This window comes from Micropterus dolomieu, linkage group LG17 (assembly GCF_021292245.1).
Source record: "Micropterus dolomieu isolate WLL.071019.BEF.003 ecotype Adirondacks linkage group LG17, ASM2129224v1, whole genome shotgun sequence".
In the NCBI taxonomy this organism is placed as follows: Eukaryota; Metazoa; Chordata; class Actinopteri; order Centrarchiformes; family Centrarchidae; genus Micropterus; species Micropterus dolomieu.
The window spans coordinates 30,369,249-30,513,427 of record NC_060166.1 but is presented as its reverse complement, the minus strand read 5'-3'; the positions used below and the strand labels follow the sequence as shown (position 1 = coordinate 30,513,427).

The 144,179-nt window shown below is 38.8% G+C and overlaps 6 protein-coding genes across 14 annotated transcripts; 5 read left to right on the top strand and 1 right to left on the bottom strand.

Moving 5' to 3' along the window:
- The first annotated feature begins 5,575 nt into the window (after nt 1–5,575).
- LOC123986579 (arfaptin-2-like) lies at nt 5,576–12,715 on the top strand. Of its 7 annotated transcripts, none has more exons than XM_046074912.1 (10): nt 5,576–5,631; nt 5,978–6,086; nt 6,821–6,929; nt 7,396–7,458; nt 8,027–8,113; nt 8,254–8,357; nt 9,685–9,906; nt 9,977–10,134; nt 10,247–10,421; nt 11,233–12,715. In XM_046074912.1, the coding sequence occupies exons 1-10, from the start codon at nt 5,591–5,593 to the stop codon at nt 11,386–11,388; spliced, it is 1,224 nt and encodes a 407-aa protein (XP_045930868.1). In that variant the 5' UTR covers nt 5,576–5,590; the 3' UTR covers nt 11,389–12,715. The 7 variants fall into 7 exon arrangements, with proteins under 7 accessions (XP_045930868.1, XP_045930873.1, XP_045930874.1 ...); XM_046074916.1 differs by having other exon boundaries at nt 5,594–5,631; nt 5,958–6,086; XM_046074913.1 differs by lacking the exon at nt 5,576–5,631 and adding an exon at nt 5,638–5,781.
- A 2,402-nt stretch (nt 12,716–15,117) lies between these two features.
- On the top strand, nt 15,118–21,921 carry fhdc4 (FH2 domain containing 4). 2 transcript variants are annotated; one of them, XM_046074744.1, is made up of 12 exons: nt 15,118–15,501; nt 15,935–16,466; nt 17,384–17,445; nt 18,001–18,103; nt 18,227–18,312; nt 18,394–18,494; nt 18,601–18,671; nt 18,762–18,869; nt 18,962–19,032; nt 19,127–19,244; nt 19,326–19,490; nt 19,566–21,921. In XM_046074744.1, exons 2-12 carry the CDS (start codon nt 16,098–16,100, stop codon nt 20,808–20,810), a joined length of 2,499 nt encoding a protein of 832 aa, XP_045930700.1. In that variant the 5' UTR covers nt 15,118–15,501; nt 15,935–16,097; the 3' UTR covers nt 20,811–21,921. The 2 variants fall into 2 exon arrangements, with proteins under 2 accessions (XP_045930700.1, XP_045930701.1); XM_046074745.1 differs by lacking the exons at nt 15,118–15,501; nt 15,935–16,466 and adding an exon at nt 16,512–16,922.
- Nucleotides 21,922–23,824: 1,903 nt separating this feature from the next.
- Nucleotides 23,825–40,992, top strand: LOC123986225 (tripartite motif-containing protein 3-like). Of its 2 annotated transcripts, none has more exons than XM_046074366.1 (13): nt 23,825–23,943; nt 31,979–32,151; nt 32,762–33,002; nt 33,176–33,327; nt 33,462–33,642; nt 33,764–34,493; nt 34,788–34,891; nt 34,986–35,153; nt 35,240–35,408; nt 37,698–37,757; nt 37,997–38,067; nt 38,597–38,737; nt 38,836–40,992. In XM_046074366.1, the coding sequence occupies exons 2-13, from the start codon at nt 32,006–32,008 to the stop codon at nt 38,986–38,988; spliced, it is 2,316 nt and encodes a 771-aa protein (XP_045930322.1). In that variant the 5' UTR covers nt 23,825–23,943; nt 31,979–32,005; the 3' UTR covers nt 38,989–40,992. The 2 variants fall into 2 exon arrangements, with proteins under 2 accessions (XP_045930322.1, XP_045930320.1); XM_046074364.1 differs by lacking the exon at nt 23,825–23,943 and adding an exon at nt 30,842–30,940.
- Nucleotides 40,993–41,462: 470 nt separating this feature from the next.
- frem2b (FRAS1 related extracellular matrix 2b) lies at nt 41,463–92,596 on the bottom strand. Its single transcript, XM_046074667.1, has 24 exons — nt 87,459–92,596; nt 86,215–86,304; nt 69,311–69,457; nt 65,566–65,796; nt 63,194–63,319; nt 62,397–62,648; nt 54,395–54,544; nt 53,315–53,524; nt 52,988–53,185; nt 52,709–52,873; nt 52,287–52,469; nt 52,064–52,194; nt 51,773–51,928; nt 51,229–51,532; nt 50,893–51,024; nt 50,331–50,662; nt 47,865–48,057; nt 47,633–47,737; nt 47,031–47,158; nt 46,821–46,955; nt 45,527–45,653; nt 44,800–44,987; nt 44,562–44,708; nt 41,463–43,818 (listed from the first exon to the last, which is right to left on the bottom strand). The coding sequence occupies exons 1-24, from the start codon at nt 92,506–92,508 to the stop codon at nt 43,318–43,320; spliced, it is 9,381 nt and encodes a 3,126-aa protein (XP_045930623.1). The 5' UTR covers nt 92,509–92,596; the 3' UTR covers nt 41,463–43,317.
- A 17,227-nt stretch (nt 92,597–109,823) lies between these two features.
- On the top strand, nt 109,824–122,419 carry LOC123985357 (short transient receptor potential channel 4-like). Its single transcript, XM_046072836.1, has 10 exons — nt 109,824–110,204; nt 111,495–112,013; nt 119,406–119,742; nt 119,925–120,064; nt 120,359–120,672; nt 120,774–120,969; nt 121,072–121,266; nt 121,518–121,559; nt 121,655–121,744; nt 121,850–122,419. Exons 1-10 carry the CDS (start codon nt 109,827–109,829, stop codon nt 122,417–122,419), a joined length of 2,781 nt encoding a protein of 926 aa, XP_045928792.1. The 5' UTR covers nt 109,824–109,826.
- Nucleotides 122,420–127,049: 4,630 nt separating this feature from the next.
- postnb (periostin, osteoblast specific factor b) lies at nt 127,050–142,832 on the top strand. The gene is made up of 21 exons (XM_046074852.1): nt 127,050–127,181; nt 127,698–127,796; nt 131,104–131,168; nt 131,376–131,533; nt 131,608–131,772; nt 131,874–132,020; nt 132,541–132,682; nt 133,611–133,823; nt 133,942–134,076; nt 134,784–134,932; nt 135,089–135,225; nt 135,409–135,539; nt 135,654–135,784; nt 136,015–136,117; nt 136,231–136,298; nt 136,628–136,673; nt 136,869–136,898; nt 137,229–137,420; nt 137,509–137,556; nt 140,396–140,455; nt 141,458–142,832. Exons 1-21 carry the CDS (start codon nt 127,063–127,065, stop codon nt 141,484–141,486), a joined length of 2,367 nt encoding a protein of 788 aa, XP_045930808.1. The 5' UTR covers nt 127,050–127,062; the 3' UTR covers nt 141,487–142,832.
- The last annotated feature ends 1,347 nt before the right edge of the window (nt 142,833–144,179 follow it).

The window sequence follows — 144,179 nt, the reverse complement described above, 5'->3', positions numbered from 1 at the left end:
TTAAACATCACGTTCCTCCGACGCAGGCGGACACAGGCGTGAGTCCTGCAGCTGGTCTGCAGCTCTTGTCGGCTGGAAATGTTGTAATAACTTTCCAAACTGTTGCAATTTTATTTTTGTGTTGCTTTCTTATCGCGTGTCTCTTCATTATACTCCCACACAAAAAAAGCTGCTTTTAATGGTCACACAAAGCCTATAGTTTTTCATTATATTCCAGTCAAATCTGATGTTCATTTATAAATTTTGCTCATGGTTAGTGGTTACAAATAATGATGCCTGTGCATCGTCGTTTAGGCCTCCAGCCTACTTCAGCTGGTTAATTTGCCTAATCTTTGCAATTCTTTAGACCACAGTGGAAACGCACACAACAGTGGGCTGAAAGAACCTTTTAGTTCCTTGAAAATAGATCTGGGGACTTAAAAGTCCCCAATACCTTTGGTCGAAAAGCGGCTTAAGTGATGTGAAGCACAGCTATTGAGCATTTCCATCGACTTACTTTTTGTGACTTTGAATTGTAACATTGGCCTTATTTCTAAATTGGACGTAATACAAACCTTTTAAACTACATTTCTATTATTGTTACAACTTACTATAAATGATCTTTAATTGCCTTTTCCACACCATGCCTCCAATTGCATTTCCCAGTTGTCTGAAGAGGAGGAATTTTAAGCTACACAAATTATCTTGACATTGGCGTGGACTGCATTTATATGGCGCTTTAGTACCTTAGAGGACCAAACACATTACAAGTTTGCCTACACACATTCACAACAATGGACTGAACTTCGGGTTCAGGTCTTGCTAAGGATATTGGACTACACGCTCTATACCTCCTGAGCTACAACAACCCATGGGACATGCTGGCGAAGGATAAGCTGCTCCACAAAGCAAAGTCATCAGTAATTAAATTTCCATGCCTAGCCCACATGCTGACAGGCTTTAGAAAATGACCCAAATATGTTGTTGATTGGAGAAAAAAAACATTATTGGGATACTCCATTGGTGCATTGGTCATGTTTTACTTTTGTTGCTCAAAATGTTCATAGAAGTTGTGTTAATAAAAAGTAATTCAAGATTCAGATATTGTATTTTTCCAAGAAACACCATATTCAAATCATGGTAATAAGATCTGCCAAAATAAAAGGTTATCCTAACTACCCTTTCAAAAAAATATGTGGTTGCATGTCCACAAATCACTCTGCTTTCTACAGATTTCCAACTATTTATTTTTCCTTTTTTCGCAGTAGTTTAATGACTTTAAAACACCCACACTTTCCTTGTATTGCCATAGAGTTTTTTCCTCAGCAGTCACTGCTGTCCAGCTGCTGTAAGCTGCATGATTACTCGACCACACTGTATGCAGCAACCTGAACGAATCTGAACTGAAGAGGAAGAATATGGTAAACCCCAAGTCCTCTGGCAATCTCTTGAATGTTTGGTATGTCTCAGGAAATCAGCACAGACAATTTACATATTGGCTGAGATAAGTTCTGTCAAAAGGTGCTCCATGGCTCAAAATCAAGAGTTCATTCACAGTTTGATTTCAGGAAAGTCTTTACAACTTGTCATCATTGTCAACAGCTTCTTTAAAAGGTTGTTGTAGAGTTATATTTATAGCACACTAGTATACAAAGTTATATTTAACATAGAGTTCAAATCTCTTCATATAGCAGTCCTAATTCATGGTTTGAGAAAATGCAGAAACTAAAATGAATGAGATTGCAAAATTGGAGACCTGCAAAACAAAAATTGCATGACAAAATAAGTAAACAGTATAAAGGAACTAAACAACTGCCTTTTCGTGCATATCCTGACCGCAGCCTCTGTGTGCCAACCAAAGGTAGTGTTCAAAAAAACAAAATTAACTGCTTTAACACTTCAGTGAAAATGCCAACAAGCCCTTGTGGGATTTACGATTCTTAAATTGCCCCCTCAGTTTATTTGTGGCCTCTGACTAGTTGTCCCTCTGATTATGCAGGTGAATTTAATTGGAAACATCAGAGAAATTGCAAAGCCTATGTTTTATGGGGGCCATTGCTGTCACGCCATATACGCAAGGTCATTGTGCTCACTGCCAGAGGTGTATAGAAGAGAAAATATGCCTTAAATGACTTATACTTTTACAATGTTTTATATCTCACACTTACTAAATAATACCCTAGAGTTTCTTTTTCTTTTTCTTTTCATGTGTCAAGATATTACTTTCCTCAGTTGTTTGGGACTTAGTCTAAATAATAGAGATACTCTTGACAGCTCTGTGCTTTCAAAATAAAGAAGATAACAAAAAAAAAAGAGTCTTTATGTCAGTGATTCATTTGAAAACACAACACTGTCAATCAAAGTAATGTTTCTTGTTATTAGAAATGCAATGTATCACAAACCATGCATAATTTCACACAGATCCATGCCTATACTTAGAGCAATGCTGTATAAGTACTATAAACAGAAATATCCATAAATATGTACATAAATATGAATTGTTCTTATTTGTTTGTTGTCTTCTCAGACATTGTACAATTGTCATTCACATCATCCAAGGATCCATTATGATGATGAATTGCTGTTTCTCTGAGAGAGCATTGATTGAACCACCGACCGGGAAAAGTTTCACAGACTGTTTGAATTGACACATTAAAGATACTATAAAATGGCTTCCATATGCTCTATAATGTAAAAATTGAGCACTGTTTGTAATTCCCATGGATGCAGACAGTACTGCTTTGCCATGGTTTTCTGGATTACTCTGTCTCACTCCAGTACTCTTGTTTGCTGCTGCAGAGCACAGGGGACTGTGTGAGGATGAATTTCCCACCCAACATCTGGAAGCGTGCTTAATGATCATTAAAAACAAGATGAACTATTCTCTAAAATGACAGGGGGGAGGGGTACACTGTGGTTTAGGTCTCACGCTCCTCTCACATGCATACCCTGGCATTGTGACATGCAGTATAGTCTCAGAGGAGACCCCGCCTGAAACCTTTAAAATTTTATTTGGTCTTGTTCTAAATTTATAGGCAACACACAATTTACGTTCTCCTGTGTGAGAATTTGGTGTCTTAAAATGTCTATCCAAGGGTGAGAGTAGAGAGAGTTTGACAACTGGTATAAACCCCTCCCACCGCTGCCCTTGTTAAAACATTAAACTGTTGACTGTTATGAAGCTACATCTGTGATGTTTATCGCATTAATGTGCTAAAACATGAGAGAATTTGTGATTAAACTCTACTTTAATAAGCCTTAAGTATCTAATTGCAGTTTGCAAAATTGTACAATGCTATTAACTAACTGCTGCACACAATTTTCTTTACCTCTACTCCAAAAAACAAAACAACTAGTATTAAAATGAAAGCCTCAGCAACAGCAGGCTGTTTTTGTGCCATGAATAATGTGGAGGTCAAAGGTACCGGAGCTAAAGGATGTTGAGTCAGACACTCTCTTCAAATGGTGAGTCAAAACATACCCTTTCAATTATTCACTCACCAAAGTGGAACTAAAGTAGCACTGAAATATTTTGAGATGATGGTAACAGCAACAGCCTCATTACCTTTACATTTCTGTGACCTCAGTTCCTGTCCTTTGTAAAAAATACTTTAATAGGCTATAGCCATTGATTGACAAGACCTATATGTATTATGACACAAAACACATCACTGTATTGGGTGTGTCTGTTGACTGTATCAGCCGTAGCCTTGTTTATTTACTCCACAAGTGAATGGTCATATACTTATATAATCACCTTTTATGCCAGGTCACAAGGGATTTACCAAGTGGACTGGTGTTCTCAACAAAAGCTTAAGACATACTTGAGAGTGGTAAATATAGGCATTGTTACGTTAATGTATTCAGAATAAAACAGATCGCCAAAATAGATGAATTCCACAATATACACAAATGTACAATTTGTACAACAACAGGTTATGTGTGTAAACTTTGACAACGTACTTGTCACATGACATTAATGTTACATGTTGAGGCCCATTAAGGCTAAAGGTCCGGTCACATTACACTACCATCCTATGAATATTCGCACAGTCTCCCAGTTTGGCAATATATTATTCTAGTATTTACCCTGTTAAGTTCATCATCATGCTTACAGACTGCAAACTGCAGCGTCACTTTCAGATACTTTTCAAGGATTTCAAAAGCTCTGGTAAATATTTATTGATTACCTGCATACATTACATCCTTTAAAATGGCTGCATGCAGGGCAGTTACCTTGAATGGAAGGCTAATGTGACTATATCTTAAGGCCAGAGTTTGTTTGAAAGTGTCGCCCAACAACTACAAAAGGCATAGGTGACAGTCAGATATTTCTTCCGAATGGCATATGAAAGGTATTCATTGTGTTGCACTTGTTTGCACATATAGAAAGGAATGGAAGTAGAGCTTAAGTGAGAAATTACCTCCTCACACCTGGCCAATTACTGTGTGAAATGGGTCGGATTATCAGCTTTGAAAAGTTTTGGACGCCAGAACCCAGTTCCAAAGATATGTATACTAGATTTCTCTTATGAATTGGATGACTGAAAATGATTACTGACATGTAAACATATACTTTATATGGTTCAGCGGAGACCTTGTCCATAGTAATGTTAAAAATTTCCATGAATTTTGGCAGGAGGATCAAAAGCAGAACACATATCATGACAGTCAAATAGCCTTTGACATGTTGATTTTTTTTGATTAATTGGAAAACATGAAAAGCCCAGCCATCATTTGTCATTTTGTTGCCTTTGATCTTGTGGAGGCAGCAGTCATATTCAGTCATGTGCAGAAATGTGTAGTGTGAGGTGGATGATGAAGAAGAAGCAAGAATGAGAAAACATTTTCTCAACATGAGATTTTAGATGTTTGGAAAATATGCCGCTTGCAGGAAATCAGCACAACAAGGAAAATTAACTGTTTTACTGTAGGAATACATTGTGGGTGGGTATGAGGGGTTGGTTCTCTGTTCAGAGCTGGAGTAATTACAGAAAAACTTCTACATTTGGAGACCATGTGCACTTCCCTTGCATCCGTGATTGAAATAAATGAGGCAAATAATTGGAAGTGTGGTTAGTTTACTAGGGTGAGGTCTATCTGGAGGCATTTTACATTTCAAAATAAACGACTGTATTTATACAGTTTGATTTCAAGAGATATTGCAATCAATGTAACGGGCAGGCGTCAACAACCTTTCTTCTAATGATTAATACTCAGATCATTTGAGGGACCAGCGTATGTGTGACACGTCAGGTTTTACTTTTTACTAGACAGTGAACTGTTAGTGACATCTTCAGGAGAAAGACAGTACTACAATTTAAGGATAAAACTACGTCAGCACTGCACGACGTGGAAGATGGGACAGGGGAGGGGGCTTGACGATGATGCTACGTTAAAGGCATTATCCTTCAAAATAAGAGCATGTATTCACAGCATACGCTTCCAACCTCTTATTTGTTAAACAACACAAACTAAACAGCATAGATCATACGTTTTACTCGAGGTGATTTGCGTTTAATGCCCATCCACGTGACTTAAAATAAAATAAAAAGCTCACAAACTTTTATTTCGAAATTATACTTCAAACCTAAAGCTGTTAGCTGGCTGGATGCAGGGATTTTCTGAATTACATGGAAGCAGGCAGATAATGTGAGCGTTGCAAGAAAAGGCATCATGGATGTAGCATTGAATGATAATTAAAGACAACGGTGCTTTCCCGTTGAAATTATTTTAAGTCTGCAGTGCAAACAACGGTTTGTTTCTCATTCGGACGACTGGACTTTGTAGGTTGCTACAGTGGTGAGGAAGCTAGCTGTCAAGCAGTAGCCCTCTAGCCAGCCACATCAGCACCGCTGCTATAAGCCTGCCACGTTAACGTCAGTGTGCAAGCTGTTGTTTTGTGTTGATGTGGATTAGAAGGCTGTGTGATTATCATTTTGTAAAACTAAAAACATGATATTATCTTTATGTTTCAGTGTTTGGTGCTGTCTTGCAGAGATTTCGCTATGGCAGACAGTATCATGAGCAAGGCTGCTACCATGGAAATCCCTATTAACAGCAATGGAGACACAGGGACTCTACCAGAGGATGACAGTCTGGAGCAGGTAAGTTGGTCACATTTCTCACACTTCACTGACAATGTCTGTCTGCTAAATCTGTCTTGGCATTTAGCGCTCAGTTGGTGGCAGTTCTCTATCCTTTTTCTACTAACAGTACAGTCTAGGACTGAGGATGGTTAGGCCAACTGTTACCTAACCATGCACAGGCCTGCAGCTATGCACAGTAGTTACATGCCACTATCACCATCAATGCCTGCAATTGGGAATGATGTGTTGAGAGCATGGAGAGGGAGTAATTCCGACATTATTTAGGATATGATGCTTTAGTCATATGATCTTTTGCATGACAAGCAGTGAATAAAATGCATAACTATAGTGCATTTTATGTCTCATTCTTGTACAGCCTGACAGGGTTTAGGAAGCTGCAGTATCAGTGGTCCTACATAGATAATTTGTCTATCTCTGTGAAGAAGGTAATACTGAGGGCCACCATGCTGATTAATAAAACAGCACATAAGCAATTTGTTGGTGCAGTCTCCATGTGCGGGTTGACTTGGAACAGTTTTGGATGATAGACACTTTAAGTTGATAATGTTAAAAATTACAAATTAAAGTTACAACTTTCTGGGCCTCAAATATTTTTATCTTTTCATAACATTATCAAAGGTGGCTCGTATTAGAAAAAAATGCACTGTACTGTCCCTGTACTGTAGATTATGAAAAATATAATAATATTTCTTGCCTTCTATTCTACCAATATTTTGTTGTAAATCCATCAGGATTTGCAGCAGGTAATGGTGTCTGGACCCAACCTGAATGAAACCAGCATTGTCTCAGGAGGTTATGGAGGACCTGCAGGGGGCATCATTCCTACCAGCTCAATTAAAGGTATTAGTAAAAAAAAAAAAAAAACTGACTGCCTTCTTTCACAGGTTTTGCATTCTTTGTTTGTTCTTCACAGTACAGACACAGTTAGCTCTACAAAGGTATCGTGGATTTAAGCATTAACTAAGTGTTGCTAAGTTATGCTAATAACTCTATATCATTGTAATAGTGTTGCCGGTGAATACAAATGACCCTGCAGTTACTTTGCCAGGTGCATTTCTGGCTCCACACAGCTCACTGTTCATTCTACTTTCGAATGCTCCCCACCCCACACCACCACACTTTCTGTCTGCCATGAGCTGTGCCAGAGATTGCTCATTGTTGTTGCAATCCTCACTGAAAGAGGTTGATCTAAATTCCCCTTTAAGAACCATACAGAGAGCTTTTCCTCCTTGTATTTTGATGTGTCACTAGAGAACTGCTGACCTCTATGCTCCTGGTTCATATTACAAACATCCATATCCCATAGGGCCTGCAATACACTTCAACCCTGAGTATCTGGACAGAAGACGAGTCCCTGCACCAGGACCAGGTGGCTGTGTATTCTGACGACCCTTTTTGGTTTTCTAAGTTAACCTTTCATATGTTGGTCTGTTTTTGGCCCCTTCATAAGCTGTTTTGGTGTTGCTTGACCAAGGGATTGGTGTGCAACCTTGTTTGTATCTCTTCAACTCACAGCTTCAGCAACAAGAAACGTTTTGGCAGCTTTCAAATTAGGGATGAACTAACCTGATATTATAAGGTTGTCACTTGGAATGCTGTATTGTTGTCTAATAAGAATGTCCTCTTTTATGCTGTGAAATGCACTGCGGATGACATGTTGTGTCATTGCTTGGTACTTACTTTCATCCCATGAAGTCCTTTTCCCATCTTTTTTATAAATCCTTTTATTTTGCATGAAAAACCTGCATGGTGGATTATTTCAAAACCCCTTTTAATTCCAATTTATTAGAAATCCTCCTCCTAGAGCCTAACATTTTCTTTCAGTCTACATATTCTGCTGTTTAGCCGCATATCTCACTGCCAAGCTTTTTTGACATATATTTCACTTCATGCCTTCTTCTCATCATCACACTTTATCATTACCATGCTCATTTCAGACATTCGCATGAAATCCAGGGGTGTTAATTTGCCTAACAGTCAATCTGCAGCCAGTCGACTTGCCCAACACACAGACCAGCATCCAGGTATCACCAGGCTCATCACCATGTCCCCACTGTCCTCACTCATTGTCATTACCCATGCAATTTTTTTTTAAACATCTGCCTTGTAAACTTTGATAAAATAACATGCAGTAATATGTACATTGTTCTTTTTTGTGTGTTAGGGTCGTCGAACCATAACACTAGTAATTCAGCTGAAGAAGTTTCTCGCGGTGTGGCAGTGGAGAAATTAGACAGTGTAAAGAAATGGGGCATAAACACATACAAGGTATTGTGTGTTAGATACTTTTGTTTCCAAAAGCTGATAAAATTGATATGTTAGTTCTATTTATCCCTCAACATGTTGGGGTGTCTGTTGGTACCAAGTTTATCCATATTGTTCCCATATCAAATTTTAAAGTATATTACCTGTATTATCCTATATTATTACTATAACATACCACATGATTAAGTTAACTGAAATGGGGATTGAGTAGTTTCTCTTCTATCAAAATCAGCTGTGACCATTTACACGTGTGTTTCAGTCAAAGTGACTACATGTTTTTGTACCATCTTAATAAAGGGGACTAGTTATGCATATGTTCATATTAAATGTGGCCAAAGTTTCATGTCCTATTATGGTCATCTGCTCATGATCTGCTCCAGCAGGCCTTGCTCACGTAGTACAGGGCAGCCCATACACACGTTCAGTCTGTCTAAGTTATTCAACTGCTCTGCTCAGGACTCCTCTTCAGGTTTTTTGAGATGTTCTATATGTCAATACAGAAAGTTATTTTTTAGTTGGGAAGTAAAGTTGGTTAGTTTCTTGATTGACAGATGGCTTTACTTGTGACGTGACTGCTAACCTCTGCTAACTGTAGCTGCCGTTAGGAAGCTCGGAGCCCGGGTCTGATAACCTCTCCCTCCTGGCGGTCCAAAGCTCCTGTGCTAGTGGTGTAAACACCAACACACTCTCTGAGATCCCAGTCCAGGCAGAGCCACACCCCCAGAAACACTCCAGAAACATGTTCTTCCGGCTTTCAGAGATCTTCTGCATTGCATGGCCCCATGCTGGTCCATAAAGCAAGCGTACCAGATACTTCCGTTAGCTAACTAACGGCTAACTACTATTAGCCCTCCACTAACTTAATGGGGATAAAAGGATTTAATCGTGAACAATCAAAAAAATTTTGTCGACTGTTTTACAGTGACTTCTTTCACAATGTAAGTCAAGGGGGAAAGGTTTTGCAAAGTGTGCATCAAGTGATGGACCCAGACGTTGTAATTCTACTGTTCGGTCACTATGTGAAATTGGCCCAGAACACTTCCTGGGGGCTTCACTGCCCCTCGGTAGGTTTCCACAAGTTAGCCAATCAGAAGAAATTGGATTTTTTGGGATAGTGGCCTTAAAGACATTACTTGTTTCAGACAGAGGATGAACTGAGAGGCTGCATAAAAAGCCAATATAAGATAAATAACGATTTTTTTTGAATTGTGAATTATGCAAAGCTACTCTAGTGGAGTCCCAGAATACATAGAGCATAAAATGAGCATAATGGGTCCCCTTTAACTTCATTTGATTTTCTTATGCTGGGTTTAATGTAATCTCTGTGCAGTGTACGAAGCAGATGTTCTCAGAGAGGTTTGGACGAGGTTCACGAACAGTAGATCTGGAACTGGAGGCTCAGATTGACGTGTTAAGAGACACCAAGAACAAGTATGAAAACATCCTAAGACTGGCAACTGCACTCACCAGCCATTTTCAAAGCATGGTGCAGACACAACAGGCTCTAGGAGACACCTTCACCGACCTCAGCCAGAAGTCCCCAGAGTTGCAGGTACAGTATTGCCAAAGCTCTCTGTGACATGTAATGGAAATTAAGCTAACTGGTATGTGTTTCTCTGCAGGACGAGTTTGGGTATAATGCAGAAACACAGAAGCTGTTGTGTAAGAATGGCGAGGCTTTGCTCAGTGCCATCAACTTCTTCGTATCCAGTGTCAACACCCTGGTCAACAAAACAATGGAGGATACCCTGATGACCATTAAGCATTATGAAAATGCAAGGTAACTAATCCTGACATCCTCTTTAAGAGTTGAGGAATATAATCTGAATTCATCTAGGGTGATCCCCTGGAAAATGGGAGCCTATGACAGCCTTAACTGTTTTTGCATGCAGACTTGAGTTTGATGCCTATCGTTCTGATCTGGAAGAGCTGAGTTTGGGCCCTAGGGATGCAGCTACTATGGTCCGCATTGAGATGGCTCAGCATGATTACCAGATTCACAGAGACAAATATGAAAGGCTACGTAGTGATGTAACCATCAAGCTCAAATTCCTGGAGGAAAACAAGGTTTGTCATTTGAACAATTGTTTTTTTTTCTTTGAAATGTCCGCATATTTAAAGAGTAACTTGACACCTCTTGAAACCTTGTGCTCCAGTGGTTAAACTTCTCGAGTAAAGTGTACTGTAGGACCCCATGACATCACTATTGGGTGTGGTTACAGGTGCAACAGTGCACACTTTTGACCACATTCAACCACAGGTATCACTGATGCTGGGTGTGGTCAGAGGTGAATCAGGCTTCAATCTGTGAATGAGCAAGGGCAGTAAATGCTTTTTTAGCCTGGTGTTAGGCTACTCCCTAAAAAACACCCACTGAAAATTGCTTTTGGATAGCTTTATGAATGCACATTCTTCTTTGTTATTATGCATCTATTGCACCAGACTATGTCAAACTAAAGGAAGCAAGGACATCTTCATGCATAGACGCAAGCATATTCATCCTGCAGATAATCACAGTTAAAGAGAATGCCTCCATTTTGTTAAATTAAACACAGACCTGTGATCCCCACTGTTAAAAACATAATTCCATTTTATTTTGGCAGTTTGGCCAAATTAATGAAAACTAAGGACGATAAAAATCAACATTAGTCACAGTATGTAAGATTTTTCATGCCTAAAATATCTTAAAAGGCCGGCTTGACACTTGGGAATGCATTGTATTGGAATGTAATGTGCAACTCGCTTGTAGGTTGATTTCCCAGAAACTAATCTGAGCAGCTAGTATATGTAATCTTAATAGATATTAACAGGCTGTGCTTTCCTGTAAACACTTGCAGATGTGTTTGTAATGGCAGAATTATCCAATTCTTTTTTCTAGGTGAAGGTGATGCACAAGCAGCTGCTTCTCTTCCACAATGCTATCTCAGCTTACTTTGCTGGCAACCAGCAGCAGTTGGAACAAACTCTAATACAGTTCAATGTAAAGTTAAAGCCCCCAGGATCAGACAAGCCATCCTGGCTGGAGGAGCAGTAAAGAGCGCTCAGAGTTCAGCTCTTTGAGATGTACAGTGACCCGCTGGTCAGTGAAGAACTTGACATTGTGGTTAGATGGACAAGCATTAAATGCATAAGGGAGTATATCGTAGGATCAGTAGCTGCCAGTGATAAAGAAAAACACGAGATATCTCTTTTTTGTAATGTTTTTTTTGACATCACTTATTACATAGATGGAACAACAATTTCAGTTGTATTAAGAATTGTTTTCTTAAGTCACAAATGACATTTTGTTACTTTCTTATTCTTTAGGTAGCACAATCATTTACATCATATGACTTCTTATTTATGTACAGTATAGTTTACTATTGTGGAAATACCCATAGGCAGTTTTGCACATGAATTATTTTAGTTGTTTATTAAGTTATCAAAAGCATTATCTTTAATATTTCAGAGTATATGACATGGGAGGAATTCCACAAATCAGATTAGTAAATTAGTGGGATAAAAATCACAATTTATGAAATATCCTCTGAAATAGTATTTTTTTGTTTTTTTAGTATGCATGAACCATATTCAAAAACATCAGGATATAGCATAATAAGTTTTCCCACTATGTTTCTAATATCACTTAATGGAATACTTGCCTGAATGGTCAGTTTATGGTTTACATGCATAGAAAAAAAAAATATATATATATATATATAATGAATATAGTGATTTTTCTCAAACCTAATATACAATCTATAATTAGTTTGATCTCCAAAATTTTGAGTACCTTCAGATATGCCCTTATGAATCCCGCAGAGTATCTATCTTGTTTATTCCACAGTTTACACATGGAAAAAAGCAGATGACTTGAAAAAATCAAAATGCAACACATAGCCAGTGGTTGATTGACTCTGTTTCAATAGAAGGCACCAGAGTGCAGCTGAAAAATACAGTGTTTGAGACTCATTCTTGAAGTTTCAAATTTTAAAACACAAACAGTGAATGGGAATACTGGATACATGTGATACCACATGCACTCTAGGTTACAATACAAGTCTCAGTGTCTCTTCAAGGACAGAATGTATGAGTACATTACTTTGTACTTATTTTGTGTTATTTATTTACCAATCTGTTTGTAACATACCATTGTATGTTATGTACATTTATTATCTTTCTAGTTCAGTCAGATGGTTGTCTTTGTCTTGTTCTGCATTTCCAATAAAATCTGCTGGATGTTTTGTTTCACTTTAGTGTGCAGTTGACACAGATCTGTTTGCTATATGAAGTTCTCACAGATTATGTACAGAAAACTCAGAATATATGTAGTATGTATGCCACCAATGTGTACATGATAATACAATCTAATATATCTCTAACATGTTTTCCATGACTTATTATCTTATTTCATAATTATCTAATGATACTTTCATTACTTGAAAGTCAAGTTGAGGTTACTGTGGGTCAATGCACATTGAAACACCTTTTCTTGTTTTTGCTGCTTTTTGAAAACTTCTTTCTTGCATGTCATCATTTGTCTTCTTGGTAATAGAAGTCATCCGCAAAGTTCATCCACTAAAAATACCCAGTGAAAGTATGTTAGAAACTCAATCTTGAGATACGACTACGTAAAGCTTGTACCACTTAACTAACTTAACAGATTTTATTTCATTCCTTCAGTGTTAACAAGCTTCTGAATGACTTCTGAAGTCAAAAAACAACTTGCATAGTATCAGAAAACAACACAAACTTAGTTTTAGAGGTTGCCCATACAGTTAGACCTTGTATTAAATTTGTGTTTCTGTCAATTTGTCAACCGTAGACATGCCATGGGTTGGGTTGCAAATATGCATCACATCCTGTGGCCTACTGTATGCATTTACTATATTTAAATGTGTTTATCTTGTTTCCCTCACTGATTTAGTTTCAGGCATTGTATGTAAATGCTCCGTACTTGTATAGTGCCTTTCTAGTCTTTTCAACCACTCAAAGCTGCATTCACCATTCATATCACTGAGCCTAAGTGCTCAAACAGAAACTAACATTCACACACATTCATGCACTGGCGGAACAGCCACCAGAGGCAATTCGGGGTTCAGTATCTTGCCCAAGGACACTTCAACATGCAGCCTGGGGGAGCCGGGATACCCGCTCTATCTCCTGAGCCACAGCCGCCCCTTGTACATACTGTACGATATGTATGATGATTAATTATGTACATGACAATACAGTGAATGGGAATGACAAAATGTAAACAGGAATACTGGATACATGTGAAACCACATATTTTCTGGGTTATAATACAAGTTTCAGTATCTCTTCATGGACTGTATGTTGACAGTACATGTTTGTTTTGTTTTGTTTTTTGTTAAAATGTGGGTCTACTGATATTGACCTAGCCTAAGTGGATGAGGGATGATGAATTTGGCAATACTAGTTTGTCCTGATGTTATTTTCACAGGGCAACTAACAGTAGCTTAAACAAGCTGGATGTGTTCTTTTGTGTAGGTGTGTGCAGCTGGTAAAACCTAACAACATTAAAATCACAAACATGTTCTTATCATAATTCCCTTTTCCATCTTCCCTCCCAATTAACCTAATTCCATCTAAGTAGGGTTATGAATGGTCTCCGATCAAAAGCAGAATTTATTCAGTAAGCACATCCCTAATCTCCTCCCTTGTTAAGCTGTACCTTATTACTAGTGTCTGAATTTTAAATATATCTGAAAATGACACACAGACTGTGGGCACACATTTGATCTGACTATCTTAAGTTGTGAATTTAGTCCTTACTATACTCCCTCTGAATAAATGTAGTATGCAACCAAAAATGTTAACATTCCCAGAGACTTCCCAGTTCAAATAAATTTTACTTTCAAGGCTTATTTGCAGGGAAAATGCAAGTGAGCGTGCAAGTGATTACATTCCTGGTTAAGAAAAAATTGCAGGCCTAATTACATTTAAATAGTGGTTCCTATGTGAGACGTTTGAGTCTATAAATTCTGTCGAGTTTTTAAAAGGAGTGAAAAATAGCTAGTTCTTATCTATTGATACAATTTGTAAGAAGTTCTTAAAGACAGGGAATCTTAACATACCTATGTAAGGTTTAAAATAGCCGCCCTTTGGACATAGCTGATTTTACAAAATATCTGGCTTCCACATTTCTTCGAGATATTTTTATAGAAAAATAAGATGTACACAGGTACACAGGGAAATAAGCTTTTGAGAATCTGTACAATTGGACAAGTCCTCCTTTTGAGAGCATTAAGTGTAGTTGAAACCTATTCTTGAGTTTCCCTTGAGCCAAAGGATTTGCATGCTCATTTAGGGTATTGCACCTATCTTTCTAAGGGCTATAGTTTTGGGGACAGAGTTGAAATGCTTGCAGCTAAGCCAATCTGACCACCAGCAACCAGTCATACTCGATGGCATTGTGTGAGCTGGTTAAATGTTTAACTAAGTATGTAGTTTGTTGTACTTTTTACTCATTTGATTGATTTATTTTTGCTGACAAAACCAAAAAACAAGGCCATACCAGCTCAAACATTATTAAAAGTAGCTTGGGCTAATGGTAAAAATCTTGTCTATCACAAACTCTTTTACATTAATTAATTTAGCTGACGCTTTTACCCAAAGCCACTTACAATTGCGTCAGAGGTCGCACGTCTCTGGAGCAACTAGGGTCTAAGGGAATTACTCATTGGTGGATGTGTGAAATTGGGGAATTGAACCCGGGTGTCTCACACCAAAGACATGTGTCTTATCCACTGCGCCAGCACCAACCCAATTGATTGCTCCACCCCAAAAGAAATCAATTTTCTTTCCTATCAAGCTGGATAAGTCTATTCCAGTGGACTGCTCACATACGTTCGTGATAGCTGGACACAAAACACAGCGCGACCACAACCTCCAGCCAACAAGCCGAAATAGTTCAGTAAATCCCAGAGGTCCTCCTTCTGGGAATGTGTGGGCTGCCATGGACGTAAAAAATGACTTCCCTGGGCGTGTCGTTTACACGCAGGTAGTTTCGACACTCTTTTCTTGCGCTTTCCAGGTTGTTGTTGCTCTTTACTTCTGATGGTGACGTTTCAACAAAACGACGGAGGGATAAGATAGAGAACAAGGAAATATGGGTAATGGGGCAGCAGCGGAATCAAAAGCAATGGTAAGTTGTCTTTTTACGTCGTGGCGTGTACCTGTTAGTAATGCTAGTAACGAACATTGTACAGATTAAGGTGGATATAGCTAACGTTAGCTGGATGCAGAAGAAAACACCAGGTCTTTACAAACTACAATTTTGCCTTTATGACTAAAATATGTATTTGTCATATAATGTTTTTTGCCAAATAAGCTTCTTGTGTAACTAACTCAGTTAACTGGACTGAATGTAACGTGCTCAATAGATAATTCTTCATAGTATAAAGACCCTTGTGATATTGTGATAAATTTGGAGTAACTTCTGAATAATGATTCTAAAGTTTAAGCCTTTACAGCACAAAAGCTTTAATTTTAGGTAGGCTACAGGAGAAAGTGAATGTAGTCACAGTGTACATGGTGGTTTTTGTAACTCTGTCCCCACCCTGTTCTCTTTCTTTCAGTCTGAATGCATCATCCTAACTGACAACATTTTCCTCCAGCACAACAGTTGCAGCAAAGTCCTATAAAAACAGTAATTCAAATTTTATTGGTTTTCATCCTGCCTGTATGTGTGATGGAGAACATGACATTCTCCGAAACCTTCTGAAAGCTCCTTGACAAAAGATGCAACCAGGAGGTCCTCTCATTCCACCACCTCCACCTCCACCTCCACCTCCACCACTACCACCTCCTCCTCCTCCACCTCTACCTCCAGCCCCTGGCCTCCCTCCGCCCCTACATGGCGGGGGCCTCATTGCCAAGGGGGCTACCCGGAACTCCAGGATGCGCAATTTCAACTGGGAAACTCTTCCCAAACACAGTGTGATAGGAAAGCACAACATTTGGACAGCAGATAAGACTGATGGGGAATATGAGCTGGACACTGATCACATGGAGGAGCTGTTCAGCCATAAGCAGGTCCAGCAACAACTCAAGTCCCTGAACCGCCATAGTTTGAGGGGCCTGCCAACTGCTGCCTCAGGAGCGGAAATAGTGAGTACAACACTGGATTCATGTGTCACACCTTGCTTAGTCATAGTAACACTTTAACCCCATGTAGCAATAGAAATGTAAGGCATTTTTTTGTGTAATGTTGAAATATAGAGAAGTACTTTGACCTGGATTGATCATGTTTTTCTAGATGTGCATTCAAGATAAATAGTAAACATTCTTACAATGTTTCCCTCTGCTAAAACCTAAGACCATGTCATGTGTTTACAAGGATCTGCTATGTCGAGTTCATTCCACATATGCTATAAATCCCAATCCATGTGGTTTTTATGGAATGGGACTATAGTGATACTTAAAATAATTGCATTTCCAGGATAGTAATAAGAAATATGATGTATTGCCTCTATTTGAAACATTGTATTTTGATTTAGAACCACTCAATACAAGGGTGGAGTCTATTCTTGGAGACTATTCTTCATATCTGTTTGCTAAAGGAAGGTATGGTTGTGTCCTCATTCAGCACCATTCTGTATAGCAGCCTACTTATGGCCTGTATTCATTTACTGTATATAATAAACTGCATTTATTATCATTAATATAAAGGCAGGTCTTAAATCAAAACAACCAGAAACTGAAAATTAATAGAATATTTATAATGTTCATAACCTTGATTAGTTGTTGTTTGTTGAACATAAATTACTTAGAATTTTTTACTAAACTTTTACTTTGACCTATGTCCCATTTCCAAGAGACACACTGATAAAATGTGTCAGTGATGCAAAAAGATATCTTTGCCCTGATTGTTCAATACAGTCAACTCAAAGGATTCTTAACCTTTGGAATCAGCTGTCTGTTTGGAAAGCTGAGGTGTCAGTGGTACAAAAGCCAATAGTGAAACTATCATAGTTGATTACATGATTATTAATTATATCCAGCATTGTGTCTGTTTCCACTCCCAGGTTTCCATCCTAAACTCCAAGAGGAGCATGAACATTGGAATTTTCCTAAAGCAATTCAAGCGGTGAGTCAGTTGTAGTACTCTTAAGGTGTGATTGTTTTTGACAAGACAGGATGAGGCAAGCAGTCATGCTCACAAAACGTTGAAAGCCAACATGTCCTGGCAGGTCTGCTCTGCACTGTTCTACAGCTCCAACAGGTTACTACTGTGTGGTAACCCTCATTCAAATTACTGTAAAGGTATTGCAAATGTATTGCTTAAAGGTATTTGGCGTATGCAATAGATTTAACAGAAAATTAAAAAAAATATTATATACTGTAACTGTTAATGGCAGCCTCAAACATTTGCATTTCAAACTGACAAAAATGTTTCTTGTCAAACAATATGCCATTATTGTACAGTGTTTTTCTGAGGTCTGACATCAGAAGTGGTGCTATTTCGTAAAGCTGTTTGAGTAGGTAGAGTCTTGGTGGTGTCAGATTCTCAACTTTTCCAAGGATACAAAAGTGTGGTATTAACATAGACACGCACTGCTCATTGGAAGTCCCAACCCTAAACAAAAACATAAAGATAATTGGTGACTATTAACCCTGTCTGTCTCTCCACCTCAATCCACAGGCCTGTAAAAGACATGATTGAAGAAATTAAATCAGGAAGTAGTCTATGTTTTGCTTCTGGAAAACTGAGGGAGCTGTGCAAGCTGCTGCCAGATGAAGGGGAGGTATGTGTGACAGCTGCTTTTATTTTTTTTAAGCGTTTACAGTCTTGTTTGTCATTTTACCTCAGAAAACACAATCTGATTTTAAGATTTGTGGGCTTTTTTTGACTCTGTTAATGAATACAGGCAAAGCAGTTGTTCAGTTTTAAGGGCGACCACTCCACTCTCCCTGAAGCAGATCTGTTTATGCTAATGTTGGTGAAGATTCCAAGGTGAGCTACCTGAATATAGTGTCTTTCAAATGTTAAATATCAATGGTACTTTACTAATGATGGAAACCTTGTGTCTGTTAGTTATGAAGAGCGTCTCAGAGGCTTGGTGCTCAAAGAGGAATTTTTTCCCCACGTGGATGAAATGAAAGAATCCATTGGCACTTTGACAGCTGCTGGAAGAGGTATTATATGTTTTCCTGGATTTTAAATAGATAAATCTAGTAAAAGATTTAAAATTGTGTTGTAAACCCATTTAGACTTCATAATTCATGATGTGTCTTCTTTTAGAGCTGTTGGAGTCTGATCATCTCCATTCTGTCATACGACTGGTACTGAAGACTGGAAATTACATGAATGCTGTGAGTGTATACTATGTGATAGTGGAGTCTGGGATGACTTTCCTATTGGTTTGTGCATCTCTGAGTCTCGTTTTATTTATTTGATCACAGGGTGGCTATGCAGGAAGTGCAGTTGGCTTCCGCATGTCTTCTCTGTTGAAGTTAGTGGACACCAAAGCAAACAAACCTGGAATGAATCTTATGCATTATGTCGTGATGGCAAGTAGCTTTTCTTACTTTGATTTGATTGTAGTGTGCAATCCATTTTCTTTAAATGTGATTTTTATTCAAACATATAATATTCACCACAGCAAGCTCAGAAGGCAGACATGGCCCTGCTTGAATTTCCAGAACAACTCAAACACATTGAAGCTGCAGCAAGGTAAACAATCTCATTTTAAAGGCACACTGCATATTTTAAGCCTCTTTCTATTTGCTGTATAATCTAAATTTATTGTTTTTTTTTGTTCTTTTAGAATAAATAAAGGTGAAATTGAAGCAGAGTTTGAAAGACAGGTAAAGAAAGTACAAAATGGCAACGCGGACACCTTAAAGCAGGAAGACCTAAAGGCACAGATGGAGGATTTTTTAAAGGTGAGGAAGCCTTTTTGGGGAATTCGGTTTAGTTTGTGTGAATATTACATGTACTAATGTTTTGATTTGGTCTCCATTTAGGAGGCTGAGATTTGCTTGGCAGAAATAAATACTGATCTTCAGGAATTGCAGTCAGTGAGTGACTCTGTAGCAGAGTACTTCTGTGAAGACCCAACCAAGTTCAAACTGGAGGAATGTTGCTCCATTTTCAACTCCTTTTGTGAGAAATTTATGCGGGCCATGCAGGTAAGCCAGTGTACTGGCATGTTTTCCTTAGCTGAGAAAAAAAACAACATCCATTAACTGTGTGATTTTCTGCAGGAAAACAAGGCTCGAGAGGTGGCAGAAGTGCAACGGAGACACAAAGACAGACTGCAGAGTGTTGCCAAGCGCAGGTCCACAGCTACCTGCTCCAGTAGAGACAAGGAAATGGATGGAATTGCATTAGAGTCTGTACTACAGAACCTTCTCACCAGTCGTGTCTCTCGGAGGAGACTTGCAAGGCCCTCATCCTCACATGGAAGCCCCACAAGTGGCAGCCCCAACAGTGGGAGCCTATCAGAAATTACCTCTCAGGCAAACCTCCCCACTGGAAATCAGAAGGGTGGAGGGTCTTTTAGAATTAAGGAGATCGGCAGAAAAGAGTGGAATTCAGCAGCTGAACTCACAGAGAACTCTTCACAAAAGAAAGCACAGACTAATAATGAGGACAACAAGACAAAAGGTGGCATTCTTCATGCAGAAGAAATAAAATCTTCCAGAAAAGAGAACTCTGGAGGTTTTATGCGCCCAGCCAACAGGACTGCCAACATTTCCTCTTCAGGCAGAACTTTCTCAGCCATCACTGATGACGATGAGGAAGATCTACAGGACAATAATGAGGATGAGGCCCAAAAGTTGCGTGAAGCATCTAAAAAAGTTTTTCGCTTTCAGAACAGCCGTGGGAGTGTCTCATTTGGTGACAATTCTCTGGAAAATCAGAAATCGGCTGGTCCAAGTACCATCTTGCCTCGTCAACGCACCTTCGACGAGGACAGAGAAAGGTATGCTGGAGACCCAACCAATGAGAATTTTGTTAGATTTTTGCTAAATCCTCAGTCCCCCTCAAAACTTAATCTTGGCCGGCGCAATACACTACCTACTAAAGTCCCTAAAACTGAGGAAGAGGAAGATAATCTGTGGGCTCAGCCCCCAGTCAGAACTCCTAATTCTGCGGCAAGAGACAAAGGGACACTGCCAGAGGGTGCTGGATACAATCCTTCAAAACAAGTGTTCGACTTTACTGATGTATCTCACAACTTTAAAAAATCTGGTGCTCAAGACCAGAATACCCCTTCAACAGAAAAGAAAAGCAAGCCAAATGTTTCTGTTACCCATGTTCCAGATGAAGGGCCTGGGGAGCAAAACCAAGAGGGCAAATCAATGGAGCTCACAGGCAACCAGAGGAATAGTGAAAAAAGTACATGGATTAAGACCGAAACCTCTGGACTATTTTTTAGCTTTTTAAAACGGCTTGGAGATATGAGCAAGACGCAGAGCAGCAAGGAAACTGTCCATAAAGAATGATATACAATTTAAAGTCAGGGAAGCACATGTAACTTTAGTGTTACTTGTAATTTACTCATGATGATGATATAGTGTTATTTTTAATAATACTTTTGTAAATTGATAATGAGGTTGTAAAGAGATGGAGAGAAGGTTCTAGGAAAGTGGTTGAAGAATGTTTTTGAAGGCCACTTTGTATGTTGTACCAGTAGATGGCAGAATACAACAAATGGGAAACTGTTGTTCAGAAAATAGGGCGGTTGTTAATTCCCAGGCAATCTGTACATTGTCTACTAAACAATGAATGGTGGGCACACAATCCTTGCATAATATTATTCCATTGACAGTATGGTATTATCCTTAGTTGGATAAATGGTTTAATACTTGCATAATGCGTTCTGATTGTTACATTGTCTGGACTGAAATGCACAACCTTGCAGAATGAAATGAGAAAGTAAATGAATGAATGTTGAGTGTGTGCATAGGACAGCAAAGTGAAATCAAACTTTATGTAAATTCTCGTTTTGAATGTTATTTTTGATATTTTGATAAATTACTACTTGTACTGTATACAGTATGAATTGAATTCATTTTTGTGTTTTACATGATGGATATCTTTGTTTTCCTCCTCTGTTGTCACATAATCACATCAAAAATGCAGAAGGCTGTGGACACTTTCAGGATGGTACTCAATTCAGCCATTGTGTTGGGCTTAAATGGGTCAGTGTTACAAAGGCTGCCTGTATCTGAGCAGAGCTGAACCATGGACTGTCAGTGGCAAAGTCAAGGGTGCCCATCTCAAATTAACTTGATAAGAGATTACTGTGGTTGAAGGGCCAAGACCTGGTGGCTTATTATGATGAAAAGAATAAGCTTCACTGGAATTACCCCTGTACTTGCTTGTGGCCAGGGAACAACTCCAATGTCTCAAAATGGAAGTTCAACTATTGGCATTTCTTAGCAGTTAATACCAGAGTTACAATAAGTAGCCTTTAAGGAGTATGTCCAGCTGTCTGACTGAAGTGCAACAATGAGGTAATGAAAATGACTCTTAAGCTTCACATTTAAACACCAACTGGAGTGATCAAAATGTTTTTTATATTTCTTTGTAATAAAATATTTATAAGAGTGAGATGGATAGCCACCAAAATAATTTATTGTCACTAAATAGTGCATTCCCAAATTGTAACTGTATCTATAATCAGTGAGAGTGGTAAATAAATATGTGAATACTGTGTATTTAGTATAGTAGTAGTATATAAATCTGTATGTATGTAAGAGAATCACATCAAGTGTCTGGGTAACTCTACTCTTCAGCTAAGAGTATTTACATCTTACATTTATATTCACAAATAGAAAATCAAACACATATTGACAGAGCTCTACAATGTCTGTAATGTGGGATGACTCCCAGGTCCTCCCAAGTCCTACAATTATAAAACAGTTGTTGAGGAGTCGCTCAGGGTCACCTAATGCTTATGTATTCTACCCGTGGTGAGCTAGTGCTGATATACAATATAGTAATTCTGAACAGCACACTAAAAATGCAGTGCTTTTTCCTACTCACATTTGAAATGACTCACAACACCTTACACTTCAGTTTAATATAAAGTGGACAGATTTGGTCTTATGTGTATTCTGACATCACCCATTAAATCACACAAATGTGAAAGTGAATTGTCAAAAGGCTATAAAAAATAACATAAAACTATAAAGAAAAATTCATGTCATGAATGGCTTTAACATTATTACATCAGCTATAAAATTCACTTCATTAGGTGTGGGTCCTGTTTTAAATTGCCAATGCAATAATGTAGGGTGGTAATATTGGATTATTTTTATTGCTACATAATTTGTTCAAAGCAGGATACACCTGCTGTAACACATGCTGTCTGTAATTAGATTTATTATATTATTTAGTATCCACTGTATTACCAGGTAACTGCAGGACCTGGCAGGTAACTACAGACAGCCAAAACAAACAAATTTGATATATTGTAATGATGTTATATTTGATATAATGTACGAATGTGTGATGAAATAATTAGAAATTTGGATTCATCCATCGTCAATATGTTATGTAACACATGTTATTAGCTATATCATTCTTGGCAGTGAGTGTTACCTACAGCATTGTGTGACCTGCTTGCTGCTGCTGCTGCCATACTGCAGCAGCCATCTTCACTAAACTACGACGGAAGCAGTCTCCATGGCAACTCCATGTTGCAGAATAAATCCCAGAGATGACTCTCACCCCAAGCCCCACCCCCAACAAACTATCCACCATCTGCACCACCAAAGCAGCCTGACATTACAATACAGTGCCATCTTTTTTTTTCTTTCATCCCTTTCTCTTCATCCTCCCTCTCATTAATCTTTACCCAGAGCATATATTGACCAATTCCCCATTCTGACACACAAACCTTCTGTGTGAAAGATGTTCCATCCACTGAGCTTAATCTTGAGAAAATTGCTTTGTTCCTCAAATACCCCTTTCTTGTACATCTAAGTGGAAGTCAAATTTTCTCCTTTTAGATTTTCTCCTTTCTACACACATGCAAGAAAAATTCAAGAAACTGGGGCCTCATGTGGCAAGATCCAAGAGAATTTAACATTATATGTGCTGTGGAACTGTTGAACCACTGAACTACACTTGGTTTCAGGAATATTGCCTGATTGTTTTATTTATTGTTGTATATAAAAGCATATTTATTTTGTTTTTATACTCCAATAATTCCTTGCACCCTAATAATCTAAGTCTTAAAGATGATAAACTGCATCCTTTGTCCTTTTAAGGGAACTGGGCAGTATCTAAGGAAGCCAAACCCCTTTGCACCAGACAGACTGAATCCCTCAGTCAGTTCCTGAGATTTCAACAATTTTGCATATTCCCTGCCCCCTCCATATGCTATTGGGTTCTTCAACTCCTCCCATCAGCCATCTGACCAATGCTGCATGTAAACCACTCCCCTAATCTCCTCCTTTCCCTTCCCCTCCTCCTTACTGTCCCCTTCTTCTCCCAGACAGACCTTGCCCTTTCCTTTCTGTCGCCCGGTCTGTGGATTTTGTTGTAGAGGATTGGGACACTGACAATGGGAAGCTTTCTCTACGGCCTGCGATGCTGACACTCCACTCCCTCCTGCTGGGAATTCATGTGAGTACAATCTGGCTATTCACTTCTTTTTATGGTGTCGTATTTCTGTTTTCTCATTTTGGAGTCCTAAATAATACAATGACTGGCATGAGATCAGATGAATAATTGATACTCAATCCCATCCAGCATCTGTGCATTGGTAATATACACACAGGGCGTGTACTTATTAACCGTGATGTCCTCTCTGTTGTGATATAATAATTTTTTTCATTGATCAATCATGAAAAACACAAGATGAAAACATTTTATTCCAGCTTCATTTAAGAGCAACAGTTGCACTAAAAGACTCTACTACTCTGAATCTTTATTGCTTCCTCAACCAGCCCACACACTTCTCCATTTTAGCTCCTAGGCGGCCCTGGCTGCCTGGCTGTAGCAGGTGGGCATCTCTGCTGCAGTCTGAGGGCTGGGCTCTGTAATCAAGCATACATGCTCTTTTGTTTGGAGGATTAGTGAGCTTTCTATGGTTTTCTGATCTGAATTTGTATGGTATATATTGCTTGGATGTGAGCCACATGTGAATCAGCGTGTTGTTTGCTTATGTCATTCTGTGAGTCCTGTTGCATTGTACTGCAGCAACAGCAATAGCCAATGCATCATTTTCATACCTCTGGCCTAGACTTGGAGCAGATGGTTCAGTGGTTCCTTATTGATTGGTCTTTTGTTCCGGAAGATGGCTCATCTTTGTGTAAAACTATCTCAAAAGTCACATGTTTGATGAGTGCAGCTGAAATGTTTGGCTGGTTTTGCTCTGCTGGCTGCTTGCGTTGGGTCACAGGGAGGTTGCAGATGGTCCTGGATGCTATGCCTAAGGGCAGATGCTTCGCCAGGCTTTCATATCTGTCTCAGGGCCTCAGGGTTTCATTCAGTTTGTTTATATGGGCTTTGTGGCTAGTGTTTTTTAGGTCGACAGGGCATGCAGCATGTGAAAGAGAACAGTGTTACAAAGAAGGATGTGATGTTGACCATACCAGTACATTCTGAATCTTAGTAAATCTTTAACTAATCTTTAACCATGTGTAGCCTGCCAGGAACAATTTAGAAGTCACTAGCTACAACCTTAGAATACAGACATGTGGCGGTAATGAAGATGTAGCTAGATCCTAATTATTATCCCTAAAGGGTCTTCTCTTAAAGCTAGGGTAGTAAAAAGTATCAAGAGATAGCTGGATTTTGAGAGTATCCAATTGATTGATGTGGGGATGTAAAGAGAATTTCAACAAATACAACAAGAATGCTTTTGAAATATATTGTCTACCCTAGGTTGATCAAAGACAATTATTAGACTATGTAATTTCCTTTAAGATGGATTTTCCTGAACCACTTGTTTAGGCTTGGCCATTTTCAAGTCAGCACTTTCACTGGTTGATTGTCTGTTAGTTTACTGGTGGATTTTCATTCAGTTCTTTTCAAGAGGCCTCATGACTATAACAAAACCCCACAAAGTTGTGTCAGATATGATGTAATGTGCAGACAGTCTGTAATGAATATTAGATGAGACTATGAGCAATATTTATCAATCCAAGGTGAACATCAATAATTTCAGGAATAAAAGCTTCTTTATCATTGCACAAAGATGTACAGGGTTGATGGTTAATTTTATCTTTAAAACTTCAGCAATTGAACAATAGAAAACCTGGTATATGTGGCTGTTGGAGGACTTTAATAAGCACTGCCAGTCATTTTATTCCAGCCTGTCTACATACCTACCTGCCTATCTGAGTGCTGGCTTTGGTGTGAGAGCTAATGGGAGGGGGTGGGATTTTTTATGGTTGGCTTTCAATATAAAATATATATCTATCAATAAAACCCAGATGATGCACTGCTTTCAGGAAAGACAAAATACAGTACATTTCATCAAACTAAACATTTGTGTTGTGCAACTAATTGTCATTCCAAAATCACATCCATTTCATCATACATTCTGAACATTCACTTGTCATGTTTTAAAGTCATTTTCATTTCATTTACTAGTTACAACATCACAAATTCTTCAAAGGGCATACTGACTATTGGTAATCAAATCGTAAAGCAAAACATTGGAAATGTATTTGCACAGGACAACATGTACAAGACATCATGTGATCATCTGAGTCACCGAATGAGATGCCACAATTACTCTGTTGCTCTTACTGCAGGTGGATAAGGGTCGCATGCAGAGGCCTGTGTTTGTGCACTGATCGACCTCTAATAAAAATCTGCAGTGCATGTTGTACCTGCAGACACACTGCCTGCATACTGCATTGTCTTCTGCCAGCCTTTGTAATAGTGGGATGACAGGGAGGGACACAGATGTCAGTGTTGATAAAAAATTCTGCTGACTACTATACTTGACATGATTTGGTCACTCTGTCCCGTTTTCTCTCATCAGAGCTTTTTCATTGTCAAATCTTTTTAATCTAATGTCCGCAGACAAAGGCAGATGAAAGACTGCTACACTGTAAAGTCTTTTGAAGTGCAGTAACTGATTGCACTTTAGAATTACAGTCAATTTCTATCGATTTCTAAAGCTTCTACTGTACAGACTTTGCCAACAAATTTTGGTCAGTCAGTGTTAGTCAGTCAGTGTTATGCAAATGTATTCCTCTGCACTCAGACTTAGAAAGTAAGGCAGGCATAAACTATACATAAAAACATTGATCCAGTTATGGAGAAGATGAGCTCCATGAAAACAATATAACATGAATGAAACAGCTGTGGTTCAAATAGTTGTGCCTAATGTTAGTCTGTTGTTGTCAAAAGCCTTATACATTATGTCAACACACTGTTTTTCGTCCACTCCTATGATCGGTCTAACAGAGACTGATGCATTGAGACAGATTCCTTCATCTGATGCAGTGAAGTGTAAAGGGAGCTTGATAGTTTGAGGAGCAGAGGTTTCTGTGTTGTGTGAATAATGATTAATGAGTCATCATAGAGCCAAACACCCTCATTGGCCCCACAACAGCCCCTTAAAACTATTTCCTTAAAATTAAAACAAGGAAATGTACTTACAGAAGTTAGATTTTTTGGGGTGTCTTATTCTCAGGTTTACATCAGCCTTGTTGTTATGAACAGCAAAAGGGCTCTTTGGATTGTTATTGCTTGTATAAATGGGACTATGCAGTCAGTCATGCTTGACCGGTGTCTGAATTAGATTCCATCAGATATTGCTGCAAATTGACATAATGATCACAAGTTTCCCATTTGTGTATCGATTATGGGGAACCAAAAGAAAAGCAGGACCCAGAATGCTTTTAAAAAGATTATGTGAACAGTTACATGTGAAACAGAGAAGATATTTACAGCAATGCAGATTATATGTGACATTCACAGTAATGGGGACAGAAGTTCAAATGTTCTGTTATGATTTTTTTTTTTTGTCTTCTCTCACTCTTCCTCTCTCAGTCAAACACAGAAGTTTCTTCATTACAGTCTAGGCTAGTTCTGCTTAGATCAAGTGTACGCAAGAACAATTACTGCATGATGACACATGCGCAGGGACACAACAGATGTGGATGGAAACATAAACAGATACAATCTATATTTAAACTCAATCTTGACAGAACATCTTCGAAGGCCAACACTTCCTACTTCAGGTCACTGAGACTTTCACCCATGTTTACTGTTCCAGCACACAGCAGACTGCTTAGTCTGAAGTCTCCTAGTCTAAGGTCCTTTCTGTTTTGATGTGAAGTGACACATACAGCAGATATCAGTGGGGAGTAACAGATTTACAAAGGCCTTATTCCAAATAACGGTGCACAGGTAGAAGAAATAGTAAAAAGGTGATACTGAAACAGACTTAAAATGCAGAATGCAGTTGGAGGGAAAAGTGCTTGCCTCTAACTCAAACAGGGGAAGAGGAAGGGAAGGGGAAAATACTTTTTATGGCCCTTGAAGCGCAAACATCCTGGAATCCTGAATAGTCACAGCTGGGGAATGATATTAACAATGTACAAATTGCAGCCTGCTTAAAGGGCCAGTTTCCCACTTATCACTTAATATATCAACTTAACAATAAGTGGAATTATATCACAATGATATGACACAGTTATTAACTCAGAGCATCAGTTTCATTATTTTACATGTGATTTTGCATGCAGTTGCTCTATCATGATATAGAGATATACAATAAAAATCCTAATTAATCTTACAATAATAATTTCAATGATCATACCCAGCCCTACCATGAGTCAAATAGACCCATTTTGTTTTCATCACCCAATCCTTTTCACTGAGACTTCTATCACCTCTCCAATATAAAGAGGTGAATGAAACAGAAACGTTTCTTTCTAGAGTCATGTCCCAGTTTGTCAGGGTAATTCACAGATATTATTGTAAACAGTTTTCATAAGGAACAAATTTTTTTAACAAAAAAACAAAAACAAAACAAATTATGATTTTACTTTAATGAGCGACCATACTTTCATTTCATATTAAATTCTTTTCTGGAAGCAAACTGTTTTATAACTAACTGAAATTAAGTCAAATTTGTGAATTAGCCTGAGTAGCCTAAGTTACCCAAGAAGTCATATTTTGTAGGGCTTTTCTACAGAATCTTGTGTAATAGGTCTCATAAATAATTTAAAACCTGTGGGTGAGAGAAGTAGATCATCTATTCAGTCTGATTTTTTGGTGATTCCAAGTGGAGCATTTTCTCATCCATAAAAGATAACATCACTCATTCCATCCATTAGTCACAAGGCAAAAAATGTCTTTCTTTTATTCATTTCACTTTACAAAGCAGTGAAATGCACTGGACTACCAGAAATGAGTAATTTCTTTTTGTATTATAGAGGGAAGAAAAGCCTTAGAGTGATAATTTGCAAAAAACATGGCAGCTATCTAGCCGAAATACAGAACTCACAACTACAAAAACAAGTAGCACTTTATAGGAGAGGTGAAGAGCGGGGCATGGCTACCTGCCCTCATGCAACAGACGATATCCAAGCAGATTAAGCTGAGACCTATGTTTTCTCTGTGAGTTCATGTTGCTGAAATCCAGTTAAAACATTCATATTACACATCGCCGTCTTCAGGTGAATGGTGTTTAGCACGCAAACAACTCACCTCAAATTTGGAATACCTCCTAATTGTCTGGTCTATGGACAAGCAATGACTGTCACTGCTTCACTGGTGGTAAAAGCATTTCAGTAGTGTGTCATGCCAAGTTTATGTCCATTTAGTCCATATTTGTGAGGCGTTTACTTTAATTCAGATTTGAGTTGACTGAGCGTGATGGTTTCATCAGGGTCTGGGAGACACAGTAATCCAGATGGCAGACAGGGCCTAACCCTGCAGGAGGACATTAAGCCACTTAACTGTAATGCAGAGTGAGTAGCAGGAGATGCTTTGCTGTCAAACAGCTGAATTCAACGTTCACATTCAGTGGATTTTCTGCTGGGTCATGTTCCAGTGTGACAGATACAGTACAGAAAAGATGTAGTTGCATACAGACTGGGATAAATGACCTCATCTATGTGCTGATCATGCAGTTCCTATGACGGAGCCTTGATAAGGATCTAGTCACATGATGCCTCAAACACTGCACTGCAGATTTAGGTTAGTCTGTACTGTCACTAGTACTGTAATAATGATATTTCTAAGAGAGCTATTATTAATACCTCAGCTCGTGGATTTTCTTTTTTTTCTTTTTTTTCTTTTTTTAGCTTTTTTCAATCTTAGTGAAGATTTTACTATACATATATCTTGGAATAACTAAACCCTTTGGGGTTGTGAGACAAATGCTTATAAAGGTGTATATTTTACGCATCTGCAATGATTAAATTAACATTTTTTTGTCTTTTCTGTTATTTTTCAATGCATTTTTTGCACATATTATCCAGCTTTTGTCTAAACACATGCACAACTACCCAGAGCAGCTGTTAGGGAGAGACTGTTTTTATAGAAAGATCCTCTTTCTGTGGTGAGACGAGTGGGAGGAACTGAGCTGAAGAGGACTGCTGAGAGAACGGGAAGGCGGGGAGGAAGGGAAGGGATGGTGGTGGGGGGGGGACTGTTGCAACCCTAAATGCAGTGAGAAGGGAGGAGCCTGAGGGCTTTGGCTCCTCATGCTTCCTCCTGATGTCACTGTTCAGCTGCTACAATTCAGAGTCCATGTGAAGGGATGACTGCCCTGGGAGGGGAGGGCTTTTGAGTGGAGACAAGGGGAGGGGGAAGCTACGAGATTCGGGTTATGTGGACAGTGAAAGGGCTCGGAAGAGCTCCTGAGTCAGTAGGCCTTGTAATCACTTGGCAGGGCGCAACAATGGGGCCTGCGTGTCTGAGAAAATCTCCATCTGTAAGAAGTCTGTGGCTGAGATGAGGCCGGCTGATGCTATGAGTGCATTTATGTGGGTGAGAGAGAGAAGGGAAAAAGGAGAGGACAATAGAATGAAGGAATAGAGATGAATAGAGGGGAAGAAATGTGGGGTGGTGGGCTGTGAGCAGAGCAGGAATGCTATTGTTAGAGCTTGCTGCTCTGTGTTTCAGAGAGGGACAGCAGCCTCTGAGGCCTGCTTGCTCGTGTGAGACAGGCAAACCCAGTTCACCGTGAATTTTCCCACCTATCTCGACAGACAGACAGACAGACAGACAGACAGACAGACAGACAGACAGACAGACAGACAGACAGACAGACAGACAGACAGACAATCAGACAGACAGACAGACAGGTGCTGCCAGAACTCAGCCATCTGGGAGTCAATGGAAGGAACTAGTAGGAATTCTGGGAGTGGCATTTTAAAGGTTCCTTTTTCCTCTCCTTACTCTTAAAGAAAGGTGCCTAGCTATATTTTTCAAGGGACTGTCGAGAGCTGAAAGGCAGAGTAGGAAGCTCTTGGTGCTAGGTCTGACAATTAGCCTCATCCTAGGTTAGACTGAGAGAGAGCAGTTGTGTAGATAGCAACCTCTAAGGAGAAATTATAAACCCTTCTGTTGGAACAGTGGATGTAAGATGAGTCAGGGCTGAAGAATTGTACAGTCATGGGGCTGTGAAGAGCATGACAGGGTAATGGTGAGTTGACATTGCTTCCTAAAGAAAGGTTTGTGTGTGTTTTCTTACGATTAATTATAATTAGACCATCTTGTAGTTATGAAACTAATAGTGAGTCTTTCTCAGTTGAGTGGATGTGTTTTGATATAAAGGGGACACTGGTCTTTTAGATTTACTGTGTCCTTATTGCATATTCAATTACAGTAAATATTGTGTTGTTAGCATATTTATGTCCTTATCCATATGATCAAATTTTGTTTTGCTTGAATCCTTTCTCAGGTACATATGCGGTAAACTATATAATCAGTAAATGTACAGATGTACTGATAATGTACTACATTCTGATTCACAAGAGTGAGTGGGTTTGAGAGAAAGACATTGCTTTCAGGCCTACTTTGATTGTAGCACAACGCCATGCATATCATGTATTTGTGGTCGATCTTAAGCTAGAAATCTGGATTTAACGTTTACCATTTCATATAGATATCTCCTAGTTTGTTCATGTAATCCTCTATGTGCTTGTGTATAATTTGACAGATGTACATGTCACTGACATACTGAGATAATCTGTGTGTGACCTAGTGACAATTTCATCTAAAAGCAACTGTCATCTGAACAAAGAGACAAGAGAGTTTGCATGGTAAAATGTTTCCAGGAATTGCACAAGATAGGTCTAAACATTTTTTGTTAACAGTATATTTATACACATATAAATTTCACTTGTATATCACTGTATACACAAACATCCTTGACTGAATATTTGTCACTACTGGGAGTTCTGCCCAGCAGGGTTTATCACATGTATTCATTTCTCTTCCACAGCATTAGCTTGATAAGGAGTTTCACTTACAAAGGCAAACAACCTCTGGCTATGCATGTGGTTAAAAAGAACAGGGAGAGCAAAAAATGCCAGCAGATACAGGACTTGGATGAGGTTTTTTTATGTTAACAGCATTATGACTCATTTCTTCCTTTGCTCATGCTGAGGATAAGCGGATACGCCCTCCTCACTCTCTTTGAATGTTTCCTCAAGGCTTGACCTTTCTCCTGTTTCTTCAGGTTAAGTGGTCTCTGTGCCCCCTTTGAATGTCCATCACTATGGCTAAGCGTGAGACCGGCAGCACCAGCCCTGTGGTCAGGCAGATAGACAAGCAATTCCTGGTCTGCAGCATTTGTTTGGACCATTATCACAACCCCAAGGTCCTGCCGTGCCTGCACACATTCTGTGAGAAGTAAGCTCTGAATCAATCAATCAAACAAACATTATTTGCACAACACCTTTCATACAGTGCAGTTCAAAGTGCTTTTCAGGTGACTGACAAACTAATAAGATTAATATGACAGTAGAAAGATGAACAAGAGAGCAATACAAGATGACCATGAATCTAATAATTAATAAATAATTTTTAAGGAAAATTAAAAGTTAAATGAGACAGCTTTTAACCATTTAAAGGCCATCCAAAGACATTTCAAAATGTTGTAATGGACCCACCACCCACACCATCTATTCTGTCATCATTGTGGTTTTTTCATGATGTAAGACACTAACCACTCTAAATTTGTCCACAAGAAAACACACAGCATTCTTAATGGCACAGCATTGCTGACAGCAAGAAAGGATTTCCACAACTCTGTTTCTTCCAAATGGGACAGATAGTACTTTTATTGAAATAATTTGGCACTCTCTGTTGTGCCCAGTAAAACTCTAAGGACCTTAACATGTCTATTGAGCATGCCTAAAAGAAAGGTTTTGCATTTTTACACCACATTGACCCTGGAATAGGCACTAAATTGCAGCTTCAGCCCTCTAATGCAGTTCTTTTTCATCTTGTCTCTGCGTAGATGTCTACAGAACTACATACCTCCCCAGTCTTTGACGCTGTCCTGCCCAGTATGCAGACAGACCTCTATCTTGCCAGAGAAGGGAGTGGCAGCCCTGCAGAACAACTTCTTCATCACAAACCTAATGGAGGTGTTACAGCGAGACCCAGAGTGCAGCCGACCTGAGGCCTGTAATGTTCTTGAGTCAGCCAGTGCAGCTACAGCCTGTCAGCCCCTCTCTTGCCCCAACCATGAGGGCAAGGTAAGCTACAACAAAATGACTGAGGGTGTTATACAGTAGGACAGATCTATCAGAGATCAACTTCATGACAACATTGTGTACTATTAGAAGAAATATTACATATTTCATTCTGTTATGTGTACCTATGGAAATATGATATTAAGTTGGCTCCCGCTCCATTGCACCATCTACAGGTGATGGAGTTTTACTGCGAGTCATGCGAAACGGCCATGTGTCTCGAGTGCACAGAAGGAGAACACAGGGAACATGTGACAGTTCCTCTGAGGGACGTGCTGGAACAGCATAAGTCAGCACTCAAAAATCAGCTGGACGCTGTGAGGAACAGGTATGATTTTCAGTGCTTTAATCCATAATGAATTATATTATTGGATTTGGAAGATGTTGGAAGTACTGGAAATGTAAAGTATACTAATTTATTAGTTTTATTCCCTGTTCATCTTATTTGCTTTCTTCTGGCAGACTGCCCCAGCTGACGGCTGCCATTGACCTTGTGAGTGAAATCTCCAAGCAACTTACGGAGCGAAAAAATGAGGCAGTGACTGAAATCAGTAACACTTTTGATGAGCTAGAAAAGGCCTTGCACCAACGCAAGACTGCCCTCATTACTGAGGTGGAAAATATCTGCAGCACCAAACAGAAGGTCAGAGGCCTGTCTGATTTTCTTTCTTTTAATAGTATTAGAATGAAAAACTGCTGTAATGTTCCACTTGTTAGTACAAACACCACTAACTGTCTGCCTTGGTCTCTCTGGACATACTTAGGTGCTTCAAGCGCAGCTGACTTCTTTGCTACAGGGCAAAGAGAACATTCAAAGCAGCTGCAACTTCACAGAGCAGGCCCTGAGCCATGGCAGTGCCACTGAGGTCCTGTTGGTCCAGAAACAGATGGGTGAGCGGGTCAGTGCCCTGGCGAGACACAGCTTTCCTGAGCATCCCCATGAAAATGGACATCTGGAATGCCAGGTAGAGACGGATGGACTGAGGCGCTCCATCCAGAACCTGGGAGTCCTGATCACAACAGGGGCTGTAGGCCATACTAGTGTTGCCACTGGTGAAGGCCTGCGACATGCACTGGTCGGCCAGCACAATACTGTCACAGTCACTACAAAAGACAAGGATGGAGAACTAGTGAAGACTGGTAATGCTGCTCTGAGGGCAGAGATTGTCTCTGCAGATAGAGTGTGCACTGAAGCTGAGGTGGTGGACAACAAGAACGGCACCTATGAGGTTGGATATACAATCCGCTCAGAGGGAGAATTCACCTTTTCTTTGCTGCTATATGAACAGCCTGTGAGGGGGAGTCCATTCCGCTTGCGTGCTGTCAAGCCGTCAGATGTCCTGCAGTCACCAGACGATGTGAAGAGAAGAGTGAAGTCCCCGAGTGGAGGAGGAGGTCATGTTCGACAGAAGGCTGTGCGCAGGCCCTCCAGCATGTACAGCACCACCAAGAAAAAGGAAAACCCAATAGAGGATGAGCTGATCTACAGAGTGGGTGGGTGAATAACTGGCTAGTTCTGCTGTTAATCATTGTAACTGCTGACTGAGCTGCATGATGTCTTTCTCTAGAGCACAGGCACTCATCATATTAGATTATTTGAGTCTCTGATTATTAGATTATTCAGTTATTAGAGTATTCAGTTATAGACCTCTTTTGTGGCATTAAATTTTTTCCTGTTTCCTCTGTTCAAACTGTCAAGTAAAAGTTAAATTCCAAGCAAATTACAGCAGAACTCGTAGATATATATGCATAATGCTGAAGCAGCTTGATGTCTTGTTGATGGGACAGGAACAAGAGGGCGAGATAAAGGAGAATTCACTAACCTACAAGGCATCTCAACTTCCAGTAATGGACGGATTGTGGTGGCAGACAGCAACAACCAGTGTATACAGGTAAGTGTATATCATTTTCTTGAGCTGCAATAAAAATGTAATTAATTATTCCATTGTTTAGGTTTTTCAGTAATTGTAGTTTTGCTTTTTGTAGGTATTCTCAAATGATGGCCAGTTTAAGATGAGGTTTGGGGTCAGAGGTCGTTCACCAGGGCAGCTGCAACGCCCCACAGGGGTCACAGTTGACATGAATGGCGACATTATTGTTGCTGACTATGACAACAGATGGATTAGCATCTTCTCCTCAGATGGCAAGTTCAAGGTGAATGGTCTCAGCCAGGGAAAAAAAACTTTTGTCATTGCATAGATTCATATTGTTTCACTGAATTGTCCATCTGGCTGTCACAGAACAAAATTGGTGCTGGAAGATTGATGGGACCCAAAGGTGTGGCTGTGGATAAGAATGGACATATCATCACAGTTGATAATAAGGCTTGCTGTGTTTTCATCTTCCAATCAAATGGGAAGCTGGTGACAAAGTTTGGAGCCAGAGGAACATCAGATAGACACTTTGCAGGTAATACTTACAGTACACGTACCTATGATCATGTAAATAATAATGTCTCTTATATTAAGACAAGATGCACACCGAATAATGCTTCATGTCTCAGGGCATGTGGTTGGGCCAGATTTACAGATTTTTTTTGGATATATTTAGTGATCAGCATGTTTTCTGTACACCCTTTATTTTTGAGTCCAACTAATGTAAGCATGTATAGCTGCTTGTTTAATTAGACATCAATACACAGTTCACTAGCAAGGACCACACAATCAACAGGTATGATTAAGTGATTTATTGATGATCGAAACAGAAAGATGTATAAGGCTTGCAGTTGCTGAATAGACATTCGAGGCGTTGTGGGGAAGCTACGATAGGGAAATCCGCCGTAGCACCCGGGCACGACGGACCCCCTTATAACCCTATGGAGAGGAAGAAGGCGATCAGGAGGCAGGACAGAGAAAGTGGTGGGGGGGAGGGATGCAGGATTCAATAGCGAAGAAGATGAGTCAGGACGTGTGGGTATTTATGGAAATGCTGCGATGATGTAGTTGATGTGTGGTCCTGCTCCTGAAACTCTGCTAATTAGCACCACATAATGATTCTTTATTGTTTGCACCGCATTGATAAACTTTAAAACTGTACAGTCATGGTCAAAAGTTGTGCGAATGACACAAATATTAATTTTTACAGTCAGTTTTTATGATGGCAATTTGCATATACTCCAGAATGTTATGTCGAGTGATCAGATGAATTGCAATTAATTGCAAAGTCCCTCCTTTCAATAAAAATGAACTTAATCTCAAAAAACATTTCCACTGCATTTCAGCCCTGCCACTAAAGGACCAACTGACATCATGTCAGTGATTCTCCCGTTAGCACAGGTGAGAAGGTTGACGAGGACTAGGCTTGAGATCACTCTGTCATGCCGATTGAGTTAGAATAACAGACTGGAAGCTTTAAAAGGAGGGCGGTGCGTGAAATCATTGTTCTTCCTCTGTTAACCATGGTGACCTGCAAGAAACACATGCTGTCATCATTGCTTTGCACAAAAAGGGCTTCACAGGCAAAGATAGTGCTGCTAGTAAGATTGCCTACCTAAATTAACCATTTATCAGATCATCAAGAACTTCAAGGAGAGAGGTTCAATTGTTCTGAAGAAGGCTTCAGGGCTTCCAAGAAAGTCCAGCAAGTGCCAGGACCGTCTCCTAAAGTTGATTCAGCTGCGAGGTCGGGGCACCACCAGTGCAGAGCTTGTTCAGGAATGGTGAGAGTGCGTCTGCTCGCACAGTGAGGTGAAGAATTTTAGGAGGTTTTCCTGGTGTCATGACGGACAGCAAAGAAGCAACTTCTCTCCTGGAAAAACATCAGGGACAGGCTATTATTCTACAAAAGGTACAGGGATTGTACTGTTGAGGACTTTGGTAAAGTAATTTTCTCAGATGAATCCACTTTCCGATTGTGTGGAGTATCCGGAAAAAAGGCTTGTTCAAGACAAGGTGAGCGCTACCATCAGTCCTGTGTCATGCCAACAGTAAAGCATCCTGAGACCATTCATGTGGTTGTTTCTCAGACAAGGGAGTGGGCTCACTCACAATTTTGCCTAAGAACACAGCTATGAATAAAGAATGGTACCAAAACATCCTCCGAGAGCAACTTCTCCCAACCATCCAAAAACATTTTGGTGACGAACAATGCTTTTTCTAGCATGATGGAGCACCTTGCCATAAGGCAAAAGTGACAACTAAGTGGCTCAACAAAATATCAGAATTTTGGGTCCATGGCAAGGAAACTCCCCAGACCTTAATCCCGTTGAGAACTTGTGGTCAATCCTCAAGAACAAAAACACAAATTCTGACAAACTCCAAGAATTGAATATGCAAGAAGGAACTGCCATGTAATTGTCAATAAAAGCCTTTGACACTTCTGAAATGCTTGTAATTATACTTCAGTATACCATAGTAACATCTGACAAAAATATCTACAAACATAAAAGCAGCAAATCTTGTGAAAACCAATTCTTGTGTCATTCTCAAAACTTTTGACCACGACTGTAAACATGCACCTGATCATCTAAGTACAAGACAGAACAGGTGAAAAAAATCACACTTATCCATGCAATATATGATGTCTTTGCCTCTCACTTAAGTTTTGCAAGAACAAACATGACTGTTAATAGGATGTGCTTTCATTACTGGAATCCCTCATTGATATGGCTTCTGTTATTGCACAGACAGCTGCATTTCAGTTGAAACTCACCCATTCTTTCAATTTAATTTCTCACTTGGACCTTTTCTTTTCTTTTAGAAAAAAGTGGTGCAAACATTGCACTGGAACAAAAGCTTAGTAAATCTGGCCCTGTTTTCAGTAAGTAATTAATTCCCTGTGAATGTGAACTAAGAAAATAACTCTTTATTATTTTTACATGTTGTTACAGTTCAGTCATGTCTCATGTATTGTCCAACGTCAAGTCTCTTTGTGACCACTGTGTATCTGTGTGTCGTTTTCAAACTCCAAAAATAGTGTGGCACTTCCTCTCGTATGTTGCAAAGCAGTGTATGACTCATCTTACCTCTTTCCCTCTCTGATTCCTCTGCTGCTTCCAGGTCCTCACTTTGTGGCCGTAAATAACAAAAATGAAATTGTGGTAACAGACTTTCATAACCATTCAGTCAAGGTATGGCTTGTTGCAAATGTGTGTACATTATTTAATGTTGTAAACTTGCATTGGAAGTATTGTGAATGAATGGCTTACAGGAGAAATATCTATAGTTGAATCAATTTAACTTGACATAGGTACAGCAACCCCCCCCCCCCCCCCCCCCCCCCCGTTTTTTTGCTTTGTATTTCCTACTTTTTTGAGTAGCCTAGTCTTATTTCAGTAATCTGAATGAAGTTCTGGGGGTACTTCAAATTGGGTATGGCTGTCATTCTTTTCCCCATTTGTTTTATTTTACAATTATGTTGCTTGTCTCTTTTCAGGGTGCATAAAACAAATAAAATAATCAGAAATTTAATATCCCTTTGTGTCAATTAAACAAGAAAAGGCAGAATCAACCAAACATAACAAAATATAAATGAAAATGTAATCAGCTTTTGTGCCTGACTGGCTGTGTTGTTTTAAATAATTTTAGCAATTAGCAATATGCTTTGTATCTTCTATCTTTTTATCTTATGTGATTTTCTCTGTTTAATCTTTCTTGCAGGTGTACAATGCAGATGGGGAGTTCCTGTTTAAATTTGGCTCCCATGGAGAGGGAAACGGCCAATTCAATGCTCCAACAGGCGTGGCTGTGGATGCCAATGGAAATATCATTGTTGCTGATTGGGGCAACAGTCGGATCCAGGTTAGCTTCAGAAAACTACATATTCTTAAATGAGGGCAAATTTGTAAGTACACCATTCACTTACCCAACCTCTTCCTCTGTGCTGTGTAACTAACCAGGTGTTCGACAGCTCAGGGTCCTTCCTGTCCTACATCAACACATCAGCAGACCCCCTTTATGGCCCCCAGGGCCTGGCCCTCACATCTGACGGTCATGTGGCAGTGGCAGACTCTGGGAACCACTGCTTCAAAGTCTACCGCTACCTGCAGTAGAGACCTGAGACAACCATCTTCACCACTGCAAGCACTGATAACGACACATCCAATGTATTCCACAGGGTGCAATGATCTTTCCAATACAGCCTTTTTATGTGCACATGAGCTGATCTCCTGGATATAATTAAGTGTCTGAACCTGAGTTTACTGAGTTTATGATGTGTATTCAAGGTTGTTTTTAAAGTTGGGTAATGTAGCATCCTTGGGACAAGTAATGGACATAAAGCTTGGACTGGTTTTAGAGAATGTGCTAAAGCATTTTTGTGTTGTACACTGTTGATGGTCTTATTAAACCACACTTTCTGTGAGACCGGACAGGGTAGGAGATAGATTAAAGTATTTAAGGAGCCATAACTTGTCCAAATGCATGAAGTTTTATTTTATCTTAATGCCTAGGCAACAAAACAGTGTACCCATCAATTGCTTTTCTTATGAACTAGTTAATGCTTAAAATGAAATGAACAGTGCTATGCTTCTCCAGCAATGAAATGTAAAATTTCTCATTTACTGATATCGCACATAAAAATGTCACCACCATCTGTGCATTTGATTTGCTGTATGTATTGTATATACATAAATGTATATTGTGTATATTAGATCACTCCATATGTGTGTGCTATGATTTTGAAACACATAGCCTTTTGGCTAGTCAGAGAGCAGCAGTCAAGGATTCCAGGATTTTAAAAATGTATTTATGGCAGCTGTTAAAAAGTGTGCTTTTTAAACATACCCAGCACATGGTTAAAAGCAGTTGTCATATTTATTCCTAATGTAAGCAGCACAATAATATTTTTTGTTAATAACTGTTGTTTTAAAGGGAAAAAACAAAACAAATGCTAATTTATTTTATTTTATAGACCAGCTAAGCATTTACAAATTATTTTTCTAAATTGATGTGCTTTTTTTTCTTTGGAGCTTCACACTTCATACTTTTCCCTTAATGGAAAATTTCACCTTAAAGCAGAATTCAGTATCCACCCACATCTGGAAAAATAATATCAGTGTTTGTGCACATGAATAGCTCTTTTCCAAAGCTATAAACCCATCTGTGTTTTTACTTGGAATGCCTTTAAAAAGGTTTATCTGTTCAGAATTAATGGCTAAAGAGATGGGCTCTTAGAATGATTGTTTTGCCTTAAAGAGCTTCATTCATACTTTGTTCCAGTGCTAACAGTTACAAACCAGTAAGAATACACATATCTCAGGAAATCCATTCAAATTAGATCACCATGTCAATGGAACAACTTTAAATATGTTTAATTTCTTTGATGGGATCAGATTGTGAGGGAGACGTTGGGAGCTTTATAAGAAAACTGTTCATTTGTGCAAATGTAGTGTGGGTCCAAGATTTCAGAAAGTATTGGGATGGAATATGAACTCTGTTTTACAGTGGGATTTTTTGTTTGTTTGTTTTTTTCCGTTCACATAGGAAACAGTTACAGAATCATTAAATGATCATTTATTAGATGGCATTTGCTAGCAAACTCATCCACGCTTTAAAATACACTCACCTATGATACTGTTGTAAACTATCTAACAAAAGGCTGTCAGAGTTCCTGCCTGCACCACATAAAGCCATGACTCCCAAAGAAAAACCTGTACCAGTGGAGCTGTTGCTGCTCTTGCTCCCCCTATTGTTCATTCTGTGTAATATCATAAGAAAACCTGGTGCCACTGCAGAAGAGAGATCTGGTGCAGGAAGGAGTCAACTTCCTGGTCTGATCCACAGCACTGTGCTAAACGCCCCCCACTAGGTTTTGTGAGATACAGGATATGACCCTATTTCAGCATTTAAGTCAACCAGGAGGCTGCTGCTCTTCATGCACCTGATCTGTTATTTGACTTGTTGCCAAACATGTGCCCAGACATCTTTAAAGAGTCAAAGGCTCACCTTTTTGACATATTTCTGAAGCATTTTACCCTAAGCTGTTTGTGTCACACCAATACAAATTTGTTTTCTCTATGAATATGCACTGGTAATAAAAGCACATGGTTTACTGAGTTGTTGTATACATGTGTGATTGCACATTATGCTTGACTTGCACTGAGGGGAATATGATCTGTATATAATGTGCACATTAAACTTAATAATTGAATGCTTGTAATAAGACAATTATACAGTGGTGTCTTGGTTTACAGTGAGCACACATTTAGATTTCATAATCTTGAAATTAATAATGAGAACAACCCCTGGATAGCTTTTAGTGGTTGTTAAAGTACTTATGGCCTTGCATCTCTATTCTCAGAAGCCCTGATATATCTGTATTTTGACAAATAAAGGGACTGATGCTTAATTGGTATATAGATAGGTATATACAGTAGATGTATGTACAGATACCGTAATGATTGCGATTTTGAGCATTTTTAGTCAAACTATTTAAGGTTTGGTGATCAGTACAAAGAACTGATATATTTGTTCAAAGACAGCTTCATGCTGAAACATGTTTAATCAAAAAACATAAAATGTCATGTTTTCTTGAAAAATTATTTATTTGCAGACCACGCTGTGCCTCTGGTCTATGTTACAAATACTTACAGCACATACAGTATGCATTTTGTTTTAACAATAACCATTCCCAAAACATCCAAATGGTATATTTATAGGTAATACATATGTATATACATACAAACATGTGCATAAAAAAGCTTAAAATGCACACAAAAACATTACAGTGGAATAAAAGAACCACAGTACATTGATACAGTGTCAAACCTAGATTAGCAAGCAAATGTGCACTGAAAGAAAACCAGTATGTCTTTATATTTCATGATGGTATGATATCACAGGTTGCATAGAATTGTTTTCAATTTCCAAATAAAATAAAATAATCCTAACATTTCTAAAGTAGTTACTATGAAGTTAGTGTCTATAATACGATATACAGTATTATGAGGTAATCAGATTTTATGGCAATCCGGTGCCTGGATCTGGAAAAAAATTGATACATGGAAGGTTTGTATGATGTTACTTTTTAATGCAAACATGGCTCACCTGTATATGTGTATTGTATATTGAAATCACAATAACAAACAAGTCATACAGTTTGAGAGAGATAGGTTTAAAGCTAAATTAAACAGGGAGGGGAAAGTACATGTGATTTGTGTCAGGACTAACAAGCATTGAAAAATAAATACATTTAAAACAAATTAATCAAGCAGAGTAGTTCTGACAATAAAGACGATGATTGAGGGTAAAATATTTAATTCCCTTTATGTGAAATCTGCTAAACTTATTTGACAATACTTAAAGGTTTAAAAAATATTAAACAGCACAGTCAACACATAGCCCTGTTGTGTGAGGGATCTGGAGCCCCAGCTATCTCTACTAAGCTACAATAGTAAACACTAGAAATGTAGCATACCAGTTGTGCCAAGAGTGAAAGTACTTCCTGCTGGAAATAATGGATTTGGAACCGCTACTATACTACACTGTACATTGCAGACCAGCTGTCTTGAAAGTTGCTTTAATTCTATGAATTAACAGTTTAAATTCTTATTTGATTTAGTGCCATGTGTCAATTATTGGACCTAAAATCATAGTGTTTCAGCACTAAATATTAGAGCGAATTTAATAACAACAATTAGCTACTGATAAATACTGTTTTCATGGGATATACTGTAAAATACAAACAGGAAGAAATACAGTAGATCAGACACATTTGTCACAATTTCATTCAAATTAGCATTTAGTGTTTTTTTGTTTTTTTTACAATTTCAAACAATTTTAAAATACAAAGAAAATGCATGCAAAAACATGAGTACAAGAAAACAATGTGAAAAATTGAGTGATTACACAGGACAAACATAACATGTCATAAAACCTCAATATCCTGTGATTTCTTAGGCACACACTGAATCTAAGGACAAATCATTCTCTATAAGAACGGATAGGTTTACCAAGTGTAAGCAAACTATGGACAGTGTCTTGATGCAGCAAATCAAACATACAAAGCTTGTACTGTATGTAAAATATCCACATTCTCTTGACCTACTCAGTAAAACACCAAATGCCAGGAAGCATCCTTTATAGCACCTTTGGAAAAGTTATAACACCGTTTTTGGATTAAGTGGCATCAAAAGCAAATCAATAAGTGAGTGCTGAAAACTTGACAAGTGCCTTGAAACAGCTGCTGACAAAGTCCATATCCAAGTTAGTGTCCAGACCGCTCCCCAGCCATGGAAGTGATGCAGTATTTCAAGTAGACTTCTGAATAGAATCAAAGCTTTTGTAGTTTGTGTTGCTTCACACAGAATCTTCAATTTTTATCTAAATGTGAGGCACTTGCAAAATAAAAAAATTAACTAAAACTCTCAATCATCAGTCTGTTAGACCTCTGAGCTATCACTGTGGACTTGTGTCACTATGGGCTCAGTGCTTCTGGAGTTCTTGGGTACGTCTTTCTTCTCTCGCTTGGACCGGACCAGTAACACTACCACAATGATGACGAGCACTGTGAGGAGAAGTCCGACAAAGATACCAATGATCAACACTAGTCTGTCATCACTGTTGTCTCTCTGGTTTAGCTCATGGGGGATGATCCCTTTGGTGAAGATCTCCCTCTCTGGGCTCGTCCTCCGTTGACTGCTGCGGTCCAGTGCAATGTGGAGGATGTTGGTACCACGGTTATTACTCACACCAATCTCCTCTATTATGTCTGGCACATCATTGGCTGATCTTCTGGTGCGATGTTGATCATTTGGAAGCAGATTTGTGTGCTGGCTCATCACATGGTACTCCAGGCTTCTCTTCCCAATGCCACGGTTAGCATTGTCCCGAGAGCGGACAGTATAGATTGTGTGAATGTACCACTCTCTCCCGGCAGACACCTGGAAAGAGCAACCATTATTGTTTATGGCACAGCTTTCTGCAGAACTTTCCTTTTGTTGATCATTATATTGATGATCATAATAGTTAGGTAATAAAATAAAATAAAATACTATTAACAAATACAGCTACAGTCAATGTAACTTCCTTCATGGACCCATTTTAATGTTTATTGTGGTATTTCTTCTGTACTGTTGTATATGTGGCCAAACATAAACAATATGAACTCAAACATACAGTATGTCCAGTATAATGGAGTTGAAAAGCAAAGCAAAAACTTTTTCAGCCATTGAAAAATACTCATCAGGCCTGTAGACATACCCATACCTTTTCTTCTTAACAAGCCAAGAAACACAGATTCACTGACAAGAAGAAGCCATCTGGACTCAGTGAAAGCTGGATAGTCTGAGTCATACATGTGACCCTGTCATCAGAGGTCATATAAAGGCCAGCCCACATGGGGACAGGATTGTTCACATGCAATAAGGTTTCCATGAGGAAGCAGAAAGTTTATTTTTTCTCTCTTAACTTGTTAAGAAAAAGTGGGGGAAAAACATCTTTCAAAGTCACTTTCTGTGACTCTTACAACACAGTATATTTCCATCTTACTCTTTCCACATGCTCTCCATACAGGTCAGAGTTACACAAAAACATAAATTCCAGATTGGTAAAATTAGATTATGTGGAATCGTCAAGTGTGTATACTGAATGTGTTTCTTGGATTTTTCTTGACATTTCTACTGACCTGGAAGAGAGCTGAGGAATCCATTCTGAAACCATCTGACCCAGGTTGTCTTACAAGAGCTAAAGCGCCGGCGTCATCCACTGCCAGGAAGGCGTTGAAAGCTACATTACCAAATGACTGGGCCTGGGTCTCTGGCTGGGCCTTGTCCTGGAGTGAGAAGATAACACAGACAGGAATATTTATGTTTGAATGGATACAAAGCACACATGACATGACTAGATATACTTTTGTTGCTTACAATTATCTTGAATCTGTAGAGTAGGGATGGAGCATCAGCCAAACAGCCAAACTCAAAGTTGCTGGGGTTGTATTTAGGGACATATCCATCAGCTCCAGTACACATGAACACTTTCTCTATGTTACAAATAAAGGAGTCGCCCAAGTTCTGCACTGGATCCACCATCACTCTGCCATAAATTGTATCCCCTGGGGGAAGAGAAATACAGTTTTCATCACTGCAAAACAAGTGCATATGGTTTAATTTAAAGTTCTACAAAAAAAAAAGTTGAATTATGTCCACTGATGCAGTTCTCTCAAATGATTTTATTTTGCTCAGAGCAACAGTAAAACCCCAGATAAAAACACCCCCACTCTCTGCAACAAGAGCTTTCAACACTCACTTGGACAGTCTTTCAAAGACTTTCAAGATCTTGAGAGAAATAAACCTTGCATGGTTTGGAAAAATACATGAAAGTAATCAAAATGAAAATTCATAGAGCCCTCATTGTAACTTTTATCTTGATGGGTCAGGAAATAATGGGGAACATTTCTACTTCTAAATCAACAGAAATATTAATCACACAGGGATTTCCTTTTGATCTGTAGAATGGAAACAAGTCCAAGGAGCTAAGCAATGAAATACATTCACAGCCATCTGTTCAGTATTAATAACTTTATGGGCCTTTTTTTAATCCACAAACTTTCAAGAGCAATTGGGATTTTATGACTGCATCTTATTACCTTACCTTGTGAGAACGCAGTGTCACTCTCCTGTCCGAAGCCCATAGAGCCGTCTGAGAGCCAGAGCGTCCGTTTAGAGAGTAACATCATCTGTGTGTTCAGACTGAACTCAGCAGCCACTGGATCACTAACCTAGAAACACATAGAAGACAGACAAACACACACACATCCTATTTAGAGACAAAGCCACGCAAATTTAATGTAGACACAAGGTAAACAATCTTTTTTAACCTGGTCAACACACCATTGCAATTATGTCCAGTACATAAGAGTATCTAATTTGTAGACGTAAATTTTTCCAGTACTCAATATTCAATGTCACAACTTGGCTCTTGGACCAAAAAACAGTAAAACACAGGTGAACTAAAAAACAAAGTAATTTACAACAAAATTAGCAAAAACCAACAAAACCAGTGAATGGGAGAAATCTGTACTGTACTGTAAGTAGTGTAGGGAGTGGATGAGCGAAAATGTGCTGCTCCACACCGGGTCCAGGCGTGTCTCATGCGGCTAATTTAACCTGACAATTGTGTCTGCATCCAGCAAAGGTTCACAAATAACAAAATAAAGAAAGACATTTTGACCTCTTTGGGCTTTGGACATTTGATTGGGGATTTGTCATTATTTCTGGCTTTTATGGGCAAAATGATTAATAAATTCAGCTTTGTTATTATCACTCTAGATGTTCTTTTGATGCTGGGGTAGTTAAATATTCGCATCAGTGTCTGGATCTAGACACCACTGCAGGAGCAGCTAAATGGATTAATAGGGGGATGTTGATTAGCGATTTGTTCCTGTCAGGGGAAGTGACAAAAGTTGCAGTTTTATGAGTACTTGATTGGATGGAGTGAACCAGGAAGGAGTTTCCTCTTTCATTTTTCAAATGATGGGATAAAAAAGAGAGAGGCAAGACAGCAAAGGACTGAATAGGAGCCAAGAGATGTGGTTTACAGGAAATAATGGAAGAAGGAGAAGGGGTGAATAAATCAAAAATTTGATTTAACTTTTAGAAAGATTCACATGCAAATTTACAGTGAATGTTCAATAGTGGTCCATATTCAAACATGCAATTTTGAGTCCAAGTAAAATATATGACTTCACACATGTTGTTATTCATAATTTCTATCAGTGTAGCTAAAATAATGTGTGTTTAAGCTGATTTAGCAGACCCTGATGTATTTGAATATCATTATTTTGATAACTTTAGAAAATATTGCTTATTTTGGCCTATATTTGACTTTTCTTCCTGAATCCTGGTTTTGCTGACTAAATTTTCCCACAAGGATCAGGTGAGGTGACCTGCTGGAAGCGGATGTCCATGTCAAAGGAAAGAGGCTCTCTGGGATTGCAGACAGGAGGGATGGTGTACTCCAGGCTGGGAGGGGATGTACAGGCGACCAGCTTCACTGTGTATGTGCCAGAATAGTCACGCACCTGAGAGAAGAAATTATGTTCAGAATAAGCTGTAAAAACAGCAAAAACAATTAAACTACTCCTTTGTTTACTCACAGCAAAATCTGAGACAAAAGTCCACTGCTGAATGGGCTGGTTGTAGGTTGGCTCATTCCTCACAAGACTGAGGTTAAAGGTCAAACCCGGGTGGTCCAGACACATGACCATAGAGGTGAGTGGTGAAGCTAATGGAAAAATATGTCAATTAAATTATGTAGTATTATGTAGTATATTATAATTATAGGTACTCAATTGCAAGTTTAAATTCAACACACAACAAACAAACATTATTATATTTGGTATACACTCCGGACAGGTCACCAGTTCATCACATGGCTGACACATAAAGACAACCCATTTAAGCTCATTTTGACCCCTAAGGGCAGTTTAGAGTCAACAATTAACCTGCATGTCTTTAGACTGTATGAGGAAGCTGGAGGACCCAGAGAAAATCCACACTGACACATGGACAACTGGACATGTTCACTCCACACAGAAAGGTCCCAGCCCCAACAACAAACTCAGGTTTAAACCCAAAAACTTCTTGCTGTGAGGCTACAGTGCTAACCACTGCACCATCGTGCTGCCTAAACACCATCATATTTCATGCTAAATTTAGACTGTTGAACACTACATCCCTTCTATAGAACATACTGTACCTGGATGTGCAAACACAAACAGGCCTCTGAATCGAGCCTCAGTGCGGAAGTTGACTACAAGTCGTCCCTGGCCATTTATACGCATGCTGGTTGGGTACAGGGCACCTTAAAAGACAGTCACAGACAATTTTAATTCTGCTACTTAATTAATTTACAATACCTCATTTGGTGAACATGACACATTTTTAAGTAATCCTCAATTTTATAATCCTAACTACTGTTCAAGTCTTACCTTGTAGTTCAGCCTCTGGTGGGCTACCAATACCATCCCTCCATAAGATGGCAGTGTCGTACACAAATGTGAGCCGCAGCTCTGACTGTAAGTCAAAGTGCTGCCATCCTCCTGCTCCCACAGGGGAGTGGAAGACATAGGACACATGGAGCGGGACTCGTAGGGTCACATAGGACTGGACGAGATTCAACACCTGTAATGGAAAAACAACATGTAGTGAAGGAGCAAAAAATGTAATTCATACTTCACAGACTCTTAGCCTTGTTACATGAGGCATCAGGATGAAAACATTGAGAATCTACAGACATCAGGACACCCTGAATAACGTGCATGTGTAATGTACATGCACGTTATTCAGGGTTCTAGATAAGAACAATATTCTACCATCATGACTGATATAAGCAAGTTCTGTTCTGAATAGGGCTTCATTAAGTCCACAGATTGACTGGACTTGGCAACACATGTACTAGGGAATTTACAGCACACTTTCCTAGGAAATCGTGTTGATAATGTTAACCTAAAATAGGCATCATTAAGTTCACTCGATGTTCTATAGCTGTAGGACTGAATGATTCTCTATAGTGTTCATGAACTCTAACTGTTACAGATGAAGTACTGCGTTTTTTGATTTCAGTTGCAAATCACATGTGTCCAAATCATAATGTAGTGCTGTTTTTAGTAAACATCAAAAATAAGAAATACTAAAATGCACTGCATTTATGTTTGTTGATGATACTGAATTGCCCCAAACATTGCTTCTCTAAAAGAGCTGTCCTGAAATGGTCGAAGGATTCCAAGTGGTGAAAGTCCTCAGAGGGAGCTCTCTCTGGTATCTACACTTTCCTCTGACCTGTGAGAGGTACTTGCCTGCACTGGCCCTGTGTTCATGTGGAGACGTGTCTACGCCTCTGGGCACTGAGAGCTCAAGCAAATGATTTGCAGAATTGTCTTCTAACACAACCTGCTGGGCTTTAATAGATTCCTGCAGTCCTGTTAAGCTGGGCACTAAACCCTACACTGTGACACGACACTGGGCCTGGCCCGCACAAAGCTATCTGCGCTCAGCCTGCATGCCAACATAGAGGAGAACTCGGGTCACAGGGCACCTACAAACAATGGCAGTTTCTTTTTCCATAGGTCCGACCTTACAGATCCTAAACCTGTGATGCCTCAGTCTATGTATCTATATAGACTGACTTTTGCTCTGTTCAACAGTAACCATAGCAACACAATTTACATAAAGAGCTGTCAGAGTTGCATGTATACCATTCTTCCACTTGTTAGGAGAACATTACATTACATTACATTTTTGGATTATCACAGTGGAAATCAAACCCAGGTCTCACATATCAAAGCTATATTCTTCAGGATTTTGAGACTGTCTAACTAGTCTGAGGGTCAAAATCATTCATGTCTTTCGTTATTTACTGTTATTTTCTTTTATAGATTATTACATTGTCTCTGATCGATATGGTCACTAATCAATAAAGAAATAATTAAAGTCACCATACTCAATTTCTACGATTTCGGACCATAAGGTGTCTGGCCAAGGTAAAGTTTATGTTACTAGCAGAAGCCTGCTTACTTGTCAAGACATGTTTATTACCGCCACATTTACATCATATGGCTACAGGCAACAATGTTCCACTTGTTGAGAAAAGCTGTTATCACCTGGGTGATGCACTTGTTATTAAATAAACCTGAAGCCATGTAAAATGAGAAACATCCATTACAATAACAAACTAATATACACTTGTATATACCTTCAGAGCCAAGATATATTTGCAAGTGCTGTAGGGCTTTAATTAATAATCCTCAGTAGGGAGTGTACTGGAGGTTTCACCATGATGTGCCCCGTGCACTCTTCTGGCCCTTCTTTATCAACACTCTCCCTTAATTAACTGCAAGTCAACTAACAGTAGCTTTCCAAGGTGAATGCAAATGTTTAAGGCTGTGAGGCATGTGAGGGCTTTAAGATCTCCTCCTTCAAGCTCAACATTTAACAGCTCTTTTAAACAGCACATTGTGCAAACAGTGAAACAGACACATTTTTATGATGCTGCTGGTTATTGACCTGCCACTTTCACATGTCAAATAACTGGTCTTAGCAGGAGTTGAAGAAAGCATGGTGTCGGGTTAGTCATTACTACGGAGATTAACATGGGTCTCCAGACAATAACGGATGACTTCTCTACAGGCTAGTATTTACTTTGGGATCTTTAAAGGAAAGCCAAGTAGGCAAGCAGGATTTTAATATGCCTGTAAATGATTAATTAGGATTAAAATTCTTGGATTTTGAAATGGGCAATGGGCAAGAGAAAAGGCAAAACAGACCAGTAACTGCTAGTCTACATTCCTACCCTCAATTGGGTCTGCTGCTTTATTGGACCAACTCCTTGCACCTCATGTCTAGAGATGACAAAAGGGATCAGAGGTGAGCGGAAGCTCAAAGGTTGGGCTGCTTACCTGTCCATCTGTCCCGATGGTGCCTCCACAGTCACTGAGCAGCTCAGACATATCATAGTAGCTGGTAAATTCCCACAAACAAGCCTCCAAGTTGAGGTTTCTGTAGAATCGTAGTGTACTGGATCCCCTGAGAGAAGTGCTGTATTGGTAAGGGGATGTCTCACCGATCACTTCTGGATTTTTGGTGGCTTCAGTTAGGAAGCCGTAGCGAGTCTTGACCTCAGCATAGTCCAACAAATTGGAGCAGCGATGGTTGCCAACACGGGTACCATCAGGGCTCAGAGTGAGCTCAAAGTTGGACAGGGGCCGGGTGGAAAGTACTGGCAACATACCTGAATGAGAATACACACGTAGAAGTCAGAAAGTTTAAGCATAGGAATTTTAGATTAACAATTAAGGAAAAACTAACTGACATAGCTTCTTTTTGAATGTGGTTGATGAGTGACATATACCACCACAAATATTCACAAATAAAATACTTTCACAGCTCAAGAGGGGTTTCAAACTAACAGCCAGTCATAGTTTCAATGATTATTCTAAACATTCAATCATCTCTTCTTACCATCAATGTGAGGCATGGTGACAGTTAGTTTGATGAGGTTGGGGTGGTTTGTGTCTTCTGTTCCAGTGTATCGTAGCTTGGCAGAGAAGGGCTCTGCCCCCACTGTGCCCACAACACGAGGCTGGCACATTCCTGCAACCACGGCGTTAACAAACATCAAACGTTTTGTTTTCCGAAAAACCCTCCACAGAAAATTATTCTGATTCAGTTTTCTGTCAAAGCAAGGACAGCAAGTACTGTGGTGGGAGAGCAAAATTCAGCCAGCAGCTGCTTATCGTGTTGAGCCATTTCCATAAGAGACTAAACATTCCAAGCTTGATAATGAGCTGCACTCACCCTCATCCTTGCTGATGGTCACTATGGGGCTACTGAGCTCCAGACCTTCATCCCCGTTAGAATTCACGCCCCTTGCGGCGCACTGGACCCTGGAACCTGCCTGGAAGTAGACTGAGTCCAGAGTGATGAGTTTGGAGGAGGTGAAGAAGGTATCAAAGTCAACTTCCCTCATGGGGCTAGTGACGCCATCGGGGCCAGTGGGGGCACTAACGAGCCAACGATACCGAGTTAGGGTGTTGTTGATGTTCTCGCTTACACAGATGGAGCCTGTTTTATCATAGTCTGGGTACTTTGGGTTACAGGCCTGGAAAAGGGAAAATAAATTATGGTTGTGAAATATCAGTAATTTTTGTATACTCTTGATGACCCAGTCATTAATAATTGAGCAAAGTACGCACATCTGCTAAATACTACCTCATTAACAGTATTAACCTGTTTAAAACTGCACTCACAAAAAGTCTTGCTAAATGAATCATTAGCAGAGTAAATGACTGAAAGTAAAGTATGTCACTAAGTATTTATTGTACTATCACTTGGGACATACAGTGACACAAATGACAGGGTATCCGGCCACAGGGAGAGAGTCCCTGGTCCTGTCGATGTCGTCGTAATGCAACAGAGAAAACACTCTGGGCACAGAGGGAAAGGTGACATCTGCCATGCTGTTGGTCTCCTCGATGTAGATTATGGCTTTGCTCATCTGTTGATTGACAAGCAAGGGCATTTTAGAAGATGTTAATGGAGAACAAATTGCAGCTGCCATTTTAAGTGATAGTTAGCCAGGTAGTTACACACTTGACAGTTAAATTACATGATAATTTGGCTTGATTTTCACCTGTGTCTCTGCCACCATGTTCTCATCAGGCTTCAGGTGAACAGTGAACGCCTCCCTCATTTCTCTGACACTATCATATAAAATCTCCACCTCCACATAGTGCTCTGTGTGACCCTCTTTGAAAACAATTTCTGCAAAGAAAGGAGAGATTTGACAAATATTTTTTTCTAGCAAATTTCATATAAACGCTGTCCTGATGAAAGAGCCTGGCAGTATTATTTACCCTCAGATATGGGATGGTAGTCCTCTCCAGAGGTAGCAGATCCATCCTTGGTGTGAACTCGGACAACAGAGACTTTGGAGGTGTCTCCAACACGCAGCACTGGGATCTTCACCACAGTCACTTGGCCATTTTCCTTCGGCTCATTCACACTGAATTTGGTCTCTCCAAACCTAATAATTGCCTCTTAAAAAGCATGGCATATATTTTCAATTATGCTAGTAAACTGTAACTCTAAAATTACAGCATACCACATATTAAAGCTCTTGTGTCTATCTGGGCTGAATGGGCTGAAAGCAACATACAGACTAAACAAATTGTCTAAAATCCATGCCATCAGGATAACTTAAAATATGTCATAATCATATAAACAAATTCTGATATTGTAAAGAACAATGTGTAACAAGAAAACAAAGCATTCTTACTGTCTGCTTCATCTTCTATCTTGATGAGTGTTTCATTCTGCCCTCCAATAGATGCTCCATATGGAGATTCACTCTTGGGACTGCCCAACACAAGACGGAGCTCTTCCTCTTCCTCATGTTCTGTGTCATCAACTAGTACCAGTATACAAGGCTTTTCAATCTCTCCTGAAAAGTGAAAAGATACTGAATAACTGTTTATGTCCGTGTAATTACTTTTAATTAAGTAAAGAAAACACAATCCATGGAAAAGGGTGTGTGTGTTAGGTTTTACTACACCACCTGGTAAGAAGGTGATGATGGAAGCATCTGTGTTGGGCCTCTCATTGAAGTCCATCATGACCTGGGCTGTCCCCTGCCTGCTGTAACAGCGTACTGTGGACTTGTAGCTGATATCACCAGTACGGTATACAATGGCTGAGATCTGCCCTGAGTTCTCATTGCCCACATACACAGCATCACGGAACTGCACCTTTGGCACTAGAACAACATAATTAAACCCATAATTCAACATCAGAAATACAGGACAAACATCAATCACAAATCAATAAGTGTAACTGCTTCAATGAATTTATATTACAACCAATCTACAACAAGATTTTCACTCACAGTCTGAAACAGAGTCATTGATGAGGATGGTAGCCTTGCTCGGCTCCCCAAGGATCCCATTCATGGGCATTCGAAGTACCAGTTCAAACTTCTCTGGCCCCTCCAGCACTGGCTGGCCTAGGTCATCCAGGATGGTCACACGAAACGTCTGCATGGTGACCCCCGGTGCATAGTCCAGATTCCGGCTGATCCCCACGTAATCCACACCAGCTGCTCCACAACACAAAATAGGTCAGGCGTGTTTCAAAGAACAGAGTGCTTATAGGATATAGTGGCTTTTACACAAATGGACTACAGTACATGATATGATTTCAACAGCAGTTCTCATGTTACTTCATAATTAATTTGTGAAAGGCAGGCAGTGAGCAAGATGAAAGGATATACCCTGCGAGCTGACAAGATGACGCTTTCTATCTCATGGTCGATTGCAGTGAACAGTTGGAATTTGTTGCATGATTAAAGGAGAGCTGCAAGAAACTGGATATCTCCCCGAGTGCAAACAGGTTATTCATTTGCCATTCTTTGAAGAGTCTAGGTATTGAGAGCTCACCCTTTGCCCCACGGGCTTTTCTCCTGTACTTATGACCCAGTCATGTGCGTAAGTGTGGGCTTGCATTTCTACCATGCTGCATATGATTAGATGCTAGTTATTTTTTACAGTTATAACACAGGCACGACCATAAAGGGGAAGAAGGTCACCTGGGGGCCGGAGATAATAGAGGTTGTAGGGAAGCCTTGAGGAGATAGCAACCAGTCAGAGTCCTATGCGCTTACCAATGGGGAGAATAATCTGTATGCAATTCTAAAGCTCTGTTCTCACTTCAACCGCTATTATCTTCACAACACTGTGTATATCTGATCCCTACAAGACAAGAGCCCAACAGAATAGCCCTGTCTTCTCTTGCCCTAACCTAAAACAATGTTTACATTCCCCAGGTCTCCCACCCAACATATCGAGTGTTAACATCTCCTTGGACTCTTGAGCTAAGGAATACAAAGAGTGACAGGGTGACGACTTAAGCCTATTGTTTTCTGTGGTTTACATTTCTCTAACTTGCTAAAGCTGTCAGGTACACATACCCTCGGCTGAGACAGGATCTGTCTTTCTGGAGCGCACTGTGACAGTTCCTCCTTTGGAAAGATCAGTCCCCGTCCTCCACACCTGCACCTCCACGAAGCCATCGCTCTCATCCACATGGTAGTCTGTGTTGCCAAAGTAGAAGACGGGAGCTGGGAAGAACACCAGAAGAAGGAGTGAAGGAAATGCGGAAAAACACACAGGAGGATGTAATCCATAATCATCTTTTAGCTGTTTCACAACAGGATACTGGAATGCCTGTTGTAATTACTAGTTAAATCTATAATAACTAGCGTGGTTGGTAAGATTACCTCTGATTAGAGGAGAAATTGAGGGAACGTTTCCATTGAAACACCAGCAGGTAGTCAACACTGTAATTGTAGGCCTTAAACAACACTTTCTAACTTCCTTGAATGATGTTTTGGGGGATTTCTACATCTGCAACAAGCATTAAATGACAAAAAGCAACCTGAAGGCGGAGCTAAATTTTCTGGTTTTGTTCTAGATGAACCTGGTGGAGCAACTGACTTTGATAGCGATGGGTCTGAGAGGCAGACAGGAGGCCTGACAGGAGGTCTGGGGGATGTAGAGCTCAGTGTGCCAGCCCAGGCCTGCCTTACTGCAATTAGTGTTTCTATGAGCTGAGATTCCACTTCAGCCAAACTCACCCACTATTATTCTATTTAACCCTTTCAAAGCCTGTTTTCTCTCAACAATGTACAACATGTCAAACTGCTTGTAAAACAATGACTTAAGGGCTTGTACCATTGTGTACATTCCCTTCAGTTGGAGCAATCAACCACTGTCAAACTGTAAGAACTGCCATCACAATGAGACTATTTATGGACTTCAGTCCTAGTCTTTTGAGTACAATACAGAAATAACCTGATCTGAGACTAATCCACAGAAGCAATTTTCAAATAAAAAATGCACACATTCATTTAATTGATCAAATACATAATTGCTATGATGACTAAAGGGAATAAGCCACTACTGATCAGTAAAAACAGTGTGCTTTTGAGAGCAACTGTGACCAAATAATGAATAAATTAAGTGGATGGTGATGGCCATGGGCAGAGTTGTGGTTTCCATGACAATGGAACTCTGCTGCACCTACAAAACGGTACTTAGCCGTTTCTCATAACACAGTATGAGGCTAAAAGGACAGCGGGGATGTGGAACTGAGTGATAAATGCATTGAACAAAAACAAATCCATACTGTTGTAACTGCGTGATGATTATGTTATCTCACAAAACCAAAATACAAGAGCAGTGGGAGATTAACTGTCAGTCAACAGTGCTGCCAGGCACAATTACTGTTTATTATTTTGCACTACATCATTATTCTGAGTAGTAATATAAGTCTCAGATGGTGTTGCATATTTTTATGCAGTCTCCTTTGGCAGTAACAGCTCCATATTAACAAGATAAGACAACTTCTAAAAGGTAAATAGTCTTTTTAGGCAAAGTCTTGGGATTTGTGGTTCTCAGAGGAGCAATATCTATAGCTGCAATAATATTTCTCCTAAGAACATGCAAAGGACAGAAATCGTTTGTGCTTTAATCTGTCCTGAGAGCACAGACAGGACAATAAGTGCTGCATCGAGAGGCTTGCAGCTGCCAGAATATCTCCCCACAGAGAATCCAAACAAAGATGGTTTTGGCTGCCAGCACTGGGTCCCCAACAGGAGGAGTAATCAGATCTACTAGCCTGAGGGTGGCAGCCAGGGCCCTGTTGTACTAGTCCGGTAATCAGATAAGGTTTGTGAAGCAGACAAACAGTGAGCTTCAAAGTGTTACGGCCCATTAACTGAAAGGTAAACCACTGGCTCCTGGGCCCAGCTAGCAGCAGCCGTCTATGCCACACAGCACATCTAAGGTTACCTGGATGTAAGTAAAGATGATCCACATTTACAACTACTCATTATGTAAAATTATGTAAGGTGCACACACTTTCATTTTTTTCAAAACTCATTCAATCTTATTTATTAATATTTGATTCATATAGTTATTCTACAACTTTTATAAGTACAGTTAGTCATTAAAAGTAGCTCCACAAAGATTCATTCAATCAGTTTTCTTCTTATAAATTAAAAATAAAAGTCAGAGATAAGAGCACCTTATGTATAGTCATTTAGGCAGTCAATTTTAGTGTGCAATATGCCTGAAATAGCAAAGGAAATATCCTTATTGTTGCATATGTGTGAACATAAAATAGGATAAGAGGCACAAGGAGACACAGGCAGCCCTAAAGTGACTGTTACACTCCCACTGACTGCTTGATTTCACTTGAACTTTGCATGACATTCCCACAGCGCTAAGTGGCTTCTCTAATGGTGAGATTCAATTGAGCCCTGGCAAATGCTCCTCTGCCCACCGTGTGCTCGATAAATTCCTCTCCAGCAGCAAAAGCATACAAAAGCAGCTTCTTACTCAACACACAATAATCTTGAACTTTTAACCATTGACAACTGTGAGAAACACTTGAATTTTGAAAGAAGGCTCTGGATTGAGTGTTTTAAGATGGCTGATTGAAGTCATTGGACATCTGTTTATATCAGAATGAATGCGAATCCAGGTGAGACATAATGACAGGGTTTGTGAGTTCTACCTCGATTCATCTCCATCCAGGATATACTGCACACGCACGGGACCCGCCCATCTTTTAAACAGCTCATAATCATACCTTCAGAACCAGAGCAAAATTTACAGGTAACTGACACAAGGCCATAAATACATGAGTCAAGTCCTGCTGTACAAGCATTCTCATGTCTTACAGCCCCAACCACAAAAGCATTTTCCCGGATGCAAAGTCAATATCAAACAGCAATTACCTCTGCAAGAAAGGACAAGTTTCTCCAAACCCGTTACAGCCGAAAGTCAGAATGGAAACTGTAAGGATGTGGCTGTTTATGTGCAGATGGTCTGCTGCTGGGAAAATAGCAGGTATTCTGAGGATGGAAGCTGTCCATGCATGCTACTGTAGAATGCCTGGACAGTCTGTAAACTTTACAGTCTTCCATGCCAAGTTTCCAGAAGAGTTAAAAAGCTAAATATTTTCAGCAGTAGCTCCATATTATTGTCTGTCTATTTGTGCCTTAGTTGGGGGCTTCAGTGTGTGTGTGTGTGTTTGTGTATATGGTGACGAGAAGAACACAGAAATAAGAGTGTGGAACACTATCAGTCTGTGTGTTATTATCTCTTTTTTAGCAATATAAAAAAGCTATAAGCTTATGCAAATATTATAGTCTCTTTTATATTTGTATTGTATTTACTGTATCCTTCAAAGTTGTGTTCTGCTGTTACAATTTGCCGTCTTGCTGTGCCATTATTACCTATTATTTGTTTGTATGAGTTTAGTTGTGTCTGGCTACATTGGAGTGTCCACGTGCCTCCTCTATGACTGGAATAACCTGGTAGAGGACCCGGGAGCCAAATTACCTGCTTAGTGCCTTTTAAAACCCTTTTCTTGCACTCTGTATTGTGTATGGTATTGCTATGCTGGAAAACCCTCTATTCATGTAAGTTAATCATTTGTTGTAGTGGTACATATTTAAAAAATAAAAAGATATCAAAAATGCAACAAGCAGACAATGATTCCTCACCACCATCGCACCGGTGTAGACTGACAATTGCGGTTGTTTAAGGGTCTTGACAGGCTGGAAGTGCAGCTGCTGGGGACAGAACCTGCATGGATCTCTGTCAGAAAATATTGTAACTTTACACTACCTTGATGCCCACAGGTATCATTCTGTTAACAACTTGTTTCTTCACTTGCATTCACAATGTAGCAATGGCATCTTACCATTTATACCAAGTTAACAATCCCTGTAATGGCTTATATTAGGTTACTGTTGGAAATGTTATAAATAAAAGAGCAAAACTACTTTGGCAATATTAGATTTACAGGATTTTTCATCATTGTGATGAAAAACTGATATTTCCAACTGATTATTTTAATTGTAAATGGTCTTGACTGACATTTCCACAAAATACAGGCTATAGAAAACGACATATGCAATGATAGAAGTTCAACAACCCCTAATATTGACTCCACTTCATAACATAACAATAAAAACATGCCTTTAAAGTCAAAATAAATGGCAAATAATTTCAGAACTCAACTATTGTTTTATAGATAGGGACAACTTCAGTAGATGTACAAAATTCAATCCATCTACTGAAAAACGTGTTCTGAATTAATTTCCTGTAGACCCAAATACATAAAATCGAAAAGTTTAGAGACCACCCAGTGGGATTTGCTTGAGTTTTGGTTACACTTTCTGTCTGAGATCAGTTGCCAACAAAGTTCCTTCTGAGGCAGATAAATAAGTTCCTGTGCCATGTAAGAGTCTAGTGGTTTTCAATCTAGACAAAGCTGATTTTAATTACTCCCTCTCTGTGGGTGAAGGTGTGCTAATTAGTGAAATTAATGTTTTGGTTGGAAAGAAAACATGCTTTCTCTTCCATGGCACAGGCCTAAAAAACTAGTTATTAGTGCCATAAACTTAAACTCATTTAGGTGTAAAAGTTATGAACATTCTTAGTTTGATTCCCATAATTATCAGATTATCAGACCCTGGGCAGACAATGTGAGCGCCACCTCCTATTACACTTGTGTGGTTTCTTGCATATGCTTGTACCTATGAAGGTGGCCAATGTTGTGCATTTGCACTGAACAGGAATTGTATACATTAGTGCCCTGTGGGTTCTAATTTGATCATATTGTGCTACTCAGGTTTCTGGCTTGAAAAGAAGACATATTGCTGACATGCATTTTTTTCCGATATCAGTAGTAGTGTGTGTTTGTAAGAACTTGGTGTAGCTGCTGAAAGCTCTGCTGGGGAGCCCCAGCTTAGACCTCTCAAAGGGAGGGACAGGTGCTCAGCCAAGCACTGACTCATTCCTTCTATGAACAAAACCCACTGGACAGCTACTGCAAAAAGAGGGATGACAAAGAAGGATGTGATGCCCATTTGTGTTCCTTACATATATACTGGAGTGGAGTTAGGAAAGGAACCTGGATTCTGTATTTAAATTTAATACCAAACCATAATAGCTGAACTTAAAATGGGAATCGATCTCCTGCTGCCTTTCTACTCTTCCAGATATGAGATCGGTCTTTTCAGCTTGCCGCAGAGCTATTTACCATTTACTTCACCATCAGTGCCCAAGTCATTTCATTATCACTTCCCTCAGGGAGATATGAATGTTTGACACCACCTTATTTCTCCTTGCTCTTCACGTTCCATTTATTCAGTGCTTGCCGGCAACCTAAACACCTCCAGTACCTAATCCAAATTATACTTTGTAAGTGGTGCTGTGCCAACTTGATACATCTTGTGTGTGCATACGTGTGTGTGTGTGTGTGTGTGTGTGTGTGTCTTTGTGTGTACATGTGTGTTCGAGCATTCAATCTGATGCCAGGTGCTTGTGTCATATAATAGGGAGCCAAGTTGTCGGACAATAGCTCCAGGCACTGTTTCCCTCCATGTCACAATGAGTCAATCAACAGTCACAATTTGAGAATAATAATAAAACGCACACAAAGGATGTTCCCACAAAAGGAGGCTGTAGCCTGGCAATCATGCTGTATGTGGAACCCTTGTGAGTTTGGCACTTTCTGACAACTGATATGCATAAAGAGATTTTGATCCACCCTGACAAAGCTAGAGGAAAAGAAAACATGATAACAGATAAAGTAGGAATAAACCTGAGTATAGACTGTTAGCAACGCTTGTCAGTCTGAGTAAAGTTAATCCTCTAATGCACTGAGCCTTCTTTTCTCCTGTTTTTGTGTGATAATACACTGAGGACCTCTAATATAGGCAAAGGCATGCCAAGAAGTCTCAAATCTGTAGAGCGAAAAACATTTTTAGTGTATTTTATAATGAACTGACTTTTCAAGCTACAAAAATTGGATTGCTCAGGCAAGTCATTGTTTATAACAGTTAAGATAAGACGGCACACTGGCAGACTCTCTATAAACCAGGGGCAATCATTAAATAAAGCCTTCCTCAACTCTATGTCTAAATCCGTAATACATGAACATGAACATGCAATGTTTTAGTAGCAGGAAATTCTGCTCCACTAAAGAAGTAGTTTTTTAAACCATTACCCCTTTGCCCTTTTCTTCTTAGACCACTTCCAAAGCATTCTTTAACTTGGCTTATCTTATCCTTTGTAGTAATTCCTAATATCTATGTGGTTTATTTGTCAGCCTCACCTGTTTCTCGAATATCCTTGACCCTCATCCTAAATGCAAATGACAAGCAACCGTGTGTGACCGAGTCAGACAGTTCTAGTAAGAGATTAATCAATAATGTCTCCAATCAATGAGCTAGCTCTCTGGCAGTTGTAAAGACGTCCACGTCCACAGTTGTAAAGACGTCAGAGCCATCCATAAAGACTGTGACACTGTGAAGATGTAACAGATTTTGGTAAAACCCTTCTTTGTGAAGCAGTCTGAATGCCTGGATTGGTTGTTGTACATCCTATTAAAAACTTTTGTGTATCAGCAGCTGTTTTGGCAGTCTGGAGTAAATACCCAAGAGCAGCAGAGGTCAAAAGCCCCTGTACTCACTCTCTGGTTACATCGGACACTGCTACAGTAAGAAAACATTCCAACCACATAACCTCCTCCTTCCTCAAGCGGGTCAAACAAATCCACTTGAAGTGTGTCCGCCTTAAGTCCCACATAGAAGGGGAGAATAACCTGTTACACAATCTGAAAATTGCTTGTGCAGGAACCTCAAAGACGAGACCCCTTCAAAACATGAGATGATTCATATCCTTGGCTCAGATTTTGGCCATGATCGGAAAAAAATGTTAGATGCCTAAATACATTTCTTTGGAGGGGAAATACAAGACTGAATACATCTGTACTGCTAAAATTGCTGGAGGTTCTCATTAATGAATGTGATTATTTCAGCAACTGCCATGAGGGAAAGGTGTGAACAGCAGGACCATAGTCACTGACAAAAAAACCTATGTTTTGTTTCAGGTTGGACTGTCATTTACAATTTAAGGCTTCAATTCAAATATAGGATGTTTTCAGCAGCATGTACAGTACTATGAAATGGAGGGGTATCCCGTCTCCTACAACAGGAACACTCACATTTTGACTAATTTGAGCAGTTGGAGAAGATCAAAATAAATCTCAATGAAGCTAACTTACTTCAATTACATGCCAAAATTACTCATTTCCCAATGGTCATGATTTTCAGACTACTTAAACCAAGCAATTACATGGAATGCTCAATTGAATATTGCATCATCACCCCAATTATCTAGTTTCAAATGGGTTTTGACTGGAGGATAAAAAGATACAATCATGCCATTTTTTTCAGCTCCAGTGTTGCCTGCCTGCGATCACAGAGGTTTGACTCCACAACAGTGATTCCAGAGATCATCAGAGTGATAGGGAACTGAGGAATGGCCGTCAGGTGTTGGGGAACAAAGAGGCGTCAGGAAGATATGGAGACTATCAGCCCTCCAGTCTGAGCCTGCAGATACGAGATAAAGGCTTCGCATCCAGGAAGGAGGCTCGCACACTCACACGCTTTCTCTCTGAGTAATTGTAAGACATGCACAAACACACACAGAAAAAAATCAAACACATTTTACATGCAGACCAACATGTTTGCCGTCTGTCTGCCCACCTGCCCACCTGCCCACCACACAGAAAGTCTTTCTTTGGATCAATTTATGCAGCAAAAATATTGCATTTACAATACTTTTTTAAAACTTTCAGCAACTGTCAAAGTGCTTATCCATTAAATATATTGCACAAATACAGTAACACCTCAAACTGAATAAGTTAAAAAGCCCTTCTAGGCACAAAACAGATTGCCTTTTCTCAAAGGAAAAAGCACAATAAAATGTCTCTAAATGCCACAAAGTGATTCAAAAATCAAAGCCCTCTAATTTATTATACCTGCACAGACTACTTGACAATGTATTGCATTCCATTTCACACTTATAATCGGTGAAATGTCATCTTACCGTCTTCCATATCAGGAATGATTGTGATTCTGGCTGTAGGGAACTCTGAGCCCACGCGGCCCCCCATGGGCATGCTAAGGGTAACATTGAAGCTTTCCTCATCTTCATATAGGGAATCATCAATGATCACAACCCGGCAGGATTTCTCCACCTCTCCTTTGTCGAAGCGCAAGATGCTGTGATGGTCCTCAGGCCTGGAGATGTAATCGGAGTAGGACAGCACTGTGGTGGGGACGGTGCCTGTGGCCGAAACTGAGTTGGCAGAAAACAGAATTACCGAAAGCAAAGTTATTAATTCAAACCATCCATAAATATGATTTTCTTTTTCCCTGGAATTGTTGTTTTTTCATGAACACTGTTTACATGCATCACTGAAATACTATGTGTATATACCAATGTGGATCTTCATCAGGTCATTTTATTTGCACTTCCTTTTCCATTTTTATTACTATGTCACAATTGAACAGCTGCCATATAGTCAATATTGAAAGACAGTTTGTTAGTTTGTACCTACATTTAATATGCAAGAATGAAACAGTTTCAAAGTGAAAACTAAAAAGCTAGTAAGTCACCTAGCATCACCATCTGATACTTCAACATATGGTGGTCCTTGCAGATGGCAGTAATAGTAATTGAGCCTCAGTCTAGATCAAATTTCAAGGAAGAGTGTGATCAATATGAGTAATAGACTTAGTAATAATTTGTTCACTCAAGCTATGTTGCTCATTGCATCACATCTAGTCCTGAAAATACTCAATGTTTACCACTTAAATTTCAAAACATAGTTCTTGTATTACCTTGCTGGGTGTAGCAGATGACCATGAGCTCCTGATTGACATCTCCACTCCTGTGCACTGGGATGAGCAGCTCACCGATGTCCTCTTCTATGTTGTACGCAGCTAACGGTATGAACACTGTTGACTCTGTATGCGAGAAAAAACAAACATTATCTAATTACTTAACATAGTGTGTTAATGTTATTTGAATACTTTTATGTTTATTCTTAAAAACTCTCTTTGGCAACCTGAATATGACAAATTGAATGTCAAGTGAATTTAACTGAAGGTGAAGAAATGAGAAAAGATTCTGAACTGATTCTGATCAAATTATATGTGACATTATTTCCTTCAAAAACCTTTAATACGCAGTCTTGCAGCTTCACACTGGGACCACTGACAGCTCTTACTACAGCTCCCCTGATGGTGCTTCCATCATCTTTAATCAAAACCCACCATCTGCTTTTTGATCTTATCTATTTTATTTATCTGCAGAAAATATTCCAATTTAGAGTCAGCTTACACTGATACACAGAATTAGACAGAGAGACAGCACTGGTTGTTGACCCGGTAAGTGAAACAGATGTATCTGGAAAATGATGTTAACGTGTAAAGAATCACTTAGAGAATTTTAAAAAAATACAGTATGTCTCACACACTTGGTTTCATTTCGTAAGTCTATTGTTAGTTGCCCACATAAATTGGCTAGAATGAAAAAGTGTGTTAATTATGTTTGCAAGCAGAGATACGTTAAACAGTTTTACTAGCAGCTCTCAGTCTCTCCTCCTTCTCTGAGCTGCACATAACAATCAGGAAGGTAATGAGATGAAGAAGAATGCAACATTTCAGCCATGAAATCCACAGAGCTCAGACAGAAGCTATATATCCTTCTCAGTGAGCAATGACCTTTCCTTTCCATGCAAACCATCGCATAGGATGATGTGGCCACTCTTCACTCCTTGTTTCTAACTCTCAGCTGTTTCCAGTCTGAGCCACTTTAGTCTATCTTGTGTGAAATAATTTATTTTTCACAGTTTCATGGTGGCAGCCCCTAGGCAATTCTATTTATCTGCTCTCAGTGAATAGAAACAACAAAAAAAAATACATTTTATAAGCCTTCAAAGTGTATTTATTTATTTGACCTTGAGAGGCCAAAATACATTATAACTTTTGAAACCATAAACATCATATGATAATAAACATCTGGAGGTAGGAAGACAATGTCTGTTTAAGGCATAAGAAAACTAAAATAGAATCTCACATCTTGCAGAGCCACAGCTGCCCGTTTTGTTGATTGCCCTCCACAGACGGATTAAACTAAGGTCCAACTAAATATCTTAATTGTCATAAACTGTTCACAGCAAATTCTTCCTTTTCACCCAGTTAAGCCCTATGGAATGAGGAGAAGCATTATCCATATTTATGTTAGGCAGTTTTCCGCCTCAACTCTATCACAGTCAAGCTGTTTTCAGAGACACCGTTCATCTGTTCTTGTAGCACTCATTTCACATGCAAGTGAGGTGAGTGTGGTCATCTCCATGTCCTTTTGACCTTATTTATCTACACTTGCGGAAAGAAAATGCTGCCCATAAACGTGGTTTGCTTTTTACTCATTATGTAGCTATTTTCATAATAAAGTTGGGTTCAAGATGTCGTTCCTCTCAGCTTTCAGTCTTTATGTGAATTAATTTGGTGTGCACTAATGCCCTCAGGCAGATGGACAGAAACATTTCCCCAAAACATGAATGCAGCTGTAATGAGGGCTAAAGGATTTCCGGACCTCAACTGAGATCCCTACTGCTAGAAAAAAATACACCTTTAGGTACTAGGTTGCACAGATCTGTAAAATTCAGTGCATTCCTTGGGATGTTCCTTGGTGACTCGTTTTGGTTTACCTGCTTTCCCTAAAAATGCATTGCCTTCTTTCTATTTCTTTATCAATTTTTCACATTTTAACCCATAGAGAAAGTGTACGTATAGTGTTATTTGTTGCTGGCACTCAAAGTAGCCAACAAGTTTGTCATGGGAGTGTCAGTCATTGAGGCTGTACCCCCTATTGAAAATATAACTGACATCTTTGTGTCTCCTACAATGGATTTCTTTCTGTATGACATTGTTGAACATCTGCGCAAGACGCTGGGTTTCTATTTGATTAAAGACACGTGACAACATCAAAAACTCAATAATATTTCATATAGCTGGAGAATGTTCTGCTATCAAACTCCATTGTGTGTTACATTAATAGACAACAAAAACAAGATTCATAGCTGATATTTGTTTTGGTTACATTGTTTAAGAAGGAATTTATAAATCTAAGTAAAAATGTAATCAAGATAATTAAATGTAAACATATGAATGAATATTAAATCCTTGAAAGTGAAATCATTACTGACCATCATCAGGGTCCAGGATCTCCACAGTAGCAAACTCTGGGAATTCAAGTGCTGCCATCACTGGCTCAGACAGAACGATCTGGAAGGTCTCTGACACTTCATACTCGCTATCTGAAATGACCCGGACCTTCCAAATGGCTGTGGTCTGGCCCGGGTTGAACTGCACCTGTTTTTGAGATTTCCCCCGGAAATCTTTGTCCTTTTCTGCAGTGCCATCTTTTGTGCCAATACCTCAGGAAGGACATGGGAAAAATGGGTTATTATCATAATCATGAAACATTTGCTAAACCTGTGAAAATACCACATATCAGGCATATAAGAGAATGCATCACCGTGGTGAGTTTTTCGGTATGTTTCATATATACTTTTAATAAACATGTATGTGCATCCTGTGACTCCTGATATCAGTGTAACTATGAATGGGCATGGTTATACAGATATTGTCAGTTAAAAAAGATAATTAAAAAACTTTATTCATCTCCTGTAAAACCAGAAAAATGTCACACCCCTGTTGCTCTAGTCTGACAATATCTGCCCATCTTCTGGGTGCAGTTTCCCACCCTCAGTGTTTCATATGGCCAAGGTGGGAATAAAGCCAATTACCCCTGATGTCAGCCTGGTCTCAGCAGCAGTGTTTGGAAGCTAACTTGCGTTGTCTGACCTTCTGCCTGTGAGCTGTTTGATAGGGCCCACAGTCACCATAGATGGGACACTGGCAGGATTCCTGTGGAGCAGGAGCACTGAAGCCAGTGAAATGTCACACAGCCTCTCCATTGTCTTTGCTAAGTGGCCACACAACACTCAGCAGGGTTCTGGCAGTAAATAGAAAGAACATGGCTGCACATCCCATGTAAAACCGTGGAAACTGTTAGAAATGTAGAAAACAAGAAATTACTGGATAAAGGAAGCACTGGAGTAATAGGAGCTTTTTTAAAAAAAAGTTGTTTGTTCACAATTGAGGGAGGAAGAAAGAGAAGAGAAAAACTGAAATATTGCAGCAGGACTACACACAAGATCTTCAAAAGACCACAGACTGAGAAATGTACAGGTTTGGGTTTTTAAGAAAATTACTATTCCATCCTTTGATGAAAATAAAAAAGTGGGCTTTGATATGCAAGTACAGACAGAAGGAAAACGCCCCTGCACATATGTGCTGAGATAAAATGGTCAAGCTCAATGGAACTTGAAAAATAAGCAGTCTTCAAAGAGTAGCTAGGAGAGGAGAGAGTATGATTTGCTCCAAACTCTATCTCCTGCACAATGCCTGCATTGGATGGCCCTGATCACAGCAGTCACTCTGAGGCTTCGCAGCAGGTGGGCTCGCTGTAGCCTCCTAACTGGTGCCACCTGCACTGTGCACATTGACCAGTGAAGCAGTAGCACAAGTGGGCTCGTCTGATCAGTGTTCACTCAGACAGGGCTGGGAAAGAAGAAATATCCCCAGTCTTCATGAGAAGGCACTGGCCTGGGATCAGTCACTATCTCATTGCAACACTGTAGCAGATGGGTGGCTTGAATTGTCAGGCTGCTCTAGTGGCCTGTTTATGCCGGTTAATCAAAATGGTTTGCTCTCCTATCCTCAAAGCAGCAAAGGAAGATGGAAAATCATACAATGATCACTGTGAGAAAGAATGAATGCTCTTACTTTTTTTCACCATAATGAATCCTACCTTACTTAGACAGGATATTTGTTGTTAGTTGTGTCCTTGCAGAAGGAATGCCGCAAAGATGTTTTTGTAGGATGTTTGATAAAATAATCTGTCCAAAATAATTCAACAACAAAGTGAATTATCAAAGCCTGCCTCACACTTGTGTGGCTTTTTGAAGATCTGAATATACTTGTGATACAGCCTAAACATGGTAGAATATGGCAGGCAGGCGAATTACAAATACACATTAAGGTAAAAGCACCCCAAAAACCGTTTCAGATTTAGGTCTGTTTAGGTCTGCAAATGTTTTTCTTGGGTGGAAATGGAAAAATAAATATTTCCAAGGCCATTTGATAAGACTCGCACAAAAGAACAGAGCGGAATATGATAAAAGAATCACTGCCTGAGCATGTAAACATGTACTCTCTTACTGTAATGAGAAATGGACAACATAAAAGGAATCACCACTTATGCATTAGAAAGAGAAACTTTTGCTAATGGTACTTTGAGGCCAATGTGAAACAAAATGGTTCTAACTTGAAAAAAAAATTACAACATCTTTTGTGTGCTTTCTATCACCAGCATGGAGAGGTACATCATCTTCCCTCCTCCATTATCATTCCACTTCATGCTGCCTCAATCTTAAAATGACTGCACTTTTGCAACTATTGCTTGGGATTGAAAACACACAACAGTAACTTGGGACATTATGAAAATGCAAGGCATGTTTTCTCTGGGCAATGAACACCGAGTGCATCAAAAGTTCATAGTAGCACATCTTTAATTTATAATGCAACCATTAATAAAACATTAGGGATGCTGTAGAAAATCAAAACAAGATACAATTATTTTATTGTTTGCCAAACTTCCTTCCTCCACATTAGATATATTATGTTGTTGAATAATATTAATTTGCAAAGAGATTACAAAGGGGTCATCACACAGGCGTTCCATTTCCAGTTTCCTTTGTGTTTATCAACATGAACAACAAAGTACAAGTGTATTCATGTTTTTACAGTTATTTACTTCTAACTGTGATTTGTTGTCAACTATATCTGCCTGTATTCCCATACCGTATATGATAATTTGCCTTAAGATGTATAATCTTTTATTTCACTAAGTCGCTGAGGTAGATTGGATATACTGTGCAGTGTGAGGTACTATAAAGGTCAGCAAAATTTGCATATCACCTCAGAGATGTTTCATTAGTCTGATGCCCTGGGGCATACAGAGATCCAGATGACAGTACAGTAAATGATCCGATGGGATTTGACCTTTAACATCGGGTCATATTAATCACACCTCATTTTTATGGACAAAATAAATGGTGGCACTAAAAAAGGCCCATGGTGCCAGTAATAAGAATTCCTGCCACTCATAAATGCTTATGGCAGCTATGTTTTTTTAAACATTTATTGGTTGTTTAGTTCTGCCCGGTAAATTGCCTCTACTAACATTTGGAATGGTGTCTTTCCATGGCAACCAACTTTGGGTGACCTTTCTGATGTGCACATGCAGTCCCTGGAGGCTATTGTGTGATTGGAACGTAAATACTGGCTGGAGGAGACAGGTGACCTGTGTGACCCTAAAAGGTGTCTAAGCCAACCTCAGAGTTGCCCTAAAGTTTATCAAAGTGTGTATGTGTGCTGTGGGGGCACAAACAATATTTTCTGACAGTGAGTTTTTCATCATGTTTGTTTGTTTCCAGCTATCAAGATACCTGAAACAAATGGATCCAAGAATATATCAAGTATGTCACTATAATACAAACATATTTATAAATTTATTATAAACTTACCAAGTATCTCCTGGAACACTTTCTTTTTTTTTCTTTTTTACTTATGACTTCTATTCTATTTAAAACATTTATATTTTTGTAATTAATGATATTTTATATTCATTTATTTATTAATAATACGTATTTATTATTTTTGGTGCAGATGTGGATCCAGTCAACATTTTTATTACAATCAAATAGAAACGTTTCAATAAATTTAAATGCTGCATGCTCTCTTTTATCAATGATTAAAGTTATTTTCTTTCACATTGGATGGAATTACCGCAAGTGACTGAAATCAGAGGCAGTGTCTACTTACTAACGAAGGAGGTCTCCCCCAGGTAGCCCCGACGTTTCAGCACCACCTCCAGGAACTTGACATCTTCATCCACCACGTAGTATTCCTTCTCTAAGGAGATCCAAGCCCAGTTTAGACGGAACTGTTGGTTCTTCAGTTTATTGCCTCCTGCAAACAAATACAGTTATGTAGTTAAGTTTAAGAAACTTAAAATGGCTTCCTAAAACTCATCACACAGCAAGGGAGACCAAGAAGAATAGTCAATAGCTTTACTTAGACTTAATAATCCAAATTCTAAAATGTTATGAAAATTAAAATAGCTATTTCTTTTCTGGCATAGTACTGGACTTTTGATTACGTCTTATTATATTGATTTCTTTGTTACCTTTAGGCCTTGACTTTGAGACTCCTAGCCAGAACACAGTGGGAGTTATGTGGGGTGCATTGCCCTTATGCAAAAGGAATAGAGTTTGTGCAATCTAATTGCTTCATTTCCTTTTGAAGTTGGATTCAAAGGCCAAGGCTACAGTCCTGGAGGGTATCACTGCTATCATTTGACCATAAAGAGTCAAAGCAGAGCCACATACACAGACATCAAACACACAAATACACAAACGTTGAAAAAAAAATGTGCAAAGACATACACACAGTAAGACACCACACCACACTTTAATGCTGTAATTTCTAGAGCACTGACTAGTCTATATAATAATCCACTGGTTCCTAAAAGCCAGCATGTATCCACCAGACTACAAAGTGAGAGTTGCTGCCTGCTGTTGTACTGGATGGTAAGGATGGTAAGCTACAGATGACTGACCCACTAAACATCTGGCAGTTCTGAAGGTGGTGAAATGAAGTGAAACTGCCGGGAGGGAGCAGGGACATTGTTTAGAGGTTTCAGAGTGTAGCTGTTGTTTATGTAAGGCACATCTGAGACTCTCTATTCTGCCCCACCCCGGTTGTTATGGTCAGTAAATCTCTTATGTCTAGCTGACTGCTCCACTGTGTCCATTTCCTTCCTCAATGACCACGGTGGGACCTATACACATTCACCCTGGGTGTTTTATTATGTGTGAGAGTAAAATGTTCTCTGCACCTGTTAAGAGGTTTCCTCACACACTTAAGAATTGGGTCTTAATGTCTGTCCCTTACATTCATGCTTTTTGACAATATAGAGCCATAACTGTGAAAAAGGGACAATTAGTGTGACACAGTGTGAGTCCCCATCTCATACAAACCCAACAACAACTCATTTAAATCATTTAGTTGAATAAAGCTCATTAATCCATAATAAACACATGGAGTTACTTACTAATATTTTCTACCAGATAGAGGACTTAAATATGTGAAGACTAAGAATGTAATGAGAAACTAAATAAACATGACTTTCCCTAATTTATCTTTGCATTTGTGGTTACCCGCACTAATGAGCTTCATCAAAAATGCTGGAAAGAAGAACAATATAGAAGACTGATGTTCCTTGAACTTATAGATCCAGTTGAGAGCAAACTTCTGACAGAGTCTGTAATTTCAAAACTGAGCTGTAATTGGGACAAAAGGCTTCAGAAACTGTGAAGCTTGAGCAGAACTGTGAGAAACTGTTCTATTTTCTCTCTCCTGCAAATTTAACAAAACGTTTGAATCATTTAGTTGTATACATTTCATGAAATTCTCATGACCGTAGAATTTCTTTATCTCTTTGAAAGTCAGAATTTTTTCTTTTACTTCAGAGGCACCTCTTCAACACATTTATGTACACCGGTATTTATGAGTCCCTGACCTTCTTATAATTGTTTTGTATTAAGCACAACAGTACAGTGCCATCATCAGTAGTAATATTATTAGTAGTAGTAGTATTTTGTGTTATGCTAAAATTTGCATCACAGCAGGAAAAGTTGCTTGTTAATTCTATCATCTATTCATTGTCTATTCATCATCAACCGCTTATAATGCGTACAGGATCGTGGGTGGCTGGAGCCAATCGGGCGAAAGGCGGGGTACACCCCATCGCAGGGCCACACATAGACAAACAACCAATCACACTGACACTCACACCTAAGGACAATTTAGGGTCACCAATTAACCTAGTCCGCATGTCTTTGGACGGTGGGAGGAAGCCGGAGCACCCGGAGAGAATCCACACAGACACGGGGAAAACATGCAAACTCCACACAGAAAGGCCGGGGCAACCGGGGTTTGACAACAACAAGCATGATTTCTTATTCTTTTTGGAAAGCTATCAATAAGGAAAACAATTAATCTAAAAAAATATGTGTGTAAAGAAAACACATTTTTTATGGTAAACAATTTTGGAGCAACACTGTGAGTTTAAAGCAACCAATATTACAAATGTCAAGGTTGACTCAATATTGTGCTGTTACTGATAATAAAGACTAACAAAACATGTTTTGTTTTTTTGTAAATGTCCCAAATGGCATGTTTTATACCTCATACATTCTTGAGGTCTACCACAGTGTGGGATTTGTGCTTCCTGTGTGTTCCACATCCTTATTCTGGAGACAGGCGACCTGTGTATGACAGGACCTCCCTACTCCATTTGGATTAAAGCCAGCACCCTGGCACGCATGCCACCGGTAAACACTGCATGTGTGATCTGTGAGTCGTGAAGGAGCCCATCCTCCGCTGAGGTAATGGAAACAGAGAAGGTCTTGGCTATTTATCTTACTTCACACATTGGCACTGACTTTGTAATAGTTATAACACAACAAATACTCTTGATCACAAGCATAATTCTAGAAAATGGAGGATTTGCATCATAGCTCTATAATCAAACACTCGGGCACTTTTAAGAACTGTTTATCGCTAAGATTTATCCCAAGTACCTCATACATTTAAATAACAACATAAAATGGTTACATGCTTTGCATAATTATTAACATGACACTGAAGAAATAGCCAACACATCAAGCTAAGCCTCAAAGAAAAGGATCTGCATTCCAAGATGAATCACTTTAAACACCTGTTTGCCTTCAACTCACAAACATAAAGTGGCTCTATCAATTATTAATTTTTTTCATATCCAGCATGGATACCCCCAAAGCTGTGCTTTCAAACCTCAGAGGAAAATAATTATGTTATAGGTAATACTACATACAATACCACCATGCCATGAGCAAATATTGAATTTAGGAGGTCTTAAAGTCCTGGTAAAGCTGCAGCGTGGCCTTCGGGTAGCTGGGGAGTGGAGGTACTCGTTTCCAGAGGACCACTTCACTCCTCCAGATTTCTTCCTAATTAAGATAAGCAGGGGTTGGAGTAAGTCCACTTCAAAGAGGCCCCAAGGAAAACACCAGAGTTAATCTTTAACCAGCACTCACAGCACTAAGACAGAATTTAGTGAACAATATCACTATCTCGCATGTTCAGATCTTTGCACTGTTGTGCAATTCAGTGCAGAAACATACATAATTTGCAGTGAATGCATCAGATAAGCTGCTCGTAATATAATTACATTATTAAAACCACAGGCTTATTATAAGGCAATGCTAAAAAAAACAGTGCTAGTCATCTTCAATTCAGTCACTGAATTAATTGACTGCCTCCCTGCACTCTGTCTTGTTGGTTTCTAATAAGCTTTTCAGCAGTATAAGTCTCTCTAAGTAATAGTGTCAACAAACTGTCTACCTCTACAATTTTAACAAGCCTTGTATATGAACCACAGTTCATATAGCTGCACTTAAAAACACAAGTTCTATCCGCTCACGTAGTGTGTGATGAGGGACAGAAGCCTTTTGAGAGAGGCCAAAGAATGTGAGAGCCTGGACTGTGCCAATTTAGTGCCCATGTCTCCTCCCTGCATACGTGTTTCAGACAGCCCTTATTTGGTCACTGTCAAGCATCGTGGGGCCACGATGCCCAATGGACCCTCGTCTGTTCATTCAGCCAGGCAGACAGACAGGCGGCCTTTGCCCACAGAGCCAGCACCACACTGATTAAGCAGGATAAATTGGGACTAGCTTGAGAATCTTGTTCAATAGACACAATACATCTAAAAATACTTGATGATCATATACAACAAATGGACTTTGTGTGCTTAAGTTTTCCATGATCTGCAATAGCTGTAATCTACTGTAGCATTTAAATCTGCAGTTTAAGGAGAATGGAAGCCTTGGACCAATGGCATACTTCTGTATCTTTGAACTCATCGAGTGAGTCAGCCCAAGCATTCAAATAACTGTTTTCTTAATTGGGGGAAAATTTAATTTTAGGGAAATACCAAAATAAGATATGTTTTTAAAGTGACAATTAAAAAATAAATACCTAAACACTAAGTCATTCTACAAATGGTAAAATTTGCCTTACATGCAGGAGCACATTTTTAAATGGAAGCCCTGTATGAAGTGTAAATGAGCAGTTAATATGCATACAAATATTTAGTAATGTAGATAACAAAATGCTGTATAGGGAGTTTTTGCAACTGCACTGGGAGCCACCAATTCTTACGAAGCAGATTTAAGTGCCTTGTTAAAGCCAATTAATTTATAATAATTACACAAGTCATCCAAGGCCCTGAATCTTTATCAAACAGTTCTTCTTTTCTTAAGTAAATAGCAGAATCCAAAAGTAACAAATCATTTTTGGTTCTTAGATCTGATTGGCAGAGCAAAAGATGGCAATAAGGGTTAGTCTATGCAACATTGTGATACTTACCTAGATATTGCACCAATTACTGACCAGGCTGCCATGAAGTTTTGAATTGATCGGGATGGTGTACTTAATGTTTATGGTCTCCAGATGATGACTCTGAAAATTCCCCTCAACTAATGCTTTGGACCATGACAAGGTACTGTATGCTGAAAACTAATGGTCAGAGCTCCATTAAATTTGCTGCAGCTTTTCATTATCCCCAGAGGAAGAACCATTTCTAAGACTACAAAATTACCACTGTATCATTCTATCCAAGACTTTAATATGGTAGTGTATGATGAACATTGGAGTCTCTAGGGGCCGTTAGAGGGTCTTTTAATCTTGCTCATTTTAAATTCTGCTGTGGTAGTAGGATTATGTTTGATATGTTCAGCTCCATGATGCTTCCAAAAAAGAAATGACAGAACAATGGCCAGCTGACTTTACCTTTAAGCATACTCAATAACAAATACTGTTCTAAAGAAAATCTATGATAATGCTTCATTTGTGATGGAAAGTAAACATTCTATCGTCACAACTATACTAACTCTATAAAATGAGTTGTCTATTTGTTCCATGATGTACCAGACAATACCAGCATACTTTTCACCTCTCCAATTAAGGGAAAAGGGAAATGATAATCCTGTTGAAGGAAAGAAAGCACATGGCAGAGCAGAGAGAGAGAGAGATATGGTCTAATCACCCTAAGCCTTGTATCAGCAATAACGAGTTGGCCATGGCTTGAGAGATTTAGAGCTGTTATGGTTTCACAGGCCCTAAACCCTTTTCTACCAGGACAGCCTTTCAGGGAACTGGTCTGCTATAAATTTGGCTGCTTCGCATGGACCATTCTGGCTTCTGTCCACTCTGTGTCCACTCTGACACAGTGGTCACTCTGAAGCGACATTTGGCCTGAAAGAAAGGCCAAAGGCACTTCCTAACAAAAGTGCTGGGTCAGAGAGCCATACAACGCTTAAAGTCTTTGTTCTCAGCAGGGAAAGTTCTTTGAGATTAACATCTAAACCATGAACCCCTATAGAGGTGATTTAATTCCAAAATTGGAATACTACGGCTAAAATTAAATTCTAGTCTTACATTTTCAGTGACCCCATCATGAATAAACATTTGCTAAAGTTGTTGAGAAGGTGTTTAGATAACTAAGAGGTTTTACATATTTTGCTTATGCTCAGACTTTTTTGCTTATACTTTACATCATTTTTATGGGAACACAGTTACCTTGCTATGTTGGCATGTGATACAGTTTTACAGGCTTTTGGATCATATTTTCAAACTTTACTGTTGTAAAAGAAAATCACATAAATGATTATATTCTTTACTTTGTTCAGCCTTACACTTAAGATTTAAAAACTCTTACTTCAACTGCTCAGTCATAATGTTGATGGTTGGATGAGCTGAGCTGAATAGCTCATGAGAACAAGAGCTTAGAAACCCTAGCATAGAAAAAGCTATACTATTAACCAACATCCACAGTAAACCACTATGATTTAAATGTGCCTTCAGTGAAATTTGCTTCAGTTCCTATAAATGCTGATGATGTTCTCCAGTGTGATGGACAGTAAGTAACCTTGTTGTTGTGGAAACTGCTCTGTGACTTTTTTCCTGAGTCACAAAATAGTCATCTGTGTGGAAAGGCAGTGAGGAATTCCCAGAGCTCTTATTTCAGATGCGGCTCCCTTATGTGTGGCCCAGGAGGGAAACGTGTCAGAGAAAATACTGTACAGTGTGATAGTAGGGGAAGGTCAGTCCTGTCCTGGGAGCCTGCTTCACACTCTAGTGTCCTCACTGCCTCAACTGACGTTGTTTGTCATCTGTTATACAAAACACTTCACACAAAACCCACACATTGGCTAGAGAGATTTTCTTAAAGTTAATATTCAAAATTAATTTCTTAAAAATATGAATCAAGTATGTGAAAAAAAGTCCAAACAGCAGACAGAAAAACAACTCAGTACACTGCCCTTTGGATATTTGCTAGGGTCACTATTTCTCTGTGTCTAGAAATTACTGGCATCACATATATTATAAATATATAAATATAAACATCCTGGGTTTTTCAGTATAATCCTATTAGCCATGCACGGAAATATTAGTTGAAACAGAATCTTTCCAAACACCTTAAGGATTAGCAAGTGTGCAACTTTGGATGCACAACTCTGCAAAAGATCTGCTCTGTCGCGGATTGATTCCAACCAGGGGCACAGAGTGTCCTGCTAAGCACCGAAGGTCAAAACCTGTTTCTGACCATGGCTACATCATTAGGGATGGGAAAGAGACTGTTCAGACTTGAGTGGGCACAGGTTATTCTAAAGTATTTCATTATTTCTAGTTAAGCTACGATCATTAATAAGATCATGATTTATATACTTTACTCTATACTCTAGATCTTCAACTGATCATTAAATTCATATGGTGCATCTGAATAACTCCACTTGTTCAGCAGGATAATGACCCTTGCACCTGAAAACTGAAAAGATGAAAGGTCTAATTCCCCTATATCTCTTTACAAGTGAGTAAATAAATCAATTAACAGACCTTGAGTTTCGGAACCCATCCAAAAGAGGTATAAAGTAATTGCTGAGGGCTTTGTTTCGATTGTGTAGGTGAGGTCAGACAAAGTATTCCTTGATTGCCCTTGAATGGCATTCCTGTCTGTCAAAGAGGATGCAGCCTCAAGTGTCTTAATTAACAGTCAGCCACACGGTTTAGAGCAAGCAGAGCAAAAGGCTGAACTCTCAATAGCAGCGGAAACAACAAAAGGCTGAATTAGCAGCTGCAGGGCTTTATTCGGCATTCACATGTAAAGGTCATTGTGGTGTTAAAATCAAGAGTTTCCCGCTCATTACCAGTCAATTATGTACAGTATAAACGGCCTCAGTCACGAGGCCAAAGCTACTAAAGTAACATAGCGCTTGTAAAAGAGCAACATGCTACACTTCTTTTGAGCTAATCTTGTAAAACAAACAGTTATTTTCATGTCACACACTTCCCGTCTGAAGAGATGAGCTCATGGAGACAAAAAGCCGTCTCCATACCAGGAACTGAAAGGCTTGCATTGTTAAGTGCATGTGATAACCTCAACCAATGTTGCTGGTGACTCAGTAGAAAAGAACAGAAGTAGTGAAATAACAAGAGATGCAAGGGGAAGTGTGAAAATGTGAGAGAAAACAAAGCAACATAAGGATGCAGACTTAACAAAGAGAGGGGGGCGTACCTTTTCTTGACCCTTGAATGCACAGTGTTTGCTCTCTTGTCAGATCGAATAATGGTGGACTGTTTGCTGAAAGCAGCAGTGTGAGGCCATAGAATATAAAACCCCATCCCAGTCCCACAGAGTCATGAGCTCCATACTAATAGAACGGGTGTTTGTCAAGGCTGTTCTCAGGGCCGGCCTCCATTGGTTTCATTTATAACAACATGTTTCAGCTGCATTTCACAGTTGTTACTTGCAAATCCTCACATGTAGAGGCTTTTGCCTGAGAGGAAAATGCTCCTGAAAAGCTGAAATGTTAATTCCTAAAGAAGTGTTAAATGACTCTTGGGTCTTTGTTTGTGAATTGTGAAAGGAGCCTTCAAGTAGAACTGTGCAAACCTGCATGTTAAGATAAGCATGTTAGTCTGTATTCATGAAAAGAGGGGAGAAAATGTTTAAGGATTTGGTGTTCAGTGTCATTGTCGCCTTCTTGTAATATTGGACTGAAGATTAGTCTGTGCAGTGGAAAATACCCAGGGTTCAAAAATATGTGCAGGTATGTAAAAAGAAGATTACTTCTAAGGATGCTTGAAATTCTTTATTTAGACATTCAACATATTTTTCTGCATCTGAATCATGGTAAAAACAACTTCTCGACATCTTTGTTGGAGAATGTGAAATTTTCACTGGAAAATTTTGGTGCAAAGTGGACATGTTGCAGGAATGGATTCTGTGGAAGTGGCCATGCAAATAACATTTAGAAATGTATTTGTATGCAGCGATTGTATGTACAGATACAATTTTTAAATCCGATCACCCTATTTTATATATATATATTTTTTAATTTTTTAAGTTCTTTGAGTAATAAATTGTACTCAAAGAACTTTAAAAATATATATATATAATAGATGGACTATGCATTGTGAAGTTTGCCATCAGGAAGTGCAGCCTTTTAGTTGGCTAAGCAATTATCTTTGCAATGCAAAACAAAGTCCATCCATGAAAGATCCATGATTTAGGAAAACTAGTGCCACTATGTTTAGATTTTTATATATTTTGAAAAGAAAAATGTATTGTTACGATTGTTACACATGACATACTGTAACTATTACAATTATTACATTATTAGTTGCTTATCACCACTTTCAACGTGATAGCTAATTGAATGATCTTTCGATACAGTGAATGATGTTTTTAACTGACATGTTTAGATAATGTGTGACTACTTAATTTACCTGGGGAAAATAAAGATAATGACTGTAAAGTTTGAAAAATTGCTGTCGGTTCAGGTCATGTGGCTTACAACTTTTCATAAAGTATAGGCTCTAAGAATTCAATACAGTGTAGGCTACAGTAATTAGTATAACCCATTATACTATCTTTACACTACATATATTGCACAGGGAACTGTTGAAAATGATGACTGTTTTAAAGTGCAGCACTGCTCACTAGATGAAGCTCACTGATAGAGACAGTTATTCGACAGATATAACAACAAAGCTAGTTACCAAACACTTTGACTACCACGCATTTAGATCAAATGTGTGAAAAACTCTCTCAAAAAAGAAGAAAGAAGTTGCTCTTACAAACACAGAAAACTATTAGATCTGAAGGACAAAAGTTATATGCCAAAGGGGATAAACATGAGAGGCATGCAGAAGTTGCATTGTTGCCTAGAGCTCTATCTGTGACATTTTAACTCACACACACTGAATGCCCTTTAAAATATTATCAACTCTCTTTAGAAAGTAAATTAAGTGCAAATTAAATGTTAGTTGACTATCCGAAAGGTTTCACAATGACCCAGTGTTGTCTCTCTGTAATTAAAGTGCTGAAAAATTCAGTATGACTTACTGATCAGTGATAACCTATAAAGTATTACAGAACAATTCTGTGGTAATTGTAAAAGCTTCACCCAATTACTTGGGGATTTAAAGAGCTAAATGTAACCGCTGTATCAGATTGCCCAGATGTCTAGATCTGCACCCGGTGGCCCATCTTTATTTCGCTGTTCCCATTTGCTTGCTAATATGTAACTCCAAGCCCGTGTCCTGGAAAACCAAGATAAACCCAGGCGTGGTCTAGTTAATTTCAGGCAGAAAGACATTCCTCGGTATTCTTCGTGGGGGAAGGGTTGATCTGACCTATGGACATTTCTCTGGTTGTTCCAGTCAAGTTTTTTTATGTTCCTCAAAGCTACATGGGCAAAAACCAAAAACAACTTGTCGTAGAATAATCAAGTCTACGGCAACGTTAAACATAATTTCTATTGATATGTAGATGAGGCTGCATACCCGCAGAGCACACTAACTAAAATTGAGCCCTCGCAACTTGTCAACACAGGCGGTGTTTAGAGAGTGAACTGCACATCAGCACATTCATGCCATCGCTACAGGCGACAGGAAGCAGCTTGACGCCTTGCCCCCGTCAAAACTGGGACCAACAGAGTAATTCTATCTTTCATCTCCTCTGACTGCTCTTCCCTCCCATTTCTCAACTAGATGACTTCTCATATCCTGTCTATCAGGCTCCACTTATGGAGGAAAGCAGGTGGTCGTGAGACGGAACTTGATCCACACATAGAATCCCCAAAGGGTTTCATCAGAACCTTTTATAAGATGAGAGCCTTGTTAGTCTCAAGACACATTGTTCATAGCGAGAGTATAAAATGCAAACCTTCTCAAGAGAGTTTGCTTCAAACTGTGTAACATTTTCAATTCCCCTGTACTGTGTATATTATCTTGACATACTGAAATGCTGATGATATCAAAATGAAAGGAGTTGGTGTCTTTCCCGGTCTACATCATAGCACTCTAATCAAAAGAGACAACAGCATGAAATCAAAGACAAAGCAGTTATCAATTAAATTGTAGCCGATGCCGAGCATCTTGATTTCAACATTTTAGCAATGCCAGCTTCATCTCTGATTATGCAGCTGGCCCCGAGATGGATGAGTGGTGGATGTTTTGTGTGTGTGTGTGTGTGTGTGTGTGTGTGTGTGTGTGAATGTTTGCACATAAAAAAGTGTACAAAGTGTACAAAGGATCCAATTCAGGCTCCAGTCCTGAAACCCAGGCTCAACTGGAGAGAGTTGTGACACTACAGCCTTAGCCCAGCTGTCAGAGGCTTATCATGCAGCAGGGCTGAGAGGAGCAGCTCCGGCCCACTGCTGGGATTCAGGGGCCAAAAACACATTATCCAGAGTGATTTTGCAAAATTGAACAAAAGCTCTGCTACTGTGCAAAGAGAGATGTCACAGCAGCGACTATTGCATCACTGACTCTTAGTTCTTGCTGTTTTCTGGGAATATCAGATTTGTCAAAACACTCAGTCTCATTTAATCATTTGTTATGCCAGGGCAAAAAATTACACAAGACACAAACTGAATCCTTACATAAGAGACTGAGATTAAATGTTTGCTTTCATTATGGATGTGATAAGATTCCAAAATATTTTTAACAGTTTTCAATTTTCCATTCCATTTTACACATTTTTATCTTCTCCTTTTTCCAGTGCCAAAAAGCTGTAAAATACATGTATTCATGTGTTAGGTTGTCAAAACTCAAAACTGATAACACAAACTTAAACCTTTAAGTTTTATAAAAGAGGGATTTTCTGCAAACTCCAGCAACCCCAGTTCTGCTAGACTGATATCCTAAGGCAGGTATGATGACATATATCATCATTCGGGGAACAAGTCTGGGCCTGGGATTTCTATACTTTTGGGTATTTGCGTTTGCTTTGTTAACCTTGGATCCATGCACTTCTTTTGGCAGCATATTAAGACAGAGGAAGATAATTATCAAGCAGGGTTTCTCTTCTGTTTTCCAAAGGGAAAAAGAGGGCACATCATTGTTAAAGGGTTTGAGAGGATTTAGCCATGTTTCATCCAAATTCTATATGATATACAATCTACTACCAGTTTTTAAAAGAGGATATTGCTGTCACTCTTCTAAATCATTATATATCTCTTCTGTCCAGGTACTCACATCTTTCAAGATAAGCAAAAGATGATTTTCTAACTAAACATGGACTGTTTAGCAGTAACCTGCACTCAAAAGAAAAATTAAGTGCAGGAAAGAAAAAGAAGCATACAGCTAACTTCTGACAACTGCTGATGATCCAACAAACTTGAGCAGAAACGATTTCATTGCCTAATTCATAAAAGAATGATGAAACCAACATGTTTTTGCTTATTTGCCTTATAGAATGAGCCAATCATTAATAATGGCCTTAAAAAAATTTCTAAGAAGAATTACATCTGTTAGATCACAATGAATGTTTCATTCCCTCACCAATGAGCACTGGTTCTTTACTTGTTTGGTCAGTCACTGCAGCACAATCCAGATATGCTTTAACTACTTATTTCTGCAATTTACACGCACATTAAAGGAAATAACATTTCACAGATACACGTATTTATGTTGTGTTGAATAGATAAGACTGGTGCTAGGTAATAAACATGACAAATATAACGGCAATGCAGACCGGTGAGAAAATTACGACTCAAAGTTAGCAACTGGCCATGTAAATCACTCTCCATATAAAACGATTAGCCTAAATCCGTTCTGTAATTCAGTTTTTCATCCCCAGAGTGAAGCAGCTGTTACCCAGGAAAAGCTCCTCTAATCAACTCCCAGATGTTTTATTACAAAACATTCCTCCATAACAATAAAATGACTACCTAATATTTTATTAGCTGCAGCACAGGTGGACTGTGAGAAAAACCCAACACCCTAAAATCTCAACTACTCCAGCTATGTAATTTGCTGAAGCTTACTGCGTACTTTGCGCATATGATTCATCGTATAGGTCCCAAGGACAGAGGAATGTTATACCCCCTAAGAAAAGCGTAGGGGAGACAATTTCATTAATAACAGGACAGAAACACATGGAGAAACTGCAGAGTCATCACCTGCCCTGTGATAGGGATATTATATTATACACAAAGTCTATATTAACCTCACAACTGCATGTGAGTGCATCTCCGCCCTTACTTTTGCCGTGCTCTAGCACGCTATGGGAAGAAAGATAATCCCTCCTAACCTGGGATCAGACAGGACGGGAAACAAGGGAGATGGATTCAAGTATGCACTCTGTGTCACAAGCGATTACACAGCGATAACATGGAAGATGTAGAAGCTCTACACGGCAGATGTTAAAGCAGTCCAAAATGGTTCGAAGGATTTATTAGGTTGAGGTACTCACGGTGACCTGAACTAATCTTGTTACACGAAGCAAAAATAAACACACAAAACACAATTGTTGAGGTGGGCGGTGCAGATTTGCATTGGAAACTGGAAAGGAGAATCATTCTCCTCTGTGTCAGTGAAATGGAAATATGTCCTTTAGTGAGTCTTCTGAAATAAAGAATTCAATCTCGACATCTTTTAAGGATTTTATTCTTTGCAAAGGGTCAGACAGACATACAGAGTGCAAACAGTCTGCAGAGTGTAAGACAAAGAGCCAGTGAAGAAACAGGTGACTTTATACTGTAAGGGTATTACGCAGCTATCCAAGGGAGGAAGGGAGTAGGGACTAGCTGTCCTGAGATGAAGGCCTATCAAGGATAGTCAGATAAGAAAACTCTCTAACGAGCATCTTTCCCATGGGAACCTTCACCTAGCTGTAACATAATGAAATAATCAAATGCCACACAGTGAAACACTGGTCTATTCTGATGAAGCATGCAGGGTGAAACAGTAAACACAGTAAAATATCAAATTTCCATCACATCAGCCATGTAATAAAAAATACTAGTCAATTCTAGACCCATTTCAGTACAAATCTGAATTATTGATTTTCATACTCTATGCACTTTACATACTAAGCAGGTCTCACTAGTCAAATGATAAACATGAGGAAACTTTAGGTTTCGTGTGGTTAGGTTTAGGTGTGGAGTTTGACCTTCAGAAGTAGTACATTTTTATAAACTGAACAATCAATGATGTTTTGCTGCCTCTTTGTAGCTCGGTGAAAGAATAAAATGAGATGGTAATGAGTGCCTGGAAAGGAACAACAAAGGCAACAGCAGTGTGTCTGTCAGTAGGAACATCCCTGATGCTGACGGACTGGCTGGAGGCAGACAGGGATTCAGCTCCACAAACAACTGCCTGGGAATGCCAGGGCTTGTGTGTGCACTCAAGTAAGCTTCACTGAATGCAGTCGAATCCTCAGGAGACAAGGGGAGAGTTCACAGACACACAGCAATTAACTGACAGAATGACAGGAGCAGACCCCGCCCCAGCACACGCACACACACAGATACACAAACATCCAAATACCAATCTTGTTCTAAACAAGTCACTTTCTAAGTAATACAAGAGGTTTCTGGCCCTGTTTGTGGCTTTGCTGTCCAGGTGTGATGTTTGTCCAAAACAGAAAACAAACACCCACAAATTAATATGTCTAATTTCAGTCCTCTGTGATTATTCATTCAAAGTGTTGACAAGCTTGACAAATAGCAGACACCCAAGCGGCTCTGAGAAATAAGCCCTGTTATTGGCAAAAGCCCCTTCAATACAGCAGTAAAGGCACACAGTGGCAGCAATCTGAAATCAAATGAAACTGGAGACAGAGAGACATTTCCCCACTTAAAGCAAAGGCCATTGTTGCAGCCAGTATCCATATAGAACAGTGCCAAACAATGGTAGGTCAGGTCCAACACAGATTTAAATTTCACTGAATTTAAAGTTTAAATGACACATCAAGCAGCAGATTATTCACTGCCATGAAGGACTCAGCCCTTACCAGCTCAATTTAAGAGAGCATTGACAATCCAGCAGAGAAACTATGATTTCAGTTTCAACAGCTAAAACAGCCTTGTGGTCAGATCTCATACTGCCGTATTTGGGCTGAGCGTAATGAATGGCTTGGCATTTCCGTTTATTCTTCCATTGCAAAATTAGTTCCTGTAATGAGTTGTAAGTGACTTTATTTTTGGATTGACAATAGAGACAGTGAAACTTCTATAACAACCAAGTGTGGGTGCACCCATCCCAGTACAGTAAACTCATCTTTAAGCAGAGGCAAACTGACAGCAGGTAATATATATGGCAACTAATGCTAATTTATCACACTAAAGTTTGCTGTTAAAGCTTCTCACACGTGAAGATTTTCTGCTTTTCTCTGTTAATATCATTGATAATTAATGGAATCGAGCTCCATGGGAAAAGGGATATTTAATTTTTTCATTATGAATGTTCACCATTTTCTGACATTTATAGATGAAATATTTAATCAATTATTGATTATTTAAGAAAAAAACTGAATAATCAATAATCATTAGCTGCAGCCCTGTTCATTCCTGTCTATTGATCTTGTGTATATGTAATGTAAACAAAACAACCACCACCCTAAAATACATACTGGATGCATGCAAATTCAGTTGGACATACTAATTAGCAGTCCTACACATACTCAAAACTGTGCACACATTCACAGTTCATCACAGCTGTTAGCAAAAAGTCCTAGAATCCCACTGAGCAGCTGCAACATGAAAAGTAACTTTCTCCCCCCCAAAAATTGCAAGTGCATTTGGTAAATTTCCCAATGAACTTGAAGTGAGGAGGAGAATGTTTTCCACCGCTGAACGTGATACAGTGCAGCTGTGTGCCAGTGTATACCATTCAGCTCCTCCCCAACACAACTGTTCAAAGAGCTGGAGGCTCTGTCAGGGGATTTAGGGCAGCCACCAGCACAGCTTAAATCTTATTTAAAAAATGTTCACTGACTGCCTCACAAGCTGCAGTGCAGTATGTGTTGAGCCCTTATGGATGGGTTATCCAACAAGACTCTTCATCAATTTGTCCAGCCATTTAGGTGCAACCTTTTGTTTTGTTTGAGCAGATAACTATGATTGAGGATAGAATAAGACATATGCAGTTTTAATCTTCTTATAAAGTAATGTAAAATATTGTAGGGAGTGATGAAAAAAGTGAATCTAATTGCCAGTTTTGGAAGATAAACTACCAGTGTGGGATACAAGTATGTCATCTAGCACCAAACAAGCTAGAAAGAGAAAAAAAATGACAGAGAGAGAAGCCCGGAGAGATCCATGACAAATAACCCAATTGAGACAATCATAAATGGACCAACTGAACTTCACTCAAAAACACTCGCCAGAAGCTCAGGTAAAGCACTTTCTTACAGCATCACCTCCCGATAAGAAGTTGTCCCTTGCATTTTAGTCATCACTCATTAGCAACCCATCTACCTGTTGGCATTGTTATTAACGTGTCTATCATTCAAATGAAGCCACAGACTGGTCCCGAGTTGAAAGATGAGAAAATGTGTACAGGGGCCCACCGAGGTGCATGTGGGAAAAGGGGGCCCCTATTAGAGAGGGCCTTTGTGCTCACTCATCATGCCTGAAGGGTAGCAAAAAGGATCTACTGTCAGGCACGCTGCTCCTGCTAATCGGCAACACCGGCATTAGTGCCTCAAACCCCTCACTGAGCCCGTGTGCCCAATTACATATCTACAGTGGAAGGAAGATATTCGTTAATTGTTCCGCTAACTTACTTGCTAAATCAGGAGGCCCTTGCCTCAAAAAAATACAGGTGAGCATGGTGGGATGCTATAGGACTGAGCTATGTAGGGTTTACTGCACAATAAGAGTAACATGAATGTTCAGACAAAAGGTGGTATGAGTGGAAGCTCTGACATTAAATTTTTTTGGCAGAACTACTGGTTGAATGGAAATCAACAGAGCATGAAATAAAAAAACTTTATGAATAAATAGTATATTTTTCTTCTTTTTCACTGCATATTCTTATTTATTCATGCTGAAAAAAGAAACTGTGTGAAGGTATTGTTCCGGAAATCTCCCCTATCCATGCACACAGCATTTGCTTAGTAATTCTGCTAAATTAGGCACATCATGAAGCACATCCAAACATTTCCTTTACCATCTTAAATAAATCTGAGTTAGTTAAACTTGACAGTGTAACAAAATTCAATATTTCAGCCTCAAAAGTCCGCATTACCAGTACTCATTTTAAGCTTAACGGTATGCTTACCACACCAGTGTAATTTCAAGAGGGTCTGTTTAAATAAAGTAACTTACCACTGTCCTCAATGGAGAAATAGAAGATGTCATTCGTAGCATTATCACCGTCCCTCAGAACATAGCATATTTTCATGTCATCAATTTCAGCTGAAAAAGAGATGCATTTGCATAAATATCCAGAATATCCTACTCATTAAAGTTTACATCAGTTATTTGGCTTAAATGACAAGTGGGGAAATATTTCATTTTGTTCCTAAAAGACTAATTGTCAGTAACTGTTATAAAAAGCAGGCTGAGGTTGTGTGATGTAATGTGCACACTGCATAGTGTCAAGGGAATCTGAAAGAAGAAACTGCCTGGTAACAACGGCTGTATATTTATTAGACCCCTAAATGATATGAAATAAACATAAAGACTAGCTTTATTTTTGGGGCTCTATCACAGCGGTCTGTTTGCCATCCTGATAGTGTGGTTCTCGACAGGGTTCTTTATAGCCCAGGATCTGGAAGATTGTGAAGTTTACAGCCCTTGCTGTCTTCAATATTTTATGTCAAAACATTTCCCTTCCAAGAGACTGATGCATAAAAATGCATGGCCATGATTTTCAAATGCCCAGGAGATAGTGTCTTTATTTACTGTCTGTTTACTCTAGTGAGAACTTTTGAAATATTGAAAAGGCCTCTTGGGGAAAGCATCCCACAGTGACTCTGTAAATAAAAGCAGGGAATACAGGATATTGACTGTACACTGATGCTGCTACCCTGATAGTTAGCATTTACCATATCACCTCTCTGGTCTGCTTGAAATAAAAATGAAAGTAATAATATTTGGAAAGCCTGTGGTATGCTGTGAGCCATACTACAAGAGTCCCCACCTCCCACCCCCTTTTGTTTGCATGTGCACATTATCTATCATCGTATCTGTAATCCCCTTGTCTTCTGTAAGAAAATATGACTCTGGTTATGCACAAATCACCATCAGTTCTCTCCCATAGTGAAATATTTTAGGCACTGTTAGAAAAATGCACTCCTCTAGTAAGATGTGGTCAGCCTAAGGCACTGACATACTTCATCTCTGTAAATAGGCAGTCTCTTGAGTGAAAACAAAAACCTTTATGTTTGAACTCAGAATTTTTCAGGCATCAGAGGGGAGTACATTTAGCAAAATGAGTAAATGTAAAATAAGTTTGAGAGAGGCTCAAGAGAAATATAAACTGTCTTCAATGTAAGGCTCCGCAGTACATTACACATCTAACAGAATGTCACAGTATTGCAAAGCTGTTTAAAATGTAGCTCTCTTACCTTGTGTGAAGGTGGTGATAGTGGCATTCCCTTTGCCTAGGTTGATCAGGTAGCCATGTTCAGGGGCAACGGTAATCCTAAAGGTCACAGAATCCAGAATGCTGTCTCTGTCCTCTGCTTTAAGGGTCTTACTGGTGATCACAAACCCTAGGTGACCAGTCTCTAGAACCCGCAATGTTGGGGCACCCTTGTTCACTACAATCTGCGGTACCCCGTTATCCACCGGGAGGACAGCAATCTTCATCACTTGGGGCTTTCGAGTCTCAAATACTGTGTTGGGGAAGATATAGAAGTCTGTGTGAGTGCCATCAGTGACGGTGAAAGAGAAGCTGTCCTCTGCACTCTCTGTGCCATCATGCTTGTAGCTGATCATGTTCTCATTCAGGTCCTGCTTTGTGAAGGAGGTGACATGCCGGGTGTTGTTAAAGAGCAGTTGACCATGAACTGGTATTTGAGTTATTGTGAATTTCAAGAGGCGGTCAACAGTGTCTCTGTCCTCCACTGTAAGCTCAAAAGGTGTGATCAGTTTGTTTTCTCCCTCAGTCACCACCAGACCGTGTATTGTGACCACAGGCTTTTTATTGTCCACGTCACTGATTGAGACGCGAAAAGTGCGGAACACAGGGTTGTAGCCATCAGTCACTTCAAATTCAAAGCTATCCATTTTCACTTCATCTTCAGCAGTGTGGATATAGTAGATTTTGTTGCCAGCCAGCTGGAGCTGTGTGAAGGATGAGATGGGCATCCCAGGTGTGTCTGTGCACTCCAAGTGTCCTCTTATTGGAGCTCTGGTGATTGTGAAAACTAAGTGTTCATCTGGGCTGTTGAGGTCACTGGTGCTAAGTAGGTCTGTTGTCAGAGTAACCCTGCCACCCTCTTTAAGGGATACACCTTTACTGATTACATCTGGGAAAACCATGTCAATGCCACCGACTGTGACATAGAAGTATCTGTCAATCAAAGGGTTGATGCCATCTGTCACATCAAATTTGATGAGGTCCCGAATCCCTTCTTGCCCATTATGGATGTACATAATCAAACCCTGATCAACTTCGTTCTGTGTAAAGTTCATTCCAACTGTGATATTTTGCAATGTCCCAGAAGGTGTTGTCCTCTGTAAATACCCCTGTCCAGGCCCATAGCGGATAATGTAAGCTAGAGAGTTATCCTCAGAGTCCAGATCTGTAGCTTTTAATACATTGCTGTTTATGATTTTCACGTCACCTATCTCAATTTCAAGGCCGTCATTGATTGCCATCCTCGGGGTCTCGTCGTCCACAGGGATAATCATAACTATTATTGTTTTCTCTACACTGAACTTTCCATCTGTGAGAACAATATCAAAGCTGTCCTCTGTGGTCTCTGAGTCATCATGCTCATACACAATGCTGGAGGCCTCCCTGATCTGATCCAAGGTGAAATTAGAGACAGGGACAGCGTCAGTAGTGAGTTGATTGAGAATAAATCCATGTTTGGGGTGTTTGGTGATAATGAATGTGAGCTGATCAGAGGGGAGATCTGCATCAGCACCATTCAGAATGGGAGTGTCGATGACTACGTTCATGCCCTCCATAACTACAAACTCTCTCATGTAAATCTCAGGCTTTTCATCATTAGAGGGGATTATGGAGATAGGGAAAAAGTGCCGTTCAGAGAAATTGATGCCATCAGAGCATCTGAACGTAAACCTGTCCTCCACTGGCTCAACTCCTTTGTGTATGCTTTGAACATAGTAAATGTGATTCTGTCTGATGTCCTTGATGGTGAAAGCACTAATAGCTGTACCAGACCTGGATTTCTCTGAGCCTGGTGCTGGGGAGATATTTTCAACATACCCTGAAGTTGGCTGTACAATGATTGTACAAAGGAGGTCATCGTTGGGGGTGTCAACATCGTGAGTGCTTATATGAAGAATCTGAATTACATTCTTCTCTCCCTCAACAACAGTAAACTGTGGCCCCACAAAGACCTCTGGAGCCTGACTGTCCAGGGGAAGAATAGTTACATGCACTCTGACACCTGTGATCTTATTACCTCCAACAGTCCACTCATCAGACATGTCCGTCAGAGTGAGATTGAAAAAGTCCTCCTTTGTGATCAAGCCTATCTCCCCACTGGTATGGGCATAGACCACAAGGCCGTTAATGATATCAGCTTGGGTGAATGTGCCAGACAGGACACCTTTCACAAGAATTTCACCTAATGATGGTGGGTCCTCCACAATGAAGGTCAAACGAAGGTCATCTGTGTCTTCATCTCTTCCCTGAATGACATTACTTGTGATTTCTGTTGCTCCATTTTCCAGTACATCTATGTAGGAGCCAATTGTACCAGCTGGGAGACTGATAGTTGGAGTCTCATCATCAATTGGCTTTACACTAATCTTTATAGTAATTGGGACAATGTGGACCCCATCGCTGACATCTATTTGTATTGAATCAAACGTCGATTCATCTCCATTATGGATGTACGAAATACTGCCATTTCCAATATCCTCTAGGCTGAAAGTGTCTCCTTTTGTCATGTCAGTGAATGTAAACTGGATCTTGCCATGCAGTGGAGGCTGAGTAATAGTGAAGGATATCTGTTTGCTATCTGTGTCTGTGTCTGAGGTGTCCAGCTCAGCGCTTGTAATGATATGTGTGCCACGTTCAAGCACAGTAAATCCAGAGTTGGTTATTTTAGGCGGCTTATTGTCCACAGGCTTTAAAAATATAGTGAAAACTCCTTCTACGCTATTTCCAGAAACATCCTCCACAGTGTACCTAAACTGCAAAACATGAGAGGTAATTCCAAGCTCAAGATCAGGTGGTTTGTAAGCTATTTTATGGTGGTTAATTTGTGCCTGAGTGAAAGTTGTGACTTCACTACTTGGCTTTTCAGTTAATACCAGAGCTCCCAATACAACAGGGCTATTCTCATCTGTATTCGTTGGTGGCTGGGTGATTGTGTATTTGAGATCCCGATCCTCTGAGTCCAGGTCAGTGTAACGGAGGAATTTCTTTCGGAAGTATGTAAGCTGATACTCGTGCACAGTCATTTGCAGAGTCGTGCCAGGGTACACTTCAGGTGGGAGGTCGTCAATAGGGAGAATTTTGATAATGAATGAGCTTTCACCTGATTGGTTTGGTGGGTCATTGTCATCTTGAACTCTAAACACAAACTGATCCATGACTGTGCTGGTACTGTGGGGCCCAATGTGCTTGTAAAACAGTTTACCATCAGTAATATCTTGCTGCAGCCATTCATTTACTACTTTCTCATACAATTCATCCTCTGTATTAAACTTCCAGGTTGATGGGTCCTCTGGGGCCTCAGACTGACGCAGAAAGACCTGCCCAATCGTGGAAAAGGGAGGCTCTATTGTGAATTTTATTGAAGAATCCTCAGAGTCAATGTCTGCTGCACTGAGCATAAGTGAGGAGATTGGCATCATTTGGTTTTTAAATAAAACCAAACCAGTGTTGGCATTAATTATGGGAGGCTCGTCGTCAGTTGGCACAACAGTGATGGGAAACAGAAACTCCACCTCATTTGTGCCATCTGTCATTCTGAAAATAATATTATCACTGTATGTGTCACTGCCATCATGCTGATAAATGACTACTCCAGCGTCGAGGTCAGCTGGGGTGAAAAATTTCCTTCTCAAGCCCAGAACAGTTAATTCTCCATGCCTCAGCCCATCAATAACAGTGATTTTGACTTTGTCTAGATTGTCCTCATCGCTGACTTCCAGATTCTGTGAACTGGACAAAGGCCGGGACTGACCCTCATACAGTAACTGGCCAGTATTCCTTGTCACCACAGGGGCCAATGTGTTCATAGGCTTAACAACAATCATGAAAGCAAAAGGGTCTGACACAGCCCCCTCTGTGTCCACAACCTCAAACTCAATCTGGAAAATCCGCTCAGTGTCTGAATCCACAGCTGGGGGTTTGTAGGCGATTTTCAAGTCTTTGAGGTCTCCTTGGTAAAATGAAGTTATTGGTAAATTCCTATCATCTGTGCTCACTATGTAGCCCTCCTCAAAGGACAGGGTGGATGTGATGTTGAAAATTAATTCGTCAGGATTAGACTCAACATCCTCTGCAGCCAGCATATCCATCGTTATCGCCGTCATTACAAACTGGTCTACTTCCATCATCATCATTGCAACAAAGCTGGGTTTAGGAGCTGTGTTCTCCTCTCCATCTTTAATCCTTACCAAAATTTGGAAAAATTCCTGCTTAATCAAATTGCCTTCCTTATCATGTAACTCCACAAGCATTGGAATGTAATCTCTGTTTGGTGACTTCAAAGCAAAAGTATGTTGATAATGGATGTTCATTTTAATAAATTCATCGCAGTCCACCATTGTTCCGAGGCTGTCCTCATCCACAAGTTTCCCATACCTGGGCAGCACACTGCCACTGGAGAGAGAGGCTATTTTGCATTGTTGTGCACTTCTATCATATGTGAATTCTAAAATTCTTCTATCAATGGGGTTACTTGTGCCGAGCACTTTCTCAACGGTGAGTGGCATATTTTTGGTTAGTACTTCCAGCTGTGTGAAAATGACTTCCACCTCCATCATAAAAGGTATTACAATCGTATCTGTGTGGGTGTCATACCTGAGTTGTAATCTCACTCTATCCCTCGGAGGACTCCTAGAGCCAAAGTGAGAATACTTCACGTCGTTGGGGCCAAATTCACACGGAAACTTTTTCGGGGACAGGTGTCCAGGCCGTTGAGACAAGGGATCATTGTCCAGGACTGTTATGCTGCATCTATCACCGGGCTGAACTTGGATAACCAAATCATTGATGGGATCAATGAAGACTGATCTCCCGAAAGGCACGCGGATCCCATTATTGGCAACCAATATCGTGTCCTCTGTCAGCTCGGACCTCAAGGCGTATGATAATCCATAGCTGTCAAAAACCTGCGAAGCTGCATCACCTGTCAGAATCACCGCAAGCAGAATCAAAGCAGCGCCAGTCCCGTGCAGATGCGGGGGAATAATCCAAGCCATTTGTAGAGTGGAACCGCAGACTCGTTGAACTTTGGGCATACGCCCTTGTAAAGTAAGTATGGGGGTTAAAGTTACAAGAATATAAAATCAGAGTTGGATAATATCACGCACCTATGGGCACTAAGGTGCACCATTCTCTCTCAGCAGCTGCACACTAATAACCTAAACTTCATACTCCTGCTTTGCTGGAGTAAGGACAGTTACGCCCTCCTCTCAGCCGATTGGTTAATATGCCCGCTGGAATGCGTATATCAGGTTTTTAATGGACGTGGCTTGTGTCATTCTGAGCAGACCAAACGATGCCGCGTGGGCTGGACCTCATTAGGTTGGAAAAGGTAAGAAAAATAAACAAATAAGATGATTCTTTGGTATAAGGGAATATATATAACCTGCATTATGACCAAGAATGCAAGTGAATTTCGAATTACTTCATTTTACACGCCCAAAGCAGATCAAATGGATATATTAGATGTTGTTTTTATTATTATACTAATTATTATTTATTACTATCGCCATATGTTCTCTAATCAAATGTAAGGTATACACTCACTCCAGACTATTCCTAATAGCATTCAAGGAAAGCTGTACAAAGGAGTATCTGACTGGAGAAAAGCTTTGTCTCCCTCTCGTGGTTTAGCGCTGCTGAGGAGGGAGGGAGCTCCACACCCTTCATTTCCAGCCGAAATCCCACACTACCTTCGACTTTGTGCAAATTTGCTATTTCTTCTGATGAAAACCACTACACCCAGTCAAACAGGTTATGCATTGCATGTGTTGTGCCACTACAGTATATTGTGCTGTGTGTTGGAATACATAATGTAATGGAAAAGTACCTTTAGCTGCTTTTAAATGTGTGAGTTAGTATGGCATGTATGAGGTCATACACACCAGAGCTGCAAGAGAAAGAGCACTGCATGAATTTGATTGTGTCCACTGTCATTAAGTGCAGTCAATCCATGTGGCCACAAAACAGCTACTCCTCTTGACATATTCACCTTGCAAATTAGCCCACAATCTACCGTTAAAGCATGCGTCAAAAGTTATATTAGTCATTCAGTGACATTGTCCTATTTCCTGCTATCACACAGGTCCTCCAGGTGTCAGAGCATTCTCCTCTGACTCCTGACAAGCCCAGTCATGATTTGGCCTCTTTCTGTGCTATTCATGTGGAGAACCAATGTTGATTAAGAGTGCACCCACACAGACACTGTGCAGCACAGAATGGCAGGTTGAAATGACTCAATTATATTAAAAGTAGGTTTGATTTTGGTATGGTGAGTACCACTGCACATTCAGATAAGAATCACAGATACTTTAGATTAGGTTAAGATATGTGTATATGGGGGAGTCTGAGAATGTTTATGGGAGATGGAGCCATGAAAAATTGTATATTGTCTCATTCCAAACTACTATAAAGTGATGGAAAACAACTGTGGTATTCATTATACATAGCGACAGACACAGCCGTTCTGTATGTTTAATTTACCCCACAGCCTTTGTATATATTAGATGTACACAGTTACCTACCCTGTCAATGTGTAGCATCCCTAGAGCTTTATATTGCCTGGAAGAATTTGACTTCATCTGTGCTCTGTCCCCTCTGATCTCTTTTAGGTCATTTTCATTCCATCCACAAAGCTGTGGGTGCAGCCATTGTGAAACCACCTATAGTTACACATTAATGACATACAAACCGTCTCACAGCTGGCATGTGTTGAAATCGGTACACAGTAGCTGCCATCACAAACCATGCAGTTGAGTTGCACTGGACACTGTTGACAGGGTCCAATTATAAATATAGCCAAGCAAACTGCAAGGCAAAGCCCCCAGGTCTTGACAGCTCCTAGTTACAAGAGAAAATGAAAAAGAAGATGAATAGAACTTTCTGACAGCAGTGATGGCAGAGAGGGAATTGGATCATACTCAAAACGTTCAGGCTTATTTTTGAGGCAAGGAGAATTTTGATGATATCCTGTCATATCAGATTTTTATCAAATTTATTGTAAATGACCAATCCTTCTTAGAAGATAGAACTGTCTATCCGCAAAGGAAGTGAGGATGCCAATCATACTCCTGATGTGTAGTAATTTATTGTAAATGGTGCAGGTGGCGATTAGGCTAAAATTGGACTCTTGGAAGATTAGCCAAAGAGCTAAAAGAGGTCCAAATCAAATCAAATTTATAAATGTTTATCAGAATAACAATAGATGATTTTACGTTGCTTGTTTTCTCACTGCTGATCGCTGACAACAAAATTTTCAAATCTGTTTGTTCTGGAGCTCATCTACTCAGTTTGCTTTGCTTTGTGATGACTCTGGTGACAGCTAAGTATGCTTCTACCAACAAACCAAAGATACCGACTACCTAGAAGAAAATAATAAAAACACATTTACGTTATATGCATCCATAATCTAAAAATATCCTGTTTTGCCTTTCGTGTACAGCAGTGCTAATTTCAATTTCCTCTCAGTTGTATGCCCTGCCTTGTCATCACACACATCAACAGGCCAAACACTGGAAGCCACTGTTATTGTAACAAGGTTAACAGAGATATACATCATGTAAGGTGCCTTGAAATCCAACATAATCAGGTCAACCTGATACACGGATAATGAGGTGCTGCAGGATGGAGTAAGTAATTGGAAGTAAATACAGTTGTTAATACCAGGCATAATTTCTGGAAGGAATGTGAATTTAGACAAAGTTCCTCCGTAAAAAAAAATAATCTTGCCATCATTAATATTATCGTTTGTTCTATCTATGCATTGTGACAGTACTGTTCCTCTCTTGCTAGAAATGCTTCTGATAATGGTCTTCTTTGGAGTCATCCACTGTTTGTCTCAGTGTTGCTAAAGTAACTCCATTCTAACAATTGTTTGGACTTATCAGGACTATTTCTGTTGGTGGTTATTCCCTAGAGACAATATAACCCCAGCCTCACTGATCTCATCAAGGCTATTTTAGTTCATTACGTTTCTGTCAGGAACAATTCTTTTGATGGTTGAAGCTGGAATGGTGGCTACTCTGAAGTCCTCCCCTACAATAGTAAATTGTGTAACCCATGGAAACACAATGCATGGCCCACCGGCAGCCAAATCCATCTTTCCCAGCTTATGTTACTCTTGGGATGCTACAGAACTAAAAAGGCAGCAGAACCAGTAAAGTTTAATAATATTCTTTATTCGTGCTCCCAAATTCCCCAGGTGATTTTGGACCCATGTATAAAGAATATAACGTATGGTCAGAGCAATCATACTGCTTACAAAACAAGTCAAGTTAGGTTTCTTTACAGCATGCTTTTAACAAATAGGTTCATCTATGTGCTTTGCAGAAAACAAAGGAGACAAAAATAGATTAAATCCAAGGACAATCAAAAGACGAGGAAGAACAAGTTCTAAGAATGGGGACAAATCTGTGTGTGTGTGTGTGTGTGTGTGTGTGTGTGTGTGTGTTTGTTTTGTGTATGTATGGACAAAACATAGCGGTATGTTAAGGCTCTCTGGCCACATTACGTTGACCTCCACTTAAGGCAGGGCATAACCTCAGACTTTAGCGGGTTATCTTCAGAATGCAGGAGTAAAACTACAGAATGAAACAGAGAGCGGTGCTAATGTGACTAATGTAATGGCATTTAAACAGAATAAAATTTGCCTATCTTCCTATTTCAGACCTCAATAACATTATTTTTGCAGAATATGAAGCTTGTTCACTAGTGAACAAGGGCTTTCACATTCAGAAATGTAAAGGTTCACAGATGTCGTTTTCATTTCCAGCCTATAATAATGTCTGTGTTTATTATAGTAGAATACACCTACACGCTTAGGTCATCGTAAAATGATAATCGAGTGATAAATGTAGACTTTAATCATAATAGAAATAGTTGTCTTTTCCAGCACATAGTATTAGTATTTCAGTTGGCTTTTGCTCAATGTACACATCAATCATTTAATAGCAGCATAAAGTATAACTTATCTATGTTAAAGATTTGCCACAAAACTGCATACACAAATTTGCAGATGGAAGGTAAATGACATCAAGGCAAATGAAAGGAAACAATAGGTAAAATACAGTACTGGGATTCCAAAACATAAAAATAAACTCCTTTCTGTCTACCTGCAGTCTAATAGAAGCATATTGAGGATTGATTCTTTTTTATTATTTAACCATGCAATTATTATATCTCTTAGCCACATTTAACAATCCAACATACATAATAGGTTGTGGTGTAGTATGCTTAGTTTTGATCATACTAAAGATGTAAATGTGTTGTCTAAAACAGATGGTTTTTCCCAATGTTTTTAAAATTATAAAATTCTATGAAACCTTTTTTATGCGTACATTTATTGTTTATTGCATCCAGTGTCTGCCACAACCTATGAACAAGAGGTTTAACACACAGTCACTCTGGGCTGGTACCAAATCAAGGTTTCTGTCTGTGTGACCAATTAATTGCTTGATGTTGGACACCATGTTATTGAGAGATTTTAATGAAGTACGATGTGTAATGCTGTGCCCAAAAGCCTCTAGTAGTGGAAAAGCAATTGTAGGGGAACCAGGGCACCATCAAAACAGCCTTGATTATATTTTAACTAACGTGACTGATATGGTGGCAGTTAAGGACACAAGTAAAGGCCAACCAGCAGAGATTTAACCATTTATCCATAACTGAAAACTGTGTCTTTGACTTTTATATGTTATTAAAAACTCAAAATCTTGGGCTTCCTGTGGAGCTGTGGTCACCTACAGGCCAAAGGTCACATCATTTAATAGGATTGCTGCCAGAAACCCTGCAGGCCTTCCTTCTTCTGATGAGTTTTAAAGCTGAGAGGCACTTAACATGTATGCCCACCCTGTGGGCTGAACTCATTTATAAAGAAAAAGAAAATTCACTTGGTGGGAGTCCCTGTCTGACATTTGCACGTTGTCAGATTTCTGATGTGACTGTTAGAAAACAAAAGTGCAAATTGTGTAACCAATCACTCAATTACTTAGATTTTCAAATACTCCAGCAACAAACAAACAAATAAAATGATGCAATTCTAGAGAATAAGAATGATGATACTCCCCAAATCTTGTATTTTATCTTCTTTTGTGCAGTGGATTTAACAGTTCCATTTCGACCATTCCCTTTTTGCTGATTTTTATCCTCCTCAAACCTTTTGAGTTTCCAGTTTCTGCTGAGCTGAATGCGTTCTCTTTCTACTCTGTTTGATCTAAAGTTGGGGACTAAGTCAGCAACAATATCATGTAGATGAAACAGAATGCATTCACTAGATGCTCATGAAAAAGTTGCACACACTGCACATATGGGGACAGTAATGCTTTCCCTTGGACTACATTTCACTGTTATCATTGTTATGTTATTATCAAGATTTATTTTTTAGAAAAAGAACTAAGTACATTTTGTTGGATTTACTTTGACATAATGAAATTGACTGCCACCGACTGACAGCATCTATGTGGGGCCTATTGTTCCAATATTCAAGGGAATGTCTCAAATATTTCTAAGTCCCCCTGCCAAGCTATAATTGACTTAATCTTTCCATTAGCCCCAAGTCGCCAAAGTCAGCTGTCATCTGTTAGAATTAACTGTTGTAACAAGGTGCTCTGTATGCTTCCTGATAGATGTGAGTTTTAGTTATGAGACTTAAGGGTGATTTTTAACCCCCTAGCCCCTAGCACTGCACACAAACACACATACATGTGAACCCACCCCCACACACACACACACACACACGCATTGACAGACAGACACACAGCTTCCCTGCTGACAGCTCTAAAAAGCACCAGCACACAAACTGACAAACTCTTGTTCATTTTTTGTCAGGTGATGGGGTGTTGCTGATCTTATTGAGTTTAGTAAATACCCCTGCAGAGAAACATAAACAGAACCTATAACCTCCACACATCTTCACCCCTTCACAGGTAGGAGATTCCTGCTGAGCATTTAGAGACGTTCCTGATCATGGTTTTATTGCATTTATTTGTATATTTGAGAAAAGTCAACATTATTATTTTTTAAATTTTCAGAAAGCATTTTCAGCTGTGAAAATCATGTATCATATACATCACTGCCTGGAGATGGCAACATCACATAATACATCTAGTGTGTTGCAAAGTATACACTACAGAGTTGCAACATAAATATATCATATTATGACAGTTCCTACTGTAAGTTCTGAAACAAGGAAAAAAGAATAATATATAAGTAAGACAATTAAAATCTGACTTTACTGTGGTTACTGTAGTTGAATTTGTAATTTCATGTTTGTTAAACTTGATTGATTAATATGATAGGTAACATATAAGGTAACATAAAGGACTGATTATACAAGTAAATCTTTAGTTTTATTATTGACATTAAAATATATCTTAAGCTAAAACAGAGATGATAACTGAAATCTTCAGGTAAAGCAACTGTCAATCCACTATATATATATATATATTATGCTTGCATCAGGTTTGACACTAAGTTGGAATAGTAAGCATTATTAAACAATAGTTGAATACCTGTGGATCAGATTTTCAGATGTGTTCAGTTTGGTCAGTCCAACTACATACTGTAGCTGTGTTGTCTCTCTACAGAAAGACTGACAGGCCTAATTAGCTCAAGACCTTATCTAATGACTGAATTTCTGCTGCCAGCTTGACTATTGCATCAGTGTTCATTTTTAGAAGCAGGGTTTAAACCTGGCCGATACATACTACATCTAATTTACAGAGAGCTGGACTGCAATGCCAAATGTGTTCTGCACCAACATGCACAGCAAAGACCAGCCCTGCATAATGCACAATGGTAAGTTTTGAAAATGCATTGAGATTGACTTGAATTCTCAACAAAACTAGTTATGAGATACATTGTTTTACTTTAATTACCACACAAACACTATTGGACTACTGTAATGTTGGAATGTTAATGTTTAAATGCAAAAACGTGGGATTTATAAATATTTTCAGGCTTATTAATGGAAACGAATTGTATCTCAATTGATAGAATTATCATTAATTTCTGCCTGCACTGCCTGGAAGTGATACTTAACATAACACAAACATTCTTCAAGTAAAACTAACTCATGTGCTGTGGATGTCTTTTGTAACTGGTGGCAACTTGTTTACCACTGAGAATTCACATACTACATCTTATTTTAAGTATACTTCAGTTTTCATTATTTATTATATGCAGATTAAAGACATAAACCCCAAGTGCTGGCACAAGAAAGTGAGTCATTGCATACTTAAGAAAAGTGAAGCAGTAATCAACATGCCAGGAAATGGGTCAGATGACTCTTTGGCAATAGCAAACATCATTAACAAACATTTGGCCCAGATTTGCTAACCCTCACCAAACATAAACCTTTGTAGGAAGTTTATATGCTTCCCTGTTATTCTCTCAACGCAAACCTTCTTAGGAAATGTTTTTCTCTAACAGGGTAAACAGCCAGTGCGTTTTCTTGGTTCAAAGTATGGCATTGCCACTAAAGAACAGATGTACATGTAGACAGTAAAATTAAAATAAATAAATAAATCAAATTCTATTAGTAGTGTGCTGGCCTTAGAAATCTGTGCACCAGTTGAGGGTCATCCGGATTTTGGATTTTGGATTTTGGAGAAATAAATCTCTTTCTGCCCTCTAGTGACAAGTAAGTTACAGTGTTTTTATTAAAGGCTCGATTAATCTTTGTCTCTCTACATTCACATAATAATTACCATAATACTAAAAAATCTAGACCTGTTTACTTCTCTTTTTGCAAATATTACTGGTGCATACATCTCTAGATAATACATGTAATAAAACAACTGTCAGTCAATGTTGGAGCATACGATTTTGTTCACAATTGGTTCAGGGATTTATGGCAGGCAATTCAACCAGGAAAATAAACAAGTAATATTTGAAAGGTGGTCACATCAGGGCCCTCGGTTTCAGTTGCAATAAATGGAAAAGGTGCTTTACTGAATGTTCCTTGGGGCAAAGAACTATACAGCAGCTGCCTCGACTGAGACTGTAATATGGAAAAGCAGAAAGGGCCAAAAAGGAAAGACACAGCAGCTGCTCATATTGTAACAGTGCTGAATAAATTAGCTTTCTAATATGAATCAATTTTTACACAACTTCAATTATTAGTTTTTTGCTTTTATAGGTTTTATTGAGACTGTTTCGTTCAAGTCATTGCTTTATACTATTCAAACGACAGTCAAAATGTTGCTATGAAAGAAACCCACACAAAACACCATAAATGTTATATTCTTATTTTATAATAATAATCTTTATTTTTTCAAAATGGCAGGGTCATTGTGGCTATACAAACTTTGGTGGCCATGATGCTTTCTTAGTTAAATAAAATTAACTTGTAATAAATAAAAGTAGACAAATGGTACAAATAATCTAAAGGAAGAACACGTCAGAAGACAAAAAACTAAAAAATGTTCTGAGCAGCTTGCTTTAAAATGTGTTAACCTTAAGTACACCCATTTGACACCAACCCACAGCTGCAAGAGTATAGAAGCAGGAAGCTTATATGTATTATTAATGTCAATATGTTTACACAATTTCATTTGTGGTGAACTGCAACATGATCTTCTTCTCCTCAGAAGTCTGTTTCTGTGGATTACAACCTTTCTCAATGGTCATATGTAGAAAATGATTGTCTGATCATTTAAAAGAAAATTGCCTCCTTGACAAGTAACCAGAAGCCAAAAGAGCATTTCAAGAGTAAAGTTACACATGTGCAAAAGACTGAGTTTGAGGAGAATAACTTATCCCAACTGTGAGAAACAGAAAGTCATGGATTGATCTCCCTCATATCTTAAGTCAAACTAACCCATAGGAAAAGAGGTACTAAAGTACTTCAGAATTCCAACATCTTTCTCTGGATGCCACTTGTGATTCAAAGTTCAAACATGCGAAGTTTTGACAAACCTTTAGGGCCAGGTTTGCCTCCATAGTCAGTCAGGTCATTAAGGAGATTCAGCTCACCTAATCTGACTGCCTGCGACACTACTTAAACTGGTCGCAAGTCAACCGTTCAACCCCTCTCCCTCCTTGGTTTGGTTTGGTTTAGAATGTTTGCAATATTATACATATCACCAAATTTCCCACTCCATCAATGTTTCAGCTTATAGTTTATTTAGGACCCATTTCAACTTAGAACTGACATCTTATCTCCTCATTTTGTCCCATCTTAGACCAGGTTGTGACAAAGGGACGTCTTTAACTAAAATTCAAATTGGAATGAGTGAGTTGTGATAATGTGATGGTGTGCAAAGCTTGTTGAGCAAATTTGGGCCAACTGTGGAAAACATGATAACACCCGGCCAGCTTTCAATGTTTAAAGAGGTTTCATAATGCATACATTATGTATACGAGAAGTCCAATTAAATCTTGTGTCTGTTCATAACATATTCTCTCACTGTTCTGATGGATAAGATAGTGCTGGTATAATTGTATTGGTAAGTGCACACACCAGATTGCCTTGCAGATGTCTTGCGATGAGTGTGATGAGATAATAGCTGCAGTGATGGTAATGATGACCACAAGTCCTGAATGTGAGAGATTCTGTTGATTCAAAGGGAAGAAAATTCATACACTGTGTCCTTTCACACATAAATTATCTGCAAAAATCAAACAAAAGCACACACATTTTTCCAGAGTTTTAAACATGCTGGTAATGACTTTCGGGAAAATTTGGAAATACTAAATGTGAACTTCATACAGCATGACTCACTTGGACAGTAGTCCTTGATGGCAACTGATGAAAGTAAGCTGTTACCAGCTGATTCTGCTTTCCGATCTTATCGGCCTATCTAAATAGTATTTAAATTTGTCACTAGATATTGGTCTAATGAGCTTTTACAGTTTTTCTTAATTGCTTAAACACATTTCTTAAAATTATGCCTCTTTTTCTCAAAACTCTAAACAAAAATCCACAACTTCTCAACTAATTCCCCAAACATCATATTTTCAGGTCAAAATGAAGTTTTCCACTCAAAACCATTCAATCTTGCTGAAAAACCAAACTTTCCCCTCAGACATAACACACAAGCCCTTAAAAACATACACACTACTACACAGTCTTACACACTGGTGAAACAATACTACAAAAACTGGTCATTAGTAATGTTGCTTGTGGTTCTCCCCCTCAAAAACCTTTTCACATGATGAACACAACAAAAGAAATAACAAATGTAAACATTTGCACATTTTTTATTCCTTAGTGTACTGTATAGTACAACACACCAACAAACAAATTATTCTGCCCCAGTGTCCTGTCTTTGGTCTGGGACAGGCCAGAGATTCTTGTTTTCCACCTCTCCCTACTCCTCCTCTTTACTCCTGCTCATCTTCCTCCTCTCCCTACTCCTCCTTACTACTACTACTAAACTCTGCACACAAATGCTTTCATTTCTCATTGCCTACATGCGGTCAATGAGAAAGCACTAACATTCAATATGTCCACTCAGTTAGCATAGGTTGAGCTCAATTAGCACACATCTACCCAGGTGGAAACACAAACAGTCAAAATTGATAACACACCAATCAGAACCTTCAATAGATAGATAAAAGGGGCAGAGTCAGTTCATTCAGTTTTGGAAAAATGGATTCAGAGAAATCTAAAGGAAGAGGTAGAGGACACCAGAGAGGAGAAGGAGGAAGATGAGGAGGAAGAGGAAGAGCACCATGGAGAGGAGTAAGAGGTGAAGGAAGAGGAACAGTAGGAGTTGGAGGAGGAGATGGGATAGGAGGAAGATGATGAGTAGGAGGAGGCAGAGCAGGAGTAGGGCAGAGGAGTAGGGAGGAGGAGGAGGGAGGAAAGGAGGTGGAGAAGAAGGTGGAGGAGGTTGAGGGAGGAGGAGGAGGTGGAGAAAGAGGTGGAGAACAAGAATCTCTGGCCTGGTCCAGACCAAAGACAGGACACTGGGGCAGAATAATTTGTTGTACTGTATGGCACTTTTGACCTGAAAATAGGATGTTTGGGGAATTGGGTGAGAAGTTGTGGATTTGTGTTTAGAGTTTCGAGAAAGAGGCATAATTTCAAGAAATGTGTCAAAGCAATTGAGAAAAACTGTAAACATCTTACATGCCTGTTTTCCCTACTGCAGTAATTACTTTTTGAGAGCTCAGTGGAGAAATATATTGGGAATAAAGTTATATCACGTCTTCCAAGCTCAGTGTTTTCATTGCTAGTTTGGTAACTCAGACTCTTGTGAACATTTACTAAATGTGAACCTTTTAGGGCTGCCCCTGACTAAAGATTTTCCTAGTCGACTAGTACTTGTTAGCTCAAGCCATTAGTCGACTGGTCTTTACACCTTTATGATATTAATGTGATTATTTAAATGTATGTATTTTTGGGATATCAGAAGACGGTTTGTCCAGAGAGAGTCCACTAACAGGACAACTAACTGAGCTAACTAAGCAATGGCAGAGCCTAATGCGCGCCAGTAAGTGATTTCCGTGTTACAAGGAAAAGGTCTGAGTTGCAACAATCCCCTGATACTTTTGTCCTGGCCCTAACAACATAGCGCAGCTCCAGAATGGAGTTTGTTTTTTGTTTTGTTTTTCTGTGACTAACTGACCAATGAAAACTCAACTAAGAAGCTTCTCATTGGCTAACAGCTTTGTCGACTATTAGGGGGCAAATTTTCTCATGCATGTTTCAGTATCAGTAAATCATGTGATTTGTTCTAATGGTGGTCAACAGGGCCTCTGTGTGTTTTTTTATACTCTCAGTATTTGATCTATAATCATGTTTATGTCTTCATCGTCATTTCCAACAACACTGTATAAGTTCTCTTATCGTATACTTATCTGGAGCCTACTACAGCAGTAATACTAGCCTGCATTGTTACTGCATCCTCTCCAGACTTCAGTCTACTCTAAGGTTAGTCTTATCTGTAGACAGTGTCATAGTTCTTAGACAAATATGTCACTTTATTAGACTTTGCATTCAACTGATTTTCTTTACTGAACACCCATCAAACACCAAGCATCTAAATCAGGGTATATACAGGAATCCGGAAGTAAAATTCAATACCTTTTTAAGACCTTTTTCAAGACTTTTTCAACATATTTTAAGACTGCCGCGCCACTTTGAGCTGTAACCGATTAAATCAGCCACACAACTTTAAAAGGGACATTTTTGCGTTTTTAAAAGTAATTGAAATATATTGCCTATATATCATCATGTTGTAACGCCACCAAAAAATTTAGGCATTCACCAACTTTCTCAGTTGCCTATAACAGCCTGTATGGGCCAACTGTTTTCTATATGAAGGACTGGTCAGATTTCCTGCGAAAAGCCACCGTCCTACATAGGCTATGTCGTTTATGTATGCAACATTACAGCAGATCATGTGAAACACAGTGTAATTTGGTGTTTTAGTTTGTTTAAACTAGATAATGTGAGCTTGCCTGCAATGATATGTGTGATAACTTTCATCGACCACTTGATCAATACAACAAAATTCAAATTGGCCAGGAGGGAACAAAGATGAAGAAAATAAACTGAGTGATGAAAATGAAGTAGTATATTGTATATAAAAGTATATTGTTAATTTAATAGTAAACTAAGTTTGATATTAATATATTTATTATGTTGCTATATTCAATATAATTTCATATAATAGTATATAACTTACCACTAATATAATATTATTCGAGTTACAGCTGTTTTAGTTTGGGGTTGTTTTTTATTCATTAACTTTGTGCAAGAAAAATGCTCTAGGCTACATGATAGTCTCCAACCTTGTTTTTGTCAATAATCACAACGATTTATGCAGAACAATGAGTTCAACATTTATAAAGTTTGTTGCAGCACATCAAACTTTATTTTTAAATCCCGCTCCATCCAGGCTGTGATTGATCTGTTCACAAACAGTGACATTGACAAGAGCATCGGCTTTATGAAAAGTTGAATGTGTTTCAATAAAAGGCACCGATTTAGCTAAATAACCAGCTAACTTTAGCCAAACCCACACACTCCTTGAATGTTCCCTGTTTTCTTCTGTCTTGCCAATACAGCTGCTGGCAGCGCATCTCACTCTTGTTTTTGAGGAATAGGGCTGTTCAAGTGGCCAGCTGGCCAACTGGGTTAATCCCATTACCCCTGATCGCCACTCCGACTATGTTTTGGACGATTAGCATTGAGGGTCCGGCGGGGTGTGAGAATACGGTCGGCTGTACTCGTAAATCATTTTCCGGTTCAGCACGGATCTATTTTTTGGGGGGCATTTAAGAATGAAATATGTGCACAGTAGATCCCTGTGTCTAACGTTACAGAAATGATTCACACAGTCGCTACGCACTGCCTGTCTGGTATTTTTGGCTATGCATTATAAATAAATACGTTCACCTACACTTTTAGCAAACAAACACTTTGGACAAACAGGATTTTCACATTGACAAAATTATCTTTGTTAAATGGCGATTAAAACTTTTGAATACTTTTTAATAGCCTTAATTTTGGCAAAATTACCTTTTAAGACTTTTTAAGACCCCGCGGACACCCTGTAAATGAACTTATGTTACAACATAAATCACTCTGTAAGCATTGTACATGACTACAGTTATTGCCATCCAGATCTCTCATCTCATCCTACACTGCAGTCCGACCACTCTAAAGAAAGCTCAGCTTCAGCTCTTCTTCTTCTTCTTCTTCTTCTTCTTCTTCTGTGGTTTTATGGCGGTTGGCATCCAAAATGTTGCATTATCACCACCTACTAGATGAAATAGTTTCCCCATGCAATACATTTACAGTGACCACCAGAAGTAATCCCATTCAATGCATTGTCCGTTCTATGACTCAGACTCAATTGTCTGATATGGTGGAAATACTTCCCTCAGCATATTGACCATTTCTTCTCCTGATATGTCTACAATGCCCAAGAATCTCCTTGCCGCATCCAACACCATCTTAATCCTTTCTGACTTGCTCTTAATAACCACCATAGCAATAAATGCCAGAATAAATAAATGCCACCCTCTTCTGCTCTGATTTTACTCACTTTTATTTGTTTTATTTTTTCCGAACATTGTGCTGACCCTGCATGGTGATTTCCCGCACAGTGAATGCACTTTACTTGTTCCTGCTCCTCTTCACACTCCTTTCTTTCACAGTTGTTCTTCTCACATCTCCCACATCTGACTCCTCTACATACTGCAGCCACATGTCCATATTCCTGGCAACAGAAGAATATGGACATGTCACATCTCCCACATCTGACTCCTCTACATACTGAAGCCACATGTCCATATTCCTGGCAACAGAAGAACCTTAATGGAGCTCTTTCATAAACCCTCACCCTGTAAAATATATAATGTTAATATATTCTGTATGGCAAATCTCCCTCAAAAGTCAAACACACAGAGTTACTTTGTTCCCTTTCTCCTTGACGGAATCTTGTAAGTCTTCTCGCCTCACAAACACCTTCAATACCCCGAAATTCCTCATCTTCCACTGACTGCAGTACACCCCTTATTACTCCTTTCTTTTTGATTTCTGACCCGAGTGGGAAGCATTTCTGCTGCTATAATCTTCATACATTTGAATCCTCAAAGCTTGATCTCGCTACCGCCTTGAGACACAGTCAATGATAACCGGTTCTTGAAGATCCCATCCATTCTTGTCACCGCTACCAACTCAATACATCTCATCAGTTCTTCTCGCCTGGCTGCCATCACTTGAAACACTATCCTTCTTCCTTTTCCGATTCACAAATCCTTTTGTGTCCTTTTCCTTTCCTGCTTCGCTCTCCACGATCTCTTCTGACTCCATTTCTCTCTCCTTCATATGTCCCGCTTTCCCAGTTCCAGCTTTGATCAGCTGTGTAACTCATATCACTCAAATCACTAAACTCACAGTTATTAGTCGGATAATAATAAGAATACACACACCAAAATACATACAGTTATAACCGCTAACTTACTTTTGACGTTTTCGCAGTTTTCAGTCCAAAAAGAGCTGTTGTTTGTGTCTAAAAAATAGCTCCCGGGCCGCCATCTTGGTATCACGAAATACCCGAGCTGTTAGGTTTCCTTTCTCTCTCAAAATGAAGGAGAGAAGAAGTGTTGCTTTGGAACAGATGGTCTTTATCGTCGTCTACTAGCTACACAGACATCCAGTATATCAAACAATTCTTCTGCTCAATACGAAGGAGGTAGGATGTTCTGTTCTCAATTTGTGGGCCTGTAAAGCATAGGAGTGCTTTTGGTCATGGGAATGTTGATCAATATTCACTGTTTTTTTCACTGAAATGGTGTTTTGAAAAAAACTCCCAATAAAAGTAAACATATAAACAGTAAATATTGCCAAAACATGGACATTCGCCTGGTATATTTTTGAAAAATTGTGTAATAACCGTTGTATATTAGTTTTTTTCATCAAATGTCAATCAATTATAGTTACAGTTGTATTCCATGTCACGGCTAGGTGAATGCAAAGCAGGAGGGAGCCCAAATGCACAACACTGGAGAGCAGACATACAGTTCAGGGGATTTTAATCCAACACACCAGGCATGAACAAAACTCACAGGTAGTGGAAACTGGCAAAATCCAAGTACAGAACTGGTAGTACAGCAACAGGCAGAACACTCATCATATGACAATGACTGGACGCGGAATGAACAGAAACACCAAACACACATATACCAGATACTAACGAGCAGGGTGGGAGCAGGGTGGGAAACAGCCTAACACTTGACAGGCAGACAGAGACTGAGCATGAAACAACACCAGATAGAAACATAGTTTTCAGACTCAAAATCAGGACCAAGAATTGCCTCCTCATCTTACTTATCCTGTTCTTCATGCATCATCTCAATGACCATTTTAGCTGTAAATCGGTAATTACTGGGACCAGCCATATTAACACGCTGGCTGAAGAAAATCAAAATCAAAAGCACAAACTCTTTCTCACTAGTAATGGATATCAATGTCAACCTAATGTTTAAATATTATGTACAGTTATCTTTCACAGGATATTTAATATTTTCTTAGGTAAAACTATTGTTAAATAGACTTACATGCATCATATGTGCAAAAGCAGCCGTATTCAGTTGTGTGGCAGGTGAATAGTGGTCTGCAGTAAATTTGTTCCTAATTGCAAACATTTACAAATATCAAAGGTGCTCTCAAATTCCATATTGAAAAGATACCGGTCATTTTTTACCCATGTGTGAAAAATTGATGTAGAAATACAAAAACCTTAGTTAATAATAAGAAAGTAAAAATAAAAGATAATGGTTTCTGGAAATCAAAACAAGATATGTAATGACAACTTGAAATGTTGATCAGTGGCTTCAGGATTTGAATCACATGAATAAATACATACATTTGAACTTCATCATGATCACGATCAATACATTTTACTATAATTAGCCTAATCTGACAAGAAAACAAATTAACAATGATAACAAGAATTTCTTTAAAGGCATATTTTATTAACAAAACACCACACTGCTTTTGGAAAGAACCCTATAACATTACTGCCCTGACAGCGTGAATATAAAAAGTGGCTAAGTGGTTTTCTTCATTGGAAACTCTTCCTACTCCAACACTTGTTAAACTGTAATACAGCAAACCCAAGGGTAAAGGGGCGGTGATGACTGAAGATGAGTTTTGTGCTGATGAGTCTTGAACGCGCACTTTGTGCACAGTTGCGAGAGGATGCCACCTCTTGTTCCCACCTGATCTGACGCGTGTATTTTGCAAACACAGCAAAGGGCTGGGTAGTGGATTGCATGACAGTGTCTCCAGTGGAGACTGTAGCGATAAGATGAGGATTCGATCACGCAAGTTTCCTTTCTGACAGCCGCAGCCTCTGGTTCTCCGTCGAGTGGTTCATGAGTAAATCACAACAGGAGGAAGGTAAAGTTTCTAAAGTTGTTTCTTTTTGCGCGTATTTTATTTGGGCGTCGATTTTATCCAATGTGATTAACTACGTTTGTAACCCGAAAATTGTCTGTTTTAGTCACCTGTCGTGAATTGTTGTAATTTATTTCTTTCTTACGAAAAATAGCCTACATTTAAATCTGTTTCAGATTATGTTTGTGTCAACTGTTGTGGATATCCACAATAAGTGTGTTTTTAGATTAGTATTTTTAACATAAGTTTGAATGAAAAACGTATATACTACATATTTTTGGTAAAATATGCCCAAAAAACATTAATAATTCTGAAGTGAAATGTATTACTTGCCATTTGCAATTCAACATTTTTCAATTGATTGTCTTAAAGTACATTTTGACAGTTGTACCCACTGTGTCTGAGAAGTCAACTAGCACTGAAACTTAATCTCATATTTTACCCCTGTCTTGTTATTTCTCGTTCATTCTCAGTTGAGACTGAGATGCTGTAGCAGCAATGTCACAGCTGTATTACAAGAAAACTGACAACTCCTCATACAGGGACCGCATCCCTTTGCGGATCGTGCGGGCCGAGTCTGAGCTTTCTGCTCTGGAGAGGGCCTACCTGGGGGCGGTTGAGAGGGGGGACTATGGCAGTGTGAAGCAAGCCCTGGAGGAAGCTGAGATCTACTTCAGGATCAACATCAACTGCATTGACCCCCTGGGACGCACAGCCCTGCTCATTGCCATTGAAAATGAGAACTTGGAGATAATTGAGTTGCTGCTCAGTTATAATGTATATGTGGGTGATGCCCTGCTACATGCCATCCGCAAAGAAGTGGTGGGAGCTGTGGAGCTGCTGCTCAACCACAAGAAGCCACGTGGGGAAAAACAGGTAGATTCATGTTAACTCTCCATATACAATTTACATTCCCTCATTATTTTTTTTATAGATTTTTAATGTTATGGTTTATTGCTAACCTTTCTAGCTTCTTTTCAGTTTGTTTAATTTTATGTGTTCTTGGCATTCACAAAACTTTTTCTTTGCTTCTGCAACAGAATATGAACCAGCCTGCCCCACACAATTAGGTCACATGCCTCTGGAGCACCTAGGGGTTAAATGCCTTGCTCAGGAAATCAAATCTGGGTCACTCACACCATGGGGTGTGTGTGTCTTATCCACTGTTCCATCACCACCCAAATTATGCCTCAATGACATTGCTGATCATAAGTGTAAAGTGTCATGATCCCTCACGGTCAGATCCTAATTCAAGTTTGTCTTAAGTGGTGATCCCTTATGTGATTTTTTTTGATTACATACTACTCAGTCTGTGTGAATTGCAAATAAACATTTGCACATGCCTGTATAGGAAAAAAGAGTCAGTTACACTTTGTTGCAGATTTACAAAATCATCAATATCAGTTAATGTTAGATTAGGTTTTGAGTATATTAATTTGTATTCATTATTTACTTCCAGCAGTGTTTTAAAATTATGTCCGCTATCAGCTGGTCATAATGGTTCATATGATTCTGACAGCATCCCTGGGATACAATGGTGACCTGTCAAGGCTCCACCCTGCTCTTCTAGACTTTAGCACTCCACAACCCCGAAGAGCATATGCAGTTTAGAATATAGATTTTGGGATTCTGGTAACAACACCTTTCATTAATACCAGCCCAAGCTATAGAGAAGGGACAAAATAACCATTTAGGTCAATGTTATGTCAGATTGAATAAAATGTCATTTTATTATAAATCTGATCGAGATAAAAACACTAAATAATTAAAGGTATTTCTCTGTCTCTGAGTTTCAAGCATGGCTGCGTTTATGTTAGGAAATTAGGAATTTATATCTAAAGAGTTTTTCTTAACATCTTTGTAAATTTGTTTTTTAATGCTGCTGGGTAAAAGGAAAAAGAACAAAGGGTGTAGTTGATTCCAACCAGGAATATACTTTGAGGCCAGCTGAACCACAAGCCATTAGCTGTGTGCTAATGGCTTGTGGTTGGAGACCCAAGACAGATGAAATTAGACCCGTTCAGACCAGATGTTGCAGTTCCTCTGGGGTTAAAAACGCAATATTCTTTTATGAACTATCTATCTAACTATGAACTAACTATGCTGGTGTACTGTCAATGTTCACTTCTGTTCATCTCTGTGTTCCTTTCTGGACTTCCTGAAAAGGTTCCACCAATTCTGCTGGACAAACAGTTTTCAGACTTCACCCCAGACATCACTCCAATCATCCTTGCAGCCCACACCAACAACTATGAGATCATCAAACTACTTGTGCAGCGAGGTGTTTCCATACCTCAGCCCCATGCTGTGCGCTGCAACTGCATGGAGTGTGTGTCCAGTTCAGATGTGGATGGCCTTCGTCACTCACGCTCTCGTCTTAATATCTACAAGGCCCTTGCTAGCCCATCACTCATTGCTCTCTCCAGCGAGGATCCTTTCCTCACTGCTTTTCAACTTAGTTGGGAGCTGAAGGAGCTCAGCACAGTGGAGAACGAGTTCAAGTCAGAGTATGAGGTGCTGTCTTATACGTGTCAACAATTTGCAAAGGACCTCTTGGACCAGACCCGAAGCTCTAAAGAGTTGGAAATAATCCTCAACTACCGTGATGACATCAACCCTCTGCTAGATGAGAATGGTAATGATCTGGCCCGACTGAAGCTGGCTATCAAATATTGCCAGAAAGAGGTAAGCTCTTTATTTGTTATAATATCGTCCTTGTCATATGACTGCTATGACCTACAGTAGTACAACACAGTGAAAAAGATGTAAAGAAGAGTACTGGAAGTCTTGTTAACACTGATATACATACAGACATACTGAGAACTGACACAGTTGTAGAGTATATTGACATTTAAGTGTCAGGAACAAGTACAATAAGGATTAATCATTATTTTTTTAATCAAACATGCACAGTGTAACAAAAGCAGTGCCAAGATGGGCTTTAAATGGCCTGAGATGGGTGGAGATCTCCTTGGGGAGTTTAGAACACGATGTAATTGCCAGGCTGGCTCTTAGCAATGCATTACAGTAGCCCTCTCAGACAGTCCCATGACAACTGGATAATTGGGGATAATGATGGCCATTTCCTTGAAATTCAAACTCATAATATTTTAATTAGGGAGGGAACATTTTACTGTCTTTTAACATCTTCTTTGAAATATTTATCTCCTGAATCCAATGGCAGCCTTTTTGCATTTATTGTGAAATAGAACTATATTGAAAATGTACACATTGTGATTACATAGTAAGAGTAAGCAACAATTTAAGTATTACTTTTGAAGTTTATAGTGTATTATATTTATAAATGTATAAACCTTTTTCTCAATTCAGCACATTTAAAACTTTGTTGTACCCTGTTTTTACAAAAATACTAAGAGTGTAATGTATTTCCCCATTCCTCTAAATGGCCCAGTTGCCACTCCCTTGTTTCCTATAGTCTTTTCTTTCACTGTAACTAGATTTATATTCCAGTAGGAATTGACTAGTATTGTCTTGTCACAAATGTTACCATTTGTTTTGTTCTTTCCTGCTTACCAGACAACAATATAAATTACAGACTGAGTTTCAGTGGATGTCTTTTATTTTAGTTTAAGACAGCAGACTGCATTACAAAAAGGAAAAACTTTTTTAAAAATCAACACCACCTCCTCGCTGGTGGATGTTAAAATTAAAGTGGTCTAACGACAAACAAAGGTGAGGCTGGCGATTTGGGGAGAAACGTGGCTGGTGATGGCAGGAGGCCGGCAGATCGATGAGGAGGAATGGTGGAATGGCTGTGGTCTAAGGGGTAATGGCAATGACTGGTGTATGGCTCAGTATGTGGTGTGTGTGTATGTAAAAGAAAAATGATGACTTGTCAACCAGTCTTGCTTTACTGCTCCTAAGTTTGATATTATTTCTCCTCTCACTTATCAACAGTGAGATTTGACTGTCTTGAGACCTAAATACCTTAAGACTCGAGCTTTCGTAACTGAAATTGGATTCTTTTTAAACCAATAAATTCATGGGGCATTAATAAATATGACAAGTTCAGGTAGGCATGTATAGCTGTGCTACTGTATTTAAGTATTTGGCCTATTTAACCAAGAGTGAGGCTGAATCACGAAAATTCAACAAACTTGATAAAACAAAGAGCGTAATTGTTTTTCCCCATTTGTGCTCATGTTTTGAGGAATGGTAATACTTGCCTCACTGCAGCTGTGCATCTAATTTTAGCTATTATTTATGTGCCTGTATTTAGTTCATGCATTTTGGTTATCATAGTTGTTTTTCATTTAATGCTACATAATTATTAATGTCGAGCGTTTTGTATTTGACTTATGAATTACAACAATTAATGTGTTATTCATGACCCAAATACAGTGTAATCAGTTGGAGACAGTGGATTTGCTAAAGTAAAATTTGACAACTTTAATAATTAATAATTAATGTGCTGGTAATAATAATTTTAGTCATTGTCATCGCGATTACATCTATGATGTGTCCTGAAGTTGTGCACAAGAACGTATTAGTTACAAGTCACTTTTTTATTGTTCTACAAGCCAGGACCACATTATTTTTATTCTGATCCCCTTCTATTAGAGCTAATGATACAAATTTTGTATTTTATATTTAGTGTTAAAGTAAGAATGCCTGTTGTTCGTTTTTGTAGCACACATTTTAGAGCCCTTTTATTTTACAAATGCATTATTGAAACACAATAGGGGTTTGTTAGAAAACTATGAAAGGAAAATGTTAAAACCTTTTTTGACTTTGTTGTGACAGCCTTCAGACTTGACTTGGACTTATCAGAAATTACTGGAGGTTTTGACCCAACAAATAACACACCTGCATCCTTAAGCTGGGCTCTTTGGTTAGCCATTTTGGAATTCTCCAAAGAAAAGGTACTATGTATGGACTGCTTGACCACCAGCACTTACTGGATGTCCTCATTCTTAGTGGCAACATTTTTCTTTAATGTATTCAATAAAGATGTTCCTCTGTTCTTCTGCTGCCTTCTGCAGTCATTCCTCCATTTGGCACTCGATGATCGTTGGATGCAAATTTTTTATTGGACCTGTAATGGTAAAATATTGATGAAACTGTATACATTATGTTTTGTGTTACAGATGAAACACAAAAAAGTCTTATCACTTATCAAAAGAGTAGTTACTTTTATTATTATTTTCAAATCATTAGGTTGTTAATTATTACGTTTCATTATTGTGAAACTTAAAAGTGGAATTACAAGCTAAGTTAAGCTCACATCTTTAACCCCCCAAATTCATATTCATAATTGCAGTATAATTCATGCTGTTATTGCAAAATTATAGCATGTTATTTTAAAATTTAATTATGGAAGTGCAATACATAATACATAAACTGACAGTTGCTAATGTTAATTACCAAAAATGGCAGAAAATATTTTATGTGGAACTTATTTAGATCATATATTCAAATAAACTGAGTCGATGTTATTTATTAGGGTAATTATTAAGCACTCTCCAGTATGTCATCACTATGAATGTGCCTTAGGACAGAATTAATACTTGTTTTTGAACTGGAGAGTGGTGTGACATGTGGATGAAATGATTTTCACCTTCCAAAAGTGTCCTCAGACCAAATCTGGTCCTGCCAGATGCCACCATTTGCCTCCAGGCATGTAATAGCAAGTCAACATCTTACAAGGACAGATAGGAAACATTTTATATGTTAGATTCTTCATTGATAGATGACCTCATCACCCATAATTTAATGCTATATAGTAACATAATGGGGATCCCGTTTGGCCTTAACTTGGTTAAGTTGAAATTAACTTCCATCACCATCCGCAGATGTCCAGCAGATGTTTATATCAAATCTCAGAGGGCAGAGAAAATGTGTATGGAAAACAATTGACAATCAGAGGATCAGAGAACACTCCTGAAAGCTTTGCCCACTTGAAACTTTTGTCTTGCATGCTTACAAGGCAAGGCAAGGCACGGCAAGTTTATTTGTATAGCACATTTTAACAACAAGGTAATTCAAAATGCTTTACACAAAACATAAAAGCAACATAAAATATAATAAAAGTTACAGTGTTACAATCAGAGTTAAAAGAGTTAAATGGAATAAAGCAATGATAAAAAGCTAAAAACAGAGAAAAAGAAAACAGGACAGTAAAAGTTACAGTGCAGTGTAAGTTATCAATAAAAAGAAAAATGTTAAATATTTAATTAAAAGCAATGGTAAAAAGAAAAGTCTTCAGTCTTAATTTAAAAGAACTGACTGTTTCAGCAGATACAAGATAAAATTCTCTTATTAATCGTGTATCATTTGAGTCGCATGTAGTGTTTTAAAGACTCTTGCGATTAAATGTTAGATAAGTAGTGCTTCTCTCTCTCTCTTTCTGTCGAATGGGGTGAAGAATGTTAAAGCATGTTTTTTCCATTCCTAAATGTTGCCCTTGCTGTTGTGGTGTCCGAACAATAATGCTGCAATGATGTGTTCAGAGGAAACCCATATGACACTGTTCTTGATCATAAAAGGGTTACCAGCTAGTCAGTATATGTCATTTTAACATCATACCCGGAAGAGTTTAAAACAGCAGGGAATTCAATCTGTGTAACATCTGTGTAAGGGAGCGATGTTGTGTTCCAAGTATGTTTGCTGGTATTCTCTGTAAAAATTACCAGTATATTTTAAGCAAATGCTATGTTAAGATGTGTTGCCTACCTGGATTGCAGTTCTGATTAGCAAGGGAAAATCTATTTACATGTGTTTGTTCATTGTCTTCAGTTAGAGAGGTTATTAAAGCTTCCTGAAGGATCGTTTACTAGACTTCAGTAAGGTTCTACATGTTCGGTTATGCAAAATTTGTTGGCAGACAAGCTTGTTATGCGTAGGACCACTAACAATGAGACCTGAGTTTTTATGCCACCGGTATAATGGCAGTTTCGACTCCATAAAACTAACATGGGGCTACAATAATAAGTGATAATATAAGTGATATAATAATAACATTATTATATCTTGTTAAAATATTAAATTTAATATCTTCTCCTACTTACCATACGTGTGGACTAGAAACCACAGCATAATAATAAACAAATGTTTATCCTGGCTGTGGTGGTGTAAGACATTGTAAATAAACAGAACAAAATTTTTACATGTATTTTATAAACCATGCTTATTTAAATTAAAAACATGTACTTATGAGGTGCCCCTAGGGACATTATTTAGAATTACCATGCATATACATGTACTTTTCCTCTCACATACACATATGAAACCAAACTCATTCACATACTATACTGAAAAGCTCACACACATACAACTTAAACGCTCTCACACACTGAAACAAGTAAAATGTATGTTGTATAAAAGCATTTCAGTACGTTGTATGAGAGGATTTCAGTTGAACAGGAAGGCATTTCAGTTGATCAGGAAGGCATTTCAGTTGATCAGGAAGGCATTTCAGTTAAACAGGAAGTTATTTCAGTTGAACAGGAAGTTGTTTAAATAAAAGCACACATCTCACAATACATGCAAACAACTGTACAACGGCATTATGTTTATTGCTTCTGACAAGCATCGGCGCATAGTTTGATTTCTTCCAAAGTATATGCTCAATTTCATACTAATCAGATGGGTCGGCTTTAGCCCACTGCTAGTTATCAAATGCCAGCACATCAGCGCTGGGAAGCGCCATAGGGAGGCGCACTCTGACCAGACAGACTCCTGGCAGAGCTAGAGGAGAAGGAGAAATTCTTTAAGAGACAAATGTGACATTCACTAAGAAGTTGCATTAAAAAAAGAATTATTTGTACACTGAATAGTTTTGAAGCTCTATAGATGGTGTCATTTATTGTGACCCTTGAGTAGGTCTTGTGGATATCACATGTTTATTGGCTTACTGTATAGTGTGTAGTGAGGCAAAAGGGTGAAAAACATTAACTGATAGAAAGCACATATTTGCCACAAGTGCATTCGATTCAGCTGATTGTTTTTTTTGCTCTGTGTGGGCTACTTGCCTGAGAATACCTCAGAGTTTGCAACATTGCAATTAATGATACATCTAGTGGGGTTCATAATTTCTCAGTCAGCAGGTCATTCTTTGTTTAAGCACTGTACCTAGTTTTGTTTGGATTTGTGCTCATTCTCTTGTCTTTAAACTAGACTTACTGTACATGAGAGCAGCAAACAAGGCACTCTTCAAAACCTTCTCTGGCTCTAGTTGCTGAGTGTAAGGCTCCTATGTTATCTTCAAGTATAAGGTACAATGTTAAAAAAACTGCATAACTATTTCATCTTCTGACCTTTTCTGACCAAGGTCAGAAGACGAAGCAGTATTTTCACTTTTCAACTTATACTAGACTGCTCTCCCTTAGTGAAAGAGTTAAGCTTTAATATTCAATGTTTTATCTGTGTTGCATGATGAGCTGGTACTTTCATTTGACAATCAGAATGTAAAATGAACATTTTCAGTCAGTAGTAAAGACAAAATAAGTCTAAAGTATAAATATATTTAGAATTTATTGCAATGGGAACCATAAACCATTTTTTTAATGGACATAAAACACAGATGTTTAAAACTACAGTGGACGATGAGGAGATCCATTGCTGCTCTTCCTAGCAGGGAGTGGGAAAAGAAGTAGAGAAGGCCTTTTAATGCCTTAATAGGCCAAAAAGTGGAAATAATAACTATGGCTACCATTAAGCAAGCAAAATAGCTTATTTTACCATATTTAACTTAACATTAGCTTACCATTGACTTATTAAAAGAAACACTATAATCAAGTGACATCCAAATTATTGACTCATCTGAAAATATGAATTCAGGTTTAATTGATTTGCTTCAAATAGTTTGTTAGACAGTTAACAGTTAGAACTTAGTTTAAAGCTGATTCACGTTTAGACAATTGTTGTGTTTCAAACAACAATTACAGTAAATACTTAAAATCATTAAGGCATTTTAAATCTTATGTATAATGTCAATAATATATAAGTCATTATTTAAAGTTTTGGTGTATAGCTTTAATGTTAACTTACCTGAAATGCAAGCTGGGATCATTGGCTGGGACCAACCATAGAATTTCACTTGTATGTGTGTAAGGTTTTCATTTGTGTGTGGGGGGGGACGTTTCAGTTGTGTATGTAAAAGCATTTCACTTGTATCTGTGTGAGCTTTTCAGTTGTGTGTGTGAGAGCTTTTCAGTTGTGTGTGAGCGTTTCAGTTGTGTGTGTGAGAGTGTTTCAGTAGTGTATGAAAAAGCATTTCACTTGTATTTGTGTGAGCGTTTCAGTTGTGTGTGTGAGAGCTTTTCAGTTGTGTGTGTGTGTGTGTGAGCGTTTCAGTCGTGTGTGTGAGAGCGTTTCAGTAGTGTATGTAAAAGCATTTCACTTGTATGTACGTGAGAGTTTCAGTTGTGTGTGTGTGATTGTTTCAGTTGTGTGTGAGCGTTTCAGTTGTGTGTGTGAGAGTGTTTCAGTAGTGTATGAAAAAGCATTTCACTTGTATTTGTGTGAGCGTTTCAGTTGTGTGTGTGAGAGCGTTTCAGTTGTGTGTGTGAGAGCTTTTCAGTTGTGTGTGAGCGTTTCAGTTGTGTGTGTGAGAGTGTTTCAGTAGTGTATGAAAAAGCATTTCACTTGTATTTGTGTGAGCGTTTCAGTTGTGTGTGTGAGAGCTTTTCAGTTGTGTGTGTGTGTGTGAGCGTTTCAGTCGTGTGTGTGAGAGCGTTTCAGTAGTGTATGTAAAAGCATTTCACTTGTATGTACGTGAGAGTTTCAGTTGTGTGTGTGTGATTGTTTCAGTTGTGTGTGTGAGAGCGCTTCAGTTGTGTGTGTGAGAGCATTTCACTTGTATGTGTGTGAGCTTTTCAGTTGCGTGTGTGAGCTTTTCAGTATAGTATGTGAATGAGTTTGGTTTCATATGTGTATGTGAGAGGAAAAGTACATGTATATGCATGGTAATTCTGAATAATGTCCCTAGGGGCACCTCATATGTACTTACTATTGAGGTTTTTCATCATTTATTTCAGCTTTATAGAGGAGATAATTCTAGCCAAGATAATAACATTAACATTAACATGTCTTTCTTTGTCTCTCTCTTTTGTTCAGTTTGTTGCTCAGCCCAACTGTCAGCAACTGCTGGCGTCTCGGTGGTATGATGAGTTCCCAGGCTGGAGGAGGCGTCACTGGGCAGGAAAGTTAATCACGTGTATCTTCATCGGCCTCCTCTTCCCACTGTTATCTATCTTCTACCTGATCTCTCCAAAGAGCAGATATGGCTTATTCATCCGTAAGCCCTTCATCAAGTTCATCTGTCACACTGCTTCTTACCTGACCTTCCTCTTCATGCTCTTCTTGGCCTCGCAGCATATAGCCTCTGCAAACCGGGACCTTCAGGGCCCACCACCCACCACTGTGGAATGGATTATCCTGCCCTGGGTGCTTGGTAAGAACGAACATACACACACTAACAGACAGCTGTTAATTCTCATGTTATCACTGTTGTAGATCTGTACATGTACTATCTGCACACTGGTTGTTTGTCACATAATTTATTTCCTGTGGAGCTATACTTGAATGACTGTGTTACAATGTTGATTTTCTTGTTGTCTTGTTCATCTCTTGAAGGCTTTATATGGACTGAGATAAAACAGATGTGGGATAGTGGTTTGCAAGACTACATAGATGACTGGTGGAATTTAATGGACTTCATTATGAACTCCTTGTATCTTGCAACCATATCTCTGAAGATTGTTGCTTATGCAAAGGTATTGTACATCTTACAGAGCAAGGTATTAGACAACCTCAAAATAATTTTTGCTTACACAGTATATGCAACATGTTTACTCAATTAAAAAACAGGTATATTAACCACCTTTTAATTCTGCTGCAGTCTAAATCAAAGTTTACTTTTAAGAGGAAAATTTACCCAAATGAGATTACTATATATTCTTTAATTTCTCAGTATAAAAGTCAACTTGTGTGTTGAAAAACCCAAAACTTTGCAAGATTGATTTCTAATGATAAAATAATGAACTCCATTCTCCTTTTCATTTTTACAGTACAGTGGGAAAAAACAAAGATGCAACTGGGAAATGTGGCACCCGACTTTGGTGGCAGAGGCATTATTTGCCATTGCCAACATCTTCAGCTCCTTGCGCCTCATATGCCTTTTCACTGCCAACTCCCATCTAGGACCCTTACAGATCTCACTGGGCCGCATGCTCCTGGACATCCTGAAGTTCCTCTTCATCTACTGTCTAGTGTTATTAGCCTTTGCCAATGGCCTCAACCAGTTATACTTTTACTATGAAACGGATATGGGTAATAATTGCACGGGTATTCGCTGCAATCAGCAAAACAACGCCTTCTCAACGCAAGTTTAATAATTTGTCCCTGACATATCTGCATTGTTAATGATTAATATGTTTGTTTTGCAGCAGCGCACAATGTGATGTATCGTTGTTTGCTTTTCAGGCTGTTCGAGACACTGCAGTCATTATTTTGGTCTGTATTTGGCCTGATTTCGCTCTATGTGACCAACGTGGAACCAAAACATGAATTCACTGAGTTTGTGGGCACTACCATGTTTGGCACGTACAATGTCATCTCCCTAGTAGTGCTTCTGAACATGCTAATTGCGATGATGAACAACTCTTACCAGCACATTGCTGTGAGTGGTGTAGCTTACCTGTTTTATAGTTTTACCACACTAAGTTGTCTTGCAGTCCTTTGAAAAAGGTTTTGATAAATTTCTGTTTGTTTTCACTTTCAGGACCATGCAGATATAGAGTGGAAATTTGCAAGAACAAAATTATGGATGAGCTACTTTGAAGAAGGGGGAACTTTGCCATCTCCATTCAATATAATACCCAGTCCAAAGTCTGTTTGTTATCTAATTGGATGGATAAAGATGCATTTGTTTAAGAGACCAAGCATACAAAGACTGGAAACCTTCGAAACTTTGGGGGTAAGGATTTTCCAAAGATTTGCTCTGATCTGTGATTTTCAATGCCTGTCTGGTATTGGTAGGCTGCTCAAAACTAATTAAATGTCAATTATATAACCTGTTAATTAGGCAAGTTAAAAGGTACACTGTGCCCATAATTAAGATCTCTTATGGAGAAAGGGCAAGTAAAGAAAGAACAACTCAGCCTACCATTGAAAACAGAAATTACATGTCTCACTTTGTTAATTGAGCTTTTTTTTCTTTAATTATAGAGACGTGCAGCCGAAAATGTAAGAGTAAACCATGAATATCAGGTAGTAATTTATTTTCCATAAAATACTATAACGTTTTTATTTATTTTTATTTAAAAATCATCTGTAGTTTTGCCTTAAAAATAATGTGTTTTTAGGAGGTTTTAAGGAACCTTGTTAAACGGTATGTGGCCGCAATGATCAGAGATGCCAAGACAGAGGAAGGGTTGACAGAAGAGAATTTCAAGGTAGTATGTAGTTATTTAACATTGGAGCCTCAATTACCCAATTCATTTCTCTGTTGCTGTGTAATGTCTGCTGTTGATTAATCTCTGCTTCTCAATAATTGATAGGAGCTTAAGCAGGATATCTCCAGCTTTCGCTATGAAGTCCTGGGAATGATGAAGGGTAAACCTCAAGGTGGGGTTGCGGGTAATGTTGCAAGCTCCACCTTGGCTTACCCTGGAAACTCATTCAAATATTCTCCGAAAGTACGTACTGATGATCCTCAACAGAAGCTGAACGTGTTTGATGTGACCACCACCACCGTGCAGCGCAGAGCTGCCAACACCACCAGCTCTGTGGGCTCTGACAGACAAGCCAGTTGTTCACTAGTTGTTCCTTCCAGCACAAGACAGACTCAGAATGAGGTATCCAAGGATGTCTCAGAGGCTGTGTCCCTCCAGAGACAGAGCATACTTCTGTCTCAGAAATGTGATGAAATACATTCAGAATACATGTCAGAAGAAGATTCGTTGGGATCTGGTGGACAAAACCAACAGCAACTTCTGATTGGAAAAGTAATTGTGGATGTCTCAAACAAAGTCGAGGACATTCAGGAGATTGAACATTCTTGCAAAGAGCCTACTAAGGAAGTGAAAAATGGGCCCAAAAATTATCAAAATGAATCTGTCTGCAAGTGAGAGATGTTAATTATATTAGTTTGAAAACATTTTTGGATTACATTTTTTAACTCATTTATTTTGTAAAATAGTTTATCAAAATAAACAAATGTTGTAAACAGTAGTTAAAATATATATTGAATTTAAATAATCTTGTGTCCTGTAGTGTACTCTATATAACGGTAATATATATAATATAATATTATGCTCTCTCACATTATATTACATGCATTCACCGCTGATATGTGATACGATGAAGATATACAACAACACTGAGTGAGGACTGACCTCAGTGAGTGCTGACTTGATGCTCAGGGAATAGTGAAGCAAGTTTACCTTGAGCATTTAATTCCAAAGAGCCCTGAAACCCTGCTTCCAATCCTCTCTTCTTCCACCTGGAACTGTCCTATGCAAAAGTATCTTAAAACTCTTAAGTCTATAGAAAAAGTATTACTCCTCATATGCTTACAACAGCTACTCCTTTTGGTCAAATCAATTATACAGGAAGAAATAATCAAGATAATTAACACTGAGTAAACATATGTTTATTTGTATTTAACTTTACATTGAATTTGGACAAAGTATCTAGTAGATAAACAATCAAGCACCTAGATGATTCTGAGATGTGTCTCAACTTCTCTTTCACTCATATATTTGTTGAAGGATGTATTCTTCAGCTACACAAGCTCAAATATAGCAGAACACCAGGGATTTGTCGCAGAATACATAGGCGGAGCAGATGCAGTTTATAATGTGTATCGAGGAAACAACAAAAATTAACAGGCTTACACAGTGAATTGCAAGGCTAGTGTCCAAAACAGGAAAGCAGTTCAAACAGAAAGCAAACAAAATCCAAATGGTACAGGCTATAAATCCAATAATCCATGAAGAAATCCAGAAACACCGGAAGGAAACACTGAAGTCAGGCATAGACACTCCACAAACTCTCGAAGATGAAACAATGGGAAGACACAGTCTTAAATACACAAAAGTGAGGTGATTAATGATACACAGGTGAAAACAATCGGGGAGGTGCAAACTATCACACAAGTGGGAAAACCGAAAGACCAGGAAGTGAACTGAACACAAACAAGAGGAATGGTATAAAAAATAAAACAGGAAACCACAACACAAAACCATAACAATAACATCAACAGCACAAACATAGAACCATGACGTAAAAGCTCTCTTGTGATCTGTCACTATGCAATTCTGTAACTTGTAATGTGATGAAATTACTCTACAATTAAATAAAAGAGAAAGCTAATTCAAAAAGCAATGTCTATTTTTGGACTAATTCACAACATGTTGCCCCCCTCTCAGGTTGCTGTACTCTTTCTCCATTGCAAAATACTGACGTTAATAATATTAAGAGAGAGTAGATGGCACAACGATAGAGAAGATCAGTTGGCCTTTGTCTTGATTTGCTTTACTGTTGAAATATTCTCTCTCATCTTGTTTACTAGGGAAAAGATTTAAGTAATAGTTTGTTACCTTCTCTTTGGCTATTTATCCACTGATTCATCTAATACAGTGCACTAGATGCACAGTTGAAAAGGAAATGTTCTTTCTGAAAGATTTCTCTTGCAATTTGTGACTTGAAGGAGAAGCATTCTCAAGACTCTGTTGCTCTTATTTGCAGGAAAAAAATGTTAATTTGGTACATTATTCATATCCAATCAGGTGTAAACTGAATCTGCCTTTAGTATTAACTTAAGATTAAATTAAGTAGCCTTCCACACAACCTTCTACAACAAGCTAGCCAAATTTTCTGTATTTCATAACACAGTTGCTCTCAAAACTAAGGAGCATTGATAGAATGTAACAAAGTTAATTTATGTAAGACCTATTCCTAAATACTTCTTGAGTATTTCCATTATATGCTACTTTATACTTCGGCAGTATATTTAACATGCTTTTTACTCTACTACACTAATTAATTTGCAGATGAAGTTAATAATTAGCTTGTGTTAAAGGTATTCTTACTTACCATGCATCAAGCACCTAGTGATGTGTAAGCGTGCAAAAGACTCAATAATGGCATCACTATATAAAGACTGTGCAAGCACTTATACTTTTAAAGTGGAAAACTACTAAACCTGCGCAGAACAGGTGATGAAAGCTGTAAAGCTTTAAATACATAGGCCTGACATTTAGCTGCATTTATTTGAAGTAATGTAATAACTACATTACTGCTGTAGGCATAGAATTAATTGACAGTAGTACCATTTAGTGATCAGTTTTATTAGTGTTCTGATAATGGTGTTTATTTTCTCATATTCTATATTTATAACTTCACACCTTCAAAGCTTGAAGCTGCAAGCAACCTTAGGTGCTGGATGAAGTATTTAGGTTGCTGTTACCATAGCAGCCGAGAGCAAGTCACACTATCTTTAGAAGGCCAATCAACAGAATATTTTGGTATTTGTACTATATCTAAAAAGCTCACTCAATTTAGATTGCTGTAGCATTTTCTTCCTTTAATTTTGCTAGTAGCCCACTAGCAACATACAAAGAGAGTAAACTGTAATTGAGATCAAAACCTACTTTATCCATTCTTTGTGACACATCAGTGTTTGTGTTTGTGTGTCTGTGAAAGTGAGTGATTCAGAGTGCTCTGAGTCAAAGTGTAAAAGCCACACTGCATTTAATTATCACTGCAGTGAGTTGAATCAATGCCATTATTTCTCCATGCAAGCAATTACAGAGTCTTTAGTTTGAAAATTGCCTGCTCATTGGAATGTTTGGATTGTAAAGTTAATGTGTTACAGTCTTTGAAACTTTAGGAGAGGTTAAAAAAATGGGTAGGGATTTTATGCATAAGTGAATTTCTAAAGGCCTTGAATAATCTGGTTCATAAGAGCCTTGCTGCCTTGAAAGTGTCATCTTTAGGACATACAGCTTGCTGAATAGTTTATTTTCTGATATTTAAAACTTTTCTACTCTCAGGATCACTGTTAAACATACATAAAATACACAAGCACAAGCAAGGCCATTTGTCTCAAATCTGTGCAGCAGTATTTGATCCTGGGCTGGGTCTTTTCCCATTTTTTACAATCCATTAACTTAGCTGGCCTGGGGGACATTACTTTCCTGCTCAAAGTTGTAACATCTGGCTAGCCAGGAGGTTGAGCAACATGTGGCAGAACAAATGGTGTAAGCCACTTGGGTATGCTGTGAATAATAAGACCCAATGGTAAAGCCTAATGACAACTACCCCGTTAGAACGAATGATGTTTGAATGGCATAAACAAACTGATGCAGCCTTCAAATGTTAGCAACCATTGTCATGGTCATTTTGCTTATTAGTAAGAAGTAGTAATTATTTGTAGTAATAAAAAAAAGTTTTTTATTTTTAAAGGAACCACAAAAGATTTAACACAGTATTATAAAGTAGCTGCTTTTATGTGTTTGACACATGTGTGCTCATGCTGTTTATGAGTTGCAGCAACTACTGGGATACTTCTGGGATTTCACGTCTGACCCATTTCACAAACGCTTATTTTGTTGTGTCTGTTGTTATCGCTAAGATGCTATTGTTTAATATTAAAGTACAAATGTCTGTGCCCTGTTAATTCATGTAATACAAGACTTGCCAATCAGTTTAAGTGTTTCAGATATAGATTGGGTTTGTGCCTTTAAATGGAAAGTGTGGCTCCAGTGAGGATACATTAGACAATATGATAAAAGAAGTTTGATTGATATCCAGAAATTAGAACTGAAAAAACCTGAACTTTCAAAACAAAAAAGTGAAGTTTGGGTTGTCTGGGTCTCGGCTTTATGGGAAGTCTTTAATAGTTCAAATAATGATTCACCCAGTATCCATACTCTCCAATGTAAAAATGATAATGTGAAAATATTAACCATGTAAAACAGTAATGCAATGAGACTAACTGCATACACTCCCTCACACCACTAGGTGGCAAACTACATTCAGAGACATTTATACAACCAGTGCTCTGGCATTTGTTCAAAGAAGATATTATGCAATATTCCTTGTTTGCAGTCCAAATAAATTACACTTTTACAGAAAAGATACAGCTGGATTCTCTATCCCATCTGCTCATGATATCTCTTATTGTGGCACTCAGCTTCAGGGCTCTAAAAAATATACTCAGCTATTGTGCACAGTATTATGTACTGAGAAATATATTTACTTAAACAATTTCTTCAAAACCTAATGTTAAGCAAAAAGTGTGATAATTCAATCAACTGTTTTATTTAATTAGTCTTAATCAAGTAACACTGTCTTTGTGCTTGAGCTGTAATGTGACTTTTTGAATTCTTAAAACAAGTGAAATAAAGAAGTCTAGAAATTTACATAAGAAATCATTTTGTGAGAAATGCATCAAATATATGCCCTTTTAAACCTGCATAAAAGAGGAATGGCAAAGATTATAAGACGTTTTCTAAATATGGTTGTGGTCCTACTTCATAAATGATTCAATACATAAAAGCATTAACTAAATATAATTTTGCATAATTTATCACACAAAAAATGCTCAGTATATTTGTGTATAGAAGTCTGTCTTTTTATAGGGTGGTCCATGTACGCATGAAATGTTGCCATCCTCCTTGAGTAGGGGGGTGAGACTTGTGGTATATAAACTCCCACTCTGAGTCTTCTCCCATTACTCTGGGTCTGGCTAGCTAGTGAACCAAGGATGAAGCTCCTTTTTATAGCTGTCTTTGCACTCTTTGTGCTCTCTACAATTGACAGGGCTGATTCTTCAGCTTATGACAAAATAGTCGCTCACAGTCGCATCAGGGCAAGACAAGAAGGGTAAGCTTATCAATATTTTTCATCCTGATTATATTGGAGTTTTTTTGACACCCTTTTGATGTAATGTTCTTTCATTTTACATGTAATACTGTTGAACCTTGAAAATAACAAGCATCAGTTGTAGCATTTATGCACATTTCTGTCTATTTAGATGAAATCTGCTACATTGTTCATTTATGGCATATGTCATGAAATGTTATTGAATAATATTGCATTTAACTTAAAAGGTTAAGCCAGCAGAGATAGTTTTAGAAACATAACTCAAATCCGACAAACCAATTTCATATCCAGCAGGCATGAATGTCATTATTTATAATTGACTGTCTGGTTTCCAAAGCAGCAGGGGTAGTTGGCAAATATTTATAGACACTCTGACAGTCTTGTCTTACCCAGCAGGGGCAGTTTGTCACATAATAATTTCAATATGAATTATATCAGAGTTTCCGTAGAATCTTGCTCATGTCTTGTACCTGGAAATTAATGCTTCATCCCCTTTTCACCCTGAATTCTCATCAGACCCAATGTCTGCGCGCTCCAGCAGGTCATGGGGACCAAGAAGAAGTACTTTAGTACTTGTCGTAATTGGCACCAAGGGGCCATCTGTGGAAAGAAAGCGTGAGTGTAATTTCATGTTTCCAACAGGACAAGTTCTGTGCATTTTTGAAAATATAGCATTTCTCTTCAGTGTTTGCTTCTCCTTAGCTGTTTTTTCTTGAAGGGTTTTGGTGGACACTTGAATGTTTCCACGGAGAGAGACATCTGTTATCTTACTTTGAATTAAACTACCGCTTAAAATGAAAAACACATTTATTGAAGCAGCCCTAAACTCTTTGTACTGAAGAGTGTCCTATTCAATCCTATAAACTGGAAATTTAGGGTTTAGGTAACGTTGGAAGCCTGGTCTTCGCTGGATGCCACAGTGGTGAACCACTGATTCCAGGATGTGATGTGGCTGCAAAATGTTGACTGTATTCATGAATGGAAAAGCTCAATCATTCTAGTCAGCCTCTTTTTCCCTTATTGTTCTAGCTCTCTCAGCACTTTTTTGTTTCAACATGGATCAAAGCCATGCCTATTTAATAGCCCCCCCACACGCATACACCCACACACATGCATACATGTTCCCTATGCTTGCTACTGGGCCAACGTCATTATGATCAGTAATCAGTAAACAGATTTACTGATTTAAATCTTATGCTCATGCAAGGTCTCCTGAAAGCAAATCTTATTACTATACTGAAGATTCCAATTTGAGTTTCACAAATATCTCTTATGTGGCTGCAAACTAAGTTTACATAGATTAGTTGGTTAATTAAAGATGATTCTGGAGAAACCCAATACTATGACAAATACCATGAGATAAAGCAAACAACGACACAGCAAGAAAATTAACTAACTTTGGCTAAGCTGTGGGTTAGCAAACTGTTGCAACATTTGCTGCTGCAAAGCTAACATGCAGAAATAAGGAGACGCTTTCCCAGAGCCAGCACACCAGCTCCAGACAGCTATATTCACAACTCTCCTGCTACCATAGCTAACATCACAACAACAGCATATGTTGGCAAAATAAACTGTAAACTAAATGTCACTGGGCAAGAGATTTATTGTTTCCAGACACACAAATAATGGCTGGAATGGTGGTGCTTAGTCCAGACTCTTTGTTTGTTTCCCATTTACAGAACCACGGCTGTACAAACACCAAAATAAAATGTCAGTGCACACCCTGACTGGACCATCCAGTGGACCATGAGGAGTTATCTGCTGAATTTGACAAAAAGAAGTGTATTGAATTAGAATCGCATACCCCACCCCACCTAAATTTAACTTTTAAGTTTTTTTTTTTTTAATGAAATGTTCATTAAACAGTATTCAGTAGTGGACAAACATGTTAAAGGGCAATTTAGCTTTCCACATAAACTTGTGTATAAGATACAATATAATAAGACATATCTCCTACTGTAATTCAGTCTAACTTACTGACCAAGATGATCTAATATGTCTTAAACTGAACAGTAGTTAACAGTTTCTGGCAATTGGTGCCCAGTCGAATTTTAATAGCCCAGTGAAAGTACTTGTCTCCACCCACTGAGGTTCAACAAATTCCAAGAATCTCCAAGAAAGCTTTGTACAACAAAACTTCCAAACTGCCCATTAGTGATGGGTTGAATGTTTATCATGAACCTTAGCGGAAAGATTATTTTATAGAAATGCTGACAAGTGAAAAGTTTCCATCTCCATGGCCAGACACAGGCCCTCTGTGTGGGAGTGCAATGTAGTGATGGCTTTGCTGACTCTGCCCCAATGGGGCTTGTGTGATCTCTTCCCAGTCCCTCCAACTCTATTCATTTTTTATTCAAATACAGCTGTTAAAGAGATCCAGTTAGCCATGACCCAGAAGCCTCAGTCTGTACCCTGTCTAAAACATTAGCAGCCATGAGCTTCTCACTGCAGTAAAGGAAGCAAATCATACTTTGAAGTCTTTGATCCAAAGTCTCAATGTTTAGTTGTGAATTGTCTGTTCTATCCACATAAGATTATTCTTGTGTGCAGTATATTTGTATAGTGTATAGTTACCAGATAATTCAATCCAAGTATGTATTTGTTTGTCCCTAACTATACAGACAAAGTCACTATTGTCCATTTTGAACAACAAATGCCACACATAAGATAGCTTTCCTGGTGGGCACATGTCACAAGGAATCTGCTAATGAAGATAAACTGCTTAACTTTGGCAAACTCCTCAGATTTGCAGCCATCTTCCTCCTTCTTTTGTGTTGTGTAGAACCAGTGGTCCCATACACCGTTTACTCCCATACACAACCAAATAGAATGCTAGTTGTTACATAGTGACATTTGAAAGTGATCAATTTGTAAAAGATGAGGACTTGATAATGTTTTTACTATTTGTCATTATTACTTTAATAGTGTTGAGTTGTAAAATGTCAGAATAAGCAGCTTCCCTGTTTTTTAACAAGAAAACACAATCTGCACTAATGAACTCTCCAGCCAACTCTGGACACATGTGGTATTGTTTACGCCTAGTAACTACATCTGTGGTGTACTTTTTGTGGGTCTGGTTGCATACCTGTTAGTTATTTGAGTTGAATATACATCTCCAAATGTCTTGTCTTCCAAGAGCTGGAAACAATGTAGTTCCAACATGTGCAAACCTGCTGATGCAAGGGGCATAATCATGTTTATATGTAGCAGATGTGCTTAGAATTTTTACTATCCTCCTTAGGCTACAGTGTCCATGCGGTGCTGTTCACAGTAAGTGGAAAGAAGAGACTGCTTCTAACATGTTTATCCAACAGCAAATAAAAATGTTCATTCATTTGTAACTAATTTATCCAAACCGAAATCACAATATTAGTTTTCTAAAGTATGTAAAAAAATAAAAATAAGATGTAAATTCTGGTGACAATTGAACAACATTGTTCTTCAGATTAGCTCAACAGTTTCCATAAAGACATTTAAATGTTCCTTGTGTCAACATGTTCCTAAAATTCAACTCTAATTACTCTCCAGTTTTTCAAGGCCAAAATCGTAATGTTTCTGAGGTTAACCAAATGCCAAGTAGTGTCCAAACTAATTGTTTAGCTTCAAAGAGGAGGTCTTGGTAATATAAATCTACTACTGTAATGGTAGCATAATCCTCAAGGCACTATTTCCATTAGGTTTTGGCCTAAGCTGTTGGATCACATGGTTTGTTTGGATAATGAAAGAGATAATGAGTTACAGATGGATCCACTGGATACACAAGCCCAACTTCAAATGATGAGTCAGCTCAATACATGGCAGCCAGAAAAAATAAAAATTTGCATATCACAGCCATATTAATGTATACTTTTAAGCAGTATTTCAAAGTATCTACTTATTTAAGGTGAGACCCACATTTATGATCTGTGTGTTTTGCCTGCAGGACTGTGCTTTATGAGTGCTGCCCGGGGTACACGAAGCTGGAGGGCATGCGTGGTTGCCCTGCAGGTACAGTGCATTAAATATTACAGTGTATAAAGGTTAGATGAGGCCATTTCTTCCAACTGTAGAGCAGCTGTCGGCTGTTTTTGAAATAAGACTAAATAAACTAGAACAGCAACATATTGTCAACACATGTAGTCTTTCTATTTCTTTTTCTATTTTCAGAAAGACATGCTGACATGTAATAATACTTATTGTTAATGTATTTCTTAGTGGCCCAAATTGACAATGTCTATAACACGTTGGGTCTGGTGAAGGCCACCTCAACCCAAAGATACGCTGACATTTCTAAGCTAAGGACTGAGATAGAGGGATCTGGATCCTTCACCTTCTTTGCCCCCAGCAACGATGCCTGGGAGGATTTGGATGAGGTGAGTCAAGAACAAAACAAAAAGCTGTGGAACCTCTCTGTCGGTTTTAACATCTTATTTTTCCCACCTAACAGGCCACGAGGAGTGCACTGGTCAGCAATGTCAACATTGAGCTGTACAACGCTCTGCATTTTCACATGGCCAACAAACGCTTCTTGACCAAAGATTTAAAGAATGGATTGACAGTCACCTCCATGTACAATGACCTTGGTCTCCAAATTAACCATTACCCCAATGGGGTGAGTGTTATAATTCAGTGTTGTCATAGCAGTCTGCTTGTAGTTGTACTAAAAACACTTTTCAGTGGTATAACATTGAAGTCTATTTATATTATGTGCAGGTGGTGACTGTGAACTGTGCCAGGATTATCTATGGCAACCAGATTGCTACCAATGGAGTTGTGCATGTCATTGACCGTGTTATCAGCGCTGTTGGAAACACAATCCAAAATGTCATTGAGGTTGACGATGACCTGACAACTCTGAGCGTGAGTACAAACAGGTTTAGGTGAAATAATGTAAACTCCTCAAGGACAAGGATTCTGAAGTAATTGCAAACACTGCTGCAAAGGTGGGTCATGTTGGGTTGCATCAGTGTTTGATAAGGGAGTTTTCACAGCAATGCAAGACAACTAACAGGGCAAAGAAGACAAATCATTTGTTTCCTTTACTTTTTCATTTAACAGGAATAGTGAACACAACAGTAAATGAGTTAGCTAAAGTTAAAATGTCTGTCTATAGGCCCTGAACACATTACAAGTTAAAATTAAAAAAAATATTGCAGGTACAATCAATCACAAAACAGCAAAACTAGACAAAGACTCCAGGCTTCAACTTATGCAGGTATTTCAATGCAATTAAAACACATGCAGAGCTTGTATTTGTGATTTTATTACTTTAAAAAAAAATTTCAGATGATTGCGCTTGTTATGCCTATATGCAATTGTTTCTGCACTCTATTGTTTATTGAAGTTCACTAAACATAATCCTGGGGAAATCATCATCTAGGATGTGGCTCAAAGCGCTGGACTGTTGGAGAAGCTGGGTGAGCCAGGACATTACACTCTCTTTGCCCCTACCAATGAAGCCTTTGAGAGTCTTGACAGCGGCGTTCTGGAGAGACTTCATAGCAACAAGGAGGTCCTCAAAGGTTAATGACTTTTTATACTTGGAGGTCTGTAATGCCCAAATGATCACTCAAGGCAATTTAAAATATTGCAGCAGAGACTGGGGCTTTATTTTAACTGTAGAAAACTAGGAACATATTTATATTTAATGATGATGGTACAGGAAAAGAAATGCAGTGGTTCCCTGGCGGCATGTTTGACTAAGACTAAGTCACCCATAAAGTGTTTTTTTCACATGTTCAACTTCTTCCAATTCAAAACAGATGAAGCCATAATGGATCTGGAACTTACACACATTTGGCAAGCTACACATACCAAAGTTGTGTCTGAGAGTAATAAAAATTAGTCTCTAGTTTGAAGTCATGTGTGATATTTTGGGTAGAAAGTCAAACAATTCAACACATTATATGACCCTTATAAATGTTGTGAGTAGGTTAGGATTAATATACTGTGGCTATGACTATTTTTCCTAAACATTTGCAAAAACTGTAGCACTATAATTGTCAATCAGAGAAGTCTTCAAATATGCAATGACTGGGAGCTCTTGAAAAATCACAGAGAAAGCAACAAAAAAGTACAGAATTTTAACATTAATATTAGCTTGTTTTGTGTGAGAGGCAGGAAACATCTGCTTCACTGAGCAAGCTGGTCAAATTGGCAACAACACAAAACTTTTTATTAGTCCACAGCTTACCCTATGATGTTAGATCAGACCATTTAACACAACGTTAAACATAACTGTGAAGAAATCCCAAGTCTTCTCAGTCAAGGACCCAAGGGATCAAAAGGGTCTTCAGGTTCCCAGGGTTTTATATCCTCAGCTGCAGTGTAACATGAGAAAGAACATAAAACATAAAACCATGCAGCCAACTGACCTGGTTTTCATTGAAACAAACATATACTATACACCTAAACCAAACATTAAATTAAAACATTGTCTCGCTTTTTCAGCTCTTTTTAATTCCCACCTCCTGGACTCAGTCCAGTGCTCTGAGGCCATTACAGTTGGCAACTCTTATGAGACCTTGGAGGGTAACAGCATTGAGATTGGTTGTGATGGCGAAAGTTTAACAGTCAACGGCATCAAGATGGTGCGCAAGAAGGACATTGTCACCACCAATGGTGTCATCCACCTTATTGACCAAGTGCTCATGCCAGACTCAGGTTAGACTCCCATTTCCTCTTTTCCTCATAATTAAGTGTCAGAAATATATATATTGTGCCAGGCTATTTTTCTAAAATCTGTATCTCACTGGTGTTGGGATTTCCTGTGCCCTTTAAGCTAAACAGGTGATGGAACTGTTGGGAAATTCCCAGTCAACCTTTGGTGACTTGGTGTCTGAGTTGGGCCTTTCTTCTGCCATGAGAGCAGATGCTGAGTACACTTTGCTGGCTCCCCTCAATGTTGCCTTCACTGGTGAGTCACATACTGATCATTACATCATGCCTGTCCCTCTGTTTTCAACTCGAAGTTGGCTAAATATGAACCCTGGCCATTCCACACTCAGTCAAAATCTGGAATAAAAGGGAATATTGTTCAGTTCCCTTCATGTGCTGACCTATAAGTGAATAGGTAGGTACATATAAGGAACTTTAGGAAAATTATGTATTTATTGAGACCATGCAGAAGCTTCATTCCATGTAAGACCAAAAACCCACTCCCCCAGAGAACATTCCTGGACTTTACTTGGTGGGAGTAGTTTTGTTTCTGTAACAAGAATGTGTAATTAATCGAGGTTGAATACTTTTATCTTTATATGCATACAGTTTTAAATGGGTGCAAGGAATGCACAAAAACAACAGTTGGATGTTACAGGACACTTACATTACATACTATAAAGTATGTTCAGTAACCTACAAATCATGAGACATATGTGTAGGTTACTGTACATGGTCCACTTACAGAACTGTGCAGTAGATCAAGTGAGAGCAGATATGTCTTGCTCAAAGTTAGTGTTGTGGCTACTGCTCTTGGGACACTGTAGCTAAAATAATAAGAATAAGAATATAAATGCTATTTCTGTTGCTAAAGACAATACATTAGATGTAAATGTACAATGCTGCTGGTATATTATTGGTATGCAGTTTTAATGGGAAATATAAAACCATTTCTTTTCCCTACAGATGAAGTGATGTCCATGGATCAGAGATTGCTCAAGATTATCCTGGAGAACCACATCTTGAAGAATAAGATTGTCCTGGGACAGTTATACAATGGGCAGAGGCTTGAGACCATTGGAGGAAAATTTCTGAGGGTCTTCATCTATCGCACAGTGCGTCCTATTCTCTGAAGCTGTGCCCCAAAATTGTGTCTGGTTGTCAAAAAACACACACTATGTGGATTACCCATATAATTTCACCATCAGTCCTCATATTCTTCAGATGTAACATGAATCCCCTTGCCTTTAACTTGTGGATTATTTCTGCAGGCTGTGTGCATTGAGAATGCCTGTCTGGTAAGAGGCAGTAAAGAAGGAAGTAATGGGGCCCTTCATCTCATGAAGACTCTGTTGAAGCCAGCGGAAAAAACTATGTTTGAGATTCTGACAGAAAATGGAGGATTCAAGTGAGTACAGAGCAATGTTAGTGAAAATTGACTGTGGTATTAAAATGCAGCATAATACTCAAACCACATATTTCTGTATCTTTCCATTAAATCCACATGGCACATATTGGAAGTGCTGTTGTTGCAATATGTCAGCCCTCAGCGGTTTCTGTAACAGCCACTGTTTTCTTCTCTGTGCTGCAGGATCTTTTTGTCTCTGATGAAAGCGGCTGGCTTGACTGACCTGCTGAAACAGGAGGGAGAATTTACTCTGTTTGCCCCAAGCGATAAAGCTTTCACTGGTTTGAGCGACAGTGATTTGGCCTTGTTGAAGAGTAGGTCTCACAGACTCCTTTTATAATTTAATGTGTTTCAAGAATATATGTTGCTTGTTAAAAATCCCACAAAATAAATTAATAGTAGTTTATTTTTGCCGTTCCTTATTTCAGGTGACATAAATGCTCTCAGAACCATCCTTCTGTATCACATCAACAATGGTGTCTTCATTGGTGGTGGTTTGGAGATTTGGGTAACAAACCTACTCAAGACTCTCCAGGGCAGCAACCTCAAAGTGACATTTGTAAGTATTTGGTGAACAGCTCGTATCTTAAGTCAATAAACTTTATTTCTAGAGTAATTCAAGTAGTAATGATGTAAAGTACAAAAAACTATTTTGTAACTCAGTGATCTCAGCAAGCCAATAACAGCATTTACTGTAGAGTTCATTCTTCATACTGTAAAAGACATGTTTATTCAAGCCCCTAATTTTGTGGTTTTCTAGTCTGTAATTGTTTTAAATGTGTCCCCCAGGCAAACAAGACTATGCAAGTGAATTCTGTAAACGTCCCTAAATCGGACATCATGGCCACAAATGGAGTCATTCACTTCGTCAACCATGTCTTGTATCCTGGAGGTACAATTTTCAACCCATCAACTTTGTTAATATCCCCTTACTTTTGTAAATCTGTCAAGAGATATACTGTTGTAAAGGCCCGACCGCAGTTAACGCCCTGCGCTTTCTTCCAGATGTCCCTGTTGGAAGCCAGGATTTCTTAATGCTATTGAAGAGGCTCATCAGTTACATGCAAATCAAGGTGTTGTATCAAAAATGTACCTCTTGTTATGAAAGCTGCAAGGTTATGTTACTCAACATAAGTACAAGACAAGAACCTGCTTGTCTTGTACTTAACCATCTGTGCAGGGCATTAGGCTAGTGGTTTTAAACAAGGCTATCATAGTGTGTGTAGTGGTTCTGACTTAGCATGGCAATTGTTTTATTTTCCTTTAAATGTGAACATTTTCCACAGAATCATTAATTATAGCATTTGTTATGAAGTATATACAAACCTTTTAAAGTATGGTCATACTGTACACCATTTTGCTAATGTGTATCTGCTATAACAGATGTGTACCTTTTTTACAGTATATTTCAGGAATCAGATATCAGGAAATTCCGCTTACATTTATGAGTAAGTAGCAATATTTTTCTGTATATTTCATTACCTCCTTTGCAATGTCACAATCACAACTGTTGCTGAACTGATAGGCCTACTTGTGTTTTTATAAAAAAATGCTATACAAAAAATTGCAATACAGTATTTTTAATCTTCTAAAAGGCATTCTTCATTGTCATTAATGGCTTTCTTATCACTTGTTGTTATCAGAGAGGATCATCACTCGTGTCGTCGAGGAAGGTACAGTAATGATGATTATATAGTATCATCGTCATGTCATTTCTAATCAGGCTGTTGGCTGTTATTTTCTGCTACTGGCTAATTCTTGTACCAGTCAGCAATAAAAATGGATCAAAGTAGAATTTTCCTATTTAATAAAATTCACGAACAAAAATATGTCAATTTACACAATTTGTGAAATTCAAACAACTTTGCAAAAATAATCTTGGACTACAATTTTGTCCATAGGTCCATTTGTTGTGATTCCTTTACAAATTATCTGTATCAAAGGGCAATGCTGTGCTGCCTGTAATTGCAATGTACTGAAACAGGACTTCTTTGCTTTTTTAGTTCCTGATGTAACCAAAGTGATAAGGGTTGTCCAAGGGGAACCCACCATTACTAAGGTTACCAGATTTGTCCAAGGGGATCCCACCATTACTAAGGTTACCAGAGTCGTCCAAGGTCAACCCTCCACCACCAAAGTTACCAGGGTCATTGAAGGTCAACCGTCCATCACCAAAGTCACCAGGGTTGTCTCAGGTAAAAAAAAAAAGTTTACTTGAATTAATATGTCATAAGCCTTATATCATTTATTGTCTTAAGAACTCATGAATGCTGTCTTCTACAGGCCCTCAGTCCTCAGTTCGCACTGGCACCACCCACATCAACCTGGAAGGTCAGTAGAACTAATTCAGATTTGAACACAGAAATTTACGGATAATTCTATTTATTATGGAGCTAAAATCCTGCCTAAACCTAACAAACATGTTTTACAAATACCCTATAATTCATTAACAAATACAGCGTGGTTTGTAAATACATAACCCCATTAACAAACTAATGCATTTTCTTTTGCAAATACAAAATATACCTATACCTAAATGCTAGCCTACTAGCTTGCTACAATTTCCCATAGAGCTTCGTGAGTTAGCTAACATTAGCTTGCAATTTCCCACTTATAAATAAAAAAATAAAGTAATATACAAACATACTATAATGGATACTAATGGTTGATTAAAATGACTTAAAACAAATTTGTAAATCACATGAAGCTGTTTAGGTACAATGTGAATGCTATCATTGGTATATTAAGGCTAAAATAACCAGAATATTAGGGATCTCTTGCCATGAGATCTCACAAGGTTAAAAAGGATGCTGTCACTACACACATTAAATGTATAACTGATAACGTAGATTCGCCGAGAGAATCAACTCTGCCCAGCTGATGTGACACTGGCGGGCGCTGCGGTAATATTCAGGTTAACCCTGTAGTGCTGTGAGCCCAGCAGTGGTAGAGTTTGGCAATATAACATCTAAAAACTGAGGCGCAAGCTTGCTCTGTTTGGGACTGTGAGCTTCACTTTATCGGAGATTCTGAAGTTAACATGTTGTGGATTTGTGTTAAGATTTCTGCCTCATCACAAATGCAGTCCTAAACTGTGCCGGTCAAACGGTCTGGAGGGTAAAACACCAGTGGAGCAATAACGTATTGCCAGAGATGCTCACAAGTCTTTGAGCTAGCAAGTCAAGTCTTAAGTAACTGAACTAGAGTCCAAGTCAAGTCTCAAGTCACTGAGTTAGAATCCAAGTCAAGTCTCAAGTCTTTGAGCAAGAGTCCAAGTCAAGTCTCAAGTCACTCGTGGTTATAATTAATGTTGTATTAACTGCTGCGTTCAATCCAGGCTGCTTATAACACTGCATAGCTGTAAGGGATTCTGTAACTGTAAACTGTTTTTAATTTACAGAGCATAACCATGTAATGTACAATGCAATTAATGACAGCTAATTATCTACTGTAAGTCAACACATTCCCCAGACTCTCAAACCAGTGTAACATTATAACTAAATAAAACTGTAACGTTGCACGATCAGGGCGGTGCGGTAGTGTGTCGCCTCACAGCAAGAAGGGCGTGGGTTCAAACCCCGGTTGTGTGGAGTTTGCATGTTCTCCCCGTGTCTGCGTGGGTTGTCTCTGGGTTCCTCCCCCCGTCCAAAGACATGCAGGCTAAGTGAATTGGTGGCTAAGTGAAATCTCCAAAATTGTCCTTACGTGTGAATGTGAGTGGTTGTTTGTCTATGTGTGGCCCTGCAATGGACTGGCGAGCTGTCCAGGGTGTACCCCGCCTTTCGCTCGCTGGGATTGGCTCCAGCCCCCTGCGACCCTGTACGCAGGATAAGCTGTTAACGATGGATGGATGCATGATCAACAATAAACCTGTAACCTGTTTTTGACAGAGCACAACCATGTAATGTGCAATACAATCAAATTCAGCTTAAACTCCTGTAAGGTAACACATTCCCCAGACTCTCAAACCAGTGTAACATTACCTAAATAAAACTGTAACGAACAATAAACCTGTAACCTGTTTGCAGCCAGCATTAATAATTAACGTGATGGCAGCCAGCGGGACGTAAATGATTACGTTAATCGACCACCACAAGTTTGGCATGTAAATAAATGCTCATTCAAGTTTTCATGGCGAACGATAGACATAACCTCCCGTAGGTCATAGCTAAAGTAAGAAGCAAGCTAATGTTAGATGGCCAATGCTGAGCTAAACATATTCACTAACCTTAGGTTACTAACCTTTTTTGCATTTAGCGCTTTTTTGTTTGGGTCTTGTTGTATGAAGTTTTAAAGCCAAAGTTTATGATGAATGGTGGAGCACCTTTCAGTGTTTGTTGTCCTCTCTCACGTGTGGCCATGCGCAGCAGATACGTAGTATGTGTTACGTAGGTAGGTTATAGGTAAGAGAGGGAGGGGAATAACAGCAAGCTCATCGGACGTTTCCTAAAAATAAACATTGTTCACGAGTCCCGCACCTCGAGTCCAAGTCAAGTCTGAAGAGATTTCTCATCAAATGATGATGCTAGTCTTCTTATATTATGACTTTTTTCTCGACATGAGAGAGAACACAGATATGAGGCTGAGATTCTGAATGTGCATGTGAAAGTTTTGAACATGAGCAGAAACACAGGAGCTATTAAAGTCCAGGAGTTTATAACTGAATTAAAATGAATTAATTTATCATTGAGGTGACAAGGTGCACATTTAAAGAGGTTACTACCCCAAACAAAGACACAAAAGAGGAGGGAAGACTAATTCATGCCTGTATGTGTGCTGACTCTGCAGGCATGATATTACGTGAGAAAAGTTGAACTACAAGAGAAACATATCTGAAAGCAGCACAGAATGCCTGAGGGCCTTACCGTTTTATATGCCAGTGTATTTTGAATTGTTTGCCTTTACATAAATAAAATATATCCTCCTTAAATTGGTGCAGAAAATTCACCAGAGTGCAGGAAATTAAGTGTTTAATTTTCAAATAATTCAGCATTGTAGATTTCCTAAAAATAGTGTTAAAATCTTGCCTCGTCTCGTTTCGATCTTGTAAACCCAATCTTGTGTTTTGTCTTGTCGTTTAAGTGTCACATCCCTAATTATTATATAAGGTAAAGTTTCTGACTGCACATATTCCAGTTTCACTTTAAGGATGTTTTTCTTTTTCCTTCAGGAGCTGACCTTTCAGAAATTGCTGACAATGAAGGGAATCCCACTCTCCAAAGAGTTTTAGGTAAAGTAAAATCAGCCAGTCTAAAACAAATCCTGCATTTGTAACAAATGCAGCCTGTGAGCCAGTGTTACTTTTACATGGCATATTCAATCATGGTGGGTGTACGAATAATTCAACATTTTGGGAAATATGCTTAGTCTACTACTCTCTTTCTTGCAGGAGTTAGATGAGATGATTGATCCCACTCTTATGTTTGTATGATAAATATGAAGCAACAACCAGAAGCCAATAGCTTAGAAGACATGAAAGAGGTACAAACCGCTAGTCTGGCTCAGTTCAAAGGTTGCTATATCTGTCTACCAACCTCTAAAGCTCACTTATTAACTATATTCAATTCAATGAGGCTTTATTGGCATGGGAAACAGATGTTTAAATTTCCAAAGCAAGTCTGAAATAAAAACAGAAGACTTAGATTTAGGAATGTTTTAGGAAGTGTCTGTGATTGGCCAAGAAATAATCCTTTACATAACCCACTATAAAACCACAATAGGTTGTCTTTCATTTCAGTTTTGAAGGAATTGAACAAACAAGGTATGACGTGTTACTTAAGAAGCCAGACATGGCAATTGTATCAATATTGTCATCTAACTCTTGTAAGGAAGCAAATAAGCATATTTCAAACTATTCCTTTAAGCCGCCCAAGTGCAGCTCGCTCTTCTTCTGCCATGCTTACCCCCACAACATTCACAGGAAAGCTATGCTGATCTTTGGTGCCGCTGCAGCTGCTGTTCATACTGTATAGCATTTCATTAGACTCACCTCCACCCCAGCATCCAACAGACTCGGAGTCTATATGCTCCCTTGTGGGAAAGTTATTATCATTTTCCCCACTTCCTACTGTGCTGAGTTTAGCATATATATATTGGGGGGGAGTGAAGACATCAGAGCCTAGATGCCAAACTTCAATGCAGTGTTTGCAATATATTCAGATAATAATTTATTCCACGTGAGTTGGCTGACTGACATGTATCTATGGTTGTATTCTTTTCCTTTTTTTACCAGCTGGCAATAGGAGAAGGGGATGGGACTGAGCATGGACGGATGAGAATATCAACGTTTTAAAGGCAGAGAGAAACACCAAACCCAGCCGTTGTAACTCGAATTTTAATATAGGGGATACACTTAAAATGTCAGTGATTTCAAATATCCTGCAATAGGTATAACTGACAAAAAGAAAATTAATTTCATAAACAATTTAATGGTGCTTTGGATTTATTTCTACTAGTGTGCAATGTTTGAAAAGAGTCTTTGAATTCAGCATATGTAAACAGTGTTCAAATTATCATGTTGGCATGACTTTAAAGATATGCAGCAAAACTTCTCTATGCCTCTACTAGAGGTGAAGGTTAAAGCAAAGATATTTTACTAGCTGTTCAGGAAGATTTATAAATCTCAGCATAATAAAATTTATAACAGAAATGATGACATGTTTTCAGACATATTCTGTTACATAGTTTTAATTTCTCTGGCTGTACATTGTTTAAAAGTTTCATGTAAATTGTTTCTCTGCTTGTAACATTTGGAACAATGTATCCAACTGCCAGTTTTGTCGTGTTTATTGTTCAAACATCTTCCAATAAAGTGCATTCTTTGATATAAAAATACCAATTTGAAAAGGGCACCTCAAGAGATCAAGAGAGTTTTTTTGGAGTCATTTCTAATGTACTTGTAAGGCTTGTGGCTTTGGGTCAGGCCCAGATCCTCTGTTTTTTGGCTCATGTGCAAAACTCTTCAGTGCAGTTTATAGCTTCTTGGATGGACTAAAATGGGTAAAACACAAACATGGAGAAATGGAAAAAGCAATTTTTTGTTCATTTGTAATTTTACTGTACATTAAAAAGATGAAGTCATCCTACTCATTATCATTGTGGTGCCATTGACATGCTGCTTTATTTAGTAATATTTCAAATGACATCTTAAGTGAAGCATTGTGTCTGTTCATCATCGTCAGTGGCCTGTGGAAAATCGAAATAATTACTTGCCTGCCAATGAAACAAGTACAAAAATATGTTGCCTTATTTACTATAAAGAAATACGTATGACATGTGAGATATGTGACATATGATGTATGAGATGTACTGTATGTATGATAGAAAATAGATGATAGCACTTAAATCCTATACCTTGTTTTTTGCTTGCTTACTTACATCACTAAAGACTAATGAATAAAGAGGCACCATATCTCAAATGGAGTTTTGATACACTGTCTTCGTTCCAGGGGGATTGACTGATCCTAATTCAGTGACAGTGACATCCTTAGCTGCACAGATACAGTATGGCAGTATGAAAATATTGTTATTAAGTTGTCTGTTTGTAATGCTGGAGATGTGCTGGAAATCAGCTCTCCATGGCCATAAAAATAAACCATTTATCTTTCTGTTTGTTTGATTTTTATATAAAATTTCCACCTTCACTAAAATTCTTGAGTTACATTTGGTTTACCAACAAAGAATAACATACTGCTACAGTAACATCTTGCTACATAGAAAATTAATACATTATGTAGTCAGATGCGCAGCAGGAAATGGTTTATACATGTACAAAATTGTCTGAGAATTGAGAAAAAATCTTTTGGAGGATCATATTGCTTTTCCATTTGGTCTTTCATTTTCCACACTGAACTCAGCAGCGATCTACCAATCAATTATCAAGTCATCTATGAGACTGCTAGTATCATCAACAATGGATTCACCAGATTTACCACACTGTGGATTTTGGACAAAACACTATTTTCAAAACATGTTCTTACAGCTAGAAAATGGAATTAGCATGTGAAATTTTACAATAAAACTGCATTAATTTCTGTGTGTTCCAGAATTCAATAATACATTAAATATGTTATACCAGTTAGATAATTTATAGGAAAGAGAATTTGGACTAATTGCACCTCTTCTTCAGTGTCATTCTTCCAAGATTTGATAAAAACACATTTTATAGCTGTTATTGTTGTATTTAACTGAGCAGATCAGTTGTTACTGATGTCATTGACTGATTTAATTATCTAATCAAACTCCATTTTGCAGGACATTTACATTTGCATTTTGGAAAGTATGATGAATAGTGTGATTCTCTTGATGTAGTATACAATTTTACCATCTGACCTAAAATTTGTAGGAGTTCAGGCGGGGTTTCAGTCTGTTTTTAATTGGCCCAAATCAATCATGTAAGCATACCAAAATAACTCTCTGGGCCAGTAAATGTGCATATTAGTGAATGCCTTGAATGCAGCTGTGTGAAAGTGATCTGGATGCAACATCGTCTCCAAAGTGCTGACATGTTTCTGGCATAGTGGCTGTGTGAGTAGTCTCAGATGACTTTCCACTGCAGCACCATCATGTATAGACTTGGTTGCAATAAAATAAAATCTTTACTTATCCACATGAGAAGAAGAAGAACATGAGAAGTACGATTGAACATTATGTAATCTAGCAGTAAAGCAATCTGAAAGAGTTCGGAGTGACAGTGCCAAGTCAGGGAAGTGTTTCTTTAACTTACATGACTGCAAAACCATAACACCTGAACTTATAGGGTGACTTTGGAAATGAATATATAACAAATACTCTTATTTGCAAAAATGTGAATTAAGCACCCTTTATACTGTTCTGTAACAACAAATGACTTGAAAGCAACTTTGTTTGATGGTAGCTTATCAATACTAACAACTCTGTGTTTGCTTTATCAAGCATGTCTCATGAAGCAAAAATTGTAGCTTTGATATGGGCTA

Bases quoted from the DNA above. Each gene is read 5' to 3' on its own strand.
- LOC123986579 (XM_046074912.1), top strand. From the start codon at position 5,591: ATGCAGGGATTTTCTGAATTACATGGAAGCAGGCAGATAAT. The intron at 6,930-7,395 runs GTATTAGTAAAA...CATATCCCATAG, and splicing joins TCCTACCAGCTCAATTAAAG to GGCCTGCAATACACTTCAAC. The intron at 7,459-8,026 runs GTGGCTGTGTAT...TGCTCATTTCAG, and splicing joins AGTCCCTGCACCAGGACCAG to ACATTCGCATGAAATCCAGG.
- fhdc4 (XM_046074744.1), top strand. From the start codon at position 16,098: ATGCAACCAGGAGGTCCTCTCATTCCACCACCTCCACCTCCACCTCCA. The intron at 17,446-18,000 runs GTGAGTCAGTTG...CTCAATCCACAG, and splicing joins TTCCTAAAGCAATTCAAGCG to GCCTGTAAAAGACATGATTG. The intron at 18,672-18,761 runs GTGAGTGTATAC...ATTTGATCACAG, and splicing joins CTGGAAATTACATGAATGCT to GGTGGCTATGCAGGAAGTGC.
- LOC123986225 (XM_046074366.1), top strand. From the start codon at position 32,006: ATGTCCATCACTATGGCTAAGCGTGAGACCGGCAGCACCAGCCCTGTG. The intron at 33,003-33,175 runs GTAAGCTACAAC...CACCATCTACAG, and splicing joins GCCCCAACCATGAGGGCAAG to GTGATGGAGTTTTACTGCGA. The intron at 34,892-34,985 runs GTAAGTGTATAT...TGCTTTTTGTAG, and splicing joins GCAACAACCAGTGTATACAG to GTATTCTCAAATGATGGCCA.
- frem2b (XM_046074667.1), bottom strand. From the start codon at position 92,508: ATGCCCAAAGTTCAACGAGTCTGCGGTTCCACTCTACAAATGGCTTGG. The intron at 53,525-54,394 runs GTATGTGTACCT...GTTGTGGAGCAG, and splicing joins AGATCCTGTCTCAGCCGAGG to CTGGTGTGGATTACGTGGGG. The intron at 51,929-52,063 runs GTGAAAATCAAG...GTCAATCAACAG, and splicing joins ACATGGTGGCAGAGACACAG to ATGAGCAAAGCCATAATCTA.
- LOC123985357 (XM_046072836.1), top strand. From the start codon at position 109,827: ATGTCACAGCTGTATTACAAGAAAACTGACAACTCCTCATACAGGGAC. The intron at 110,205-111,494 runs GTAGATTCATGT...CTTCCTGAAAAG, and splicing joins AGCCACGTGGGGAAAAACAG to GTTCCACCAATTCTGCTGGA. The intron at 121,267-121,517 runs GTAAGGATTTTC...CTTTAATTATAG, and splicing joins AAACCTTCGAAACTTTGGGG to AGACGTGCAGCCGAAAATGT.
- postnb (XM_046074852.1), top strand. From the start codon at position 127,063: ATGAAGCTCCTTTTTATAGCTGTCTTTGCACTCTTTGTGCTCTCTACA. The intron at 131,773-131,873 runs GTGAGTGTTATA...TATTATGTGCAG, and splicing joins TTAACCATTACCCCAATGGG to GTGGTGACTGTGAACTGTGC. The intron at 132,021-132,540 runs GTGAGTACAAAC...ATCATCATCTAG, and splicing joins ATGACCTGACAACTCTGAGC to GATGTGGCTCAAAGCGCTGG.